This window comes from Trematomus bernacchii, unplaced genomic scaffold (assembly GCF_902827165.1).
Source record: "Trematomus bernacchii unplaced genomic scaffold, fTreBer1.1, whole genome shotgun sequence".
Taxonomy (NCBI): Eukaryota; Metazoa; Chordata; class Actinopteri; order Perciformes; family Nototheniidae; genus Trematomus; species Trematomus bernacchii.
The window spans coordinates 619,552-763,730 of NW_022987409.1; the positions used below are offsets into that span (position 1 = coordinate 619,552).

A 144,179-nucleotide genomic window follows, 5' to 3' on the forward strand; every position below is an offset into this window, starting at 1 on the left:
ATTTTGGCTGGAAGAGGAAGCCTCTTATGTACTGTGTTGAAAGTGAATCCCTCTCTCTGATGTTTTTTTTATGTGTGTTTTGTGTTAAGGATGAAGATAGATGAACTACATTGGATTTGGATGACTCAAGCGAATCCGAGCACAATAGTGTTTGTCACACACACACAAAATATCTGATCCAAATCCGTTTTCCTCTAGGAAATATTAAAGAGTTTGGGGAATTTATAACAGCTGTCACTCACCACATTATACTCAGTTAATTAGAAACCTGTTTTCCCTGTGCAACTCATAATAATTACATCAGGGATCAGAGCACAACAGCAACACAGTAAACACAGAACGAAAACACAATTCACACATTCAGCCAGGTTGAGGTCCTGCAAGACCTGTGAATGTAGACAAATAACAGCGAAGTATTTGTTGGTATTTATGTTTTACATGTCTTATATTATCTCTTATCTCTTACATTGTGACATTTAGATTACAGTCTTGAGAACAGATGTACTGTATGTTCCCCAATCTCATCAACACTACTGATATACATAGCAAACCCCCCTGTGAGAAAGAACTGCTTAGCTGCCAGACTGTTGCATCTGAGATGACAGCAAGTGTTGTTGTAGTGTTTGCTGTTGTTGTTTCATGTCAGGCTAGCGATGTAAACTCAATCATACAGAGCCTAAGTGTTAAAGTTTCAAAGTGCAAGACTGTGTGGCACACACACAAAACACAAATATGCATTTACACCATCAACATAAACACGTTCACACACACTGTGCATGGCGGGGGCCCGAGCGAGACCAGATTGCATGTTCACTGAGTGTCAAACGGTCAGACTGCTGAGCTCAGCATGCAGCAGATGTATACTTAGCGGGGAATCAAAAAGTTGTGAACCAATATGGAGACACTTTTTTATGTATTTTTCTAGGAATGCAGATTTAAATCTAATATGTGATGGTTAATAATGCCCCTATAGTAGGTGATATGTTGCAGGACATTTATTGAAATACAAACCATGAACAAGTCAAAAAAGGGAAGGAAAGTCATGAAAGTCATGAAAAAGTTATTGGTTGAAGCTCAACCTTATTACCATCCGATATGGCAATGACCTCTGCCCGCTGAACTGCTAGCCCAGCAGTATTAGTTATGAGAGCGAAGCGACTGGAATCCCCCCTCTGGAGACTTTACTTCCTGCTGCCTCTTCACATTTTTCCAGTCCCAATCAATCCCACAATTCCCTAGGGTGTTAGAGTTGGGGAAACAACTCACCTTCACACATTGCCAAACTCCTAACAGTTCCTTGCTTATTAGTCAGATCAGTTTCTGCTCTTATTAAATTCTGCTTTCTTGCCGTTCATTTGTATGCTTTACTTTTAGTCATGCTAGAGGTGAGGACCTATGGATGACAATGTCAGTCAGTGCGTTTTTTTAGGACTGTTGATCCCCCTCTTTGGTTTAGACTGATGTTGATCGGTGTGAATTTGTAATTGATTTTATATTTCTGAAGGATTGCCATGAATGATTGCCCCAAAAAGCAAGGTAATTATCATCCAGCCTCAGCAAAGGAGCTATGGTAATGTTATTATAGAACAACAGAGTTAGTGTAGGGTGTTGGATGGATAGGTGAACATTTAATTTTACCCAGGAGACTTTATTATCGTTCCCAAACCCGTAACAAACACTTCTTCTTAATTAACCTCATCCAGCCTTAACCATAATATTTTCACATAAGTGATTTGTAACAGTTTTAGAAAGGGCAGGCAAATTATCTAGTACTACTACCAGGGGCATTGGATGGGGAAATGCCTGTGTCTTTCTAAAGGGCCTTTCAGTTACAAACAACGTACTTTGTTGTTTTCATTTGTATCAACTTGTTGTGAAGTCATTGGTCTGATACTGTCCTGTCATGTTCTCTTCTCTCTTTTTTTTATTTATTATTTTCTGTATTTCTGCATCCATGTTGTTCTTTTTTGTTTCATTAATTCATTAAGGCAATATTTAATCAATTTTGTCGTGTCACTTTCATTACTGTAATACGCTGTGATTCATTTCATTGGGTTGGAAAAAGCGACAGCCTGAATGCTAATGTGACGCATCACCAAATGAGAGAGCAGCAGGGTTGGCTGAGCAGGGAGTCCTGTCATCCATCAGTCTCATCTCCTCTCACTTTCTCATGTTTGTCCTTACGGAGCGGAGCCTTTACACCTCTCTAGGGGCCGGAGGAAGTGTTTACTTGCCGCTGTCTGCAGGCTGGAACCAAAACATGAATTTTGTATGTGAGACGAGTAATTTCACTAGTAAAAAAGAAAAGACGTGTCATTCATTAAATGAGTCAAATTATAATAATATTCATGGCACACACAAACAAATTAGTACAGCATTGGCAAAAACCTATCATATAGTCTGCCAAGTCATGATATTGCCAAATTTCAAGGACAACCGCAGAGCAAGCAGACTTCTGAAATAGTCATTTAAATTCTTAGATTCACTTGGATTCAAGCCCAATATGAATACGTTCTGAAGAGAGAGAAACAATAAAGCAGATGAAGCCTTTTAAACGTAAACTGGCAATGACAAAACCAAACATATCATAGTGATTAAACAATATTTGATCTTTTATTGAAGCCATTAGTTTCAGAGCGCAGAGGACAGTCTCTAGGTCACACTTTTTGATGGCTGCCTTGACAGAAATTGAACAGCTCTTTCATCGTAATATGTCATTTTCCTTAAAATAGAACTGAATCCAACAGCACCTGTATGGGTACAGACAGCCATAAATGCAAAAAATCAAACAAGCATACAAATGTGTGTGCCCTAAATACCCAATAGAAAGCAAGCTAGGATGCACAGACAAACAAAAAACATTACAAGCACGAATCTCTCTCTTCCAGCAGCAAATATGATGCATGACCAATAATCCACAAGCATAAAGTAATCTGAGCAAATGTCCATTTGGATTATCAATCTGCACAGTGTAATCTGAAACACTTCTCAAACTGATTGATTGAGAGGTCATAGAGAGCTTTGGCCATGTGGAGAAGCAGTGTCTAAGTATTGCTTTTTTCAGCCTCAGCTGGATAATATTGGTTGGAGCAGTTTCCATAACTTTTTGCTATTTTTCTCGGTGCTAATTAGCTAATATAAGAATGCTAACGGGCTAACAATTGTGAACTTGGTAAAATACCGACTAAACATGGTCATTTTAGCACTGCTTATTGTAAACATCTTAACATTGTAATGTTAGCATAACTGTGCCTTAGTCTCACAGAGATGGAGTAGACTCTTCAAAGAAAAGTGCAACCTGTGTATGAAATGTATTTCACATTACACTCTGGTGTATTAAGGATATCAGTCTAACAAAATGGCAGCTCCAAACAGAGGCCCTGACTCAAAAATCTGACATTTATTATTTAACCTATTTTCAAAGATGTGTTGCCTCTGTCCTATCGTGTCACAGCTGTGTTCTGACTGCATGTTCTATCCTTGATGTAGAGTCTATAGGGATTTGAATCCCAGCAAAGGGAAAAGTAGCTGCTCACTTTAAATTAATGCAAATGACCCCAGCTTCAAATGCTCACAGAACATATTCAACACACACACACACACACACACACACACACACACACACACACACACACACACACACACACACACACACAGGCACACACTTTGCTGTACGTAAATGGATACACACACATTAACGCAACAATGTGCATTCACAGACGTATACACATGCATGCTCCGACACTCCTAACATAAACTGACACATTCTTAACACAGAAGATAATGGCCTCATCCTTGTGTCTGTCCATTTGCTAATGTCCCATATGTGTTCGCTTGGTTAGATTTCAGTCGCAAGCCCGTCTGCATTCTCTTCAATGAGTCACAGAGTGCGAGTGCATCCCCTGTGTTTAAAAAGAGCATATCAGTTCAACGAAAAAATAACCTAATATCTGATGCTCATTATTGTCACTATTGTTTTTATTTGATTGCAGCAGCTTTTTCTTAAATAGTAAAAGATGTATGTGAACTAATGTCCATGCTTGCCATTAAAATATCCCCTGCACAGATAGACCTTCAATTAAAACGGTGAAAATGTTTGCTTCTTAATACTTAATTCCTGCTTACACCACATCTTACAACTGTTTCCAAGCTTGTGCCCTCACATCCAGCTCAAGACGTGGTGGGGGTATTTTGTTGGCTTTAAATGTTAGGATACAGGAGGAGTTTGACCACTACAAAAAAAGAGAACAGTTCGAATTGGGGCAGAGAATCCCTCAATATTTTTTATGAAATAATGTTCCTCACTTTGACTGCCCACTCAGGCTTCTCTCATTTGCAAGTGTGACAGAATGGAAACTCTTAGTCTGAAGTCTGCTCTGAACGCCCAGCAGAGGCATACAAAGACCCCCCCCCCCTCCACCCACCTTCCTATCTTTCCTCGAGCTAAGTGGGTTGACTCTCACTGCAGGAAGTCTGGAGGCTGTGCACAGATACAAAAAAAAAAGCATTGAGTCCACTTGTAGTGCTTATCAGCAGAAAATAACTTGATTTTAATCTTGGATCAGATATATTATTAATAATAGATCCAGATTTCTGGGTCATTTTTACTGCATTGGGATGCTATGAAATATGGAAATTTGCCCAAAATTGCTGTTAATTCATGGACCAAACTCCGTGAAGGGTCTATACAGTACCTGTTGCTACTGCTCTTTATTTTACAGAAAGTTCCACCCACACTAAAAGGAGACATGGGGTCAGGAGGGTTGGTGCCAAATGATGAGGTGTAATAATGCATGAGCACTTCCTGAGACATATGACATAACGACAGGTAATGAAAAGCACAGGGAGGAAGCTATCAGCGAAATGATTTAAACAAACATCAATAGATTAGCTTTCAGATGATTTAACAATGTGTCTCTTGCTCGTTCACAGGAATCCAAAAATAGTGAAAAGCCCCTTGCAATTTTAAGCTATAGGCTGACTTTCATATTGTGACTCAACAAGTGTATTCAGATATATCATTCATGCTACTTATGAACTGTCATTCATCACATCGTTGTTCACAGTGTTTGAGTTTGTCCTAAATATCAAAGAGAGGGATGTCGTTTTCAAATACTTATAAAAAAAGACAACTTTAATTATTGCTCCTATTGCAATTCAGAGTTTGTAACTTTAACTTCACTCACATATGCACAACAAAGTAAATCTTCTGGTGCCGCCGGGAGTCATGTTTGACTCGTATCAGTGTAGATGATAGACAGCATGGGGACGTCAGCATTAAAGTAGGTTGCCAGAAAATAAACTTTGGGAGAAATGTTGTGTAACACAGAAATTAGATCAGGGATAATTATTCATGACATTTACAGTGAAATAAACTAGAAATGTACAGACGAAATTTGCACCCATCATGATTATCCTAATCCAAATCAGTTCTCTAATAAAAATAGTTTTTCTCCATTTGAGATGGTGTTGGCTAATGTTAAACATGTGCAGTTTGTATGAACTAAAAGATCACATTAATATATGAAGTGTAAATTCAAGCCATTCTGATAAAGGCAAAGATGTGGTGCCATCTGCTGGTGTTACAACATACTTCACCAATATTATGTGATAACTGCATTTTTACTGTCCCACCACTGACTTTCCAGATGTATTACAAATCCCAAAAGAAGGAGACAAAGTCAGAAAAACAATTTCAAATCTTACATATTATTAACAAAATAGTTTATTTAGAATATGAAAGGCCTATAGATACTTTAAAACACAAGCTTCCATTGCTTTGAACAATGCTACGTATTCAAACTCCTATTGATAGTGACACATCCTAGCACAGAGCTATTTTACCAAGTGAACAAGGAAATTAAGAGCTGGCATGAGATTCTGACATGTGATTGTTTTAGGTTTTATGACATAAACTAAAATGAAAGACAACTGTGAAATTGGTTCAAACGATTAATGTAATGACCAACTTCCTGCAAAAGATTAACTTTTACCAACAATATGGCAAGTGATCGGGAAACAGCCAGAGCCACAACACATTAAAAAAGTCAGGGTCAGTAATAATTTGATTAAAACAATGTCTCCCCCATCTACATCTACACACACAAGGAGGTTCACAACAAACTCAGATTATCTCTCTCATGCTTCTTTTGTCATCTACATAAAAACAGAATAACAAAATAAAATACATTGACATCTGGTATCTTTTCTGTATCACTACTCTCCTTTTACATTCCCTTTGTCCTTGTTCTTGTCCCTTGGCATACGTCCCATGTTATAAAACTCTAAGTTAGGCCTCATGTCGGTGAGGTGGGCGAGACGGTTGGACATGGCAAAGAAAGCAGTGATGGCAGAAATGTCCCACGCATCCTCACGGTCAAAGCCCACCTCCTCCAAAGACTGGAAATGCTGCTCTGTAATGGTGTCACAGCGACACACAGCCATCGCAAAGTCCAGCATGGCCCGCTCCCGAGCAGACAGCTCTGCATTCTCATAGCTAACAATCACCTGTACCAGGAAGGAGAGACTTCTTTAAAATAGCATGTGATGTTATAACGTTTTTAACCATTAAAACATTGCTTGGCTCTGAATAATTCAAATGCCAACCCTTATGCATGTATGCAGTAATTGTGTATTATAACACGCAAAGCAGAGGCAAATAGTAAAAATACATTTGTACCTGATCGGAAAGAGTGGGCTTCTTAGAGTAAATGCGATGCAATGCACTGTGGGATACCACACAGTAAAGACACTTGTTGTGGACACTGGTAGCGACTACAATCAGCTCACGGTCTGCCTTGGTCAATCCGCCTGGAAGACAATTGGTAACACATTAATGTAAAATCATGAAATCAATAACACATTCACACAACAACAACATACAGTACTTAGAATCAGAGCTCGTTTTAGTCAACAACTTATTTAGATATGAGCAAGCTTCCTCTTGAAACCGGTCTAAGATATTTAGGAAGTGGCCACAATGTCAAAAACACCTGCACAGACATGCAAAAGAATGTTATATTGTTCCGTTTAGTAGAGGTGGTGGGAAAAAGATCGAATCACATGCACCTAGGGTTGTACTGGTTGAGGATAGATTTCTATTGTAAAGTGAAGCATAAATGCTCGAAGGCAAATATGTCTAAACACATTTGATAACAAAACCAGAGAGGGTTTATCAAATAATCACAAACAGAGTGCAGAGTTAATAGAGTTTGGTTTGTTTAAGTAAAATAGCTATAGTGGAATCGGCCAACATGATAATGGCGTGCTCTGTCATTATCCAGGCCACTGAATTGGTCTACCCTCAGGATCCACATGACTCCTTAGTCACCAATTCAAAGTTCATACTTGATTATTTCTTTCAGAAAATGAAAAGATCACCAAGACCAAATCAGGGGCAAGACTTTAGCAACAAAAATGCCTAAGGACCTCCTTTTCTGTTTTAAAAAGGAGTGGATCTATACTTCCCCTCTACAGTCTTCCCTGATTGTTATGGGCAGTGGCTGTCTGGGTTGACATCCACTGTATGTTTATGAGTTGTTATGATTGGTGGGGATCAGACACACAAACAAACCTGTCTCTTTGTTCATTAGTTCATTGTAGTAACTGAAGAAGGCTCTGAACTCTGCTGGTCTATGAGAGAGGACTTTAAAGACATTGGGCAAAAAGCCTCCCTGCAGAGAAGGAAACGTGAGGTTTAGCAGAATAGGACCATGTTAATGTGCAGTATTATATATATATTTTTAAATGTTGTTTTTTCTACCTTTGACTCAACTTCCTCCATAACATCCACTATATCATGAGGAAGGTCTTTCTTGTGAGGAACTGGATACCGACTGATATTCTCCGGTGGCGGATCGCTGCTGGAGAAATGTCGGATTTCAGCTCCAGACCGAAGAGAGGCCTGGACGTAGGGAAGGAGTTACATTAGTCATACACAAAAGAACCATAAATATAGAGTAAAGGGTTATTAGACAACTTACCAGCTGTCTAAACACAGGGGGACGACATAACTTCCAGACGAGGTTACTCGCCATGTTGCCTGGCTGAAAAGTGCAGGAGAGACGCCGGCCGTCTTTTATCAATCTTTCCAAATATCAGCCACCTGTGCAATGGCTGTTGCGGGTTGTATCAGAATCATATGATCATGACAGTGGTTGTGTTGTCAAAAAATATTCTGTTTTGCTTCGATATGTCAGAAGTTATTGGTCCTGCAAAACAAACCAATCATGAAACCGTATTCAGTCGCGCCTGCTGTGTGTACCCGCCCTCCTGGTGTGTGTCCTCCTCGCCGCCAGAGGTCAGTGTGGAGAGGACTGGCAGGGTTTTACGCAGCCAAAAACATTTGCAAAAAAACAAACCAAACAACCTGCGTGTTTTGCAGTTTAAAGACAACAAAGCCCACAGACCAACTCATTTTGGGATTAGTGCATATTCTATTCATCCGAATATTAAGGGAGATCTCTGAATTTATTTATTCAGAGACCAGAGCGTATGTTTTCTGAGAGACAAAACCCAGGGCAACAAAATCACACTCCTGACCCCGTGACCCGGAAATAACCAAAGTCGCGAACGAGCGACATATTTTCATTCATAAAGTAGAAAACGGGTTGGATAATTTATCAAAAACAATACAAATTAACCGACTACGGTTTGAGCGTAAACGCAAACATGTTTTACCATGTAAGTATGTGTATTACTCTCCGTGTATGGGCCGACCGATAGCAGGGTGTTTGGTTTAGAATGTGTAAATAGTTCGTTGTTTAGCATCTAGCTCATTTAGTTTAACACAACTTATTCACATCATTGCCGCACACGTTGTTATGTTATAGTTATGCATAAATACCACTAAGTTTTCTATTGGCTTTTATTGCACCCGCAAGATCACCTTTATAATAATCTAATACAATGTATATTATATTATGCAACCGACACTACCTATGGAAGTTTTTTGTTTTCAGATTTCTTTGGAGCATGAAATCTTACTACACCCGAGGTACTTTGGCCCTAACCTCCTCAACACCGTGAAGCAGAAGCTTTTTACAGAAGTGGAGGGAACCTGCACTGGCAAGTGAGTAGCTCCGAGTCTTAATCATATGCTGACAATTGCATTCAAAACACTTTTTAGTTTGTTCTTAGCTTAGTGGCACCGAATCTGTATTTGGACTGCAAAGTTGAAATGTCAGGTACATATTGCACTTATTGTGTGCAAAATATGTTACTAAATAGTATTGCACTTAAAGACAGTGCAGAGAACTTATAAACACTTTCAGGGCAAGAGGCTAACATAAACAAATTATCGTTTCCATCTGCTTTATAAGGGATAAACTATTAAGTCATAACAATATTCTAAGGATGATCTGAGTTTATTAAGTAATGTTGAATTATGGTCCATAAACAACTGTACGTTTTGACTTCTATGTTCAACCGAAAACAGCCATTTTAATGTGTACGTGTGTTCAGTGCACGAGGCAGAAATAAACACATTATCACTTCCATCTGCTTTATAGGGTATCAACTATTAAGTCATAACAATATTCTAATGATAGTCTGAGATACCAGCCAAATGCAACAGATCAGGACCAGTATTTGCTCTTGAGATCATCATAACAGTTTAAACATGTATAAAAAAAGTGCACATACATGTCATTGATTTAAGTATTTCTCTCTTCTAGGTATGGCTTTGTCATCGCAGTCACTACCATCGACAACATCGGGGCGGGTGTAATCCAGCCGGGGAGAGGGTTTGTCCTCTACCCCGTCAAGTACAAGGCCATCGTGTTCCGCCCATTCAAAGGGGAGGTGGTTGATGCTGTGGTCACTCAGGTTAACAAGGTGAGGGAAAACACAGTGCTATTATGGCCACTATGCAGTTTTTCTTGAGCTGAAACATTATCCTTTGATGACATGTAAAGCTGACATATTAAATCAATTAAACTCGGATACTTTGGGATATAAATCATATTATATATAAAGATGACTGACAAAGATGATTGTACAACAACTGTATTTTAAACGTGTTCGTTCAATTCTCTAGAGCAGTTATAGATGCTTTTGCAGTGATTGATGTGTTGAATATTAACTAATGAATAGCTGACAACAGACATTATTTTATTTTTGTCTTATTTTTAATATAATAAAATTGATTAATTGTTATTTATATGTTTCTGTTTCCTGCAGGTTGGATTGTTCACAGAAATTGGTCCCATGTCCTGCTTTATCTCTCGCCATGTGAGTTATCTTAACATCTATAGTTTTGGACCGCACTGGTTGGCTTTCACCCTTTTTTGATTTATATTGTCTTTATCTTACGAGAAACTTTGTTTTTTGCAGTCCATCCCCTCAGAAATGGAGTTTGACCCAAACTCCAATCCTCCTTGTTATAAGACAACTGATGAGGTGAGAATTTTTATTTTTATTATTGGTACCAGCTGGAGATTAAAACAAAATAAATCACAATAATACCGAAAAATGTTCTACAATTTTCTCAATTTTTAACAAAATGTAATAAGTACATGTCACAGTCCAGTTAATTTGAATAATAGTTGTGTTAAAGGTTTTTTTTCAGAACACGTAAGTAATCAGGAGTCGAACAAAAGCAATAATTAGTGATGGTGCTATCCTGTTAACTGTTGCTGAGTCTTGCAATAAAGAAGGTTTTTCTTCTTTTTGTTTCAAGGACATTGTAATCCAACAAGATGATGAGATCCGGCTGAAGATTGTGGGAACAAGGGTTGACAAGAACGACATTGTAAGTGTTTTATGTGTTTTCTTCTCCTCGTCATACGAACAAAACTACTTTACAATTTTACTATTTCTCAGATTTTCATTTATAGAAGTTAAGAAGTGATTGTTGATTTACTGAATAAAAAACAAATGCTTTTCTCTTGTTTTTTAGTTCGCAATTGGATCTCTTATGGATGATTATCTGGGTGAGTATTACAAAGAACTGTGTCATACAGGTGGCTGATCCATCATTAGATCGGCAGGATATTGAAAAGTCTTGCAAAGATTTATTTATTTTTGATTAATGTTGAGTACAACATGGTATTAGTTCCATTTGGTAACTGGTTGTGATGAACAGTTTTGGCTTTGCTGTTTATGACTTCACTTATAAACATGTTTTATTTTCTCTTATATAAATGATTGTTGAACTTGCCTTCTTTATTTTACTTTCAGGTCTTGTCAGCTGATTCGCCTCAAAAGGAGCACATTACACATGGGACATTTTATGTCATAGTTATTTCTTGGTCAAAAGTATTCATTTTTCTTAAGTGATTTGTATGTTGTCAGGAGTTTTGACATAATTTCATTTGTTTTTTCATTGGAATAGGTGAATGATTGCTAAATTCATAGCAAAACTGCATAGGCTACAATGCAGAAGCGGAGCCTAATATTAATGTACTCTAATTTTAATGTAGAATTCATAATTTCTATCTGGACTATCATTTTTTTGTACGCTGAGTGTAATAAAACTATTTTATTTGTTAAATCTTTGTATCCTATTTTGTGTTTTAAATGTCACTGAATTGTAATATCTTGTCACTTGTACATAACATGCTGACACCGTCTCTGTTCAAATGAGGCGAAACGTGAACGCGGAAATCACAGGGGCGCGCACGGCTGGTGGCCGTAAATACGTCACCGGAGCGTTCGGTCTTTCTTTCTCTCGTCCTGAAGATGGCGGCAGGGGTGAGTAAGATGGCTAGCTTTATGGTTTTTCTTTTAACTTTCATGGGTCAATCCGTTAAAAATCAGCAACATCCGCACTCTCAATAATTACCTTAGCATTTAAACATCACTTTCAACCCGTTAGGTAGATGTTATTGGTGGTATTTATGTAAAATGTCATTCATTGTTCCTACAAACTAAGGTTAGCTTCTGCTGTCCTGACGTTGCATTCACGGCGATTCACGCCCAACTTCTGGCCCAGGCTTGTGCCACGTTACCATAGCTATTTTCAGGATGTAAAGCTTAGTGTTGCATTGGGAGTTTTACTTTACGTTGGTGCTAATGTCCTCTTTCTGTAGACTTGTAACCAATATTTGTTTCACGTTTTTTAAAGCTACTTGATCCACAGCTGTAGAAACAACTGTCGGGCTGTATTACCGGTACTGATAGCTAGCATGTGTTAAACAAGCTACAAAGCACGTGAATATAGCTCAATATTTTACTCTCATTGTTCAACTGAGTGCATTTGGCCTTGTTAGTCGATATAGTTAAATGGCAAAGTATTACAATCCAGCGGCTTCACCTGCCCTAATTTCTGCCCTGTACATTTTAAATGGCCAGCATCTCGATTGGATGGCACCTTCATTTGTTCATATCACTTAAACTCGACGTGTGGCTTTTATCCCATCATTCTTTTACCTGATAGTTATTTTTTTATGTAGGCCTAGTAATCGAGCAATATTACAGGGCTATTACAATTTATCTATTTATTTATTTTAACCGTAGGAGATAATTCAACCAGAATGTTTGTGCTTCATAGGCTAACCTGCTAGCGAAAATGCTACTGTGAACCTTCAATTGGGTTGCTTTTTGAAATTGTTTTCTAATGGCAGTGTTTCGTTTTATTTGTTTAGACTCTGTACACATACCCAGAGAACTGGCGGGCCTTCAAGGCCCAAATTGCAGCCCAGTACAGCGGGGCTCGCCTCAAAGTCGCCAGCAACTCCCCTGCCTTCACCTTCGGCCAGACAAACCGGACCCTTGCCTTCCTCAACAACTTCCCCCTGGGCAAGGTACGTGTTTCAACATAAAAAAATGTTTGTTGCAAATTTGCTGCTTTTTTTTTTAAATAACATTATCAAATAATAAAATGTAAATCACAGAGGTGCTTTAACAAGTTTAACTGACACTATTGGTTGTGTATCAAACATGTCTATACACTGAATAGCTGGAATTTCTATGTTGGTTTGTAACAGTCCTTAACACCAATTGGGCAACTCCATTCTTCAGGGGAAAATAGATGTCCCCTGTCTGGGCAAGGCGGTGTCCATTCATGGCACAAAGTCTTAATCTGACGGGGGCAGAGAAACTAGAGACCATGTTCATCCCAGTCGACTCTGTCAGTGAGTAAAGGCTGGTTCATGCTATGGGCACAAACTGAACCTCAAGATTTAGAGCTGATTTTAGGGTTCTGAAGCTTGTAAGATGAGCTGGGCTGTGTCAGCAGTCAGAGCTTCATTTAAAAAAAATGCTTACCTTCCATAATGTCTTTCAAAAAGGCATTCAAAATGTAAGGTAACGAACGGGCAGTCACTTTTCTCTTTTTTTAAAAGAGGAAAGTGTTGTGCCATAATACAGAACTGAGTTACCCCAAAACAAGTGTATGAGTTGATACATTTCACCTGCTGATTTTTCACACAATGGTTGTGTATCAAACATGTCTATACACTTAATAGCTGGCATTTCTGGATAAAAACACGCTACAATTGTTGAATTAATCCCGAATTCTGCTTCTTCCCCTCCCCCCTGTAGGTACCTGCCTACCAGGGAGATGATGGTTTCTGTCTGTTCGAGAGTAATGCCATTGCTCACTACTGTAAGTGTTTATTAATCTTACCCAGTCTGTGTGTTCATCAAAAAGTTTACCTCGAATCTTAACGGGATAAATGCTGACTATCATTTCCCACAAGTGTAGAATTTTATGGTGGAATTCATTGTCTGACCCAGCAAACCATTAAGTTAATTACTGCACTGGCGTGTGATGTAGATAGATCCCTGCACACTTAAGCAGAATGACAAGTCGTACGTGATGTATTTTACATTTTTGAAATGTCTTTTGCACATTTCAATATCCTTTTTAGAAAATGGACAATGTACATTTATCAACATTCAATATGTGTATTTCCCTTTGTTTGCTCTCTGTCCAACATGTTTATTTGTACAAATATATATATATATCTACATTTTTGTATTCTTGTACACTTTCTACCACAGTGAGCAATGAGGCCCTGCGTGGTGCCACTCCCCAGGCCGCAGCCCAGGTGCTGCAGTGGGTCAGCTTTGCTGACTCGGAGATCATCCCACCAGCCAGCGCATGGGTCTTCCCAACTCTGGGAATCATGCAGTTCAACAAGCAGGTTGGTAGCTCAGCATTTTCTGGTCAAGTTAAATACTTAAATTATGGTTTGCTCGCTGTGGTGGAATTTTGGTGTGTAACAGTCATTGACACCAATTGGGCAACTAAAATAGATGTCCCCTGTCTGGGCAAGGCGGTGTTATGTCATGGCACAAAGTCTTAATCTGACGGGGGTAGAAAAACCAGAGACCATGTTCATCCCAGTCAACTCTGTCAGTGAGTAAAGGCTGGTTCATGCTATGGGCACAAACCAAACTGAACCTAAAGAGTTATAGCTGAGTTTAGGGTACTGAAGTTTGTAAGATGAGTTGGATTATTTAAGTAGTCTAGTTCATTCAAACTTAAAATGTAAGGTACGGGCAGTAACTTTCCTCTTGTCAAAAATAAGTTTTGTGCCATATTAATACAGGAGTTAAACCGACAAGTGTATAAGTTAATACAGGAGTTAAACCGACAAGTGTATAAGTTAATACATTTCACCTGCTTAGGGCTGGTTTCAGTTGGCCAGAGATGATGCATATTCATTCCTTGGTTTGATTCTGTGCAGGCCACAGAGCAGGCCAAGGAGGATGTGAAGAGGACCCTTGGAGTGCTGAACCACCACCTGAACACGCGCACCTTCCTGGTGGGCGAGAGGATCAGCCTGGCTGACATCAGTGTGGCCTGCTCCATTCTCTGGCTCTACAAACAGGTATGACGTGCACTCTGTAGAAACAAAGCTACACCGTTTGAAATAAATCTTAAAGAAACAAGTGTTCTCCTTGAAAATATTTAAGTCCAGATGCGCTCCTGAAAGTCCTAACATGCCACTCTGTCCCCTGTAGGTGCTTGAGCCCTCTTTCCGTCAGCCTTACCCTAATGTGACTCGCTGGTTCGTCACCTGTGTCAACCAGCCACAGTTCAAGACAGTCCTTGGAGATGTAAAGCTGTGTGAAAAGATGGCCCAGTTTGATGGTAAGTCATCAACAATGAAATGTGTATATTGAGCACAAAGCTGGCTGTTGTAGCATATTGTCACATTTTAAAGGATGAAATTAGACCTGCACTTTTTTTTTTTTTTTGACACATTGTTAATTTTCCAGACTTGTACTCTTAAATGTAAGCAAAACAAATGCGTAAAGGATTGTGCCTCAAGGAACTGGATGTCATTTAACAAAGGGCTGTTAAAGTGTAACAAGAATGCAAAGGAAATACTCTATTGCCTTTTAGGGACAGAAACCCATCCCCTTTTCTAAACTGTCAAATGTATTGCGATAATTCACAATTCATGCTTTTGGTCAGGTAGGAAATTCCTTTCTGAGGAGAAAAAAATAGATGTCCCCTGTCTGGGCAAGGCGGTGTCCAATTATGGCACAAAGTCTTAATCTGACGGGGGCAGAGAAACTAGAGACCATGTTCATCCCAGTCGACTCTGTCAGTGAGTAAAGGCTGGTTCATGCTATGGGCACAAACGAATAAATTAAAAAAAGACCTTAATTGACTGTATTTTGTATCTATCAAATGGAACATGTCTCCAGGTTTTAAACGTAGGTGCAATATCTACATCATATAGTAAGTATTGTTTTTTTAACTTAAAACATGTTTTTATGTTTCTCCAGCCAAGAAGTTTGCTGAGATGCAGCCAAAGAAAGAGGCTCCTCCTAAAAAAGAGAAGGCAGGAAAAGATGCAGCCAAGCCCCAGGAGAAGAAGGAAAAGAAAAAGGAAGAGAAGAAGCCTGCTGAAGAAGAGGAAATGGACGACTGTGATGCTGTTTTGGCTTCTGAGCCCAAAACCAAGGACCCCTTTGCACACTTGGCAAAGAGGTAGAACAATCTATATGATTGACTTGTCTTAAGCATTTGGTTGCTTTGTTTTCTGTCTTTCAGTTTTAGATGAAACTTTGCAGTGGCCACCCATGTAAAATAGAAAGCCAATAGTCTGCAGGTTTCCATTTCAATTGATCACCTCTGGAGATTGTTTCCACGAGAGCTTATCGGTGAGTTGAAATGGTCTGCAGACCTTATGTTGGTTTGTAACAGTCCTTAACACCAATTGGGCAACTCCATTCTTCAGGGGAAAATAGATGTCCCCTGTCTGGGCAAGGCAGTGTCCATTCATGGCACAAAGTCTTAATCTGACGGGGGCAGAGAAACTAGAGACCATGTTCATCCCAGTCGACTCTGTCAGTGAGTAAAGGCTGGTTCATGCTATGGGCACAAACTGAACCTCAAGATTTAGAGCTGATTTTAGGGTTCTGAAGCTTGTAAGATGAGCTGGGCTGTGTCAGCAGAGCTTCATTCAAAAATGCTTACCTTCCATAATGTCTTTCAGAAAGGCATTTAAAATGTAACGAACGGGCAGTCACTTTTCTCTTTTTTTTAAAAGAGGAAAGTGTTGTGCCATAATACAGAACTGAGTTACTCCAAAACAAGTGTATGAGTTGATATTTCACCTGCTGATTGTTCACACAATGTACATCTCTACCCTGCATGCACAAAAAGCAGCTATAAATGACCTTTCTTTTCCTTTTTTCGATTTTAGCACATTTGTTATGGATGAGTTCAAGAGAAAGTATTCCAATGAGGACACCCTGAAAGTAGCCATTCCCCACTTCTGGGAGCACTTGGACACTGAGGGGTACTCAATCTGGTACTGCGAGTACAAATTTGCTAAGGAGCTTGCAGAACCCTTCAAAAGCTGCAACCTCATCTCTGGTAAGCCTCAGCAACATAATTGTTGTGTTCTTTTTTTACATCCTACTTTACGTTAAATTCTGAATTGATGACCTCGAGCCCTCATATTTTTAAATAAATGTTTGAGTGGTTTTAGCCTGTCTATATTTGTAGTGCAGCCTCCCTGTGTTGATTCTGTAGATCAAGCTCAGAATACATAATTAAGAGTAAGTCGTACAATGTTTGAGCTTTCAAAGCCATTGCTTGTCTTGGGAATAACCATATTTTAAACGTTAGCTGATGCATACAAGTTGTGGACAGAAATGGACTTTTACACAAAAAAAACAGATGTCCCCTGTCTGGGCAAGGCGGTGTCATGTAATGGCACAAAGTCTTAATCTGACGGGGGTAGAAAAAACTAGAGACCATGTTCATCCCAGTCAACTCTGTCGGTGAGTAAAGGCTGGTTCATGCTATGGGCACAGTTATACAGACTTAGGGCATTGATATTTCGACTGAACCTCCCTACAACTCTTTTAATTTTGGTCTTCGTTTGGCCACATCTATTTTATGCATGAAGTTGGTGTAGAAATTATGAACTTGAGTGAAGTGCTCAATTTGTCGGTACTGATTATTACATTGTATGTATGATTTTGTTTTTGTTTGATAATGTCTGAAACACTTGTGTAAACAGGTATGTTCCAGCGCCTGGACAAACTCAGAAAGAATGCCTTTGGCAGTGTCCTCTTGTTTGGCACCAACAACAACAGCACCATCTCAGGCGTCTGGGTCTTCAGAGGCCAGGAACTTGTCTTCCCTGTAAGTTTTGAAATGGAAAAAATATACATTCCACAATGTCCTGACCTTTACAATACCCACACTCAAAATGTTGTCCGTCCAAAAGCAGTCAGTCACTGCGGCAATGTAAAATACTTTGACTGCAGCTTAACTTTAAATGGATGTAGATCAAAGGCTTAACTAGCCCCTGTCTGGGCAAGGCGGTGTCCATTCATGGCACAAAGTCTTAATCTGACGGGGGTAGAGAAACTAGAGACCATGTTCATCCCAGTCACCTCTGGTTCAGTGAGCAGTAGGCTGGTTCATGCTATGGGCACAAATGATATGCAATATCAAAAATGTACTTTAAACATTGGATTTTGTAGGTTGGTGTGTCTGTACAGCTGTATGTAAGCTTGTACAACATTTCTGATCTTAAAATGTTTTAAAACAAGGAGTTCTTTAGATTGTTGAAGCATATACTAAAGCTTTTATAGTCTGCTTCTCAGTGTATAGGTCCAAGTATTCGCCTCTTGATGAACTATCATGATGATGATCCAATAAGTTAGTTAGACATGAATATGATTCACTTGCATTCAAATAACTTTTTTTTTTTAAATTCCCTTCCAGCTGTCTCCAGACTGGCAAATCGACTACGAATCATATGACTGGCGTAAGCTTGATCCCAGCAGCGAGGAGTGCAAGACCATGGTAAAGGAGTACTTTGCCTGGGAGGGTGACTTCAAGCATGTGGGTAAAGCCTTCAACCAGGGCAAGGTCTTCAAGTGAGGACACTGGGACAGTCTTCGCTTCTGCTTTCCAACACTTAATACCTATTGACTCTAAGCGACCAAGTGCTTATTACGAGAATGACAGTGTAAAGACAATAGTGAATTGTCAGTGGCCCAAGCTGTTTTTGTGTTCTTTGACTTGCAAAATAAAGCATTTTCCACAATGCCATCTTTTGGATTTGATGTCTTTGGTCTGATTCGAGTCTCATTTCATGTTCAAATGGCAAACTATCCAAATATATTTTAATTCCAACCAATTTCCCGTCAGAGTACCACCCAGAACAGTGACTATAAATGTTTACAGGTAAAACTTTTTGTGCAGGCCATGATCTATAAACGGCAATATAAAATTGATGTTCATTTGACATGTTTATTTTCAAAACTAGAAGTGAAAACATTTCTGCAGTTACACATTTTTCAACCATCATGGTATCCGTGTTGTATGATGCAACATTGCACAGTTATGACTACCCAATGACAAAGCTGGGTGTGGTTGGAAAGCATCAGAGCTGAAACTTTTAACCAGAAGGTCAGTGAAACAAAGCTTTACCTTGGTGTCAAACGACTGGGACATTTCCTATAGAATATCCTAGACATTTGTACTTATTTTTCTGATGTAAGTGTTAATACTCTTGGCATGCATCATAATTGCGAATAATTTATATCTCTTGAACTACTACCCAGAGGAGCAGCTCCACTAACTTACAAGTATAGCCAATGCTGCAGTACCCTCTGATTCCAGCAAGGGGCAGCAAACACTTGTCATTGGAAAGCTGTAACAGAAAATGACTGGGCTGTGGTCTGCCAAATCTAACAAAATGTCTGCTTTAAAGTATGAGTTTTAGTTTCAATGTTTATGGTGCTTTGAGTAGGCTAGATGAAGCCGGAAAGAAATGTTTTAAAAAAACACATCCACTTGAACAACCTTCTCTTCTACAAGGGCAAAGGGTAATTTACATCAAAACAGATTAAAACTTTACCTTCAAGTTTCACTGAGGAGCATAACATTTAGCTTTTTATATCAAAAAAGCTTATAGAGTTTATTGTATATCCGATATTAGAGGGTTACTAAATCTTATGCCAGATATACAAATCTTTAGTAAGGTTTGACCACACCCAACGAAAGTGCAGAAATGCCAATTTCTCGGTGCCCACTTCTGCAAGTTGGTATGAATAAAGAAGAAATGATTCCAATTAAGAGGAATAGACCACTAAGGTGTCATTGCTATTTTGTGAATTTATAGAGTACATTATTTTTCCATCAGACTGAAAGCTTAAAATATATGCCAACTCCCTTGTTTTGTTTTAATAATGTTACTAATACTTAAATGTTAAAGCTTCAAATGCTTTTCCCTCTGGTAGAGTTAATGTATTACTGTTTCATTTCATTTCAAACCTTTATTTATCCAGGTGTATCCCATTGAGATCATTGATCTCTTTTTCAAGGGAGACCTGCTCAAGTAGGTTCCACATGAAACATAAAAACATAAACAGAACAACAAAAGGTCATCATACAGCAACAAATGTGTGAAAGCTTCTCCTTTGTTTTAATCGGGCACACCCAACCATATCGAGGGTTGTATCACACTTTTGATAATTTGTTGACTGTTCCCACACCTGTAGCCTGGCTAGTTCTTTTACCTCTGCTATAACTGATTTCTTTGTGTGATGCGTCATGTGACGTCTATAGTTGCAGGTCAAATAGGACACGTGGAGCACCTCGCATACAAATTAACATTTATATTCTAAGAATTCACATTCCCTTTGAATAGCAGTGTTGAGATGTTCTGTAATCTATGTAGAATGCTAATTTAATCACTGAATATATTAAAATCTAAAGCAAAGACCTAGGGTGGGCCTGTTTTTCTCTGACACACACACGAGAGATGCACAAGAAATGAATCTCTTCCCACTGTGAGTCAGATGTGTAATTTTTTCCTACTTACTAAGCGTGATTCAGGATCATTGTGGCGCAACCATCTTCCACCGTCATGTTGGATCAGGGAAGCCATTTTAGTTTGTTCTGTGGTCTCATGGAAATCAGAAAATGGAAATGTTCCCACAACAGCGAAGCGCACAAGTCCTTGAACACATGACTCACCCATCCTGTGGATCTTGGTGGAAGAGGGCTGTAACTTTAGCAAATAACTCGAACTTCACCCAACATTGCAGCAGTTACAACACTGCTGATTACTAACCCTTTGATGGCTGAAGTAGTAGAGGTACAAAAGCCTTTTTATCGTGCAATCAAAAATGAAATGAATGTGAGCACACACTGTTTTAAGCCTCTTGAGGCAAGTCAGTAATATTAGGTCCATACCATTTTCTTGTCTTTATTTGTGTTTAGTAACTTCTGAGTTTAAATAAACTAAAGCCAGCCACAAGAACAATACGCAGTTTTATGCCAACAGCAACATTTTCTCTTCCAGCCCTGCCAGCCTTCCCCCCCATCCCCCCTGGTCTCTCTCTCTGGGCCAAACACTCACTACTTCTTTTCCCTTCCTCTCTTCCTCTCTCCTTGCTCTCTGGACATATTTCTATGTCCGTGCACGAGGTGGTGGTGGTGGGGGGTTTGTTAAAAGCAGTTGCAGCAGTGAGGAGTGCTGGCACGGGGAAGAACACAGTGAGAGGCTGTATTGTTTCGCCACACAAGGTCCCTGTGTGGCTGTCAGTCCCCTGTAGGAGCTTTAGGCATGGTATGCATGTGCTGAGCATCTGGTGGTGCAAGACACACATCTGGAAAAGAGTGAGGCAGCCGGTGGGGGGCTTGGAACAGTGAGGTGAGGAGTTAACACTGGGCAGTCAGAGGCTGAAGTCTAACAAAGTGTTCTCCAAATAAGATCAATACATTGTGGCTTTTGCTAAACAAGTTCTGCTTACTGGTTTAGCCTTTTCGGTGCCTAGAAAAAGAGTTATAAGATAAGCAGATCTTTTTAAAAACAAGTTGTAGCTGTGGCCACAAACTGCTAGAAAGATATTAATTTCACTTTAGACATGTTTACAGCTTTGAAACAGTGTCTGTGCTAAATGGCCAATAGAAGAATGTGTAAGTATTGTCAGACGGCCGCAGGGAGGAGAGAAACGAGTCTTTTTCGCCACACATACACAGTCCCACCCTCAACGTTTTATGGAGCTTTCTTCAACTCTAGTCGGGTTGGCTTGCAGCCCCACTGACACACACATAGACACACACACACACCCTAAAATTGAGCAAAAGGAATTGGGCACTCAGTCAGCACTTGAGGGCTTCTCTCACATCATGTGTCCCCTTGCATATGAGGTACAGCTAGGGACAAGTTAATGCTACACTGAAATTCCAGCAAAGGCAAATAAGGACACTGAAAAACACAAACTGGAATTATGAGACGCATGTTCCTTTATGCAGGAAAGTGACCTTCGGTATGAGGGGCGTTTCTTCCCATGGTGTACTTAAAGGGGTGTACGCTTTGTTTGTGGCACTAAAACACAGCATAGTAATTTAGTACTGGAATGGAATGAGGGAGGTCAAAGGTCAGTCCGTTGAGGGGAAATAGATGAAGAAGGCAGGATGAGACAAGATGATAGAGCAACCAAGCTGGCTTATCTACATAACAATGCCTGTAAGTAAAAGCCTTTAAATTAAGTGGGGCATCATTGTTTACAAAAGGGATTATTTATTAGTTATTTCTTGGTAAATTTGCGTTGCCTTGAAACAGAGGTTGCCAGTGTGAGAGAGGAGAGGAAAGTGCGTGACACGAGGGAAGAGAGAGAGAGGTACGGCGTAGGGAAAACAGACATCCCGTGCACTTTTGGACATGAAACCCCAGAGTTGCCTCCGGCTCAAATTACCAGAATCTGGAGGTGGGGCACTGGGAGTGATGTTGTCTAACTAAAGCAAAACGGATACACGCGCTAACATGACTACCAAGTGTAGAAATATTGATCACTGTCAGGGAAACGAGTTGAAAATATAAAAAAAGGTATTGATTCATTCCATCATCCTCCCCGTTGATGCACTTCTGTCCAATGGTATTCAGCTTTATGTTGAACAAATACAAATATATTGGAAAAGTTCATTATAATAGCTTTGCAACCATTTTATGGGTTTGCTGTGCAAAATTTAAAATTCAATAAATAAATAGTCTTTATAAAATAATTACACGATAAAGCTTATTGTTGTAGACTCCAGTTTGAATTAAATACCTTTCGAATGAAAAGTAGAGGTTGTAGTAGTAGTAGTAAAATAAGTAGTAGTCCCAGTAGTAATAATAGCCTTTAATATAAACGATGTAGAATATTTATAGCACAAATGTTTGTATCATTTTGACAATATATATCATCAGCTTGCCCAGCCCTAACCCCAGGCTATCTATCATCTTCCCAGGAAATGCAACTGCAATTGTCCCTCCTAGTAAAATGGTACTTGAGTATAATAACTGAAATCAGCACTGTTTTGAGAAACTTTGATTTTACAGATCAGTTAACAGATACCTGCTATTTTAGGTGAAGAAATAAGCAGTTTAAGCCTGGATGAGCATTTTCAACAAACAGGAACCCCAACCCTTCAAATTAATATGTGATAGATTGCTATTTGAAGTATTATCTTGTTGGCAGTTTATGAGTTTACTTTCTCCCCGACGAACGAGTTGCAGTGTTGGAACATTTACAGCTATGCCTGGAATGTGCAGCCTCGGAAGGTATCTGTTTTTTTGAAGCACAACATATGGGTGATGAGCAAAAAGGCAAATATACACTCTTCCAAAACCCCTTATCGCTCTCTTGGATCAATGATTCAAAACACTAGAGTAAGAGATTGTCAGACCCTGTAGATAAATGGATCACACTGTGTGCTTATCACATGCAAACACAGAGATGTCTGTGTCCCAATGAATGTGTGAAATCTTTGGAGTTACTTCATTTTCTGGGGGCTGATACAGAATGTTGAAACAATTGGGAATTAATAACACACCTAAAGGCAACTTAATTACTCTGACTGCACAATGTGACGGCGGTGCCAAGACTGAACATGTGAAAGGTGTTCCCAGCATCGATCTGTTACCATGAGTCTAGTGTGCAGACATAACAAACATAGTTCAGGCTGTCAATGAAGAGCAGAAAAGGGGCGGGGTTTCTCAAATAAAAAACATTTACAAACAAAGTTCCTTCCTACGTTACGCTTTGTGGCATGTGATATTTATCCATACACACACATGGCATTGCTATGGAAACATCCCTGCAAGTACCTGCCCCCTTGCTTATTATGTTGCTATAGCGGCCATCCCAGAATAGGCTCTTTTTTTCTTCTCCGTCCCTCCCTCGTGTTCGTGACTCACAGCTTGCAGTGGGAAACCACAATTCAATCTGTCTCTCGTTCCCCTTTTCCCCTTTTACATTCTTCTCTGTACCAAAGGAGTTGCTCGCCTTTCTGAATCATCAGTGTATGCGTTGTGTGTGTGTGTGTGTGTGTGTGTGTGTGTGTGTGTGTGTGTGGTGTGTGTGTGTGTGTGTGTGTGTGTGTGTGTGTGTGTGTGTGTGTGTGTGGTGTGTGTGTGTGTGTGTGTGTGTGTGTGTGTGTGTGTGTGTGTGTGTGTGTGTGTGTGTGTGTTTGTGGTGTGTGTGTGTGTGTGTGTGTGTGTGTGTGTGTGTGTGTGTGTGTGTGTGTGTGTGTGTGTGTGTGTGTGTGTGTGTGTGTGTGTGTGTGTGTGTGTTTGTGTGTGTGTTTGTGTGTGTGAGGGAGCACGCGCTGTGGGGATTTCCAAAATAATTTCCAATGATAAGTTACTATGGTGATGGCAAATATCAGGCCGGGTGACCTGCGTGTTGCGAGATAGTGTATCTTAAGCATTGCAAGCTGTCATTATCTGACTGTGATTTCTTTGTAGTTGTCATCTCTCCATGGATACACTCAGCCCTCTGTTGTAACTTTAGGTTCACTTTGTTTAGAGAATCCCTAACTTGTGGTCTGCTTACTCACAGGGCTCCCGAGGTAGGATAGCACAAAATCACATGCATGATAATATGTTGCATATGATGTAACAAAAGAAGCATGTAGCAAACAAGTCAAATGTTAACTTTTTGAACACCATCTCTCTGGCTTGGCTTAAAGGTGGGGTAGGTACGTTTGAGAAACCGGCTCGAGATACACTTTTTGTTAAATTCCATGGAATGCTCTTAACATCCCGATAGCAATGAATATCTTAAGTGCTTTACCTAAAATCCATAAAAAAATGTCATCTGTGGAAGCCGTAGTACTGTAAAAAGCACGACCAATCATTTTAGCCGGCCCGGCTAAAATAACTGGATGGCCTACCTGCCTGTCAGCCTTCCATCTGTGCACAAACTTATCTCGTGCCCTCATTGGTCATGTGCACGTTTGTGTGTGTTGGAGGAGGGGCTCTGTAAGGAAGTGGCAGATTTTTTCCGGCTGTGTATTTTCAAATTCTAGCGCACTCGAGCTGGTTTCTCCAAAATTACCTACCCCACCTTTAAGGTTAAAAGTTTTTAAACAATTTGCCAAGAAGATGAAGGAAATCCAATTATCTTCGCTAATTAAATTAAGTTAAGTGAATTTAGATTTTAAAAACAGGATGAAGCCATTACTTAACTTTCACAGCAAATGTATAAGTCAGGAATGTCTCACTTATATTCAATAAGTACCCTGTACTCAGTTTAACCAAATAAAAAGGAAGGTTTTAGGTAGATTTTTTGACTATGGTAAACAATTTAAATTCAGTTGAAATGTAATAAAATAATGTAAAAGTAAACAGTGGAATGGCCCCAGGCTATATATTATTATTATAATGTATAGGATTATTAGGCATATCACTGATGTATAAACATACACAGAGGTTTATGGTGGTAGTGGGATGAGGTTGAGCGAATGTTAAGTACTTAACATGCAGTGTAATTCCTTAATCATATATCATGTGGAACGTAACAATGTTATACAGTTGCATTTACTGATACACATTATTACAAACCATCACAGATTACAAAGATTTGTTTTCCTTTTTGACCTTTATGTAAATATAATTGTACATTGTGGTATTTCAGCTGTAAATTAATGAAAGAAGAAGCAATTGAGCTGTTATTATTTGCATGGGAATTCCTCAAACTACTGCTTAGAATATATCCCATTAAACATATACTGTAAGCATTTTCAGGTTTTTCAAACAGTTATTGTATGCCTTTTTTATTCTATGGTATCTAATTATTTGAGATAGAATACTATTGCACAACATCACATTTTTAAGGAAATCAACAATAACCTGTTGTGTAATTTTTTTATTTGACCAACATTTTGATTTCAACACAGAGACATGAAATTAGCATGTGTGAAACCCAGAGTGTTAATATTAATTATTTACATAGAATGAATGAAAATGACTACTTGAGTTTAGGTCTCTGAGCTGAGTGTGCAGATGCTGCAGGTGATCACACAGATCTTGCATTTATCACTATCTTTATATAGGAGGAACTGGCTCCTTTTTCTTTTATGTTTCTTGTACATGTGTAAAAGATATCCTTATTTCAATGTGTCTCTTTTAGATAAAACCCCCCCCTCATGAACTCAACAATCAAAAAATACATTTAGCAGACTTTTTGACTCATCTTTCCTAATGTTTTTCTGTCTGTGTCTTCAGCAGTCACAATATCGACAATGTGGCATTGTGTAAAAAATCTAATGAAGTTGGTATACAAAGAACTCTTCTTTCTGCACACAGCATGGTTTGTTTAGTGACTGTTTTAAACAATGATCTTGTGAAAGACTTTTAAACTTAGTTACATTTTCAAGAGAACACAAATGCAACAAACTAAAACTGAGCTGCTTAAGCAGAACCTTTCAATGGGTCTGTTTTTAAAGTAAACCAGTATAAAACTCACATGACTGTTACTTCAGAACAGAGGTGATAAATCAAACAGATGTTCGTATTTTGAAGATGTTACAATGCAGGTACAGAATTATCAAAGTTTTAAGTTACACCTTACAGTACTTACAAAATAAATGTTGTTGTAGTGAACTGTAGTAAACAAAGGGGAAAACAAACAAAAAAAATATCAGGGAAGAGTTAAACTCTCATAATGTGTTTCAGAAAAAAACCCTTCTATTGTGCCCCATGTTTTCACAAATTATCTTGATGACTCATACGGGCCGTGGGCTCTGTACACTGCGAGCATTGTCTGGATTTAGGAAAGAATTTCAGTTAATAATTGTGACATTTTGCAAATATATCACAAGGGTCTTCTCTCTTTTTACGACATCTACATTTTTATTGGCTATATGCAAAGCTATTGTGAACTAGAAACTGTTGAAATATGTTCAGTTAGTTCCTTGTGTCGGATAAAACGTGCGTTATTCAATCGAATATGCAAATAACAGCCATCTGCCTTTTTTTTCCAATAATGGGGAGCTGCAAACTCTGATAGAATTTAAATAACCATTTTATCTAGGTGTGGTGTCCTTTTGGCGATCGTATCACAAGTTGCTGTTTTGCACAGGCCAGTGTGACTTCCCTTATTGTGCGGGAGACACTAATCATATACACAGTCATATTTACACAAACACACACACACACACACACACACACACACACACACACACACACACACACACACACACACACACACACACACACACACACGCACACACACACACAAGCATACGCAAAACCATCCATCCCATCTAATCCTCTAATTTTTTCTCCCCCCTACAGTCTAAGCTGCCTGTTTTCATTGTAGTCATGGGCTGTGAGTCATCGGGCGCCTGAGCCAAGCTATTTACGCTGGTTCACATTGGCTGACACACCTATAACTAGGAAACACCCATTATCACATAACCTTGTATTCAAAAAGAGTGAACTGCCACAAAGTGGTGACAGCCAGAGGGGATTCAGTTTGTGAAAAATGTGCACAGCATTTACAAAATATTCAGGACATCTCCCTTTTAGGTGTGTACATGTATACCTGATGTACTTATATGATTCTGTTTTCTTCAAGTTTGTATCTTGTTGGTCGAATGCACTTATTGTAAGTCGCTTTGGATAAAAGCGTCAGCTAAATGCAATGTAATGTAATGTTTAGTTGAATCCCTATTGCACAATCAACATGTTTGCTCACTCAAAGCTCATTATCTTCTACTTATCCTTATCTGCTTTATCTTGATCTTCAGCTCCTGGTGTGGATTGATTGAAGATTTAATACAAGTGAATCAATAAGTAATCAAGGCGTTTATCTGGACTCACCAGAAAGAGCTCTTAGGTAACAGTAAAAGGGAATAAATAAGGTAATTCTGAGCAGTAAAGAACACACAGCATTGCCAGTGTTTACTGCGGGGTTGTTAAAGAAAGTTGTTGAGTACCATACAGTTTGAACAGGTCTCCTGCTGTTTACTTGTGCACACATTATATGAGTTGTCTGTCTGGAAGCACCAATTGAAGTGGTTCTTCAAAGGCTCCAGCAGCCACACCTTTGTGGCAAAAGGTCAAACATGAGTGAAGCTAAAATAACAAGAACAAAAGCAGGAGGAGCATAATTATCATATTCTTCCTAAACATCTTGACAATATACAATTGAGTCAATAATAAATATGTCGTTATTCTGCTCATTTTCAGAGTAAGTAGCATTGTAATGTTTTTTTTTAATTTAGGAAAATTTTCTACTAGCACTGTTTTTCTAAACACCCTTGCAGTCCACAGACGTAAGCAAAACCACACTTCATAGAGTTCTTTAGGATCTCTGCTTATCTTGCACATAGTTGGGTTTACTTCTTAACTTTTATCACAGCATGCACCGATGACAGACACACACACTCATGCAGGCAAACAAACAAACACTAGGGCTTCTTATTTTTGTGGGAGAACGGCACCCTGTTCTTGAGAGAAAACAAAATCAGCGCTGTCTGGCTCATGGTGGTGTAATGTGGTAATAATAAAGTATGTGTGAGTGCACATGTACAAGCGTGTGTCTGTGTGCCACTCCCTGTTCGATCCCTGCAAAGCCACGCAGTAACTTCCTGTGTGTTTGCTCTACTTGTTACATGTTTGCTATTTCACCTCACCAAGGACAAGTGTGACATGAGTACAAGTAGTGGGTGTTTCAAGGACAATAAGGGTTGGTGAGAGTGTGAAAAGCACACATGGCATCCCATTTGCAAAACTAGGTGGACACTCATGTTCTAAATCGACGATTGCCAGGGGGTACTTAAGGAACGAGGTGGGATTATAAAGTTACTAACACAAATTCAAAAAGATAAAATCATGGTTCAATAAAGAATGCATCCAAAAACTGAGTCAGCTGTAACACCTTAACATCACCCATTGCGATTTGAAGTGTGCAAAAACTAGTAAGCAAGCGTAGAGGTCAAAACGCACACACAATCACATGAAGTATAAATGTTTGAAATTGACAAATAGATCAACTGTAAAAATCGTTACGATAAAATATTGGATACTTCTTTGAAATTATGCAAATATAGCAAAATACAGTAGGCCTCACTTTTGGTACTATTACAATATATCCTATAACTGTGTCTCAATTACAACGTTAGCATTCCTTGTAATTCTGGCAGATATTCAACAGCTGGTGACTCTTCTGTTGACAAAGGCTGTATATTCAGAAAAACACATTTTGACACAAGCGTTCCCTCTTCTTTGGCTAAAGCATCTTTAGATCCAGAGAAACACATTTTTGGTTGCTTCAGCTTGCTCACCATTAGCCTTTCTCTTCTCTCACTTGTTGCATTGTCGAGTATTATGGCGCATTTCCACTACAGCGCAGAGCTCGCTTTAAGCGTGCCGTGCCCGGCCCGTTTTTGGTTGCGTTTCCACTTGGCGTAGTTCCGGCTAGCGGGTACTATTTCACAGTTTTTCTGGACCCATAAAATCGAGGTTCTTTCCGGGCCAACAACCAGGCTGATTCGGGCTGAGTATGCTAAACTAGAGAGAGAATCGCTGGCAAGGGGGCTACAACTACAACAAAATGAACATATTTGACCGTGATTTAATTGTAATACACGTTTCAAAATAATGCCGAAGTAACAACATATTGATACCGGTTAGTAAAAACCATGAATTAATGCTTTGACAAGTCTGCAGACAAGACGGCAGGCGAAAAACCTATTAAAATGCGTGTTTTCTAAATGGAGATCGGCTAAGCTAACGCAGTATATGCTCCGACCGTCCACACTCACAACAACGGCCTATACAGACATAAATAAACCAGCGACTGTATTCGCCATGACACAGACAGTCTGTGGTTTGTACTTGTTTAACTTTTGTCTAGTTTCTGAACAGATATGAGGAGCTGTGAGCTCTGAGTGCTAACAGCTAACGGCTGATGTTGTTTTTCTGTGGTTCTCATTGAAGATGACGTCACGGCTCCGCCTACACTGCGTTACTATAGTTACTGCCCCAGCTACTAAACTGTAATGGAAACGCAGCATAAAGTGAGCCAGTCCTAACAAGGCCTATTGAGGCCTAGCCATACCGAGCGAGGCCGAGCGAGGCCCTGTAGTGGAAATGCGCCATTCGAGTAAGCATTGTGTTAGCATGAACGCGCTTCAGGTGTTTCTTCAGGTGTTTCTTCAGGTGTTTCTTCGGGTGTTTCTTCAGGTTACTTGTGCTATTTTGCGCTGTTAATACTCCCTTGCTTTTTTAGACATAGTTAGCGCTTGACAGAGATGGCAAAAGTAAACACATCCTTTACTCAAGTAGAAGTACAGATACTCGTGTTTAAAAATACTCTGGTAAAAGTAGAAGTACTGATTAAACTTCTTTACTCAAGTAAAAGTAAAGAAGTAAGGGCTTTGAAATGTACTTAAGTAAAAAGTACCCATAACTACCAGCTGTTTTAAAGAGTAACTGACCTCACTTTATATTACAACCCAGTCTCACGGCATTTCGTGTTATAGTCACGACATTTAATCTATTGATTCGTGTTCACCAACACGATTTTCCCCTTTTTTTTGTGTCACACAGAACGATTTTAAAAGCAATGTATTTCTATTGGTAGTGTGTTTCGTGCCTGCAACACGTCTTTTTGTCCGGTCGGGTCTTGGAAGACCGGAAGCTGTGTGGTTCATAAAAACATGTTCTTTATATATACAGTCTATGGTTCTTACTCAATATCAAGCCACGATTATTGTTTTTAATTTTAAATCGTATAATGTCGGACTTCTTTTGCCGTCTGTGAGGAAAAGAAATGGGGCTCAGAGCCTCAGAATATTGAAATCTGTATTTTTAAAAATCTTTTTTTCCTTCTAATTTGTTATTCTTTTCTAAATAACACACTGTTATTTACTCAACAATAACACACAATTATCCTTGTTTTTAGTTATTTGTTTAATTCCATAATCTCAGGCTTTTTTGCCGTCCGTCAGGAACTGAATTTCAAAATAAAATAACCGGAAACAGATACACAACCACTGAACTGATTACCCAAGATCCTCAGCTATGGTTTAAGCTCGATTGTTGGATTGTTTAGCCGCAATGCACGTCGGGATATGGTGTTTATGCGATATGAAATCCGAAAAACATTTAAAAAAAAAGAAAATAATACTTTATTCCGAGTGTGCTTGCTTTTCTCTTTGAAAGTCATCACATAAATGCATTGTAATACACGGTTTGGCTGCATTAAATATTACACATCTGCCGTACTTATTTATTTATAGAGCCCTGATTAGAAGACTTCTAGACAAACTGGAAGAACTGCCACGGAAACTGAATACGTGACGTGGATCATAAATATATCAGCAATTAAACAACATCTTCAATTTCTCTTCACACAATACGTCTCCTTGCAGTATCAACACTAATTCGGCTGACTTTTATATTTGATCCAATTCGTAGATAGGTTATATTTACACCATAATGGTGCACAGCTGATATAAAAGGACTTTTTAAGGATATTACTGATTTTCTTTGAATATAAGAATGTAAATACTGAGTTGAGAGAATAGTCAGGGGTTTTGGGTGATGGGAGACACATCTATGGAATCAGAATTTCAATAACTTACCATTAAATGACGGATATACCTTTCTGTCTGTGATGTTTTATAAATCAGATATTAATGTGTAGAAGTAAAACATGGGAAATAGCTGTCATGTGGGTATATATGAATGCTGCCCATTATGGACACAAGCGATTTTCACCCATTTATTAATTATATGTTTTACATTTGATAACACCAATGTGTTTAATACTGGCAACTTCTAATTGTGGGAAAAACGTTCCCAGTAGAGACGTCCCATAAAACATTTTGCAAAACACAATAGCCAGCATGTGTAGTTCTTGGGGGGGGGGGGGCTGGTCCCGTGGGAATCCAGTTTTGGATAGTCTGCCGTGGTTTTGTTCCATTTCAAAGAGCTGTTTGACGCTCGGCGTAACCTTGGCGCACTGCCACTCCAACATCCAATCCCAGAGCTTGAAGATTAATCACGGGGACTGTAGTCCCAAACGATAGCCGGGGATTATGGGTAGTGTAGTGTCTTCGGCCATCCTAAACTCCGAAATGTTTTTCGGATTTCATATCGCATTAACACCATATCCCAACGTGCATTGCGGCTAAAACATCCAATCACCGAGCTTCAACCATAACTGAGGATCTTGGGTAATCAGTTCAGTGGCTGTGGGTGTTTCTCAATCGCGAGTACGCTTGCTTGGTAGCACATGTCTGCCGAGCATCTTGCTTCTGAAGCGAGTCAAGAATACTTCCTGGCATTCAGAAAACGAAGTGTGGAACACGCTAGCAAGTGTGCAGGTGTGCGTCATATGAGAGGCCCCGCCTTACATCTTCCGCCACAGATTTGGGGAAATTGGTCCGTGCGCAAAGCATTGTGGGGATTTTAAGACCGCGAAGTCTACTCATGTGCAGACTCGATATTTCTCCAAATGGAGTACGCTGGGCTCGGTAGATTTCCAAGTATACTGGAGATTGGAACAGTACTTCGGCGGCACTCAATGGCGTAGTATGCTTGAAATAGTGGCTCTGAAGCAGCTTTACTCGCGATTGAGAAACACCCACAGTGTATCGCAATGATGCTCGAAATGTCCCATATAGGCCTACGTCTGTTTCCGGTTATTTTTATTTTGAAATTCAGTTCCTGACGGACGCCAAAAAAGCCAGAGATTATGGAATTAAACAAATAAATAAAAACAAGGATAATTGTGTGTTATTGTTGAGTAAATAACAGTGTGTTATTTAGAAAAGAATAACAATAATAATGATAAGAATGATGGATACATGGATCGTGTTAAAATCAATAGGCACGCAATGACTCTAAATAATAATGATCACACCACCAAACGCAGATTATAACTAAAGTAACGAACCTGTTTTGAAAATGTAAGAAGTAAAAGTACAGGTATTTGTGTTAAAAATGTAAGAAGTAAAAGTAAACAGTTGTCAGAAAAATAAGTAGTGGAGTAAAGTACTGATACCAGAAAAATGTACTTAAGTACAGTAACAAAGTATTTGTACTCCACTACTTCCCACCTCTGGCGCTTGACTATTATATTCTTGTCCTGAAAGTAATGGGAGTGTACCCATTTAAAAGACTCTAACAAAAGAGAGTTGGGTCTTTATTCACACAACGACTGAGATTACTATTATAACTGCAATTTTTTGGTATATGGGAACATGATAAACTTGAATTTATTTTATTTTATTCCAATACAGAAATAAAGTTATTAAACGTAACTTATACAGCTATTTCACTCAGACTTGTTTTGCGGTGGGCATTGTTAAAACTAGGGCTGTCAAGTTAACGCGTTAATAACGCGTTAACGCAAAAAAAAATTAACGCCACTAATTATTTTAACGCGATTAACGCATGTGTATTTTTTGTCCTCGGCCGCCGTAGTTTCAGAGCGCATCGAGTGTAAAATACCATCGACAAGCTGATGCTGACAGCCCCGCTCCTGCCGCCCGCTTGTGGCAGACCACACTTCCACGCTCACTGGCAGGCCCGGACTGGCCATCGGGAGGACCGGGAGGGAGTGTGTATGTGTGGCGCGACTCGCGCGAGCGAGGCACACCTACGTGTTGTTGTTAGCATCTGGTGCTAGCTAGCTGCGCTAACGGATATAAGGAGCTGTTTCAATGACATTTCGCCGACAACTGCGCCGAGCACTTGACTTTATGCAGGTAGCCAGACAGTGGGACATTGTACGAAAAGTCAGCGCAACATTATTGCAGCGTCCAGGCAGCTCCCATTCGAGCATATATGCCTTGAGCTGCACATAGCTCAACGATCCATCACAGTGTCTCCACACACACACACACACACACACACACACACACACACACACACACACACACACACACACACACACACACACACACACACACACACACACACACACACACACACACACACACACACACACACACACAGTATTATTGTATGAGAGAGGTTCCAGGTTGAATTGAGGCGAATATTTGTAATGTTCAGGTTGTTGTGTTTAATATTCATGAGAATATTTGTCATTGTTCAAATGATAATAAACAAACATATAAAGCATATTTGTCCACTCATATGTTGATAAGAGTATTAAAAACTTGAAAGATATCCCTCTAAGGTACATTTAGAACAGATAAAAAATGTGCGATTAATTTGCGATTAATCGCGATTAACTATGGACTATCATGCGATTAATCGCGATTAAATATTTTAATCGACTGACAGCCCTAGTTAAAACATAAAAATATCTTGTAAATAAACTCTTTGCATTTTGTATCTACGTAGAAGACTGACTCTTCTGTCATTTTTGTTAATGATAACGTTGTGTTCAGTAGTTTAAATGGTGTAATTACATGTTTATGTCATTGTCCATAATATAATAGCCTTCCCACATTGTGGTGTGTACCTCTACTTCATCTTAACTCTAAAATGAGAAACAAGAATTGAAGAAATATCATTTAAAACGGTTTTATTTTGTTTCAATATATTATAGAATGACAAGAAGTTAAGAGAAAGGATATAGTCTTTGATTTGACTGCTGCGCTCATCGTTGTGTAAGCATGTATGCAAGGCTGCCTCTGGGTGTAAATTATAGTGAGGTGCGTCATATGCCTTGCATTAGCTTAAAACTGTTCAAATGTATCTTTCTGTTTTCTTTTTTTTAATGATTGGCTGCAAAGGTAAAGCACAACATATCCAAAGCCATGTATATATAATATGGCTCAAACTATGTGTTCTCTACACAGCTATAGTGCTTAAGTTGATATTATAAACTTTTAATAAAATCATTTTCAATAGCACTGACGGATGGTAAAAGGTTGTTGATGAATGTTATAACTTGTGTATTTCTTTCAATTTCTTTTTTAAAGCAAAAGTTACTTTTTCTGTTACATGTCATCGGAGCCCATTTCGAAGCAGTGGGTGGTCCCCTGGCTGCCGAGAACCACTCCCTTGCACCGGTCCCCTCCCCTGCATTCCCCTCCTTCTCCTCACCAGGAGCCCTACCCAGCTCACTCTGACCACTTTGCTCAGCACAGAAGAGCAGCCACACAGAAAAAAAAGTTCAAATCAACTCAGAGCAGAGGAGGGAGGAGAGACGGGAGAGAAAACGCCCTGGAAACTTTGGTTGAGAAATAGGAAAAGAGTGACTGAATCCTAACAGACTGCAGAGCTGTGACTGGAAGAAGTGCTTTACTTGTGAGAAGGGGATAGGACACGTTTTCAAGGATGCTCAAGTTGGTGTGAGGCTTCTTGGGCGCAAAGACTGCGCACAGGTAAATATGCACTTTTTAAAAAGATTTAAGTTTTTCTTAAGAGTGTTTGTGAACTTTGTTGCTGGCTATGCTCTGTTTCCAATGTAATCTTGAAGAAAATGACCTAAAATGACTTGGTATAAGTTTAAGAAACTAAGTTTCAAAATCCAACATTCCTGTTATTTCTCAATAGGCACTTGTAGTCAGTCTGTGTATCCGTGCTAAGGTCACAGTGACTTAGTTCTATGTTATTATGTGTGTTTATCTTTTGAGGTGTACTATCAATTTTCCTAAAGGGAGGTTCCCCTAAAGGAAAGTTTTGTGAAGACAAAACGTGTATTATTGCTTTTTTGTAAGGGTGCAAACTCTCAGTGTTTTTTGTGAATATGATCATATGTTTTAAATACTGGTTTAAAACAGTGAAAGACAGGAGAAGTGGGTGTGTACCTTGGACCACCACATGAATGCAGAGGGCTAGTCTGGAGATGCGCACTTTCCTTTTCTTTTAACCCATTGTTTTTGGTAGAATATAGGGTATCTTCATATGATTTTAGTAAAGAAAAACGAGTTACCAAAAGTCACTCTTCTGGTGTAGTTTTTTTGAATATTGTGGAGCATGTCCTTTGAATACACATAATCTCTAGTGTTTGGGGTAATACATTTTTTATTCAGCAATAGAATCTTTCACTAACTAAATGAAACATTGTGTAAAAAGCAGCATAAAGTTAAAGAGTGGCGTTGTTTGCGCTTATGTTATCGTTCAGGTGTTTGCTTTATCTGTCCAACGCCCTTTTCTGAGGCTGTGCTGTTTAAAATGTAGGTAATTCTTCAAGCCTGCAGCAACAAGCTTGGGTGTGGATTCCTCTCTTTCACCTCCCTCCACCCCCGCCTTTTTTCCCCTCCCTCCCTTCTTGCTTTGCTGTCTCTTCACAGAGGCACACCCTTTATAAGCAAAAAAAAAAGAGGAAAAAAACCGTGTACATCCTGCAGACGGTTGTCGCAGTTGGTCCCTTTAAACACATTCAAGGTCCTTCATAGTGTATCCAGGGGGCCCCAGCTAAGTTTAAAGTACTGATCATAACTTTTTCTGCCTATGCACTGTGTCGTCATGTGCTGTATTTTTTTAATCAGTTTAATGGAACAATGAAAACATAGTCATATATGGGCATTTTCAATACTTTTGTGGAATGTGTCTGAAGGTTCTTTATATGATCAGTTTTTGGCGTACCTCTTTTCCAGCAAGTGTTATGTAAGAGAAAGTTGGAAACTGTAACTGCTGCTTTGTACTGAGGCATGTTTGTTTATTATGACTACCATATAAAAAACGTTTGAACAGAGAGAGATTTCTCTGTCTTTATTTTACCTTGGGTCTCTTAACCTGGGCACCCGGCCAGGGTGTGGAAGGGAGGAAGAAGGGGGGAGAGAGGAGAAGGAGAGAGGAGGAGGGGGAAGAGAGTGAGTAAGTGAAGGGGGATGGGCGGGGTGGTGTGCGAGGAGGGGAGTAATGGAATGTAGTGGTTTGGAAAGACAAGCTAATTGAAACCAGGTTTGAGGCAAAGAGGGGGAGTTTAGACTTCGCACTTGTGGCGAAAGAAAGACACGCATTTAATCTGCCCAAAAAGTTCTGCCTAACTTATAAACAACATCTTTCCAGGTGTCGTTCAAACTATAATCAGCACATACAGCCGGGCCTTTGTTTCGCATGATGTATTTCTTCAAGTTGGGAATAAGGTTTAGCAAAAAGCAGACAAGATGTAATCCTTTGTTTAATCTTGCCTGAAAGTCACATTTCTTGGTGTAGAGTTGCCTGTCCTCCATTTCCCTCTCCTGCCACACCCAAAAAACATGTCAGTGTTAATAAGAGCTGTTTTATGCGCTGCCCTGAACAGCCTTTTCTACAATTCACACGTAACTCATGTCGAGCGCCTAACGGTTGTAAATATCCTTCATTTCTCAAATAGCACCTGTCAAAGTGATTGATTGTGACAGCCTGCTTGAAGAGACAAATGGTGCCCCAGGGGTAAAGGTTTTTGTGTAATTAAAGCCCTAAATTATATTTTAGCATTTCAAAAAGTCCTGTTTTACTTGGTATATTTTAGGTGTAGAGTTGTGCTGCAAGAAAAAAAGGAATGGACTTTCGCAAACATAACAAAATAGACATAAAGCGCTGAACTGTTCCTGACTGCCTGCAGCTAAAATGCCTGTCGGTTAAGAGGGCCTCATCTTGGCCTGGAGCACATACTGTTTGTCTAAATACTTGCACTGTCTATGAATGCAACAATACAAAGGCTACATTATGTTGTTACCTCGTGCACTCTAAGAATATAGGAATTCAAAAAACCTTGCTGTGAACATCTTGAAGATGCTTCATTGCTCAGGTATTATAGCCAACATTGGCTGTGCACAGTGCCAGTCAAGGGGATTTTGTTGCACTTGCCACTCATGTGACAAACAGCATCTTTACCATCCCGAAGAAAAGGACATACCTCATGACTGTTTGGAGTCTTAATTTGATAATGTAAAGATATTTTTCACAGAAGTACTATAAATTCTTGCACTTTTGAACGGCAGTACAAGCGAGAGGAGATGTGTTACTCAGGCGTGCCAGTGTGAAACGGAAAGAAACTGGTCTCTAGCACACTTCCTCTGTCACTTCCTCATTGGTTTGTTGAGTTGGTGCTTGAAAGTAGGGACAACAAGGAGAGGCAAAAAAGGGAGGTAGGTATTGTGAATAAAAAAAGGGAGGGTGATTGCAATCAAACTGTAGCTTTTGTTCACACTTGGTATTCAATTAGAAGCAACGCTTGGCTTTCGGATATCCTGCAGTTCCACTAGACTCCCTGAAGTCCCACCCAGGGGATTGGTTGAATAAAACAATAGCACATTTGCAACTGTTCTAGTGAGGGAGCGGCAAATAAACAGCTAACTGAAGTGTGTGATTTGAGAAAGACTTTCTTGGCAATCCACCAAGCACTCCCTTCTCATCCATCCAATGCAGGTCTGGAATGTTTCAGCATGTCCTCAGTTTACTCTATGGAGCACCTATCATTAGTTTTGCTCGCTTTGTTGTTGTGAAATAGTGATTTGAGAAGTATGAGTCATCCCAAGTCCCACATTATACCTCTGTGAGTCACACCCATACACATGCATGCAATTCAGACTTTTTTGTTGTAGCTGTTTGGTGGGGCTCCTGCAATCATGGGATTTAGAAAGGGTGTGAATCTTTCGTCACTGCTCAGGCAGACGCCTGCTTTTCGAGTCCATCCAAAAACATTCCATCTTACATGAAGTTTGCCTTGCTGCACGGTCGACCTGACCTTCACTAATTGTCTAACTTACACCCCAGTCCTTACAAACACTGTTATATGGCCTTGCACAAGGAATGACACGCAGCGTCTGTTACAACAACTCCATTTAGAGGCAGACAACATTTGGGGCAACAAGGCATGGAATGTAAATGTATAAAATTCCTACAGCTTTGTTTAAATGTTATGTATAAGATAAGATAAGATAAGATAAGATAAGATAAGATAAGATAGTACTTTATTGATCCCAAATTGGGAAATTGTTTTTGTTACAGCTACTTATCAACTTTGCACTTCTCTGGTCAAGTTGAAATGTTACGAATTAATACATATACTTATACTGTGAATCAAGCTCCTCACAGGAAGTCTTATGTCTATATACATTCTGCTGCTAGGTTGCCATGTAGCCCTCCTCTTAACCTGCTTGCCTCCTGCTCCATGAATGGGCTTGCATTTGTTCTTGTTCAAACAGCAGCTGTAGAATAAAATTGGGTAGAAGTTGGGCAGTTGTATGGCACGGAGTATGTAAGGTTGCTATGGATATCTGCTAACCTGATGTGATATGTTATTTAATGTTACTGTTTAAACGTCACTCTCCTCTTTATCTCTCGGGTTTTACTAGATATTTCACCTGTCCGGGATCACTAGTCATTTCAGAACTACAGCTAAATCCAAAATGTTTTGTTTCATTTTTGCGAAAAAAGGTACTGTTGTCTTCTTTTATATAGCTCAAGATGAAATACAATGTCTCAGTGGGATGTAGAGGCTTGTAGTGGTTTATGATGCATTCGAGGTTTCCCAAAACTCCCCTGTGAACATATTAGATTATACCTCCTTGGATGTCTTAGGGCGTGATAGAAAACAAATATATATCATTAATCTTTTTCTTACAGTCTCATACTGTACGGTATAAAATGGTTCTTTTACTTTTAAGATATAGTAGCCTCTCAACGCAATCCTCGGTTCACATTTTGATCTTGTTAAAGCAAAATAAGAGCATTTAAAGAGTTTTCTTCAGTTTTCCATTTTGTGCACAACTCCTGCCAAAGTCACAATGGTTTAATCAGCAGTAGGCCAAGTTGGCGTCACTGGGTATGCTTTGGTCTTATGCAGGACTTGTGGTTTGGTTTAGTGCTATGTGGACTATGAAGTAAAGAAAATATCTATTTGCATTCCTTTCACATGTGTCACACATGCATGTCCTGTCTGCAATTTTTAGGGAAGAGTGAAACTAAGATAGGGCCTACTTTGTCTCTGTTTGTGTATCTTCTGCATCAAACTAAATTGAAGAGAGAGGAACAGGGAGTCCATTCTGTTTTGAAAGCACAACTGATTAGGTCACTGCTCTTCTCTCTCCATCCCTCTCTGCACTGAGGCCTTTTCAGTTGTTTGTAATCAAATTGTATCACTCACCAACACAGCTGTGCCTGATTCACTTACATTTGAGCTTTAATCATTGTCACACAACTACGTATTTCTGTTCAACAAATTGATTGGATTTGGCAATCAGCCTGATGCATAGACTACAGCCACTTTGATCAGTTCTGTGAGTGACCTACTTAAACACAAACTATGACCGTCAAACAGTACAGGAATGTGCGCTCAAGGCAGAGTAGAAGCAACAAAGCCGTGGGGTGAAGCCTAAATGTTAAATGTACAATAGTGAGAACTGTTGTTGCATCTACCTTATGCACCAGTTAAAGCCAACACAAATAATGACAATGATGATTGTGATGGTGACATACAGTAGATGATGAAAGTGGGACCCGTACAGCCAAACCAGTGTTGCTTCTCAGCACTATTTAAATGTATTTTTAGGGTGCCTTTAAATATGCATATCTGACTGGATGTGGTGTTCTTGTTTATTTGAGCATAACCTGGAGTTTGGGGGGTAAATTCAGGGGGGTGAGCACTCAGGCAGGGAGCAGGGTGGGCAGCATAGAATGAGGCTAGAGTCAGAGAGAAAGAGGACATTTCTTTGGAGTTAGTCACTGAGGGGAGAGGTTGGGCTCCCTTCCAGCTGGCCTGACGGCTCTATCAAGGAATGTGTGTGACTGGAGGCCTGGGTGGGGCTGTGCACTTAGCTGCTCCCTCTGCAAGCAAAGCACAGAGGCAAAGCGACGTGATCCACCTCATGGACTGCTGATTGGTATTTCTGCCCTTCACCACGTTATGTATTTGCTTTCTCCACTGTTGGGGACCACCCCTTTCCTGACTCCTGACATGATAGTTGCCTGTTTGACTGCAAGTGTATTTGTGTGTGGCCTTACCAAGGTATTGAGAGCAGAAGTTGGGGAAACCTCTTTTGAACATAATGTCTGGAAGTTATTGCAAATCTCATTTATCAGCAAATCTCACAAAAATAGTCAAAAGCATCTAATTTACAGTCAGAGATGTCATGTTCTTATATGTTGTATGTCAGGGACTACGGATGGAAATGAGCTCAAAGCTAAAATCCGGCACACTTGAAGCATTATTTGTCTTAAGTGTTCATTAATGTGCATTGTCCCTATTCAAATAAACGATTAAATGAAAATGAAATGAGAGATCTCAAATACCCTTTATCTAATTTTGTTTTGGGCACCACTTATCCATGTGGATTCTATCTCACATTACCTGACTGATACTTGACAAAAATCTATTGTGTAATTAAGTCAGCTCTTTACCTGAAGCCTTGGCCGTCTGATTAATATGTCTCTGTAATAGGAGCATGGGTTGGAGAGTGTACACAGCTGCTGTGGCGCATGTCTCCCTATACAAACATAAAGACTTACATGTACTAGCAGGCATTTATCAAAGTTATCTACCATATATTTCAGTAAAGGACTTGTTAAAAAAATCAACAACAAATCAGTCTTAGGCTGAACACCAATCTCAATATCTTTGTTTGATGAGCATGTCTACTTTCTGTCTATTGCGTTTAGCGTTAGGCATAGACATTTGTTTCAGGGTATCACAACCACCGTTATTTGGCATAGTTTTCACAAAGTAATCAGCAATTAAGCTTATTGAACATGTGGGGCTAGGAGGGATGATGATGGGCTTGGAGAGCCTGTGTCAAAATATCTTTTTTCTTCTGAGGGACATGTTCTCACTGGTCGATGCCTGTCTGTACACACATCAAGTCTGGTTCTGTTTTCATGCAGACTGACAAAGAGAAGGCTTTGTTTTACAATATGCAGGTGGGTTGAAGCAATAATCCTTGTCAGTCCGGTAAAATGTTGGGCTTGTCATAGCGAGTAAAATTAAGATTGAGTTGGTATGCAAGATGACACTTGAAATCTAAACCATGTCTGCAGTTGCAACATTTTCACTTAATTCGCTGATATGATTGTTGTAATTCTACATTGGTAATTGTGGGGAAATTCACAAGCATCTTACATTTCCTTTTTACATTGCTATTGGACTGGATTTGCATCTTCTTAACTTTCAATATGAAATGTTATGAGACTGAACTGTATCCGTGATAGAGAATGTGTTAGTGTCTTCTCATTTGCAGAGGTGAGGGCCACACCAAAAGAGGGAGCTGGATTTATTTACTTAAAGGGAGTCTTTCACATAATTGCTTTCCAGGGTCGATACTGCTACTACTGTTGGTTAATTATTGAAGCATCTGAAGGCTCTGAATGGTTATGGGAAGGTTCATTGAGCACGTAAACTAAAATGCAGAGAGTAAAATCCCAAATGTAACCACCGTACATGGGGTTTTGTTTGTCATGTTGGGACAATAGACTGTATAAAATAGGTTGATTCACACCTCTTAAAGCAACAATGACTTGTGAGGAATATGTTTCGTTATCTGTCAAACATGCGAGTGAAATGTTATGTGTTATTGCGTAAGAGAGCTGCATGATGGAATCAGAGTAGACTTGTTTTGCATGATAACAGTAAAAGTTCTTGTTCTTTTCATTTAAATCGTGTTTTATCATATTATTTAAATTCCAATCCTGTTTTTGTTTTTCTGTCTACAGAAGCCAAGAGAACAAGAACCACAGCATCTGACTGTAGGCCTTGGCCTTGCTTGAGCAATCCAAGGTGAGAGGAGACTTACATTACTTATCACCTTTCACTCTAATCCAAGCCTATCTGGTCAGTGTCACGGTGCCACCTAAGAACAGCGTTGTATTATGTGGCGAGACACCAAAACCTCTGTTGGAATGTTTTTTGCAAAGCCTCCTTTGAACCTGGAAGGTCATATCACTACCATTCAGCTGTGAAAGGCCTGCCTTATGGAAACCTGACACTTCTTCTGCTCCCTGTGCCTCCTCTTTCCCGCCCTCCTTCCTCCCCCCCACCACCTGTTCTGCTTGAATCCCTTTCTCCTTCTTATGACACAAACACTGCCATGCTCAAACAGTTTTAACTGTTTGTATTTGGCAGGTCTGGATGATGTATTCCTTAAGAGGGGAATGATAGCAGTATAAGCTATACCAAACCTAAACCAATAGGCCAGTGGCAGGCTGTGACCGAGGCATACCCAGGAAAGCTCTGTGGGCGCACTCTAATAGAAAGTATTGCCTGATCGACTGTCTTCACATCCCCCCTTGCTCAACCCACATTCCAGGCTTTAATAGAATTTGATGGATAAACAAGTTCATCTGTTTCTGTTGGTTCCCTTTAATGCTTCTTGGCAAAATTATCATTTTGTTCGATCCTCAAATATGCTTTTGGTGAAATCAATAATCAAATCAAAAGACATATGACATCAGGTATCTATCTCAGGCATTTCAGTCAAATTAAAGGCTAAGAATAGAGGACTGGTTCATGCTCATGTTGCCTGATTGCTCTGAGTGACAGACTGTCTGCCTGTCTTATGATCCCAAGAACAGAGGCTTACTTATTTAGCATCTGTTTACACAATTCAAAATTCACATCTAATCCTATGATCTTTGTCAAGTTAATTGTTCCTCTCTGCTCTATTTCCAAAATAGCTTATACTATGTTAGGGTAATTTCTAAACTTTTCTTCATAGGAATTGCCCTACTTGAGACTGATAAAGAATGAAGACAGAAAGTGAGGTCTTAATATTGAGGATGCCCTCTGCACAGCTGTTGAAAGTTGCTGTTACGACTTCAGTGATAACCCTGTGTTGTCATTCTCCGTTGGCTGTTTTCTCCCGCTTCTTACTTTAAACTTGTGTGCTAACATTCCACAGAGCAGTTTCACAACCATTCCTTTCACTTTCTTACTTACTATCTTGCTCACTTTCATTTGTTCTACCATTTCCTCTCTATCTCCCTCCCTCTCTCCTTCCTTCCCTCCTATGTTGCCCAGCCCCTCCCTGCAGATAGCTGCCAGAAATATGTCAAAGCTGTGAGAACAAGGACAGCTCAAATAGTTAATTCTCGATCATACAAGCCTCAGAGCGATTGTAAAAATAAGAGAGCTGTATCCTGAAGTTTTCCCTGTTGAATCAGAAAATAGTTTTCTCCCCCTTGGTATTAGGGATTTTTTGTAAACACATTAATGTTGCCTTTCACTTCCCTTTTTGACATTTTATTTTTCAAAAACACTTAATCCTGCCACTTATATTAATTGCCCCCTCTCAAACTGAAGCTGAATAGTTTTGTGTTAATTCAAGATCATGTGAACATTTTTTTCAGATGTTCTTGTCTGTTTTTAGTTAATGTATGAATAGAGGTGGTGGATATATACAATGGGCAGCATTGGTTCAAACCAGTCCAAATGCTCTTAGGCTGAGATACAGGCCTGGTTAAGAAACTATAACTGGCAGGTTCAGTTGTGGAATTTGATCTGCATGAGTTAATTGGGTAAAGCTGGGTCTTTGGCACGGCAAACCTTGTTTGTCCCTTCCTTGCTCACACATTTCAGCTATGTTGGATTCATAACATGGTACGGATACTGTAAGTCTTGAGGTCGTGACAGTTTCATGTTACTGGCTTCAGTCAGGACACAGTGACAGAGACAATGAGAGAGAAAGAGGAGGAAGAAGATCAGGTTGTGGATGCCTGTGAGTGGTTGGCGTCATGCTTGGCATAAACACCATCCCAGCTCCGGTGTTATCACTATCAGTGGACTTGGCTCTCATTATTCAGTCTTGACAGTGAGCAAAAGGCTATTTTAGAGAGCAGGGTTATTACTTCATAGCATTACATGGATTCTCCAGTATTTAAAGGACCACTCTTTTTTTGAATTCCTTTGTTCCCAACATCATGTTGTCTTACAAAACGGTATTCTAACTTCAGTGAATAGGTTAGGGATTTGTGTCCTATACTGTTTTAATCAGGTTGTTTACTGTGATGCAAATAGCATGGAAAACATTTCTACATTTGTGTTAAAAGTAGTATTTTTTCAGATTGACATTTGAAAAGACAGAAAGTCTTTGTTCAGACCTTACATTAGTGTTTCAGATCCAGCAGTTTAGTCATCTTTCTTAGACTTTATTCGTTTTATTTTGTAAGTGTATGTAAATAAAAAAGTGTTTGCAAATATGGCTGATTACAGACAAATATTCAGTTCTTTGAAACTTTCTGAATGGCTGCACATTTTGATTTGGTAAATTGCAACAGTCAGCAACAGGATGATTTCTTCAATTGAAATGACAGTTGAATCACATTCCTGTCAGTGTCTTATGGGGCAATATATTTCAGTGTTTAAGTACAGTCAAATATTGACTGGTTGGTGTTGGTATGATGAACTAGAACATTTGATCAATGCTGAAGCAGTGGAAGAAAAGAACGACCTTGGTTTTTAAACGAACATTTTAGGAAAAATAATATATGATCTGTGGGATCAATGTAAACCACTTTGCACAATAGTATTTGCCAAATGAATGCAAATAAAAACATGCCAACCATTGCAAGCTAGGTAGAAACACATGGCTTAGACAGCTTTGTTTAATTGAAGGTGTGGGTTGAGAAGAGTTTGGTAATAATAAAACAATGGGTTGTCTGTTCCAAGAGCAGGGTGGGTAGAACTGGTCAACATTTTTGAAAAGGCCGGTCTGAGAATTATATAAACAAACCTTAATATCTTGAAATTCTTGCATATGTGTTTACTATAGCCCACATCATAATATCAGTAATAGTAAACCTGAGCATGTCTGTAAATCTGCTTGAATTATTACATTATTGTTTCCTTACTAAATAGAATGATGCATCATGGCCAGAAATACACTATCTACTGAACTTAATTACAAACCAAGCATTATATGTTCAATTATTTTTGCATTGCTGATTACCTTGAAAATGATCAATGTTGGGAAGTTGTGGTAGTCATTGAGATACATATATGGTCAACCTAGATTAAAACTGAAACATAGCTGTCATTACTAAGCAGAGTAAGAAGATTGATGTCAATTGAATGTGTTGATGAGATCGCATGTACAAACATGCTGCTGTATGAGTTACTGTGTATTCATGAGCATTTATGTATGTTTTCATAAAGCAAGGCAGCTTAACTATTATTGTTCTCTCTATTGACATTAGAGCTTGGGGTTAGGTGCAGTATTTGGCTGCTTTCCTTAGGGCAGGGTGTGGTCTGACTCAACCCAAATGTCCAAATCACAAAGCACCCAGTAGGAAAGGGCTTGATGGTTTCTAAAGGGTCTGAAATAGTTTTACCACCATCTAGTGTTCACCATAGGGTCATACAAGACAAAACAACTCACATTAATGTTAAATATAGGATTTAGCTTGATTATGATCTGGAATAAAATACTGACAAAAAGTCATGCAATGCTTGTAATTACCTTATAATTAATGATTATTATTGTCTTTTTCTGTCTATGCAGGAAAACAAAGATTGAGTTTTCAACACACCGGGACTATAGAGGAAAGACAAATCAAGGTATTTTATAAAGTTAAAGTCACAATAAATCCTTTGTATTTCTATAGCTTATCCTGTATACTTTTCTTGCCAACTACAATGTTTGTTTAGTCTCAGATCTCTTATTTGATGGTTATGTCAACAGATGGCTGAAGAGGAGGAGACCAGAGAGGTGCTCTTTCAAGATTGGGAGGGTCCAGACAAATCTGGCTTTACAATTGAACAGACAGGTGGAGAGATCTTTGTTGGGGAGGTTAAAGGAGAGTCACCTGCAGCACGTTCTGGAAAAGTATATGAAGGTAGCACTTTCTCCTTTTTTGTGTGAATTGGTGTGAATTAAGATTGTTCTCACCTACAAGTTGTTTGTGTTCTTAACAGACATTTATTCTGCCGTCTCTACAAAATTCATAGGTGACCAGATTGTCGGCGCCACAGTATACTTTGATAACATGAGCTCAGAAGAAACAGCTGAGCTACTAAAGACATTGAACCGTCACAAAGTTGGACTGAAGCTGCAAAACAAAGGAGACAAATCCCCTTGCTGCTCGCCCTTGAGCACACCATGTCGTTCACCAATCGGCACCCTGACATGGGAAGGAAAGACCCGGTTTGGAGGTTCCACTCCAGACATCATCCTTGTAAATTATACTTTTTTTAAATGATTTTATTTTAATTACACAGATTTGTTTATTGGGAAGCAAAATACAAACAAATACATTTGTACAAATGTATTTTACATATTATGTTAACATTTCTATATTATATAACATCCTGTCTTTTATATCAACAGGGTGGGGAGGATGAAGACTACAAAAGAATATACACAAAAAAGATTAAACCCAGGCTGAAGTCTGAAGACCTTGCAGAAGGCGTAGATGTTCGCACAGAGCGCCATAGCAGCACAAGCAGCGATGGAAGCACAATTACTACCGTCACCCGCCGCATCACGACCTACACTGTGGATATGCCGGGCGGCATAAGTGAGCAACTTGAACTTTCAAGCCCAGAGTTCAAGGGGCTAAAGCAAGAATCTGGTGATGGCTCTTCTCATACCATAATCTCACATGGCAGCCCTGCAGGTAAAGTGGGAGCAGAGGGGAACGTTTTTGACTCAAGCAATGTCTCTTACACTGGGCCACAAGTTGACTCCATAGAGACACGCTGGGGCACTGGGGGAGTTCAGACCACAAGAACTTCAGGAGAGGTAGAAGGTCTCAGATTTAAAGGGCCTAACTTTGGAGGATCAGGGAGCCAGGGGGGCTGTGAGATTTCAAGTCGGAGTGGAGAGCAAGTTGATGGAGGCATGCAGGTGTTAGGAACAAGCATGACAGTAAGAGACAGCGCAAACACCGATAAGCATGTTGCAATAGGAGGGTTCGGGGGTGGAGATGAGAATGGAGGGTTAACTAATCTGTCTTCACCAGGAAAGAGCATGAAGATTTCGACTTCATCCATGTTTAAAACACAGGAGGGAAGTGTTGACACCAGTTTAGGTGAGAAGAAAAAGTTTAAGGTATCTGAAATCAGTTACCAGCAGGCAAAGGGATCAGGCCGTTTGGACAATTCGAATGTCCGACTTGAAGGAGGTTCCATATGTGTTGATAATGTATTGAGCGATAGCAGGATAGGAGGATCGGCAATACAAAAAGGCAATGTCACCTCTGGATTTTCATCAGGGCCAGGAAAGATTTCAATGGCAGGGGTGGATGTCGACCTTACAGGTTCAAAGTTGAAAGGCGAGCTTGATGTTGAACTGCCAAGCACAAAGGTTCAAATTCCATCCCTATCTGGGCCAAATAAAGATGTAAACCCAAGGGGTTCCAAAGTAGAGGGGAATATTGATGTTACAGTGACTGAGGGAGGAATAAAGACAGACAACATAGACATTAAAAGTCCCACTTTTAATATTAAGGAGAAAGAAAGAGATTCAAAAATGCCTCAGATAAAGATATCATCATTTGGAGTCAAGGGAACAAAAGTTGGTGTAAAAACCTCTGGGGTTGACATTGAAGGACCAGAAATTGATGGTGGGAAGTCTGATGTAAAAGTGGAAGGAGCGAAAATCAAGATGCAATCATTTGGCTTCACAGGTCAGAAGGTGGAAGCTTCAGATGTTGATGTAAAACTTGCCAAACCTGAAATTGATGTCAGGGTACCTGAGGTTGATATCAACGCATCCAAAGTTAATGTTAAAAGCCCATATGTAGACATTAATGCTTCCAAAGTGGATATTGACTATGAGGGACCTCGAGGTGGATTTAACCAGTCGAAATGTACAATGCCATCCATTGGCATGAAAAGTCAGGAACTGGAAGCTCCCAAAATAAAAGGGAATGTGGACGTGTCAGTGCCAAAGATATTTGGGTTGAAAGGTCCAAAACTGGAAGGTCCAGACGTTGATGTTGACCTTCCTAAAGCTAACATTGTTGTGAAAGCACCTGGAGTTGACATTAAAGGTCCACAGGTTGATATTGAAGGGCCAAAGGGTGGATTTGAAATGCCAAAAACCAAAATGCCATCATTTGGCCTCAAAGGTCCAAAAGTGGAGGGTCCAGATGTTGATGTTAACCTTTCTAAAGGTAACATTGATTTGAAAGCACCTGGAGTTGACATTAAAGGTCCACAGGTTGAAATGCCTAAATTCAAAATACCGTCCTTTGGCGTAAAAACTCCAAATGTTGAAGGATCAGAGGGTGATGTCACCCTCTCAAAAGTTGACATTGACATGAAAGGACCAGATTTTGACGACAAAAGTACAAGTGGTAAAATCAGAGGACCAGCATTCAAACTGCCCAGCATTTCTGGACCAAAAATTCCAGATGTGGATTTACACCTCAAAGGTCCCAAAGTCAAGGGGGATGTAGATGTGTCATCTTCAAAAGTTGAAGGAGACATTTTTGATATTAACCTGAAAGGCCCTAAAATCAAAGGGGATGTGAACGTGTCAGTGCCAAAGATATCAGCTGACATACAAAGACCTGAAGTTAAAATCAAAGGTCCAGGAGTTGACATTGAAGGGCCAAAGGGTAGATTTGAAATGCCAAAACCCAAAATGCCATCATTTGGGTTAAAAGGTACAAAAGTGGAGGGTCCAGACGTTGATGTTAACCTTCCTAAAGCTGACATTGATGTGAAAGCACCTAAAGTTCACATTGAAGGTCCACCAATTGATTTTGGAGGAGTAGATGTTGATGTTGATGGCCAAAAAGGAACATTCAAAATGCCGAAAATCCAAATGCCATCATTTGGCTTGAAAGGTTCAAAAGTGGAGGGTCCAGACATTGATATTAAACTTCCCAAAGCTGAAATTGATGTTAAAGGACCCAAAGTTGACCTCAAAGGACTAGATGTCAATGTTGAAGGTCCTGATGCAAAATTAAAAGGATCCAAAATCAATCTGCCCGGCATTTCTAGACCGAAAGTTCCCATGCCAGATGTGGATATCAACCTCAAAAAACCCAAACTCAAAGGCGATGTGGACATGTCAATGCCAAAGATAAAAGGAGACATAAACAGACCTGAAGTTGACATCAAATGTCCAGATGTTGACATTGAAGGGCCAAAGGGTAGATTTGAAATGCCTAACATCAAAATGCCATCGTTTGGCTTGAAAGGTCCAAAAGTGGAGGGTCAAGACATTAATATTAACCTTCCCAAAGCTGATATTGATGTTAATGCCCCTCACTTGGATATTAAAGGAGGTCACAAATTAAAAATGCCAACCATGTCAGGACCAAATCTCTCGATGCCAGATGTTGATTTGACCCTGAAAGGCCCCAAACTCAAAGGCGATATGGACATGTCAATGCCAAAGATAAAAGGAGACATACAAACGCCTGAAGTTGACATTACAGGTCCAGCGGTTGATATTGAAGGGACACAGAGTAGCTTTAAAATGCCTCACATCAAAATGCCATCATGGAACATCAAAGGTTCCAAGTGTGAAGGTCCAGAAGTTGATATAAACCTCCCTGAAGCGAACATTGATGTTAAAACACCTGATGTTGACATTAAAGGTCCAGCAGTTGATGTTGAAGGGCCAAAAGGTGGCTTTGAAATGCCGAAAATCAAAATGCCATCATTTGGCTTGAAAGGACCAAAAGTGGAGGGTCCAGACATTAATATTAACCTTCCCAAAGCTGAAATTGATGTTAATGCCCCTCACTTGGATATTAAAGGACCAGATGTCGACATTGAAAGTCCAAGTGGTAAAATCAAAGGTCACAAATTCAAAATGCCAACCATTTCAGGACCGAATCTCTCGATGCCAAATGTTGATTTTAACCTGAAAGGCCCCAAACTCAAAGGCGATGTGGACATGTCAATGCCAAAGATAAAAGGAGACATAAAAACACCTGAAGTTGACATCAATTGTCCAGATGTTGACATTGAAGGGACAAAGAGTAGCTTTAAAATGCCTAACATCCAAATGCCATCATGGAACATCAAAGGTCCAAAGCTTGAAGGTCCAGAAGTTGATATAAACCTTCCTGAAGCGAACATTGATGTTAAAACACCGGATGTTGACATTAAAGGGCCCAACATAAAGGGAGATCTGGATTTCTCCGTTCCAAAGATTAAGGGTAACATCAAATCTCCCAAGATGGATATTGAAGGACCAGAAGTTGACATTGATGGCGACAAAGGAAGATTCAAAATGCCTACATTTAAAATGCCATCCTTTGGGTTGAAAGGGCCACATGCTGAAGGACCAGACATTGATGTCAGCATCCCAACAGCTGAAATTGATGTTAATGCGCCACACTTGGATATTAAAGGACCAGATGTCGACATTGAAAGTCCAAGTGGTAAAATCAAAGGTCACACATTCAAAATGCCAACCATTTCAGGACCAAATCTCTCCATGCCAAATGTTGATTTTAACCTGAAAGGCCCCAAACTCAAAGGTGATTTGGACATGTCAATGCCAAAGATAAAAGGAGACATAAAAACACCCGATGTTGACATTAAAGGTCCGGCGGTTGATGTTGAAGGGCCAAAAGGAGGCTTTGAAATGCCGAAAATCAAAATGCCATCGTTTGGCCTGAAAGGTCCAAAAGTGGAGGGTCCAGACATTAATATTAACCTTCCCAAAGCTGATATTGATGTTAAAGCGCCTGACTTGGACATCAAAGGACCAGGTTTTGACATTGAAAGTCCAAGTGGTAAAATCAAAGGACATACCTTCAAAATGCCAACCATTTCAGTGCCAAACATCTCCATGCCAAATGTTGATTTTAACCTGAAAGGCCCCAAACTCAAAGGCGATGTGGACATGTCAATGCCAAAGATAAAAGGAGACATAAAAACACCTGAAGTTGACATCAAATGTCCAGATGTTGACATTGAAGGGACAAAGAGTGGCTTTAAAATGCCTAACATCCAAATGCCATCATGGAACATCAAAGGTCCAAAGTTTGAAGGTCCAGAAGTTGATATAAACCTTCCTGAAGCGAACATTGATGTTAAAACACCGGATGTTGACATTAAAGGGCCCAACATAAAGGGAGATCTGGATTTCTCCGTTCCAAAGATTAAGGGTAACATAAAAGCTCCCAAGATGGATATCGAAGGACCAGAAGTTGACTTTGATGGCGACAAAGGAAGATTCAAAATGCCTACATTCAAAATGCCATCCTTTGGGTTGAAAGGTCCACATGCGGAAGGACCAGACATTGATGTCAGCATCCCAACAGCTGATATTGGTGTTAATGCACCTCACTTGGATATTAAAGGACCAGATGTCAACATTGAAAGTCCAAGTGGTAAAATCAAAGGTCACACATTCAAAATGCCAACCATTTCAGGACCAAATCTCTCAATGCCAAATGTTGATTTTAACCTGAAAGGCCCCAAACTCAAAGGCGATGTGGACATGTCAATGCCAAAGATAAAAGGAGACATAAAAACACCTGAAGTTGACATCAAATGTCCAGATGTTGATATTGAAGGGACAAAGAGTAGCTTTAAAATGCCTCACATCAAAATGCCATCATGGAACATCAAAGGTTCCAAGTGTGAAGGTCCAGAAGTTGATATAAACCTTCCTGAAGCGAACATTGACGTTAAAACACCTGATGTTGACATTAAAGGTCCAGCGGTTGATTTTGAAGGGCCAAAAGGTGGCTTTGAAATGCCGAACATCAAAATGCCATCATTTGGTTTGAAAGGATCAAAAGTGGAGGGTCCAGACATTAATATTAACCTTCCCAAAGCTGAAATTGATGTTAATGCGCCACACTTGGATATTAAAGGACCAGATGTCGACATTGAAAGTCCAAGTGGTAAAATCAAAGGTCACAAATTCAAAATGCCAACCATTTCAGGACCAAATCTCTCAATGCCAAATGTTGATTTTAACCTGAAAGGCCCCAAACTCAAAGGTGATTTGGACATGTCAATGCCAAAGATAAAAGGAGACATAAAAACACCTGATGTTGACATTAAAGGTCCAGCAGTTGATGTTGAAGGGCCAAAAGGTGGCTTTGAAATGCCGAAAATCAAAATGCCATCGTTTGGCCTGAAAGGTCCAAAAGTGGAGGGTCCAGACATTAATATTAACCTTCCCAAAGCTGATATTGATGTTAAAACGCCTGCCTTGGACATCAAAGGACCAGGTTTTGACATTGAAAGTCCAAGTGGTAAAATCAAAGGACATACCTTCAAAATGCCAACCATTTCAGGACCAAATCTCTCGATGCCAGATGTTGATTTTAACCTGAAAAGCCCCAAACTCAAAGGCGATGTGGACATGTCAATGCCAAAGATAAAAGGAGACATACAAACACCTGAACTTGACATCAAATGTCCAGATGTTGACATTGAAGGGACAAAGAGTGGCTTTAAAATGCCTAACATCCAAATGCCATCATGGAACATCAAAGGTCCAAAGTTTGAAGGTCCAGAAGTTGATATAAACCTTCCTGAAGCGAACATTGATGTTAAAACACCGGATGTTGACATTAAAGGGCCCAACATAAAGGGAGATCTGGATTTCTCCGTTCCAAAGATGAAGGGTAACATAAAATCTCCCAAGATGGATATTGAAGGACCAGAAGTTGACTTTGATGGCGACAAAGGAAGATTCAAAATACCTACATTTAAAATGCCATCCTTTGGGATTAAAGGTCCACATGCTGAAGGACCAGACATTGATGTCAGCATCCCAACAGCTGATATTGATGTTAATGCGCCACACTTGGATATTAAAGGACTAGATGTCGACATTGAAAGTCCAAGTGGTAAAATCAAAGGTTCCACATTAAAAAAGCCAAGGATTTCAGGGCCGAACATCTCCATGCCAGATGTTGATTTTAAGCTGAAAGGCCCCAAACTCAAAGGTGATGTGGACAAGTCAATGACAAAGATAAAAGGAGTCATAAAAACACCTGAAGTTGAAATCAATGCTCCAGCGGTTGATATTGAAGTGCCAAAGAGTGACTTTAAAATGCCTAAAATTGAACTTGAGGGACCAGATGCTACAATTGACGTGCCAGAAATTGGCGGGAAGAAAAGTAAATTTAAAATGCCAAAGTTTGGATTTAAGAGCCCTAAGATAAAGACCCCGGAAACCAATGTTGAAATGGTAAAAGGGGATATCAACATCAAAGGGAAATCTGGTAGCTATGAAGGTTTTGATTCTAACCTTGGATTGACTGGTCCGAAAACTAAAGGATCCAAATTCAAGATGCCTAAATTTGGTTTCAAAGGCCCCAAAATTGAAATGCCTGAGGTTGATATTAATCTTCCCAAAGCTGGCATTGATATTACAACTCCAAATGTTGAAAGTGAAGGACCAGATGTTAAAATGAAGGGAACAAAACTGAAAATGCCAACCATCTCAGGAACAAACATGGACATGCCAGATGTTGATTTTAACCTGAAAGGCCCCAAAATCAAAGGCAATTTGGACATGTCAATGCCAAAGATAAAAGGAGACATACAAACACCTGATGTTGACATTAAAGGTCCAGCGGTTGATGTTGAAGGGCCAAAAGGTGGCTTTGAAATGCCGAAAATCAAAATGCCATCATTTGGCTTGAAAGGACCAAAAGTGGAGGGTCCAGACATTAATATTAACCTTCCCAAAGCTGAAATTGATGTTAATGCCCCTCACTTGGATATTAAAGGACCAGATGTCGACATTGAAAGTCCAAGTGGTAAAATCAAAGGTCACAAATTCAAAATGCCAACCATTTCAGGACCAAATCTCTCGATGCCAAATGTTGATTTTAACCTGAAAGGCCCCAAACTCAAAGGTGATGTGGACATGTCAATGCCAAAGATAAAAGGAGACATAAAAACACCTGAAGTTGACATCAATTGTCCAGATGTTGACATTGAAGGGACAAAGAGTGGCTTTAAAATGCCTAACATCCACATGCCAACATGGAACATCAAAGGTCCAAAGTTTGAAGGTCCAGAAGTTGATATAAACCTTCGTGAAGCGAACATTGATGTTAAAACACCGGATGTTGACATTAAAGGGCCCAACATAAAGGGAGATCTGGATTTCTCCGTTCCAAAGATTAAGGGTAACATAAAATCTCCCAAGATGAATATTGAAGGACCAGAAGTTGACGTTGATGGCGACAAAGGAAGATTCAAAATGCCTACATTTAAAATGCCATCCTTTGGGTTGAAAGGTCCACATGCTGAAGGACCAGACATTGATGTCAGCATCCCAACAGCTGATATTGATGTTAATGCGCCACACTTGGATATTAAAGGACCAGATGTCGACATTGAAAGTCCAAGTGGTAAAATCAAAGGTCACACATTCAAAATGCCAACCATTTCAGGACCAAATCTCTCCATGCCAAATGTTGATTTTAACCTGAAAGGCCCCAAACTCAAAGGTGATTTGGACATGTCAATGCCAAAGATAAAAGGAGACATACAAACACCTGATGTTGACATTAAAGGTCCAGCGGTTGATGTTGAAGGGCCAAAAGGTGGCTTTGAAATGCCGAAAATCAAAATGCCATCGTTTGGCCTGAAAGGTCAAAAAGTGGAGGGTCCAGACATTAATATTAACCTTCCCAAAGCTGATATTGATGTTAAAGCGCCTGACTTGGACATCAAAGGACCAGGTTTTGACATTGAAAGTCCAAGTGGTAAAATCAAAGGACATACCTTCAAAATGCCAACCATTTCAGTGCCAAACATCTCCATGCCAAATGTTGATTTTAACCTGAAAGGCCCCAAACTCAAAGGCGATGTGGACATGTCAATGCCAAAGATAAAAGGAGACATAAAAACACCTGAAGTTGACATCAAATGTCCAGATGTTGACATTGAAGGGACAAAGAGTGGCTTTAAAATGCCTAACATCCAAATGCCATCGTTTGGCTTGAAAGGTCCGAAGGTGGAGGGTCCAGACATTAATATTAACCTTCCCAAAGCTGATATTGATGTTAAAGCGCCTGACTTGGACATCGAAGGACCAGGTTTTGACATTGAAAGTCCAAGTGGTAAAATCAAAGGACATACCTTCAAAATGCCAACCATTTCAATGCCAAACATCTCCATGCCAAATGTTGATTTTAACCTGAAAGGCCCCAAACTCAAAGGCGATATGGACATGTCAATGCCAAAGATAAAAGGAGACATAAAAACACCTGATGTTGACATTACAGGTCCAGCGGTTGATGTTGAAGGGCCAAAAGGTGGCTTTGAAATGCCGAAAATCAAAATGCCATCATTTGGCTTGAAAGGTCCAAAAGTGGAGGGTCCAGACATTAATATTAACCTTCCCAAAGCTGATATTGATGTTAAAGCGCCTGACTTGGACATCGAAGGACCAGGTTTTGACATGGAAAGTCCAAGTGGTAAAATCAAAGGTCATACCTTCAAAATGCCAACCATTTCAATGCCAAACATCTCCATGCCAAATGTTGATTTTAACCTGAAAGGCCCCAAACTCAAAGGCGATGTGGACATGTCAATGCCAAAGATAAAAGGAGACATAAACACACCTGAAGTTGATATCAAATGTCCAGATGTTGACATTGAAGGGACAAAGAGTGGCTTTAAAATGCCTAACATCAAAATGCCATCATGGAACATCAAAGGTCCAAAGTTTGAAGGTCCAGAAGTTGATATAAACCTTCCTGAAGCGAACATTGATGTTAAAACACCGGATGTTGACATTAAAGGACCCAACATAGAGGGAGATCTGGATTTCTCCGTTCCAAAGATTAAGGGTGACATAAAAGCTCCCAAGATGGATATTGAAGGACCAGAAGTTGACTTTGATGGCGACAAAGGAAGATTCAAAATGCCTACATTTAAAATGCCATCCTTTGGGTTGAAAGGTCCACATGCGGAAGGACCAGACATTGATGTCAGCATCCCAACAGCTGATATTGATGTTAATGCCCCTCACTTGGATATTAAAGGACCAGATGTCGACATTGAAAGTCCAAGTGGTAAAATCAAAGGTCACAAATTCAAAATGCCAACCATTTCAGGACCAAATCTCTCAATGCCAAATGTTGATTTCAACCTGAAAGGCCCCAAACTCAAAGGCGATATGGACATGTCAATGCCAAAGATAAAAGGAGACATAAAAACACCTGATGTTGACATTACAGGTCCAGCGGTTGATGTTGAAGGGCCAAAAGGTGGCTTTGAAATGCCGAAAATCAAAATGCCATCATTTGGCTTGAAAGGTCCAAAAGTGGAGGGTCCAGACATTAATATTAACCTTCCCAAAGCTGATATTGATGTTAAAGCGCCTGACTTGGACATCGAAGGACCAGGTTTTGACATGGAAAGTCCAAGTGGTAAAATCAAAGGTCATACCTTCAAAATGCCAACCATTTCAATGCCAAACATCTCCATGCCAAATGTTGATTTTAACCTGAAAGGCCCCAAACTCAAAGGCGATGTGGACATGTCAATGCCAAAGATAAAAGGAGACATAAAAACACCTGAAGTTGACATCAAATGTCCAGATGTTGACATTGAAGGGACAAAGAGTGGCTTTAAAATGCCTAACATCAAAATGCCATCATGGAACATCAAAGGTCCAAAGTTTGAAGGTCCAGAAGTTGATATAAACCTTCCTGAAGCGAACATTGATGTTAAAACACCGAATGTTGACATTAAAGGGCCCAACATAGAGGGAGATCTGGATTTCTCCGTTCCAAAGATTAAGGGTAACATAAAAGCTCCCAAGATGGATATTGAAGGACCAGAAGTTGACTTTGATGGCGACAAAGGAAGATTCAAAATGCCTACATTTAAAATGCCATCCTTTGGGATGAAAGGTCCACATGCTGAAGGACCAGACATTGATGTCAGCATCCCAACAGCTGATATTGATGTTAATGCCCCTCACTTGGATATTAAAGGACCAGATGTCGACTTTGAAAGTCCAAGTGGTAAAATCAAAGGTCACAAATTCAAAATGCCAACCATTTCAGGACCAAATCTCTCAATGCCAAATGTTGATTTTAACCTGAAAGGCTCCAAACTCAAAGGCGATATGGACATGTCAATGCCAAAGATAAAAGGAGACATAAAAACACCTGATGTTGACATTACAGGTCCAGCGGTTGATGTTGAAGGGCCAAAAGGTGGCTTTGAAATGCCGAAAATCAAAATGCCATCATTTGGCTTGAAAGGTCCAAAAGTGGAGGGTCCAGACATTAATATTAACCTTCCCAAAGCTGATATTGATGTTAAAGCGCCTGACTTGGACATCGAAGGACCAGGTTTTGACATTGAAAGTCCAAGTGGTAAAATTAAAGGTCATACCTTCAAAATGCCAACCATTTCAATGCCAAACATCTCCATGCCAAATGTTGATTTTAACCTGAAAGGCCCCAAACTCAAAGGCGATGTGGACATGTCAATGCCAAAGATAAAAGGAGACATAAAAACACCTGAACTTGACATCAAATGTCCAGATGTTGACATTGAAGGGACAAAGAGTGGCTTTAAAATGCCTAACATCAAAATGCCATCATGGAACATCAAAGGTCCAAAGTTTGAAGGTCCAGAAGTTGATATAAACCTTCCTGAAGCGAACATTGATGTTAAAACACCGAATGTTGACATTAAAGGGCCCAACATAAAGGGAGATCTGGATTTCTCCGTTCCAAAGATTAAGGGTGACATAAAAGCTCCCAAGATGGATATTGAAGGACCAGAAGTTGACTTTGATGGCGACAAAGGAAGATTCAAAATGCCTACATTTAAAATGCCATCCTTTGGGATGAAAGGTCCACATGCTGAAGGACCAGACATTGATGTCAGCATCCCAACAGCTGATATTGATGTTAATGCCCCTCACTTGGATATTAAAGGACCAGATGTCGACATTGAAAGTCCAAGTGGTAAAATCAAAGGTCACAAATTCAAAATGCCAACCATTTCAGGACCAAATCTCTCAATGCCAAATGTTGATTTTAACCTGAAAGGCCCCAAACTCAAAGGCGATATGGACATGTCAATGCCAAAGATAAAAGGAGACATAAAAACACCTGATGTTGACATTACAGGTCCAGCGGTTGATGTTGAAGGGCCAAAAGGTGGCTTTGAAATGCCGAAAATCAAAATGCCATCATTTGGCTTGAAAGGTCCAAAAGTGGAGGGTCCAGACATTAATATTAACCTTCCCAAAGCTGATATTGATGTTAAAGCGCCTGACTTGGACATCGAAGGACCAGGTTTTGACATGGAAAGTCCAAGTGGTAAAATCAAAGGTCATACCTTCAAAATGCCAACCATTTCAATGCCAAACATCTCCATGCCAAATGTTGATTTTAACCTGAAAGGCCCCAAACTCAAAGGCGATGTGGACATGTCAATGCCAAAGATAAAAGGAGACATAAAAACACCTGAAGTTGACATCAAATGTCCAGATGTTGACATTGAAGGGACAAAGAGTGGCTTTAAAATGCCTAACATCAAAATGCCATCATGGAACATCAAAGGTCCAAAGTTTGAAGGTCCAGAAGTTGATATAAACCTTCCTGAAGCGAACATTGATGTTAAAACACCGAATGTTGACATTAAAGGGCCCAACATAAAGGGAGATCTGGATTTCTCCGTTCCAAAGATTAAGGGTAACATAAAAGCTCCCAAGATGGATATTGAAGGACCAGAAGTTGACTTTGATGGCGACAAAGGAAGATTCAAAATGCCTACATTTAAAATGCCATCCTTTGGGATGAAAGGTCCACATGCTGAAGGACCAGACATTGATGTCAGCATCCCAAAAGCTGATATTGATGTTAATGCCCCTCACTTGGATATTAAAGGACCAGATGTCGACATTGAAAGTCCAAGTGGTAAAATCAAAGGTCACACATTCAAAATGCCAACCATTTCAGGACCAAATCTCTCAATGCCAGATTTTGATTTTAACCTGAAAGGCCCCAAACTCAAAGGTGATTTGGACATGTCGATGCCAAAGATAAAAGGAGACATAAAAACACCTGATGTTGACATTACAGGTCCAACGGTTGATGTTGAAGGGCCAAAAGGTGGCTTTGAAATGCCGAAAATCAAAATGCCATCGTTTGGCTTGAAAGGTCCAAAAGTGGAGGGTCCAGACATTAATATTAACCTTCCCAAAGCTGATATTGATGTTAAAGCGCCTGACTTAGATATCAAAGGACCAGGTTTAGACATTGAAAGTCCAAGTGGTAAAATCAAAGGTCATACCTTCAAAATGCCAACCATTTCAGTTCCAAACCTCTCCATGCCAAATGTTGATTTTAACCTGAAAGGCCCCAAACTCAAAGGCGATGTGGACATGTCAATGCCAAAGATAAAAGGAGACATAAAAACACCTGAAGTTGACATCAAATGTCCAGATGTTGACATTGAAGGGACAAAGAGTGGCTTTAAAATGCCTAACATCAAAATGCCATCATGGAACATCAAAGGTCCAAAGTTTGAAGGTCCAGAAGTTGATATAAACCTTCCTGAAGCGAACATTGATGTTAAAACACCGAATGTTGACATTAAAGGGCCCAACATAAAGGGAGATCTGGATTTCTCCGTTCCAAAGATTAAGGGTAACATAAAAGCTCCCAAGATGGATATTGAAGGACCAGAAGTTGACTTTGATGGCGACAAAGGAAGATTCAAAATGCCTACATTTAAAATGCCATCCTTTGGGATGAAAGGTCCACATGCTGAAGGACCAGACATTGATGTCAGCATCCCAAAAGCTGATATTGATGTTAATGCCCCTCACTTGGATATTAAAGGACCAGATGTCGACATTGAAAGTCCAAGTGGTAAAATCAAAGGTCACACATTCAAAATGCCAACCATTTCAGGACCAAATCTCTCAATGCCAGATTTTGATTTTAACCTGAAAGGCCCCAAACTCAAAGGTGATTTGGACATGTCGATGCCAAAGATAAAAGGAGACATAAAAACACCTGATGTTGACATTACAGGTCCAACGGTTGATGTTGAAGGGCCAAAAGGTGGCTTTGAAATGCCGAAAATCAAAATGCCATCGTTTGGCTTGAAAGGTCCAAAAGTGGAGGGTCCAGACATTAATATTAACCTTCCCAAAGCTGATATTGATGTTAAAGCGCCTGACTTAGATATCAAAGGACCAGGTTTAGACATTGAAAGTCCAAGTGGTAAAATCAAAGGTCATACCTTCAAAATGCCAACCATTTCAGTTCCAAACCTCTCCATGCCAAATGTTGATTTTAACCTGAAAGGCCCCAAACTCAAAGGCGATGTGGACATGTCAATGCCAAAGATAAAAGGAGACATAAAAACACCTGAAGTTGACATCAAATGTCCAGATGTTGACATTGAAGGGACAAAGAGTGGCTTTAAAATGCCTAACATCCAAATGCCATCATGGAACATCAAAGGTCCAAAGTTTGAAGGTCCAGAAGTTGACATAAACCTTCCTGAAGCGAACATTGATGTTAAAACACCGGATATTGACATTAAAGGGCCCAATATAAAGGGAGATCTGGATTTCTCCGTTCCAAAGATTAAGGGTAACATAAAATCTCCCAAGATGGATATTGAAGGACCAGAAGTTGACTTTGATGGCGACAAAGGAAGATTCAAAATGCCTACATTTAAAATGCCATCCTTTGGGATGAGAGGTCCACATGCTGAAGGACCAGACATTGATGTCAGCATCCCAACAGCTGATATTGATGTTAATGCACCACACTTGGATATTAAAGGACCAGATGTCGACATTGAAAGTCCAAGTGGTAAAATCAAAGGTCACAAATTCAAAATGCCAACCATTTCAGGACCAAATCTCTCGATGCCAGATGTTGACTTTAACCTGAAAGGCCCCAAACTCAAAGGCGATATGGACATGTCAATGCCAAAGATAAAAGGAGACATAAAAACACCCGAAGTTGACATCAAATGTCCAGATGTTGACATTGAAGGGACAAAGAGTGGCTTTAAAATGCCTCACATTAAAATGCCATCATGGAACATCAAAGGTTCAAAGTGTGAAGGTCCAGAAGTTGATATAAACCTTCCTGAAGCGAACATCGATGTTAAAACACCGGATGTTGACATTAAAGGGCCCAACATAAAGGGAGATCTGGATTTCTCCGTTCCAAAGATTAAGGGTAACATCAAATCTCCCAAGATTGATATTGTTGGACCAGATGTTGAAATTGATGGCCACAAAGGAAGATTTAAAATGCCTAAATTTAAAATGCCAACCTTTGGAGGGAAAGGACCCAATGTTGAAGGACCAGAAGTTGATGTTGATCTTAATGCCCCTAACTTGGATATCAAAGGACCAGGTATTGACATTGAAAGTCCAAGTGGTAAAACCAAAGGTCACACATTCAAAATTCCAAGCTTTTCAGGGCCAAAAATCTCCATGCCAGATGTGGATTTTAACCTGAAAGGCCCCAAAATCAAAGGCGATGTAGACATGTCAGTGCCAAAGATATCCGGAGGAATAAAAACACCGGAGCTTGACATCAAAGGTCCAGAGGTTGATATTGAAGGTCCAAAGGGTCAATTTGAAATGCCTAAATTCAAAATGCCATCATGGAACACCCAAGGTCCCAAACTTGACGCTCCTGAAGTTGATATAAAGGGAGATTTGGATGTATCAGGTCGTAAGATTGAGGGTAACATAAGAGCCCCCAAGATGGATATTGAAGGACCAGATGTTGACTTTGATGGCGTCAAAGGTGGATTTAAAAGACCTACATTTAAAATGCCATCCTTTGGGTTTAAAGGTCCAAATATTGAAGGACCAGAAGTAGATGTCAGCATCCCAAAAGCTGATATTAATGTAAATGCCCCTGATTTGGAAATAAAAGGACCAGATTTTGACATTCAAAGTCCAAGTGGTAAAGTCAAAGGTCACACATTCACAATGCCAAGCATTTCAGGGCCGAACATCTCCATGCCTGATTTTGATTTTAATATGAAAGGCCCCAAACTCAAAGGCGAGGTTGACATGTCAATGCCAAAGATAAAACGAGATATAAAAACACCTGAAGTTGACATCAAAGCTCCAGCGGTTGATATTGAAGGGCCAATGAGTGGCTTTAAAATGCCTAACATCAAAATGCCATCATGGAACATCAAAAGTCCCAAATTTGACGGTCCAGAAGTTGATATAAACCTTCCTGAAGCGAACATTGATGTCAAAACACCTGAAGTTGACATTAAAGGGCCCAACATAAAGGGCAGATCTGGATTTCTCCGTTCCAAAGATTAAGGGTAACATAAAATCTCCCAAGATGGATATTGAAGGACCAGAAGTTGACTTTGATGGCGACAAAGGAAGATTCAAAATGCCTACATTCAAAATGCCAACCTTTGGAGGGAAAGGACCACATGCTGAAGGACCAGACATTGATGTTGATCTTAATGCCCCTAACTTGGATATCAAAGGACCAGATTTTGACATTCAAAGTCCAAGTGGTAAAGTCAAAGGTCACACATTCACAATGCCAAGCATTTCAGGGCCGAACATCTCCATGCCAGATGTTGATTTTAACCTGAAAGGCTCCAAACTCAAAGGTGATTTGGACATGTCAATGCCAAAGATAAAAGGAGACATAAAAACACCTGATGTTGACATCAAATGTCCAGATGTTGACATTGAAGGGACAAAGAGTGGCTTTAAAATGCCTAACATCAAAATGCCATCATGGAATATCAAAGGTCCAAAGTTTGAAGGTCCAGAAGTTGATATAAACCTTCCTGAAGCGAACATTGATGTTAAAACACCGGATGTTGACATTAAAGGGCCCAACATAAAGGGAGATCTGGATTTCTCCGTTCCAAAGATTAAGGGTAACATCAAATCTCCCAAGATGGATATTGAAGGACCAGAAGTTGACTTTGATGGCGACAAAGGAAGATTCAAGATGCCTACATTAAAAATGCCATCCTTTGGGTTGAAAGGTCCACATGCTGAAGGACCAGACATTGATGTCAGCATCCCAACAGCTGATATTGATGTTAATGCCCCTCACTTGGATATTAAAGGACGAGATGTCGACATTGAAAGTCCAAGTGGTAAAATCAAAGGTCACACATTCAAAATGCCAACCATTTCAGGACCAAATCTCTCCATGCCAAATGTTGATTTTAACCTGAAAGGCCCCAAACTCAAAGGCGATGTTGACATGTCAATGCCAAAGATAGAGGGAGACATAGAAAAACCTGCTGTTGACATCAAAGGTCCACAGGTCGATTTTAAAGTTCCTAAGGGGGGATTTACAATGCCTACAATGACCATGCCATCACTTAACATTAAAGATCCAAAGGTTGAGGGTTCAGCCTTCAACATAAGCATTCCCAAAGGAAAAATAGATGCATCCTTGCCCAAATTGGATTCAGATATCAAAGGTCCAACCATCACTATGGAAGGTGTGTCTATTGATTCTGAAAAGACAGGTATAACATTTCCCAAGTTCAAAGGTCCTAAGTTTGGAATGAAATCCCCAGAAGTGGAGGGGAAAACACTCATGTACAGTGTGGAAGCAAAAGGTTCCAAAACAGAACTAAGTCTGCCAGGTAGTGACACAGGTACTCTTGATGCCCCTGACATTAATATCAACCTTAAGGGGAAGAAGGGGAAATTCAAACTTCCAAAAGTGAAAGGAAAGGCAAAGAAACCCGAAGGTGATATAAAAATGCCTGCAGTAGACCTGGATGTAGACACACCCAATATTCAAGTCAAGGGAACAAAGGTAAAGAAGCCGCGTTTTGGTAAGCTTCATTTTCCTGATGTGGAATTAGATATGAAATCTCCAAAATTGAAAGGTGATGGATCTTTACCAGAGGGCATTGACAGTCCAAATATTCATTTGGGAGGGACGGATATGAAATTTAAGACTCCTAATGTTAAAATGCCAAATGTGAAGGTAGCTTCTGATGTCGATACAAATTTGAACAGAGAGGCAACTATGTCTGTAGGTTTTAAAGGCCCAAACAGAAATGTGAGCTCTGGTGCAGAGCTTGATGCAAGTGCTTCAGGCCGCAGTGGAAGTGGTGGCCTTCATTACCCAGAAGGTACTGTAACATTTCCTAAAATCAAGGTACCACAATTTGGCATTAATCAGCCTCAGGAGGAAGTCCAGGGAGGTGAAGGAAGTTGGCAAGTCAGTTCACCAAATATTGAGGTTCCCAGTCCAGAACTTAGGCAAAGAGAAAGCAAAATAAGGGTAAAGATGCCAACATTCTTTGGCAAATCTAAAGCAAAGGGTAGTAGTGCGGGTGACCTTCGAGGACCAGAGGTAGGGTTGAGTACAAGTGGAAAAGGCGGTAAGGTACATACTGGGGGACTGACGGCTGGAAAATTAGAATTTGAGGGTGATCCTGGGCTCAGTGTGTCAGCTAAAGGAAAGTCAGCGTCACTAGATCTATTTAAGAAATCAAGGCATCGATCTTCTTCTCTGAGTGATGAGGGGGCGCTTGCAGTGAGCTCTCCTTCAGCTCACTTAGAAGCTGAGGGTGGCGACATTTCATTAGACCTAGGAGAAAGCAAGGTCAAAGGAAAGAAAGGCAAGTTGAAGTTTGGCACCTTTGGAGGTTTTGGTGCAAAGTCAAAGGGCTCATATGAAGTGTCACTTGGTGGGGAGGGTGAAGCAGGTGCAGGTGTTTCTCTACCCTCTAAGACATCAAGATTGTCTTCAACCTCCAGCAGTGACAGTGGTTCGAGAGGTGGTTTCAGGTTCCCAAGACTTGAACTTTCTGTTTCACCAAAAAAATGATGAACGAATTAATAATGAGATCAATTAAACTCTCTCATGTACACCCAAATAGACTCACCTAACATGGAGATTTTTTCAAAAGATTTTAAGAATCTAACGGGACGTACACAGTCATCTCAATTATGGTTAACTATGAGTAGTTACTTTTTTCAATGAATAGACAAGAGTGCATGAGATTGTTTAAAATCCCTTATCACTGTAAATAAGATTAAATTGTATTGTGATAATAATTTTCTTTTTGTTTGTACATAGTCCAGATTTATTGAACATATGCCATATCATCCCATTCTCACAAGTAGTTTTAGTATTACAGGGTGGTCTTTTGTCCTATTGCATTATATTAAATTAATGGTATTAATGAATGGGTGTGGAATATTTGTATCCAGGGTTCTTTTGCACAGAACATATAGTTACGATTGTTTTTTTGAAGGAAAATGTTGTTTATACACAGACACAAATGCAAACAGTTATCAGTTTTTTTGTGTATTAAATGATTTAATTTTCAAGCTTTTGTTATTATATAATCAGTGCAAAGGCTATTTAGGAAACATCTAACTGGCACTTTCTAACACAATCCAAAGAATAATGGTGTTGTATATTCCTTAATTACAGAGAAAAATCCTGTTTGAACTACCAACTCTCTGAAATGCTGTCAGTACTTTACTGTTAATTTTGAAATAAACTTTATTAACCCTCAGAATCTGTACCATTTACAAAAAGTATGCAACGTATTAAACATATTTGCTTCCTATTCATGTGTCATTTTCATTCTGACCTGTTTTATTATCCTCTGTATTTTTTTTCTGTCACTCTCTCTTTGTACACAAACCTAATGATTATGTAATAAGATGTCACAAATAAAATCACTTTTTGATTGCGAACAGAATCAGTGTTGATTGAGAGTTGCTTAGTTTATCAGATTTTACATTGTTTTTTTAATCAATGTTTGCCATTCATGTGATAGGATACATGCAATATATGATTACGTTTGTTTTGATTTCTGTAAGGCTGCACTGTATTTCTCTTATCCACATTTGTAACATATACCTACCTTGTGGATGGTGAGCAAAACATTCAAAACCGCTAATGGAACAATACAGTTGGTTCTCTCCACAACACATACTGTACGTTATCAATGTGAATTGATTTACCACCGGAGTACGTTAGGTCTTTTCAACAGCGATTGCCAGAAGAAGTACTCAGATATTTTATTTAAGCAAAAGTAGCAATTGCACATTTTAAAAACACTCTTTAACAAGTTACAGTTCTGCATCAAAACATATTTATGAAAGTAAAAGTACTTGTTATGCATAACGGCCCATTTCAGAATCATATAAACCACAAGATTATGATTATTGATGCATACATGGGTCTATCACTGCTGGTAAAGGTGGAACTCAATTTCTTTACTTTATATACTGCTGCCAGATGAACTCCCATATCGATAATAGTATTAAAAACTTGAAAAATATCCCTTTAAGGTACACTTAAAACAGATACAAATGTGTGTTTAATTTGAGTTATGTCAAAATTAAGTTAACTATGGACATCATGCGATTAATTGCAATTCAATCGTTTAAACGATTGCCATCCCAAAAATATGTACATTATTTATCATCAAGCAATTAATCCAACTTGAATTGTTATTTATAATTTTGAGACATACTTAGGCTTGATATCGGTGAGGTCACCACTGTACCTCACCTCATGTACCCACCAACTAAGTCAATTTACTCAAGCACTGTACCCAACTACTTTACTTATTTCATTTAGATGCCACTTTGTACTTTTACTCTACACTACAATTCAGAGGTTAATCATGTATTTTAAGCCCGGGGGAACTCTTTTGCCCGAACACCCTGGGAGAGAGAACAGACAGAGGTAAGTTTAATCATCACACAATCAATTACTAATTCTCACGTTTACTTCGTGAACAATCCCTCGCTACCCGTACTGTTAGCAATGTATGAATATGCGCATTTTAAACCGTATCCATTTCTTTACTCAGGCGAACGGCGAGCAGGAACGGCCCGGCGTCCGCGCCGCACGACACTCACCCACACAACAATGCAATTCAATCAATTGTCAATAAACATATCTATCCATTAATAAAGTGTGTTGTTTAAATCATGTGCCAATACTGTGTCAATATACCCTATACAGTACAATGATTATATCCACATGTCCACGTGAGCTCTAGTAACGGCGTCTCGTTGTTACACAGAGTATTACTCAAAAAGTATACAGTAAAAGTACTTCATTGTATTTGTGGTAGTAGTAAAAGGTACAAGTACTGAGTCCAACAATACAAATTTTATTAAGAACTTATGGCTAAAAATCATTTTATCTCTCATCAAATATAGCAGAAGTGGCATGATTTTGTTCTCAGTAGGGGACTTTGAGAGAGTAGGCTATTACCCAAAAAGTACACGTTAAAAGTACTTCATGTTATTGTTGGTAGCAGTCAAACTAGGACTGAGTCAAACAGTGTCAGTTTTATTAAGAACTTATGGTACAAATTATTTCACAAATAAAGCAGAAAAAACATGCATTATTTTACTCTTGTACTACTAGCGTCAGTGCCGCTTCTCGGCGATTACCGTAAAGGCCCGATTAATTGCGCACTCAAACATGAAGAGCTGCTGATTTGACCAAGCAAACACGAGAGACGGCTGAGTTGACCGCATTACCGGAACGGACGACAGTATCTTAATATCTTCTGAAAACAAATACCAGTGTCACACACACACACACAGGTGTGTGTGGCTATAACGAAGCAGCCTGCAGTCGCTCTTTAGCTGTCTAATGAAGGTAAACACAGTTTATAAAAGGCACAGCTCCACTTCCTACTTGGCGAACCTGTAACTTTCTCGTGTGCACGAGAACGTATCTCTTGCGCAAGAGAAAGTATATCGTGATGAGCAAAACCATGTCACTTGGCCCCTGATAGTTGATTGGCGACGTTAAAGGGCCCCCCAGTGCGTTAGAAAGTAACGCCAAAGGATTCTGACATAACGTCAATATAGGACGAGCTGGGAGTGAGAATGTGTTGGCATGTCACCTGGAATCTCCTCCATGCTCTTGAGACTGTGCTTGGAGACACAGCAAACCTTCTGGCAATGGCACGTATTGATGTGACATCCTGGTGGAGTTGGACTGCCTGTGCAACCTCTGTAGGGTCCAGGTAACGCCTCATGCTATACCAGTAGTGACACTGGCTCTAGCCTAATGCGAAACTAGTGGCCTCCACCTGGAAAACCATTCCTGTTTTTGGGATCGTCTCATTGTTGACCCTCTAGCGCACCTGTTGTTAATTTCATTAACACCAAAGCAGCTGAAACTGATTAACAACCCCCTCTGCTACTTAACTGACCAGGTTAGTGCTGGTTTCAAACCTAGGGTTTGGGCTTCCTACTAAGGACACATGGGGGTCTTAAGCTGAAAATAGGAAATAAATTTAACACAAAAAGTAAAGCAGTCTGTATTTGGTATAGATGATTTCTATATTCTATTCTATTCAGATTCTGCCTACGGCACATGGATCGTAGGGTCACAGTGATAGAGTAGGAGTGGAGAGGATGGGATGGCCTGCAGTCCTGACCTCAACCCCATTGAACCCCATTTTGGGATCAACTTGGCCCTGCTGTCCGTGCCAGAGTGACCAACACCACCACGTTGGCTGACTTGGGACAGATGCTGGTTGAAGAATGGGATGCCATCCCACAGCAGAGTGTGAGCAGGCTGGTGACAGCATGAGGAGGAGAGGCTGTTACTGTGGCTGTGTTTGGTTCTTCCATACGCTACTGAGGCTGCTTGTTAAATGAATCAATTGTTGCCAATATGTCTTTATCAGACTTTAATCATCCAATCATCCAATCCACCAAACAACCAGTCAGCAGCAAAAAAAGCTGTTTGGCATTGGAAGAGGAGATTTGTCTAATTTTTCATGGGTTCACCCCACATACTCAGCTCTGCTGCTCATCCCACAAATGCTTGTTCCTCACAAATGTGGCACCATTTGAAAGGTAATTAAACAGGCTTTCCAACGGTATAAGATTTATTGCCAAAAAGCTTTGTTACATTATAGAAATGATCTACCAAACACAAATTGCCTTTGTTTTTGTGTTAAGTTTATAAATGTAGTGAACTAAAAGTTCAATATTTGCTTCTGCGTTGTTGTTTTGTAATTATAAACTAACATGGAATGGAAGAACTCAGAAAAAATATGTACCCACAAATTGTACTCTACTATTTTCGCTGTCTTTATCATCTTTGTCGAGCCATGAGTTTCACATTTTGGCTATGCAGGATAGACAGTCTGACCAGCTAAGTAAAATAGTGTAAGAATAGGCGTTCACTGATCCTTTGAATTTAACTTCAGAAGGAAATGTTAAATATGCCATAAGTGGTTATCTTGAAACTTGCACATTACTCCTTACATTACATAACGAATATGTGAAATTGTATTTGCAACATGAAATCATGGGTACTGCTTTTCTCAAAATGAATTGTTAGATGTTATGGAAACATTTATTGTAGGGTAAGGCTTTGTCAAAGAGGTGGTTTGCCTCAAACGCAGGATGTGATCCCAGTGTTCCTGTTTGAATGCAATTGTTATTGTAGTGAAGAGGAAGGAACTCATCAGGAATTTCCTTTAAAAGAGGAAAGTGCCTCCTTCCTTTTTTGAGCGAGGCAAACATGTTTGTGCTGAAAGAGTTTCAGAGGAGAAGGAAAAGTTTGAACGGTCCAACACAGTTGTGAGGTTTAATTATTGGATTACATGCAGTTCACCTACATTGGTAATGTTTTGAAGTTACAATTGGAATCCGTTTATCAGGTAAGAGGAAAGATAACCAATAACTGACATTTGCTGAAAATTGAAACATATGAGTGTATTAAAGAGATTTAACACTAACCAGTAACTCTGGTCAGTTTCTCATAAAAAAAACTAAAATAAATAATATAATGTTTTAATCAGCATTCTGGCTACTGCAGTTTATTGCTTACCTTGCAAGGTTGTTGCATGTTGAAAAGTATAAAATGTGCTATAGATTTAGGAGGTACTGTAACGGCAGCTGGTTCAGCCATGAATGGAACATTAAACATCATTTTCTCATTCATACTGTATTTCAATGTGTCCCCTTTGACCTCCATTATGTGTAAGGCTGCATCTTGTTTCTGCAACCTGGTCATAGCCTAATCTGATGAAATATGTAACAGCAAAATATTAGACATTCTTACCTTGAAAAGCAGTATTGACATTGCTATAAAATGTTTTATTCACATTTTATGTGTATATGTACAGTATGAGTTGCTCATTGCAAGTGCAGGTGAGCATGTGTTAGAGTGTGTAGTTGATTTTTTCATTACATTTTATTTGTTAGTCTTCTGCATATGGACAATGGTCATTTACGTTTTAAATATAACTGCCCAACACAGTATGACATTTAACACACAGGGTCTTTACCTCATCTTTAAAAGTAGCATTTAGTTGATATTGATGCTAGGTCATCGCTGTGGGAGGAGTTTTTTCCCATATATCCACATACTACACAGTATATCCATGCAAATACAATGTAAGACACACACACACACACACACACACACACACACACACACACACACACACACACACACACACACACACACACACACACACACACACACACACACACACACACACACACACACACATATACAGTTAAATAAAAATCTATGTTGATGTAGTTATTGTTAATCCTATCAAGGTTTTGGATATAGTTGTGTATTTCCTGTATTTTCCCTGATAACTATTATAGGATATTTCCCTTTTACTTATTTTTTCATATTGAATGTGTGCCAAGGAACACTGTGGCCACTACCAGTCTAAAGTTTTTAGATTTGGGACATGGGGATATTTCCTTTTCAATAACAAATTAAGAGGGGATAATACAATCACTGTTCTTTTTTCAACAGTAAAAGCAGCTAATGCTACAGTGATAATGACTGTGCCAAAAGGTTAGTAGATGCCTGTAGTAAAGTGTTTCCCATTGTGGTTGAAGGACAGGATTGTAAAACTACAATTTTAAATACATTTAAAGATTATGTAGAGCATGTTATTATGCCACTTGACCAAAGGGTCATCACTTAGTGCAAGACAGAAGAGAACTTCGAACAGCTGAATGTTGTATTAGACATATAATGGCAAAGCATGTGTGTGTGTGTGTGCATGGCAAACACATTCAATTAGCTAATCAGAATCCCTATCAGAAAGCAGTTGCTGTTTGCTGTTCCTTTTGGGCTCTAAAATAATATAATACAATGTAAAATATTTTATATGCAGAGAAAGCTCTTATTAATAATTCAGTGCATTGCCTCTTGACTGAATATAATGTGTGAAGCTCATCCGCTCATATTGTATCATTAGCATAAACACTTGGATATAAACAAAGGGTGATCCACACACTTCATGCAGTCCTTCAACCGCTTTAGTTCCTCCCAGAGAGTTGATTTGAATAATGCAATGCCTAGAATATTTTATTATGCATATTTCTTGTAGTAATCATAATCTCTGTACTGTTTCGTTTGGTGTGTGTGAAGAATACAACATTGTAAAAGTGATTTTTCTCAGATAATTTTAATGGGAAGGATCAGTTAGCTGTGACTTATTAATAAATACTTTTGCCAATAAGGTACAAGCATTAGTGAGTGGAAATAAAAAGTGTGTATTTTATTCTTAGCTTTAAAATATCGTGAAAGAAGGGAGGAAACGTGCATTCTGTTAGTTGAAGATCTTTAAACATGTTTTACAGGTCAGATCATATATTGTGCCCATCGCAAAACATGCTAAGATTTGATTTAGGTGGAGATCAGTGAACACAAATGCTGGTTACGCAAACTCTTACATACCAGCAGTGGGCGGTTTGTGGAGGCGGATGAGAAATTGTACAATATTGAAATCCAGCAGTTTAGGTGCAATGTTCTCTTCCCTTTTTCATGGAAGTGGAAATCAGAAAACGTTGCTGCTCTTTATGTTCAGTTATTTCACAGGAATAAAAGTTAGCTACACTTCTGTTATATCAGTTGATAAGCGTGCAATGATGAACAAATATGCAAACACAGGGAGCTCAGGGGCAGGACATTAACATTTATCAAGTCATTCCTGTGTAGAAATCCATAAATCCTGACCAGATGTTATGCAGTATCAAGCAGATACAGTATCACTTGTTGTGTTTCATAATCTTGCATGGTTAACAATCCATTTATAAATCCAATTACAACCTGCTTTGTGCACATAACTCTTCTTTTGATATCTGGATCAAAAACAATTATTTAAAACACCAAGATCTGAAAAATTAGACACATCACCCAACATCAGGGGTTCTCAACATGTGTGGTCATGGGATACTGATGAATGAGCTGGCAAAGAGAAGTGGATGGTTTGGGTTTACTTTTAATAAAACAATCAAGTATGTATTTAATCTATTAATATGCCAATGTTTCAGACAAATCATGTGCCCTACGAGATCTAAAGCGAACACAAGGAAATGTCCCGCTTCAAAGCCTACATCATTCTGCACAGTGAATGCGGGATGATTGGCTCTTGTCAGATAATAGCCTTGTAACCCGCATGTGATCACATCCTAATTGTTGACTAATCAACTGCTTACAAATCAAGAGCAAGCTTTGATCAAATGTTCCATGGTGCATGGTTCCACGTCTCTTTGCTTTTGAATGATTAGTTAAGGTATGGTATTTCATTTAGCTGCATGGTGCGGTTATCTTATGCTATGCAGAAAGAATAGGATCTATTCTTGAAATGTTTTCTGGAGCCCTGAAGGAGGAAGAGGAAGCTAACTGACCTTGAAGGCTCATCAGATGCAGTTTTTCACTTGTAATCGCAGGGGGCTTTAACCCATTCACACGCAAACGAAAACGCATACGAAACGCAAATGAACCGAATACGATATCAAAAAAGTCTTCTGTTCACACGAGACCGCTCGGGAGCGCTGGAGACGCTGTAGTACATATCCCGGGCCTGTAAGTGGCGCTGTACTTCCGCACAAGACCGCTCGAAAGCGCTGGAGACGCTGTAGTACATATGCCGGGCCTGTGAGTGGCACTGTACTTTCGCCACAAAATACACCAAAAGCAGCGAAGAAGACCCCCGAGCATGGTTGCCATGGTTGCCCTTCTGTTTATGCCCCGCGGTGGATTTAGCAACATGTAGTTCATGTAATTCTCCATTTCCACTTGTTGCTGATGGTTGTGGTAGAGGAGCTGTAGATTTTGCACTAACATCTGTAGCATGGTCGAGCTGTAGATTTTGCACTAACATCTGTAGCATGGTCAGTAGCAGTAGCAGTAGCTACTGACAGTCGCTACTGACCATGCTACAGCAGTGAGCAGCAGAGGTGGGGAGAGGTGGGGCTATGGCTTCATCGTTATCAGGAAATGATCGTATAGGGCGTACACACTGAGCCGTTTGGCCCCCCAGAGCGTTCCGTTTGCAGATCTATCCACCTTGGGACCCGTTATCGTTTGCGGGGTCCGTTTCCGCGTTTCCGTTGCGGCCTCGTGTGAACGAACGGGCTATACGAAAGAGAAAAGTAGCGGATACAACCGTTTGTGTTCTCGTGTAAACAGCACATGAAGGTGAATATCTTGTCTGCATGGCTACATATACTAAGACATTTTCCCATGGGATTCAGATTGTTGTGGAATAGCAGACTGCATACAGTAGATGTGTATTGTGATTTACTTTTCACTTGCCTAGGAAAGAGTGTGTTGATTATTCATAAGAGAGTTACTAATGTATCCTGCTTTTTTGTTTATGGATGAGCATGCTAGTGTATTTACATACATTAATGGATTACAAGCTCCTTCTACAGTAATAGTCCTGATAGTTCAGCCTATAAGTAGTCTTTCTCTTTCCCTGCTTGAGCAAGCAGTGATTTACTTTGTTAAGGTGTGACCTCATCATCCTGCCTCTGTGATACCCCACCTCCCCCTAACAGCAAGAGCAGTGGGCCCTGTTATCACTCACACACGCACGCACGCACACACACACACACACACACACACACACACACACACACACACACACACACACACACACACACACACACACACACACACACACACACACACACACACACACACACACACACACACACACACACACACACACACACACACACACACACACGGACAAAGAGAACAGCATCAGAGAGGAATGGGCATGGCTTGGAAGATTTTCTGATTTTATTTTCAGAGTATAAATGTCTATATCTCAGTGTGTGTGTGTGTGTGTGTGTGTGTGTGTGTGTGTGTGTGTTTGCAGAGCAGAGACAAGACAAGGAGAGAGGGAGAGAAAGCGAAACAGGGGAGACGAAGGGGAGGGAGTGTGGATCATGCATGTGCATTAACTCAGCTCCAGCGGCACAGCAGCAGCAGAAGCAGCAGCAAACAGAAACAGCAGTAGCACAGGAGAGAAATAGAGAGAAAGACAGAAAGGGAGAATTGGAGGGAGGGTAGTAGTCTCAGGCACAGGAACAATAGCTGCAGAGGACTGCTTTCCATCTCCACTAAAAGAACAACGGAGGAGTAATAGAAGGAGGAGGGGATGTTCATGATAGTAGTGAGGCAATAACGGAAGAGAAGAGTCACATTGTAGGCACTGAGGACTGGAATCAAGGCTCTTCTCTGCTCTCCATGTTTTTGGGGACTCAACATACCATTGCCTTCGTTTCCAAACCCAGAGGAGGATGTCTGTGTCGGGAAAGAAGGATTTTGACGTGAAGCAGATCCTCAGGCTCCGCTGGCGCTGGTTTAGCCATTCATCCCAAGGTTCGGCTGGCAGTGGAGGCGGAGGCGGTGGAGGGGTGGGTGGGTACATCCAGCAGGATGGCCTGGACCACAGAGGGACGCCTGTCCAGGGCCGGCTGAAAAGCCACTCACGTGAAAGAGGCATTGGAGGACTACGAAAGAATAACAGCCCGGTTCACAGTATTTTGGCACCTACGCCAGGGCCCACACCTGTCTATGTCCGAACGGGTCAACAATCATGGCACCATCAGCAAAACACCATTCAGGGTCTCCAGGTCAACGAGGAATCCTCAAAGAGCAGCTCCTCACCGAGCACCACAAGAAAGGAGGACACCATCACTGGCCAGGAAGATGTAAAAAGCAGCACAGAGGAACCTGCAGAGGTGGAGGCCAGAGAGAGGTACGACGGTTAGGAGTCATTTGATTCTTAGGAGACAGATTCATGCTACATCAGTAACCTTGTGTATTCTTGATTAGCCGAAACCCGATATTGCTATTTTGGTAAGAAGTTGTCTCTTCCAGTTTCGTAATGAAAGTAAAGCTGCTTCAAAATTATAAATTAATTAACAGTTTTGATGATGTTTTGTTAAAAAAATAGCCTAACACTGCTTGGATGCTGCTTATTTAGCACATACCAGCCATACTTTAAATCTGTTTAAAATATTTCTGAGACTAAATGCATACATATATATTTATAGTATATCTAGAGCCTCTGAACTTCATTCAATATTTACACTTTCATCCTGCCCGTGCACAGTCCATTAATCAAGCAAAATGTAAATACATGCACAGCTTTCATTTTCCAATTTACTCTTGCTCTGCAGCTGCTCTCATGGCTCACCTGGGGGAAGCTCACTCTTATTGTCCACAGCATGTTAGGCAAGGTAAACCAATATAGCACCATTTTAATTATTCATCGGACCAAAAGCCAAGGCTTTATCTGTTCCATTGTCTGTGTTGTGGTCCAGATGACATGCACTGTATGACTTTGCTTGATTCCTCCAGATTCTTAAGTTTGTACACATTACAATAATGCATTCTTCCATGGAGTTAAAAGCGATAAATAGCTATTGACTCACGTAACCATGTACAGGAACTAAAAAGAGGAAACATTGCAGTGAATGTCTAGATTGCTTCTACAACCACTTTATAAGCCAAAAGCTCTCATCGGCTATCACGGGTATTATTGAATTCATTTCCTAATAACATCGTTTCACAAATCCTGATACCAAATTTGTAGGGTCATCCATGTTTCTTTTCCAGTAATAAATCCCACCCCCTGCTTTTCCAGGTAGTGTTATTTTCCTCCTGTCTCTTCTGTGATGCTACATCTTCCTCCAGGAAGTAAACAGGTTAGAGATGTGTGTGTGTGTGTGTGTGTGTGTGTGTGTGTGTGTGTGTGTGTGTGTGTGTGTGTGCGTGCGTGCGTGCGTGCGTGCGTGTGTGTGTGTTGTGTGTCAGTAAACTAAAAGCACCCCACATCAGGGATGAAAAGCCCAAGTCTCCCTTTTATCTGGTCTGTGACATTCTAAGATGATTGGTCCTTAGGCTTCCCTGTGTGCCTTTGTTTTCATGCACCTGGGGACAATGATAGTGTACCTATCCTTTTGTTTTACAAAGAGCTCACCATGATTAAACAGTTTTCTGGATACAGACTCTCTGTCTACAGCCAGAAATATGTCAATGTGGATTAAATCAATGCCACGAGCAGTGGACGGTTGAGTTCCCTGAACAGAGCATGAATTATTCTGAGTTAAGATACAGTTTTGGAATCAGCCTGACATTCGGCTCTCAGTGTTGGTATAATTGGCAGATGTTCATGTTTGTGGGTCCCTGTATGTGAAGAATGCATGCATAAAATATGTGCCTCAAGGTAAAAATGTGTAACTCGCCAGCTTTCAATGCAGACCTTGAGTTCAAGATGGCCATGTAAAATATAGCACAGCCATTATATTTGGACAATAATACTGAAATATTAAAATGGTTCTTCTCTGGTGGATCATAAATATATCTCGGGTAGACTTGTATTGATATCCATTCATGAATATGATAATCAGCAATGTAATATAGCAAACAAAAAGTGTTTTGAATTATTTGAGGATTCTTCCCACCCGAATTGTCAACAATGTCAGAGAAACAAATCTTCTGTTATTCTAAATAACACTGTATAGAATATTGACAGACAGCTCCATCAATGTATCCCTTCATTTAAATAAATACATCGTCCTCTGTACCTATTTTACATAATTATTAAATCAAGAAATGTGCATTTTTCTGTTCATGCAATAGCAGGCTGCCAAATGAGTTTGACCAGGGCTATCAGGGAAGTACATAATTTAATGTGGTGAGATGATACGGGTGTTCAATTAAGTATGTGTATAATGTTAATGCAGTCATTTCATACCTGTGAAGCACTAGTTTCTGAGAGGTTTGGACAAGCACTGCATTTCGATGTAAAAAATGTAGCTCGTGACTGTGTGATACATCATGGCTTGTATGTTCTTCTACTGCTAAGTAGATGTGTCGATGTCACTGAGATATGCACATTCATTTACTCCACCAGCTGGGTGGCCCTATTACGTCTCACATCATAAAATCCTTGACATATAATTTGTCACAATCCCTCAGGCAGAATGAAGAAATTAGTTCTGCTGGCTGCGAGTTATACAAAAGTTGTAACCGTTCCTTTGTAGTTGGAAAAATATGTGCCAGTCATTTTGTGTGACATGCCCCTCAGTGATTAGTATCATTCAATGTCTACCAAAAAATCTGTCCCTCTACTTTATTCCTTTCTTCTATTATGTGTTCCTCACTTTTGTTATCCATATTCCAGATTGCTGTCAAACTGAACTAACTGGCACATTCAACCAAACAATATTTCATCCTAATTGGGTGGTTTTACTATTGGACAAAATACTGTGGTCACAGTGGCTATACATTTAGCTTTGTGCCTGAATTTAAGAAAGTATTCTTAGTATTAGTCGGCTTATTAATCATAAATGTATACGAACATGTATATCAGTTCAGAGGTTATTCAGCAGCAGGAAGGGTATTGGCAACATTACCATTGAGCTTGTGTCTTTTTTGTTATTATTTTTGTTGTAGTTATTTAAGTTTTGTCACACATTCTAAAAACCTGCCTTGATGAGTATTGAAGGAATTTCAAAAGGTCAATTGATGTCGTGGTCTATGCTGATTTACTTATTGTTGCTCTGTTAGCTTTCTCTTGAATGTATTTAAAGGTTTTATAAATAACATTCAGAACATTCATGAAGCAATAAACAACTATTTGCTTTGTAAAGATATAGTGGAATATCGGCATGGTTAGCACAGAATGAAGGCACACTTCCTCTGTTATTGTTGTAATACAAGTGTTTCTGTTCTTTCTTTATGTAACCGGGTTGGCAGTGCATGCATGTTAGTGCATGTGAGTCCCATCATAGATATACTCTGAATATATTATTTAGCCTATCCAACCTTTTACATCTGACTAACTGGTAGTTATCCACAGAGTTGTTAAATCAAATGTAGTTTAGTAAGCAGCAGATAATACCACGTTGTTTTCCACCCTTGCTCCTAATGCTCTATATTCAAATATATACTGTATATTTGTTGCGTCCTCATGACTATCATCCAAATAACCTCTCCCCATCGTTGACAGAGAATATACGACAGAAGTGAACCTGAATGGAATAGAAACCCTGACCTCTCCCACATAAACACTAACAGAGGATTGAGTCAGCGGACTGTTAGTTTGAATGATATCTCAATTCCCTCTCCACCGCCTTGGAAAAGAAATACCACCACCTCACCCCCTGTCAACAGCAGTAATTCAGATATTTGTTGGATGTCTCATAACACCACATGGCTTACAGGGTCTCGGTCTCCTTGTGACACATCCAGAGGAGGCGTCCTTAAGAGGCTGTAAATTGCAAAATACAGTATATCTGTTGTAATATCAAAATGACATCCTCAGGGATGTAGGAGATATTGCGATCGCATATAATTGATTCTGAGCATGCTTCAACTTTGCCAAATCAGCATTCTGTGTGCAACAAGGCCATTGCAGATGGAAGATAAAGATCAAACCAGAGGTTTTAGTAACCCCTCCTTATGCTTTTGCAGAAGGCTGTGGACAGAGGTACAGTTTTATTTTATGCTGGATACATTACTAATTTCTGTTCAAATGCAGATCAGTCATCTTTTCCACCCGAATGGACCCAGTTCAAAGCAAAAAATCCCTCACACAGCTTTCTATGAATGTTACACCGGCACTATGAGTAGGGGCTATGACTTCTGAGGCACTCACGTTAACTTATTTGCATTGAAGACGTTTCTTTGAGGCACAGACAACTGTGATCAAGCTGAAAATGTCATAGTTAATCATATCCGACAGCAGAAAAGTGTTCAGTATTTTTTTCTGTAAAATGCATGGTTTGCATATACAATAACATTTAGATCTGTTGGAGGATTTCAGGAAAATTAATTAAAAAGATGCGGTTTTAGTCACCAAATAAAAATGGCACTCAAGACATTTTTAAATCTGAATTTGTAACCCTCTAAGCTAGAAAGGTTGGAAATCCATATTGTATCTGGAGATCTAAATCTATCTAATACACAGTATAAACCAAATGCATGCAACCCAGGCTCCACGGCTTTAATAATATGGATTAAGTTGTTTACCCACTAACATCAAATGTAAATAAATTACAGATCTAACAATGATGACAGTCTCATACACTATGTGAGTAAACTGCCATCAGCAAAGCAGGGAGAAGCTTTCTGCTAAGATCTGCACATCTTTCACTTATAAGACGCCCACAACACACGCACACGCACACGCATGCGCACACGCACGCACACACGCACACACACACACACACACACACACACACACACACACACACACACACACACACACACACACACACACACACACACACACACACACACACACACACACACACACACACACACACACACACACACACACACACACACACACACACACTTTAAATCACATTTTCAAGCATTATAATGCAGAGCTCAGCATTGTATTCAAAGTAAACCTGTAAAGCCCCTGTCACACTCACACTGTCCTGAAATTGGATGGAATTGTGAATTTCGCACGAAGATGGCCCCGAACCACACACGAAGGCAACATTTACATTACATTTAAGACATACAACTGCAACGAAGTAACAAAAACAATTATGTTAAAGTACTATGATACTGTACTGATATTTTCAGACTTTGTTCTTTACTTTCTCTGTCTTTATATGTAGAAGATATTAAGTTTTCTCCGTCATGTTGTTTCCATAGCAACAACAACTTCCTGTCAACTCGCCTTCAAAATAAAAGCATCTAAATAAAACAGGAAGTTAACCTAAATTACATTTAAGACATACACCTGCAATGAAAGTAACAAAAACAATGTAATATCCTTTTCACTTTCACAGAACACAAATTGGGTTATTTACATAATATGTTTACATGATTTTGTTGTGCAATAAAACAACCAGATGGACACACGATAAAGGAAATGTTCAAATTCGGCTCTGATCGTAACAACATCGGGCCATTGGTGAGGGCATCTTAAGCCATCGTATGACCGCCGGTGGAGTTTCTCAGGCTCCGGCAGCAACTTCGTGAGCGGTGGCAAAATCTTTGACATGCCAAAAAATTGCCGAAGGACCTTGCGAAGGTTCATTTTCTTGTTGAATTTGTGTGTCCATTTTGCCGGGGAGAAAAATGCCCGATGGCACCGATGATCAGACGAAGATGACACGATTTGACAAGATGCCCTCACGAGTGCCTTACGAAGGGCAAAATGGACACACAAATTCCACACGAAAATGAATCTTCGCAAGGTCCTTCGGCAATTCTTTGGCATGCCAAAGATTTTGCCACCGCTCACAAAGTTGCTGCCGGAGCCTGAGAAACTCCACCGGCGGTCATACGATGGCTTAAGATGCCCTCACGAATGAGTTCACACACACGATATTTCCTTTATCGTGTTTCCATCTGGTGTCAATTTCGGGACAGTGTGACAGGGGCTTAAACAATGTCATTATTGAAATAAGATTTACCAACTCATTCAAATGTACCATCCCAACAGTGTTAATATTCTGTGCTTAGCAACACTCAATTATAATCTCTATTTTGAAATATGTTCATCTACTGGCACATTATTCCTCAGTGACTTCAAGCAGATATTTCCCTTAAGTTTTCAAGTCAATTATGTAGATTTTCATTATTAAACGGACATACTTTAACAGATGATTTTCATTTTTAATGTGTAAGATGTAACTCCTCTTGCAGTTTCTTAATATTCAAAACATCAATTAGTATGCCACCTGAGATTTTCATTAGCTTTTTGCAGAAATTTTGCTGACATGACTTCTCCACCATCACCTCTTTCTTTACAACGTGTGCGGTTTTGGTAAAAGCTGTAAGAAGGCAATATTTCATTTCTGTTAATAGCAGTGTCAATTTTCCACTGCAGTCTCTCACATAAAGAGCCCAGAGGCCACATTCAGAGCAGATTTCAAAAGACGTGGATCCCATATGCAGCTTCATTTCCTCCATCATTATCAATATTAAGCATGTCCGGTATTACAATGGAATGAGAAGAAGGAAGTCTGTTACGAAGCCTCAGTGAGATAGTAAAGTGCAGAGAGAAAAATCTATTTCTGTACAGAGTTATCATCTCAGCCTTACTGCCGGGATCAAGCTATTACAGTCAGTGTATATATTTCTCTCCACACAAAGCCGAATGACAGTAATACAGACTGTAAAAGCACAGAGGCATAGAGATCTCATGGAATATATAGACTTGGCATATGCTGCATGAGGCTTTGTTGGAGTTGTTAGATTCTCAACCCAACCCAAGCTACTCAGCAGCCTTTAGGGGCAAATGGCTGTTATAATCCATTTTGAAAGAGACATTTCCCATTTGGCCCAGGCAGGCACGACTTTCCCTCTTGTAAAGGGATGGAATTGACATTAGTTGGAATAAGACTGAGATTTTCAGCAACATGTCTAACTCATAACCTTTACAGCTACAGGCTAATCCTCGCTAACCAAAGCGCATCAGGAATTGTCCGACTTTTCAACTAGGATGACAGTTTTGACCCATCGAGAAGTCAGAATGATTATAGGAACACAAACATGATATTTAATATGCTGTATAACTCATATATTATTTTTAATGAGTGTTGTATCTTCACCTGAAAAGCTTGTCAGGTTTTTTAAATGAATATGTTTTTCTCAGATCCAATTTGACACATTGTGGTGTGATAACTTCAGGAAGGTGTGAGGAGATAATGACAAGACTTCAGGTGATATGTGTTCAGTCAAGGAAGAAAACGTCACATGTACTGTAGGATGAGGAGGGATGAAGCCCTCTATTTTATTCTATTAATGCATATAGGCAATTTGACTATTGTTCTATACTGTTCTACAAATGCAAGTTTGCACATTGAACATTTGTAGATAACAAAATATATCTACAGGCCCTGTTAGGGTGTGTGACTCTGTGAATTGCTCAGTATTATGTGATGTACAGCAATGTACCTACAGCAGTTTCTCTGGAGTAAGGTGTTCTGGGGCTTTAGTGCCTTAATAAAATTGGGCTATACCTCTGATGATCCAACCCTCTACTGAAAGTGAAATATATCCCTCAGAGAAATTTACTGCTCCCTAGAATGTGATACCAAAGCAATTAGTGTCGGAGAGATTGGTAGGCATGAAAAATCCTTACAGCATGCCTTGGAGCCAATACAAAGGCAATGCATCTCAGTTTTACGGCCCCATTGCTTATTCAGTCTTGTTTGGTGTTCCTCTCCAAGACTCCAGAGTCAGTGGGGAATTATCGTGACAGAGCAATAAATTACTCTTGCATTTAGCATAAAGTCTCCCAATAAAGGTTAGACTATAGGATTCTGCAGTGACCGGGGGGCAGTATAAACAAATCCCCAAGGGAAAATGTTGCTTTTAGTAATCGAAGAGGAGAAATCACACACCAGGCTGAAAACTTTATAATAGTGTCTTAATCAGGATATCAATAAGGGCCATCACTCCCTTACACCCCTCCTGTGTTATCAATCTTTGTATGTGCCAATATATTGTGCAGCCAAGCATGACAGGGTTTTCATTTCATTCTATCGACAAATCTGTAACTTTGCTAGTTTATGCAGCTCTCATGTTGCTGCATGAGTGGTAATGAGCGGGGATATTAAGTGTTGATTTAAATAGCAGTGACTTTTTTTTTTCTTGAGCAAAATCAGTCTTTAAACAGCTGCAGGACCGTGAGATGACAGTAAATTCCCCCGGAGAGGCAGCTTGGGTCTGTTTATGTAGCGTAACAAACAACCCTAAATGTCAATGAGCGGACTTGCTCTGTGAAGGACACCAAAGTGTCTGGGCTGCATTATTTGCCACGTGTCTGAGGGATTACTTGGGCGCCTGTAGAGCCGCATGTAATCTAGCAGCCTGTAGGGACAGGGACTCAGCCTCAACGAAATGCTGTAAGAAACAGGCTTGTTCACTTGTTAAGTCCCTGTCTTTGGAAAACCAACGTGCACACACAGATATATAGATGCACACAGGAACAAACACAAAGGCATACACACATTACAGACACAGTGACTTTCTGTCTGGAAAGCTGTTGCATAGATTGGGAAGCTCGCTTGTCCCATTGGACTGCAGTGCTCAGTTATCGACTTATGTATGGAGTTGTGTCCATAACAGTTTTAATTTCAGCTTAAGTGGCAAGAAAGCTGCAGATACACCTCAGGGAGTAGAGTGCGATGTGTTTGACTAGGCCTTTTTGTGTCCTCAATAATATGGTGCTTATCTTGCTTCGTACATATTTTTGATTTGATTTTTTTAATCAATGTTATATTTATGATAGGGGACAGGGAGAGGAAACAAGAGTTGGTTCAATTAATTAGTCCCCCTAAATTAAATGTCTTTGTTATTTCACCTAAAGTGTCCGATCTTTTCTCTTTGTTTTTGTCCGCCTTATGTGAAGTCCTCGTCAAGTGAAGTCATGCTGACGACTAATTCTTACATATGTCTATTTCCAAAATAAAAAATAAGAGGAAAGCTCATTGCAACAAAACCTTTTTAAGCAATTTAAGTAAATATTCATGCTTTAGTGCATTGTTTTAGCCTTTAACCATCTCTCTTCTCTTCCACAGGTTGGCCCTGAGCACCTTCTCCAAAATGAACACCAACTCCTCGGATGAGTTTTTCCAGGCCACAAATCATGCAGAACAGACTTTCCGTAAGATGGAAACCTACCTCCAGCACAAGCAGCTGTGTGATGTTCTCTTGATAGCAGGGGATCATAAGATACCCGCTCACAGGTTGGTGTTTGCGCTTCAGTCCTCTTTGATTTAATTAATTACACTGCATCGGTTTAGTTAAGAGATACAGAAGCTCATCTGAATTCACTTCATTAGGTTGCAGATGCGAGCGCCCAGGATTTGGTCTGGACCACATTTCGCATGTTAAAATATATTATGTCAGTCCCGATTCATCTCAGGAATAATCGAATAATCTTTAAAATGCAAGAGCAAGATTCTTCAGATTTTTAAGTGACAGGAAAGATATGCATACTCTATGCTCACTGGTTGGCATCTAAATCATGCACACTGCTTTAATCTAATTACACCACTGCACTTCCTAATTTCCACGTTACAATTGTGCAGTGGAGGAGCGGTGTGATTCAATACTTCTGCCAATATTGAGGCATCAAGCCCTCGGTTGACTGGCAGAATTGAACTTATCGCATGACATCCCCTGAATGCAGAGAGGCATCACGTTCACTGAGTGCATCTTTTTGTGTACGTCTTTCTACCGGCACATTTTGTTAGTTCATCAAGACAGATTTATAAAACAGAAACCCGAATACTCCACAGAGAGAAATTATAAGTGACTGACCTAGTTGAAATAGTCAGTTCTCTATCTACCGGTTCAATGTGGATTTATATTTGTAAAGCAGGAACGGTGTGTAGACAGCCAAAACAATACAGGATGAACCACAAATATTGAAATGTCGATTGCTGGACTGTGCTTTCCTTTTATCGCAGTGTGATCTCTCCTTCTCTTCATGATCAACCATTGTGTTGTATGAGCTAGACAAATGAGCAAACATAATTAGGAGTTGGAGCAGAGTAACTATTAGCAACATTAAGTCAATGAGATAACTTAATTCATTATACACTGAACGAGTTGAATGTGGGGGGAACAATACCAAAAATGCTGCAAGCACAGAAGCAGAATAAATCAAGTTAAGAAACAGTTACACATGAAAATACACAGAACATTGTAGCCGAATATACTGGAAAAATAGCCCTTTTTTGAGGAAACACAATGATTGATTCACTTACCCTTTAAACAATTCTGCATTCAGATCTCACTTATATAGTCAGGCCAACTAATGTACAGTACACAAGAGCAATAATTCACTGTGTTTCATTTATGGCAGACTGGTGCTGAGTGCTGTGTCGGACTACTTTGCTGCTATGTTCACCAGCGACGTGAGAGAGGCAAAGCAGGAGGAGATCAAGATGGAGGGAGTCGATCCAGAAGCCCTCAGGTCCCTGGTTCATTTCGCCTATACCGGTGAGTGCTCGTAAAGACGTTCACTAGCTCTTGTAAGTAGTTATGAGACTTCTGAAATCCAGCATGATTAAAATGGATCAATAAGGCTATTCATCACTGGGCTTACTGACTGCAGCAATCCAACAGTGTTGTTTTTTTTACTAGACAAATCCCATTTGATAAGTCTGTTGTTGGGAATATCCAGACCCCCAATTTCTTTATTCTATAATAGGGTAAAATAACCCAATGTTGTTGATCCAGTATGAGATGTTAATAATTATCTCCACAATGTGTTTGTCCTTACGGCTACCACCCGTCATGACATAAAAATACATTCTTCGTGTCCTGACATTGCAGGTGTCCTTGAGCTGAAAGAGGAGACCATTGAGAGTTTATTGGCGGCAGCTTGCCTTCTCCAGCTTTCACAAGTCATCCAGGTTTGCTGTAACTTCCTGATGAAACAGCTTCATCCCTCCAATTGCCTGGGAATACGCTCCTTTGCAGACGCCCAGGGCTGCGTGGACCTGCTCAATGTGGCTCACAACTACACCACGGTAAAAGAGCGAGTAGAACTAGAACATATTTATATGGCTGGGTGGGCTAAATTATTTATTTTGTAACTACAGTTTGCACCCTGAAAGTGGCTATGTTTTGCATTACTACACAAGGGTAGCTGCGGCAATGGAAGCTTTAACATTAAAAAGATTATCTAAACATGTAGTTTAATCAACGCTATATCCACTTTCACAGGACAGACAATCACCATTGTAGTGAATCAAAATTAACTCTTATTAACATAATGTAAAAAGCTGAGGATTCAATTGAATATGTTTTTATAATTTAAATGTATAGTAGCCTGTGTGATAAGCATTATTTTGTCAATGACGTCAGGTTTTGGTATAATGTACATAACACAGTGAATTATCGTGACCATAGCTAGGCTAGCTAAGTCAAATAACATGTCATGTTATTTAATGTTATTTAAAACATGTCAACCTGTAAAAGAATGACATATTTGTTTCTGGGTTATTTATTTAATATAATTTGAGTAGAGAAACGGAGGACGTCCACATTTGAATAGAAATTGAAAATGTTCATGCTTTCACTTTATCTAATTTGGTTATGTGGCTGTCAGTACCAGATACCACGACGCTTCACATTGATTAGTGCACTGCCAGACCTAAGAAATTGCAATTTTTATATATATGCCTGCAAAGAGTATTTGCATTGGATTAAGATTCATGCACACATTTGTCAGATAACGTCTTGCTGGCCATGCAGAAGTGACAGCATGAGGCAGGCGTTATCTCCTAGAGGACATCTGCTCAGTCTGTTTACATAGCCCCCATCCAGGACCAGGAGGTTAATCTAATCATCAAACTGCACAAGAGGGCCAACTTCCTGTTCAATCACTTGTGTAATGAGCAGCGAGAGCTGTGGGCTTCCTGGAAGTCCGTTCTCCGGGTTGTGAGTGGAGCAAGTTTTGTTTGGATAAGCTTGTTTTTCACGGTTAGGCACTGTTGAGATCCGCCTCAGACATCCTTTTCCTTTATGAAATAGTAGCCCTTTTTATATTGCAGTAGATAAAACTGTATTGTTTTATTTTTGGGATGAAAGTATTTTCTTTTAGCAATAAAACATGTTTATGTTACATGTCACAATAAATACCACAGAAATCGGATGTTATAAAATGAATCTCAATTAAGAAAGATATTAGAATATAGCAATCTGACTCTGCCAGGCCTTGCAAATTGTCTGGTAATCAAAATGTTCTTGAGCAGTAATTATGCTGCCTCACTCCCCTTAACATCAGCGTTCCTCCTCAGAAAACACCGTTATTACAGAATTACTGATTTGCAGTAGTTAAATCAATTAGTTTCCTATCCCGCTGATCTTGTTTTCCAAGCAGTTTACCACCAATGAGTTTGCCAGCATCTGAAAACACATCCTTTTAAATGTTTATGAAACACTCTGTTGAACTTTCAATTTGGTTGTCAGCTGTTCAGGACTGGTAATCACAAATAATTGGTTTGAAGTAACGTCAAAGATTTGGATGGCATTTCTCCGTCCTTCTTGCCACAACAGATCAATAGATGTCCCTCATTTCATTAGGGCTGTTTCTGTTAAGCTCTTAAAACCTGCTCTCATAATAGATTGCTGTAATTTGTTGCAAGTTGATGATCAATAGCGTCCATGTTTTTTTGTAATTGTTGAGCATCCAGTCTAAGTTATTCAGGCGGCTTAATATGTAATGCTTAGCTGCCTCGTTAAAAGATTGAAATCACTGCGTGATTATGGCACGGATTGCTCTGTATGTCTTTCATCTGTTTTAATGTGGGATATAACATATGCAGCAGAAGCAGGAGGGTGTTTTATATAGCATCATTTTAATGGAGCTGCCCAGAGACAATGTCCTTGAAGAGGTAGTCATGCAGCGTTGTAATGTCGCCTGGGCTACTGGCCAGTAAATGGAAGATCAATCTTAAGGCAGGCAATAGAAACCGTGCAGCTTCTACAAAACTTAAATCTGGACACTGTCTGTGTGTCATGGTAATGTTGGGGAGCAATGCCTTTTTGTTTCTCATCAAAAGGCTTAATGGTTTCATCTACAATAAGCAGCACAAATGTTGTGTAAGCTTATAAAGAGGCTTTTTCTGGAGGTGTTTTATGCCAGATTGATTTGAAGCCCGCTGCTATGTTGATTCTTTTATATAGTGAGCCAGCTGAGTGTACAAATGTGTAAGAGATAGAGTGTATTTCATCAATGTAATCTGTGGGGCTGCAACCAACGATTATTATCTTTGTCAATTAATCTGACAATACTTTTCTCCATTAAGAGATTAATTGTTTGGTCAGTGTTATTCAGTGTTTGCCAAGCACGAAGATAGGGTCCTTAAATTACTTGTGTAATGTAGATATCTTACTGTCGTCAAGTAATAACAAAACTAGAAAATAATAGCTTTTTTATCCGAAAAAAAATATTCAAACTGAGGAATGAAATATTAGAATATTTGGCCATTAATTGAATGGTTGACAACTAATCTATTTATCTTTACAGCTGAAGTGAGTTATATGTATATTAAATCATTGATAGATACCTCTAAATGTGCTCTCTCAATCTATTTGCATTCTTTTTACTTATTGTCTCTGTTCTTGTTCCATTTGGTCCTCACACACACACACACACACACACACACACACACACACACACACACACACACACACACACACACACACACACACACACACACACACACACACACACACACACACACACACACACACACACACACACACACACACACACACACACACACACACTGCACCTGGCTAATGACTGATTATTATCTGCCTCCTACACGTCTCCTCTGTGTACCAGGAACACTTCCTGGAGGTCATTCAGAACCAGGAGTTTCTGCTGCTCCCCACGGCTGAGATTGTTAAGCTGCTTTCCAGCGATGACATCAACGTCCCCGATGAGGAGACCATCTTCCAGGCTTTGATGATGTGGGTGCGGTATGACGTCCAGCAACGACAAAAAGACCTCGGTATGCTGCTCGCCTTCATCCGTCTGCCTCTTCTTCCTCCACAGGTGAGATAACATGGAAAGGGGTAGAGGTGGTGTCTAGGAAAATGTATGTTTGTCTATAGGAAAAAAGGCCCCTACCAATGTTAAATAAAGCATGACATACTCAAATGTTCAAAATCCAAAGATATTCAGTTTACTATCATTGCAAATTTAAAATGTTGGAACCAGGCAATAAAAAATTGCATTTTAGTTTGAAAGTCAATCTACTAAATGATGAATTGACTACTTGTTTCAGCTATAAGTCACATACATGAACTGAAAGATAACAACCCAGTTCACATCCAATTGACCACTGTAAGGCCGTGAACTACCGTATTGTCAATAATCCTTTTGTTTAGTGGCTGTACAAAAACAATTCTACTCTCAATGATAAATCAAACTGACAGTATGACAGCTAAACATAATCTTTTATATGCATTACCAGACTTTAAATTGCTTGCTTATGTTTGATTTATTATGGTTTCAAGCACAGCAACTCAAGTTTTATGACAGCTGTATTTCAGATAAGAAGCATTTACAACTGTGTCATGTCTGACCAATTTACATACCATCCAACCCAGATAAGCAATATTTTCCAGATCTGAAGTATGAAAACATCTCCTTTTTTAAATTATTGCTGCTTTATTTTCACTGACAGACTTCCAAGACTAATTATGCACATGTTTTTCACTCTCACTTTATATTGGTGATTAATAAAATAACCCTCAACATTATTGTCAACACAACTTTGAAGTGAATTTTTGTAATGAATAACACAAATAAGTGGTAAATATTATCCAGCACAGAAGTTATCTCATAAATTGTCTTGGGAGATGTTGTCGGTTGTGAGGCAAATAAACATCAGAAATAATCAATGTGATTTTCATAACCGTTACTGTAGAAACTGAAAAGATGAGCCGCGTAGTTCCACATAACTTGCAGGCATAACAAGATCCATAGTTTTATAAAAAAACATGATATGAGGGTTGAAACATTAAATAAAACCAAATAAAAAAGTGTTCTCTTGTCAAAGCAAAAGCTACAATCTACTGCGTGGGTTCAATAGTAAATAGAGGTAAGATGTTTAAAGAAGCCCTATTATACACATTTTCAGGTTTCATAATTGTTTATTGTGAATCTACTGTGACATGTTTTCATGCTTTATTGTTCAAAAAGTACTTTATTCCTTTTTTCCTTTTTTGAGAATGTAGCCTATTGATGTGATTTCTTGAATTGTAGCTCCTTGCAGATCTGGAAAACAACAAGATGTTCTCTGATGATCTGGAATGCCAAAAGCTTCTGATGGAGGCCATGAAGTACCATCTCCTGCCTGAGAGACGTCCGATGTTTCAGAGCCCAAGAACCAAACCTAGGAAGTCCACTGTGGGCGCACTTTACGCTGTAGGAGGGATGGATTCTACCAAAGGTACATGGCCCGTATGCTCAAGGTATCAACACACAAGATTGTATTTGACTTAATTGTATTACTTGCTGTGGTTTTAGGCTCCACCACCATAGAGAAGTATGACCTGCGGACTAACACTTGGGTCCAAGTTGGAGTAATGAACGGACGCAGGCTGCAGTTTGGTGTAGCAGTAATAGACAACAAGCTGTATGTGGTCGGAGGGAGGGATGGACTCAAGACGTCCAACATGGTGGAGTGCTACAATCCTATCAATAAAGTGTGGTCCACCATGCCACCGATGTCAACACACAGACATGGACTTGGTAAGTGTGTCCAATGAGATAAATATAGCTGAAATTAGTTCATTTAACAGTAATAGACATATATCGTAATAGCTCGATAATTATATGCTCTACTATCGATAGAGTATAGAGTGGTGCAGGGATGAAATATTTACCCAGAAGTAAGCTGCGCATGGGTTCCCTCGACAAAAAAGCAATGGGATTTCTCCATAGGATTTTGGAAAATAGCTCGAAATAAGGTCTGTGGAAAACGAACCTGTTTGATAAATGCACGCTTTGTTCAGCCGGATAATATCCACATGTCTACCCTACTTTTATAATACTCTAATCATAAATCTAATGGCCAGAAGCAAAATGCTAACGTTATGCTATAAACGAACTACAGCAGGGTCGCACGACTTCAACGTCACGCCAACTTAAGATCGATATTCAAAAATACTGATTCAAAATTGTACAAGTTGAAGCGTTTGTTTGAACAGTTTGCAGGAGGCAGGTACTTGCTTTCAAGAAGAAGAGGGGCAAACAAACTTAGCGGGAGTGTTTTACGTGTTCGGCGTAATGACGTACAACTTCCTCGACAACTTCTGTAGTCCTATTCAGCCACATGTTAACAACCATCGTTTTTCAGACACGTAAACTCTTCAAAAGTCACCAGTGGGGTCACTGCTGATGTATTTAATGTCGTAGAACAAAACGTGATCCGTCTCTTAAATTTGTGTCAAACACAGACCTTATTTCGAGCTATTTTCCAAAATCCTATGGAGAAATCCCATTGACTCCGAGACGATGGAACCGGTAGTGGTCAAATGCTAACTCACTTCCGGGTTTTAGGACTTGACACTGCACCACTCATTAGGTGATCTTGACAAAGAAAAGGGCACATTCTTTCATAATCTATTGATTAAAGACATAACAAAATTACTTTGCCATTCCAAAAATATATAGTCACTCATCAACCATTTTAAAAGTACAACAACAATTGGACACTCTCTAATGGCAAATACAGTATGTCAGTAGAGCTGCAACTAAATATTGGTTAGTCTTCTCATATCAATGTTTTAATCAAATGTATTGATGAACAACTCCACCATAGCACCATGTGGTATTAAGAAAACGATTTCCAAGTCCTCCATTTTTCAATGTTTTTCTCACTTCCATTTATTATTGTGTGTTCGTTTTTGTCATACTTAAGCCAAATGTATTTTGACTTTGTTATTAGTTTTTTGTTATGATGTATAAGCTTGGTCAGGCAACCTGGTGTTAGGAAAAACCAACAACTGCAGGATGCATGCTCAGGAGGGTCACAGCAGGCGTGCTGTAGAAAATAATCATACATTTATTTTTGAGATACGCAGACCTTTGATATCTTCACATTCGCTTATCAAAGCTGGGCATGCTGTGCTGGCTCTGCTCCTCTTTACCCTTCCCTGCCCAATAAATCTCATATCAGAAGCATTTTGATTCACAGTTGAAACAGGTCTTGGTAACAGAACAGGAAGATCTTGTCAAAGAGTTCATCCCGCTCACCCACTGTGGTCGGACGTATCAGCCAGCCCAGGAGATCACACTGTACAGATTACCTCTGTTGTCTTTGATCCTCTCCGTAGCAAATGTCTCTTGCTGCTTTGCCTGTGACATGCATATTTTCAGTCTGAATACATTTAAGCTTTTCTGTCTACCAACATCTCTGCCCAACCATTTCATGCTGCATGCATTATCAGTAAGGACAAGTAAAAGTATTTATTTGTATTCCAAAGCCACTAGTCGGCAATAAAAAGGAGTTTAACCACGACAATTGCTTTTGTCTGACAGTGTTTATGACATTCGAGGTTTCTTGAATGCGGTCTTGCCCTTATGTTCCTTCAAAATAATTGAACTCTCACCAAAGGAAATAAGGGTGGTAATATACAAATCCATTGTGTAAAACATCCTGTGCAATGTTGCTGGGTGAAAACGCTTTCCTCTGTGACTTGGGAATGAGAAACAACCATGCAGTTTTATAGTCTTCCTGTTTTTCTGAATGCAGTCGGTCAGCTACATGACTCACTCTGCCCAAATCTAAAATGATAAATGTACCTCTGTCGCAGCTCTTTCTAAGAACTGTTGAAAGAAGACAAGAGTTTGGTTTGGTAATGCCATTTAATTTAGATCATCCTATACAAATACATACAGTATATTAATACACAAAATGTAACAATATTAATAGATGTCATAAGTGTTCAAGAGGATTGTTTTACTTCTTTACTAAATCAAAAATGTATTTTGGTCATTTGTATCTCTCGTTTCTATTTGTGTAGGTATAGCTGTGCTAGAGGGCCCCATGTATGCTGTGGGAGGCCACGACGGCTGGAGCTACCTCAACACGGTGGAGCGCTGGGACCCGCAGGCCAGACAGTGGAACTACGTGGCCAGCATGTCGACACCACGGAGCACCATGGGAGTCACAGCACTCAATGGAAAGTAAGTAACTTAATCACACCAACAGCCCTGCAGTCATTTTAATGCTTAAAATGTGCAACCTCACACTATGAGGATAAGTATATTGTCGTATTTCTGTGACTTTGAAATATATTGGATCCTGAGGTCGATCGAGGTCACTGGCATCTGTAAAGCCACAACCAACAGTGAAGTGGTGCAGGGTCTGCTTTAATAAAAGTTGTCCTTTTAAATGAAGAAAAGATGAATGTTACAGTGTTGAAGAACAAAAGACTCCCCCACACTGTCCTCTTCACTCCATCAGGTTATATTCATTGAGTTCTGCTCTTCCACATAACAATGGTAACATATGAAAGCAAATTGTGTATAGAGATAGAATGTAAATATTAACATTATATTTGGTTTTAGATAGATAGAAGCCATCTGTTATCTTCATGAAAAAAAACTATGACAGGAACCTAAGTAGAGATTATCTTTATGATGACAATAAAATATTCTGAAAGTTGATTTGCAGACTGTTTGAAATGTAAAATAAACATGAACAATAAATTGCCTTGTGAAATGGTCAGGAGAAACGTAACTTGAAATGAATCATGCAAAAACCACAGGCATGGTTATGTAACTTATAGTGCACTGGTCCAGGAAAAGCTGTGCAGCATTAGTGCAGTTGTAGTTTGACAACATTACAGTACACGTCTTGAATGCAAAATCAACCCTTGTGGTCTGTGTGAGATAAACTACAACGTGGCTGCAGTAGTCAGCAGCACACAGTGTTCGGATCTCTGAGGTAATTTATACAGTGTAATTTAGACTCTATAAAAACACTTTGTATATTTGAATGAACTAAATGCCTGACAACATTATTTGAAAGTAAATTAAGCAAAGAAAAGACCGGCTCTCAGACTAATTTAAATATGTTTCTGTGCCGAAGGAGAAAAGAGGCTGCTGCTCTGCTACATCCAGTATTCAGTGTAAAAGTCGATGCTGAGTTATTTCTGCAACTAGGTCAAAAATAGACAAAAAGGAAGCTGTTTCCCTAGCCTCTACTTTCTTGCTGTTGGGCCTGTGAGCTGCAAGCACTAAACACATTGATGTGATCTCTCTGGGAGAGAACACTCTCAAGGAAAGGGCCTTTGAAAAATGGCATTTACTACTAACTCCTCTGACAAAATCTGTCATGTTATCATTGTTTTGTCATGCTTTTTAAAACATCTGATGTGAGCTACTAATGTCAGATCGACCAGGACTTTATGTACCTGCCTGATGTTAGGGATTTTTAACTCATTTTGTTATATTGCTCAGATTGTTTGCAGTAGGTGGTCGAGACGGCAGCTCGTGTCTGAGGTCCATGGAGTGCTTCGATCCGCACACCAACAAGTGGAGTATGTGTGCTCCCATGGCCAAAAGGCGAGGAGGAGTGGGTGTGGCAACATACAACAACTTCCTGTATGCCGTAGGCGGACACGACGCCCCCGCTTCTAACCACTGTTCCAGACTCTCCGATTGTGTTGAAAGGTCTTTGAATGCTTCTTCTCTGGAGAAAACACACACAAATGTTTTGTAAGAGGTTTTGAATTGCTGTTGAATTCAGTCATGGGTGGGGACCAGGCTGTAGAACAAAAGGGAGACAAACTGTTCCCGATCCCCACCCTTTTCCTGCATTTTAAGACACGTCTGTGTTATACTACAACAATACTCAATTGAACAGATCATAGTTTCCACACATTGTTTTATAACATAGTATCTGGCACCATCTGTTGGCCATAATACCCCCCTGAACCTGAATGGGATGTGACTCTGTAGAGCACCTCCAGTCGTTATTTAATTATAAGAATTCAACTCCAATTTTTGTATTAGACCTCATGTTTGTGTGCTTACCATTATTTGTGTATTCAAAGCATACGATACACTGCTTCTGCAACCTTTTAATTCACATCAAATAATCCATTATTATTTCTTAAGCGGAGAAACGAGAAAACCCCTACATATACATATACATACATTTAAAAAAGTTTTTGTAGGATAATACACAATTGTTCATTTTGCACTATATGCTGTTATACAATCATTTACTTCAACTTCACTCCTTTCAAAAAACACATGGTTAAAGTAGACACATATCTCTTCAGCAGTGTCTTTTTTTCTGATCTTTAAAACAGTGATTTTACTCACAGGAAGCATTGGGGATATTTGGTATTGAGATTTTTAGTTGATTAGCCACTTACGATAAAGCTGGACCAATGGACGTTTTTTCACCGCCCTCTGGCAGTGAGAGGTATCGCCACAAAAAAGAGAGCAACAGAGAAGCAGCTATCTCCAGATAGAAAAAAAGAGCTGAGTTCAGAGGAAGGATAACATAATAACAATACAAAGTAAGATTTAATGAGAGCGCTCCTGGGGTTGGAGGAGATATCTCACCTGCAGGCATTTGTGCTCCAGCATGGGAAAGTCGCCACAGACACCAGACACCATAATTCCTTCGTTGTATCAAATTATACAGAGAGCTTTCCCTCCTGGCAACAGGCTGCATCAGCATTGTGTGAATGTGTTAAGCAAGGTCTTCATTGTAACAAATGTTCATTTATCTAAAAGTCCCCCCACTACAGCTTTAATGTCTGACTGTCTCCAAGATCAGTGTTAAACACTTTTACCCCAACCCCAACACTCACTTTTAAATGCAAATATTTTAGTTAGTAAAACAAATCAGAGATATATAATATTGAATAATTTTGAGTTTAATGGTGCATTTACATGTAACGCTGTTACATATTATTACATCGGACAGTGTTTTTGGCGTTGTTGTTGCATTTGGTGTTTATATTGAAAAATGTCCTAATTACAGATACATTTCTTCTGTCATATCATTAGTTGAATCTTTTCGCTTAAAACTGTTTTATAAATATAAATGACTTCATTACCAACAAGTTATTGAAGAGGAATCATATAAAGTATCATACTTTCCTTCAACAGCATGGTAAAGAGAATCTCTCTGAGGACCCAGCAGCCACCAGCATCTGTCCAAGAGACCATTTTTGCTTTTAAGTAAACAATCTGGCTCTCTATTTGGGCTAAAAAAGAGTTGCCGCCAGTGACCATTCAGACATCTGTGATTAAAGAGTGGGAATATAAGGATGTTTAAATTGGTGGGGAAGGGACACTGTTTCCTCTTGAGATTAATGCTGATATGATGAATCTTTTAGACCATATATTTAAACTTTGAATAACCTTTAGGGCTTTTTGATGTACGGAACATAAAACATAATTTAGACACCGTCAAAACACAGGACAAAAGAGACAGCAACATGTTAACATAACATCCTTATCATCATCTCAATCATAATGCAAAAACAAGTAAAAATATTGCAATTACAGGTATGACCCAAAGACGGACACATGGACCACTGTGTCGTCCCTCAGTGTCCCCCGGGACGCAGTGGGTGTTTGCCTGCTGGGGGACCGACTCTATGCTGTGGGGGGGTACGACGGCCAGTCATATCTGAACACTGTCGAGTCCTATGATGCACAGAACAATGAGTGGACAGAGGTAATCCCAAAATCATCATGTTGTTACATAGCACAGTTTAAATATGATATTGACATTGTTTCATATTTAATAAAAAATTGGGGATTTTTAACTTTTAAAATAGTTTAACTTTTTAAAGGAATTGCCAATTATTTTTGCCAGAAATGGTTGCTAATAACATCAGTGTCCCAGCTAACATAATAATAATAGTAATGCATGTGATTTTTATAGCGTACATCCTTTGGGAAAATAAATCAAGTTGTTGAATCCTATCAATATTCCTTAGCTTGCTTTGTGTTCCCACTCTTGCCTCTGTAACCCTCTTATCCGCATGAAGTATATGGGATTCTTTTTGAAGACGGCCTCAGATGGGAGGCTGCATGTTAACCTCTCTGTCGTCCTGTAGGAGGTCCCTCTCAACATTGGCAGGGCAGGCGCCTGCGTGGTGGTGGTGAAATTGCCTTGAGCGTTTTGTCTCACGACATCATGGGAAACAAATGAGAAAGTGGTGAAGAAGAGTGGACAAACAAAACAGCGGATCAAGGACACATCCTTCGAGAGTCATGTTTTTTTCTTTTTAACTCGGCTTTCAACATTTTCAGAGGGAAACACAGACAGAGCCTTGCCCATAAACCATTGTTCCTATCATTAGTGGACATGCCTTCCCACTGGGGAGGACTTATTCAGAAACTGGAATGCAATGCACATTCTCCACATTCTCAACCGATCAAGAATTTTCAGACTTGGCTAAGCTGTAGCAAGTGCCAAGCCTTTGTTGTACTGTTTTGTTAGTTTTCTGAAATGTTCTGTGTATGTCCATAACATTTAATTTAGAAGTGACATATTGAGTAAATTAGCCATCTATACAGAGACTTTTCTTATCAGTGCCATCACATACAATATATTTTGGGCTTTATATTTCACTTTATAGCCACTCAATTGAAAGTTGTTATGATACATACATGTAACCAAGTACCTGTGTATTTCCTTAGTGAGTGGTCTGTACAGATTCTTACTCTTTAGCAAAGAAGACCACTGTGATGAGTTTGTCCAGACTGGTTTAAAGAACAGGAATGAAATCAAGCTTTTTGCTAAAATATACAACTGAACATTTTCTTTTTTATTGAGACTGTAGCTGCAGAACACCAAAGTAATTTGCTTGTCTTAGAGGTCTTGTTACACTTTAAAGAAAAGTTTACAAAATTGTAAATTACAGAAAATATATCATATTGATATTTCACACTGCTGTACAGATTTTTGTGAACTTTCTGAAACCACATGTGTTGTTAGAATCATGCTTAAACCAGTGCACTCTGCTGACCACCGATGTGATTATTATTGTTATTATTCTTTTTGATTTCTGGGCATGCTGGCTGAGCGAATGTTTGACTTGATTTATACAATATTATATATCAAGATCCTTGTCTGTTCTGCATTTTTAAGGATATGATGCCTTTTCGGTCATGTGGATGATCTTATAATTTATAACATACCCATTGGATTCATTTAGAAAAAAAAGCAGACTATGTCTAAGTGACAGCAGTTGCAACTAAACCAGCTATCTGAGTCTTATGTGCATTACTCAGAAACAAGATCTTACTTGTATGTCTTAAAAGTAACAACAATAATGACTTTATCACAATAAGAACACTTTGTACCTGTGTTTGGGGCCGAATGTTAGTTTTTATCATAATTTTGTACAGCATGCAAACCTATAAATAAACTTTCTTCAGTCTTCTCTGCAAGTTCAGATCCTTGTGTAGAGCTGAATGAGGCGCCTAGGCTGGGATATTTAAATGTCCCTTGCTCTGCTTTAAGTAAACTAAACCGATTCCTTGACTAAACAGACTTGGAAGCTACTTTGATGTCGGCATTCACCTCAGTGTTCTTCTCATTGCAGCACCCACTTTTTAAATCATTCAAGCATGTTTGAGGTGCCACTCGACAGACTGAGGACCAACTGTTATTGCTTGCGTTTGATTTTTTTCATTGTTTACCATCCAAATAGTTCACTCTGCCTCACCCTCCTCTCACTTGTTTGGTAAGATTTAGATTGTTTTTGCAGACACAATTTGGGCTTATATGTCCACAGTTCTTCTTCGGAATACACCAAATATAACACTCCTTTATCTTTCATTTATTTTGAAGCAAAGCCCTTTTTGCACAATATGTATCTCATTTGATGTGAAGATAAATCTCCTCTAACTTCCTATTTCGGTTTATCTGCATCTCCTGTCAGATCCTGTAATGGAGATCAATAAAGGATAATAGCTTTCTCCTTAGTTCACCTCTGGAGGGTATCATCTAACCGAAAGCCCTACCATGTAGAATATCTATCTCCATATATCTCTGTCTAATTAATTCAGCATAATATAATGGCTGTAGTAACACGAGCCAACAGTGATGAAAATAGCTTTATTCAATTTGTCCCTGCAATGGATAACATTTTTGCACATTTGTAACCTTATATTATTTTCTTGGGAGGTCTCTCACTATTGCTAAATCCTACATATGTTATACTAAACTGCTTTGCAGACTCCGGTCAAGTTGCTACCCAATAGTTAGCAACTGCAGTTTAAGATGTGGCGAGAGTATGACACACTCTCACAAAGTCAACATGTTTTTCAAGTCTGTTTCTGGCAATAAGGGCTGTAGTGAGAATTAGCTTTTTGCTGCTTTGACTCGTGTTAATTGACTTTTGCTTAATGTTTTGCAGGAATTTCTAAGTGATAAAAAAATCACATTTACATTTAGAAGAAAGGTGGTGCTGCACTGATCTAGAGCTGGCTGAAGTTTGATATCAAAACCATGTCTATCTTTAACATATTATTACCTAAACATTTTAGTATTTCAAATGATTAAATAAAACATATTGATTTATAAAAGTTTCCAAGTTTCTCTTTGAATTTCTTCATAAGAATTCAACATGCCGGCGTATTAATACGTATGTCCATTTATTGTACATTTCAGTCATCTTCAATTGTTTATCACTGCACTTTTATCCAAGTATGCCATCTCAACACAGCCCAATTAGTTCACCCTTCCCTGCAAAGTGTACATTCACAACCGAAAGCAGGCATTATCCAAAGATAAGTGAAGATACAATATCAGGTAACAAGGCCACACTTTATGATGATTCCATGTTTTCATGTTGAATGAACTTGAATATAAACTACTTTCCTTAAATAAGGTCCCCTCAACATTATTACAAAGGAAGCGATGGAGACAAAAACTGGAAATGAAATGTGGTTTTGTGTATTCAGTTTAGAACAAAAATAATACAGAAAGTTGGAACCAGATGAGAGCTTTTAAGCGTGAAGGTCCCAGCACAAGTTTAGATTGTTAACTACTATTTAAGGTACTAAAAACTAATGCAAACAAAGTATTGATATATGCATCCATCCATGATCGATGATGTAAGGGACAGTTTCGCTTAGTTCATTTTAGCAGTTTGAAGACACACTCATACTGTATGCTCCTTGATGGTGATGTAATAATATCATCCATTATCAAGAGAGGGTGCTGTTGCACTGCACAGAACACACCAAACCACACTTACCACCGCAAACGGAAAATCAAAGATCTCCAATACCATCACTGTTCATAATAAATGTCAACCGGCATTAAGAATGCCAAGGACAAATACTTGAGCTAATAACTCTGCATAATTATTAAGACATGATGATGAAATGTTGGGAAATTGGATGTTAAGGCGTCTCCTCTTACTTTCAAATGAGCATCATGCTGAGTTTTAAGGGAAGCACGGAGACTATACAAGCAAGATGAATCCCGACTTGAGAGGTGATTTGTCAGGTTTTAAAGGGATTTTGGCATCACAAAAGTTTGATCAATCTCACATAATTGTGTGACAAATGGAGACAGATTGTTCTATTTTTAAGCTCAGCTCCTTGCCGTTTTAGGGGGATATTTTTTCAGGAGTAAGAGTGCAGCTCTGCCTTGTATTTTATTCTCTTTTGTGTGCCTGACAGTTAACAGAGATGGAAAGCGATGAGAGAACGCTGCAACAGCAGAGTGTGAGGATAGCAAACATTGTACCAAGAAGACACATCATATGTTTACCAGATTGCTTTCTTCTTATACATATTATATACATAAAGATAACAAGTTTTTATAAAGAACAAAACATTGCATTGCAAAGATAACATGTTACAGATATTTGGATTGCACCAAACACATTTTCTTCTGCCAGATAAATGATAACGCTGCATAATTGTCTGCTGTCAAAATACTGTCTCAGAACTTCAGTGCAGCTCAGTTGGCCTAATGCTCACTGAAGAATGTCTGACAAAAAAAGATTTGGATGGTTTATTTGTCAAAACACAGTGTTCTAAGAAAGACTGAGAATAAAAAAAACAGCATGCGAGGGATCATCTCCACCATGGGGACAAAAGACAAGATGGATCCCTCTACAAGTGCCACAACAAACTGTCAACTTAGAATAAGATTGTCTCGTCAAGCCTGCTTAAATAAGCCTGTTAACATGGCACTTTTGACATCTTGCATTGGAGTGCTATGTCTGGCAAAATGTTGTGTCTTCTCTTCCCAGGTGACGGCAAATCTAAGTTACACTGTGACACATTTTTTCAAGCGAATGAATTCAGAAAGAGGCAAAGATTTTAACATATCACATGGGCAGCAGGACAGTAACCAGAGATGTGTGTTTCTGTTCGGTTAATAATCCAGATGTGCCTGAGAAATCCCCTGCTTGAGGAAATACAGTACAAACTATGGCCTTTCAGTGACACTGGCGGTGATAAAGTAGTTAGCTGCGCTTTCTTGAGTCCAGCACTGATACAAAGAATGACAGTTGCTTTTCTCGTCTGATCAAAGGCTGCAGACAAGTGCTGCAGAATGTTTCTCACCCATTTCTCCCCCCTAAATCCTGTCTCTATCTAATGATAGTTGAATACATTGTCATCTCATTATCTTTGAAGAGGGGATGGATCCCTCCCGTATGAGTGGGCACTGTGTCTCTTGCCATCAGACGGGCCCTGAGATTGGTGAAGCGCATTCTGGTCTCATTATGTTGAGTGAGAGATATCAGACACATCCCATCTGCCTAACGCCTTCCGCACACATGCCACCATGCTTGAGTCATGCAAGCTGGTTGAGAAATACTGCAAGCAGTATCTGTAATTCTATAATTCAGCTGTGAGGCTTGAAATCTAAGCAGGTTCGGGCACTGGTATTAACAAAATCACTGCATGGTTACATATAACTTAGTATTAAGAGAATACAAAGGAGCAGGGAAGTTTTCGTTTTCTGTGAGAGTGGTAAATATCGAAGAGTCCATTACTCTTAAGACATGCTCTAGCCTGCATCTCATATATCATTAATATTGCATGTCGTTTTTTTCCGTAATGGTTTTAAACTAGTACACAAAACTAATTTACCCCCCGGCAACTGGCTGCAAGGTTTATTTTATAGTTCCTTCAGACAAATAAAAGGAGAATAGAATCTGCAGTCCCTTCCAATTCTCCAATTTGCAAAAACCCTCCGCGGGGTAAAGAAACAGCATAGATAGGGGGGGGGATTCTGAACACACAGAATCACACAATCTGATGCAATGGCACCTTAAATTGCAACCGCAAAAATTATCTTAAATGAATATGATTAGCTTTATATATTGTAGCTTACTCATGCTTTTAAATTAACTTTTTTAATTTGGACATACAGTTCAATTCCATTCAGGAATAGTTTTGATTAGCATGACTTTTCTAATAAGAATGAATAGTGCTCAAAGCCAAAAGGCAACAATAACGTGTGACAGAAAGGCCAATTTGGTCCCAGTTTCTCTTCACTGGCTCTAACAGATGTCATGGGCCAATTGCCAAACATCTTATCGTGGACACAGTACAGTGAAACCACAACACTGATCTACATGATGAATGTCAGATCAAAATGAATCCAGCCATGGTTTTACCAGCTTTGAATTCATGCATGGGGAAGCCTGTCAGGGGCGAGAGATGATGTGGACACTGGCTCTCACTGTTTGTCAAGATTTTACATCCCTCCCCCTCGCTACTCGTTTGAAGCTAGTCATCTGCTGTCTAGCAGCTTGCTGCCAATACGCCTGAGAATCTAGATTCAACATTTGTGGACTTCTTAAAAGAATGAATGCAATTAGACTGTTTTGTGGGTGTAAAGCCTCCCTTTGCATACACCATGCAATCTATCATTTTAATGGGCATCAACGTTCCCAGGGAACACGCTTTAATTTGGTAACAACACTTGTCTATTCCTTTTTCTAGGTCTCTAATGCTGACAGTAAACTAGTGACCCATCAATAGATTTTTTCTTTCTCACAGCAGTTTTGCCTCTTTGGAAGGCTGCGTGGAATAGAGAAATACAGAACTAAAAGCAGACTTTTGGATGTTGAGCTTCAAATGATGTTTTGACATCAAATGGGATAATGAGGGGCCATCAAAACCAGAAGAAGATCACCTACGCAAACAGCCCAATTCTTTAAATAAAATGTGTTGCTTGTTTTGTGACTGATATCAAGACAACAAAGTTGCTTTTGTCCAACTCACTTTTAAATTCTTTGCAGCATCAATCATCTAGAAAGCATGATGTCCACTTCAATGACACAAGCTCTCGCTCCTCTGAACGACACACGCAATATACATTTTACTGCCTCTTTTTTCCGATAAATCTTTGCAATGGGAGGGGACAGCGTTGCTTGTGTGCCACTATTGTATCGGCTATGCCTCTTACCCCGTATGATCTTTCTCTCGGCACATTACTGCTGCCCCAGCAATGGCCGCTTACGAATTGCCTCCAGAACTAAATCACTTCCTTTGTCAGACACGACTGCCTTTCTTTCCCAGACCCATTGCTTACTGCTATTGTTAGTGAAGATGAACAGCCGACGACAATTAAAGGTGTGGACCATTACTTCTGCTGAGAGGAAGGTTAGGCCTCATGCTTTACAGCCTTGGGGAGAACATCGCCGTATCTACATCTGTCATCCACAGCCATAATGGAAAGCCTTGGAATGGATGAAGAGCCAACAAATGTCCACCGCTCGGCAGGCTTTAGGTCAGGTTTACGCTGCCCTGTCGGAGGGCTGGATTCAGGTTGAGAACATTATGGAAACAAAATTAAACTAAGGGAATTTAAGCCTACCTAAAACTGGCTTACTGGCTTAGAAAACACACATTATAAATTGTAAGTATTTAAATATTACTGGTAAACTAATATCAATAGTTATTGGTTAATTCTTTATATTGCTTTCTACTTGCTTATTCTGTCTATGTTAAGGCCTTAGTTTAGGAGAAACATTGTCCTCTTCCTCACAGTCTGTTCAAGGTAAGATTGCTTCACCATTGTTCTGCCTAGTTGTTCTGTATAAAAGCTACAGACCTGGAATGATGGGAAATTGTTTCTCCAGCGCTAAGCCATCAGCGGAGGTAGTTACAGAGCCGTATCTATCTCTGCGTAAAAAGGCAACCGCACACACTCACAGGCATTATTTGTCACTTGGCATGCTATCTCAAATCAAAACAAGAGGGGTATTCTTTACAGCAGTATTGCTAGATATTAAAGGTTGAAGCAGCTCCTGCTACAGTGTTTCTGCAGGCATGTCTGTAACTACCTACAGATGGGATTTAGACTGAGGCACACCACGGTTGATTTAATCAATTTTAAGAACATTTTGTTTCTTGCTCCTCCCCAGGCAATTAGCATCACACAGGCAAAACCCACACAGCAGCCATATTGCCAGGAGGATTGCCCACGGTGGACAAAAGCTGAACCTTTCTTATCCTCCTATAGCCTGGTATCTGAATCTCATAGCATATGCATGCGGATAACAACTTCAAAAGATTAATTCTCTTCTAACTACACATCTTTTTGCGAGAACATTTCTTGTTCTCAAAGTCTTTTGTTACATAGCCTTTAGCTCTTTAAAGAACTTTCCCTTCAAATTCATCCTGAGGCTCATGCCTGATACTCTTGTTTGACGTGCAGTGGTGTTAAATTATTTAGGTTGAATCTGTATTTTGTTATTGAATGGAGTTGGATGGAATACTAACACGTAGCAAGTTACCAGCTTTGAAGGCTGCTTTGGGTGAATCAAACACACAATATTGGCCTTGTAAATAGTGGGTGTGCACCTGATCATTACATAACTAAAGGTTTCCCCCGAATGCCCTTAAGCATATCACATTTTTGCAAGTGAAAGAACTAAATATATCTCTAGATGTCTGCATCTGAGCTGGCTTTCAATTACTATAGTCAACACATATGCTACATTTAAATAAAATGAATAGCAAAGCACATACAGGCTTTGAAAAAAGTGATGAATAAAAACGAATAAAAACTAATTATAAAAAATGTAAATGTGAAAAGAGTGTCAGGGCAAACAGTAAATATACAAGTTAAATATATTCAGTCTTCCCGTTTTCTTCTCTTGCTCTGTAGTGTGAGGTTTATGTCCTTCACATTAAAGGAAACCATGCATTAGACCCGGCTTCCCAGCATGCCACAAGCTTTCCAACATGGTTGCCAGCAGGATGCAACACTGTGAAGGTGCTGCCTCTTTAAGTCTCCTGTGTGGCATGTTAAGCAATGATAATCTGCCGCAGTGCAGACAATAAATTCCGCTGCATAACTATAAGCGTCGCCATGACATTGTACCTGGATGGAATATCATATGGGAAGATGGAGGTGATAGATGGATGGAGGCCATGCCCCTTGCAGAATGAGTCCCAAATGTTTACACAAAAGGGACAGAATCTGACAACTAGTCTCAGTGTCATCGGTTGACCATGCTTCGTCCAAGAGGAAAAAAGAGGACTGTGCATTAATTATCTCCCCCAGCTTAGTGCCGCTTTGGTCAGCATGCAATTCATCTGTTCAGTGCAACAATGGAGCTCAATGCTATGACAAATCTAAAGGCTTCGGCTGTCTTCCCTGTTCCCAGAAGCTTAATAGTGTGCCATGTGAAATGATGTAATGCAAAAACACTGCAAAACTTGAGTGCTCACCAGCTTCAGTGAGGACAGGGGAAAGAGGGAGAGACAGACTGGAGAGAAAGTGAGAGAGACAGAAGGAGACTCAAAGGGCCTGATTACTGCATATCATCTAGCATACAACTTGTACCACACAAATCTCCAGTGAGATCCCCATACTGTTGGAGTATGATAACAGAAATGAAAAGCCAGTTTGTGTTGGGGCTCTCTTAACGCAGCTGCCTCGCAGTGTTGAGGAAAGTGATCTTCGAAATGTTCACTGCATGACTTCGACAGCAACTCTGCAGTTATTTGACAAACTGAAAGCCATTTCAGGCTGTCACAAGAAAAATTATTTGGAACACCCTGTAGCAAGGACCTATAATCCCCAACAAAAGAATGTTATTATTCACAACAGTGTGGAAAGAGACGCATCAAAGCTGTCCTGCACTAACTGTGGGTTTTGCTACAGGGTTTTGATCTTTTTTTCCCTCAATTTGTTCATAAAACATATTAGACTGGCTTTTATTCTTTTGACTTATTTTAAATACAGAAGATTAAGGGGTGGTACTCAATAGCAAGCACAGTAACCCTTGATAAAACAGCTCTTTGCATAGAAGCTTCTTATTACATAAGGGACACCATGTCAATACAGTTTTTGCGTGTGACAGCATGCTGTCAAATGTAATGAGAAATGCTAAATCTGAGGCAATGAAAATACAGAGATTATTGCTCAATTGTTCTAATCCATTCATATGATCTCTTCCATTCATGTGGGTACCAAACCTACGTAGGCAGGACTAATTATTCAGACTGTTTAGAGGTTAATCTAATCTCAGTTAAGGCAAACAAATCAAAAGGCTATTCTATTCTATAAACAATAGTGAGGTATTATAAGAATAATGTTTTGTTACAAGAGGTTCTGCAACTCAAATCACTTTTGGCATTTCAATAATTTAAAAATAAATCTAATAAGATGAATTTTAACCACCACTGTGGTGGTCTGTGTCTCAGGTCATACCGAGCAAAAGATTGCACAAGGAATACATATCAGATCTCAATCAGAGAATCGCAGAGATTAATCGTTGTAACCAACAGTTTTTTTATAAGGTACCAACCAAATTACATTATATCATTAGGCAACATAATTGCACAGTGTATTTCAAATCCTGATTGAGAGGAAAACATTAGATCTGGGGTGCAATAAGGACTGATTCTTTAAAGGTCTCATAAGAGTCGTTTTTCTCATGGTAAGTCTTTATTATTGCATGGTACAGAAATCAATTAGAGTTTTATAGAGAACCTTGATCCCTTTACGGGGAATTCGTAAAGGAACACTTTGCATTTCTCAGGTCTCCAGGATTTAGACAGCAGAGAAATTCTTCAAATCATTTATTAATATTAATAATAATAACAATAATACCAACTAAAAAAACACCAACTCCAGTATGCTTTCTGCATCCAACAACCCAATAGTTAATATTGAAATACAATTTGTGGATATTTGGTGACTATATGACAATCTTGGTATCCTGAAATTCATGGTCGATTTTCTATTTCAATTCAGATCCCAGACCAATTTGTTGCAGCCCGTGGAAACACGCTCTTTACTATGCATGGCGTTTTAATACCCTTAGCCCTTTTTGGACAAAAGGCAGAGCAGAGAGCCAGGGGCATTTCATTTCATGCTCTGCCTCCTCAACCCCAGATGTTCACCTCGAAAACATCTCCACTGATACAGGTAGAAACTTAATGGCCTGCAAATTGCCCCAAGCCTAGGTAATGAAATGCAACCTCTGTATAATTTTAATTGAGAACTCTGGATGGAAATCAAATGATAATGTGCTCCATGCATGGAAAGTTTTCAAGTAACAGTGAAATGTGTATCTGGTGTGTCAGTGCAGGTTGGGCTAAGGTAAATGGCTTTTTCCTTGTGAGCCTCTCTCCATTTTAATTGTGAATTGCACGGTGTAATAAACGGGTTGGTCATGACTTAGCATCTGGTAAATGAAGCAGAGGATGTACACACCTCTGAATGCACAATGGTGCTCCATATTTACAATTCAATCCGACAGGGTGCCTATTAGAAGCCATAAAGCTGCTCAACTGTTAGATAAGATACCCTCAATAACATCAGCCCCCGTCCCCCCTCCTCACCCGTCCCCCCTCTACACAGACACACACACTTAATTCCTGCTCTTTACACTGTTCAATGTGTCTTTATTACATTACATGTTTTCTCGATGTTAGTCGCAGCTATCTGTTGTATTTAATTAAGACCAGCACAGAGCAGTGACCTTATATGTAAACACCTGTTCTTATTTCAAAAGGGTTGCAGCAAACAGCTACCCAAAGACCTGTTGTGCAAAGACAAAGGAAGGGAAAGGCTTGGCTGAGTTATCTAAATCAGAGTTTTTCCAAAAGTAAGCAATAATGATTTGTTTTTTAGAATGGTAATATTAGCTACAGTTATCAGAACGGTCTTTGAAAATGTTTTTATTTTTGCCTATTGTCTCCTGAATCTATAATATACATTTTGGGATGAGGAGTGAGCTTACAGGCAAACGGCAAACACGCATCATTTAAAATATGGCTCCTATCATCTGCACAATCTGCTTTGAGAAAGTGCTGGATTAAAAAAAAACAACGCTAAATATCCCTTGAAACCTCCATTCATTATTTCTTTGGGCCACTTTGTAACTTTATTAATTGAAATATTATTTATTAACTTAATAAAGACATGCGTTACAGATACAATAGATGCGTAGCAACATTAGCAAACTATTGACAATGACATGATTAAAACATTTCTTGAGATACAGCTCAAGTATTCGAAATAGAGAGAACAACACTTGTGACTTGTTTACTGCAAATGGTATGTCTTGTTGGCAGTTTCATTTGAGATGAGGGGCAAAAGTCCAAACTAATGGAAATGTTGGTATCGTTTCCAGACACTTCTGCGTATTGTCAAATGTCTCACCTCTCCCAGATGTTCACAAGAGTTCTAATGATGTGCTCTCTCTCTCCCTCTCACTCCAGTCTTCTTTAGGACGTGGATGACATTTTTGCTCTGCTTTAAGTTTACTCTCAAGCACATTGCACATGTACACAAACACACACATACGCAGACATAGATCCATACACTTAGGGCATGGATGGACCATATTCGAAAGGCTTCTGACAGGCAGCAGGTGAAGGTGCCAAGGCCAGCTGCTCCTGCCCCACCTCTGCTCAGCTGTCCGAGCCCAGAGCAGCCTTTGAACAGCCTATTACCCCAACACAGCACCAGGGGAAAGCAATCAGCTCCAGAGGTACACCGCTCTCACACCAGATGGTGTGGGAGATGAATCGGGCCATTATATTAGTGCTGGATAATTCCTCAGATGAAGCTAATTAAAAAGAAAAATAAGTGCTATCCTCCCTCTTCTTTCCTCCTTCGCAATCTGAATGGAAACTTCACTGGCACTCTTTCTCTTCATGTGAAAAAGAGAGGAATTGGCTTTTTTTAAGATTGCCTCCGATTCTTTCCTCCAAACATCAAGAAATGCAACGTTCCTTTATCAAATCAGATAGGCAGGGTTTGAAAAACACCTGTTCTTAACAAAAATTATTGACAGCACAATCTGATGCTTCTTTTTCCGAAAATAAAGAAGGTTTTTGAAAGTAGACACGCAGACTGAAAACCTGTGTATTTTAATGAAACTGAATAATCTGATGAGATCATCAGCTCATGATTGCCTTTATCTCAATATGTTTATAATCCTTTGTGATTTGACACTTCAGCTGAATGTGCAGTTCGATTATATAGAGGCAGTTTTATAAAGTTACATTAGGAAAGTTAAATCTATTTAGAATTAGGACACTTTCAACAACCTTCTACAACAATCAATATTTAGCAATAACCTTTCTTTTTCATTCACTGTGAATGTCAAAATAACTAATTTAAGTAGAAAATAGAAGCACAGAATCTTCGAACATGTATCTTTCTTGTTTGTTAAGTTCACATGGCCACCTGTGCAATTGACTGTACCCCTGCAATTGTTTGTAGTCACACCTTGAAAATAGCAGCCAAAAAAGTGTGTCAAAGAGCTCTGTAAATACGGTACCTGGCTTAAGCCCAAGCAGACAGAGACAGGCGACGCCAGAATGTGAATCTCCGTTAGCTTTAAAGGATTTAGGTAAACTCTGAAACAGTGCTTACTGCTCTCTTATCCACTTTTGTATTAATGAAAAGCATGTCCTGAATCTGTCAGGGGAGATTAGGTGAATATCATTACTATTGTCCTTTTGCCAATGTAGATTCACTGTATTCACAGGGATTATAGTCCAACCCATCCCAACGTGTATAACTCTCTCTGCCAAGAAAACTTAAGAAAGGTTGAGCTGATGATAAGGACTAGAAATCATGTGTCAGACAAAATTCAGACTGCATCACATTCTGAGAGGTTGATCTCTTTTTGACTACTAATGCCAATGACGGTCACCTCCCTTTATAAAGTACTGAACTTCAGTACTTTGACAGGTGTTCTTGGACATGATGTGTGTGTAGGTTTTACAAAAAGATAACTCCTAAAATGAGTTACAGTATGTGTAATGAAAGTCAGAATTTTATAAAATTCAACACACATTCATCATGACTTAAAAATAAATGATCACTGATCCAAGAATAGACATATAAACATTATATGTATTGATAACTTTAAATACATAAACTGATATCAGCATGTACACAATCTAATCCAAATCCTTTTTTCTTCTTCTAAGGGTAATAGAATTAGCCATTAACGAACAAGAAAGCCGATTTCTCAAAGAAATGTCTTATATTTGATATCTTTATAAATGGAAAACACCATCTTATGCTTAATGTAAGATTATAATATATAGGAAATGTGCTTTTAGGTTTATTTCCCACCCTGGCATCAGGCATTAGTTATATCAGCAGTTTCGGTGTGTGCTGAATCGGCTTTTGTTAATCTTCAGTGTAAAATAGTTTTCAATGGCAGTTCCCAAAAAAAGGCTTTTCCATCTTCAGTCTTCCAGCTGCTCGTGAAGTTCTTCGTTAACTCTCAGAGGCCCATCACAAAACAGACTTCCTGTTCTGATGTTTTTTTTAAAACCCACAAAAATCCATATAAAAATAAGTTGAGTTCAGAACCAAGCTGCGATGGAGCTCTAAACTTGGGCACAACTTCAGAAATATTTGATTCACTTAACTCTGACTGCTGCTCCATAGCTCTTGGCCTTAATTCCAAGAAAATAGACTCACCTGCCGATGCCCTGAGATACCTTGAGGGGTTTACCATGACAAATTGAATTATAGCAACTGAATTATATTTTTTAATTAATGTTAATCTTTGTATTTAACATTTGCACAGAACACCTTCAGTGCAAGCCATATCTTGAATATACATTCAATACATTTAAAAATGTAATAGTTTGATGTTTGATTTAGCGATGTCCACAAATTAGAAAATGCTCCAAAATGTAATATGTTTTGTTAATCTTAAGGACTCTAATAATATGAACACTCAAAGATCTGAAGGAATAAACCAAACGTCTCAATACTCCTTGCATTTTTCCAGAACTGACCTGAACATAATAAACACCAGCAGTACAAAATGGCACATGTCAGTTAAAAGAAGTGAATGCCATCTATCAGAGGTCATACATAGTTGAAAACTTCCATTGCAGCCAATGCAATGTTTAGAGTCGAGAGCGTCGTTCTTTGCATGTGTTCAGCATTCTAAAAAACCCAACACAAAAAGCCAGCTGAGGATGTCAGCTGGAAATAGAAAAAAGTCAAAGACATACAGAAAATGCAAAGCAGCCAATTATGTAGTCTGTGTAAGTTGGTGTTAGTTGCAAATACATCACAGGCATGCCAGTAGCTGTCTGCGATACACTACATCAACTTTATTTTAGGGCACATGCACAGTGGTCAGCAATGGAAAGAATTAAAAGAAGAGTTAATTCTAGTTCAAGTCTGTTATTGAAATCCAACCATATTCTGAAAAGTTTGAACCTGAAATGGATAATGTTTACTTTTCAATTCTCGTGTAACTGAAATGGAACAACGTAAAACTGAAACAACTCCTTTTATTACAGACAGGAGAGCAAGGGCTTTCTTTACAGATCCATCACTGGCACTTAAGTGTCAGCACAGAGCTGAGGGAAATTAAATGTGTAGATCTTCCCATCTACAGAATGCAATTTATTTTAAAGCAGCAGTGAGGTCAGGAGAACAACAGTCCATTTGGAACAATATGATATGTCTCAAATGCCTACAACTTTGAATGGTTTTTAACATTATTGTTCTGAAAATACTGGGTACACCAAGGATCCCCTGTGTCTGTCTCGTCAAGATAAGGTTAGTACTTCAAACTAAACTCAGAGCTTTGAGGAGGACTGAAGGCACAAATGAGATTGTCAGTGCCACAGGTTACAGGCTATCCCCGAAGCTGAGATGCGCTTAAAAATTCATAGAGTATTGATCCTTACACTGGAGCAAAGTACAACACCTCTCATAAAGGCCATATTGATGTATACAGTAGTTGAAGTATAATGTTTAAGATATAAGTTCAGTAGACCAGATAGTATAGGTCAGAGAGTAGGCCTGCTTGGGTCTTAGCATGTGATGTGAAAGTCCTCCAACATTTGTGCAGAATAGCTTCTTTGGGGGAAAAAGGAAAGTTGAAGTAAAATGTTGAATACAACAATGATTAGGGATCTAGCGATAACAGAAAAAAGAAAATTAACAACTAAGCTTTACTCAATGGGCACAGTTAGCTGTTTACCGAAATTCAAGTCGTGTTCTTCAGACTTTTTTTCTTCACTGTTAAAAATAAATCCATCTCTGGTCATTTTCTTCCCTCTGTACAACTGTAATTCCAGGCAAGTGCTCAGCCCTGTCTAGCAATAACAACTAATCATGCAAATGGCACCAAGAGTGCCACTTTGGTCTCTTTCACAGGTGACACATTCAGTGCCCACCACACGTCGCATGCCTTTACACAAGCACAAACACGTCTACACAAAACCAACACAAGCCTGCACTCAAAATAAGTACAGCAGAAAAACATTAGGACATTTCCATACAGTTGTTGTTAAACACAATTCCATCATGCAGTCGTTGTTGTACTACACGAGTGGTATACAATCAGTGGCAAAAGTAATCCATAAAATAGCCATGCACTTGTTCAAGCTGTAATTTCCATTTCAAGATGTGATTGCATGCAGTTGCTGAGTGAAGTGAATAGTAATACTGTTTATATTTTCTTTTTGTTGATTGATTCTTACCAGACAAGTTGACGTGTTATGCACTGTTTTCTATATAGCATTTAAGGCACGGTTTTTCTTGTTTCTCACATTTTTAGGTTATTGCTATTTAATGACTGAGGAATTACATGCCTAAAATCTCAAGTCTGTCTTTGGTCAGACATAAGCAACCATATAACCGTAAATTAAAAACACACAAAAATAGTATATGCAAAATAGACGCGAACATAGTGTAAATGCAACCTTGAAATGCTAATGTTTTGCAAGTCTCAAGAGTTTCCCTGACAGATACTCTGAAAGATAGTTTGATGTTTATGTAAATCATGTCTTGCTGACAGATGTAATGCTGTCTTTGGAAATGGAAACAAAGAAAAACAGGGAAGGGGAAAGTAAGCACTGAAGAGCATGTCTTTTGTTTCGACAGCTTGTGTCCCCAGCATCTGGCATCAAGCAGGAACAGCATGTCAAGATTAATGAAATGTTACTTTTATTGATCTACAGCACGCAGTATATAAATATATACTTCTTTAGAAACTAGAGGCACTCATGTTGTACCCTACTGTGAGAGCAAACTCAGTTTGCAAAGTTTCTGAAGTTTTAGGGCTGCAAACTGAAAAGACAAGGTTTCAGCCATACTGTACAGCAATTTAAAAACAAATGTTCAGTGCATGGTTTAGGGAATATAGATAATCTTAATGTCTTCCTTGCTATATTCCGGGGCTTTAAATTCCAATCAATGAACTGAAATTAAAGACCATGTGAATGACTTTCAGCGCGAGTCGACTGAGCGGACTTGTTAGTGGGAGCAGGGGCACGGTGACAAGAGCGTGGCAGAGACTGCTCCCTCACTCTCCTCTCCCCATTTAATTTTCCAATCCACTTCCTCCACATAGTTAGGAGAAGTGAGTTTTGTTCTGGTTTGATACACCATCTAATGAGAGCTACTAAGAGCCTGTTGAAATCATTCCCTAATAACACATTCTGAAGGCTCCGAATGAGGAATATTTTTCTTCCATGTCTCCATTCAGAGCTTAATATATTCTCTTCCCCACCTCTGTTCCATTTCCCTTCCTCCACTTTGTTTCCCCACTTTCATTAACTGTATTTCGGAGGGGAAAGGAAAAAAAAGATTTCAAAAAATCATTACTCTTTGATTTGAAATGATTTTAACAAGCACTTCAGTTTGGTTTTACACTATGCGGTCAACGGCTGCTGATAAACTTCAATGAAAGCTAGAAAGACGTCTTTGAAACAGCACAAGACTATAAAATGAGCAACACAAGGATTCAGACTTCCTAAGCAGACATTCACAGATATGAGTGTTGATGTAAGCATACATTCTTATCTCAGTACGGCCATAGGCTTCACAATGTAACCTTGAAAATGGGTTGCGCTACCATAAAGATCTGTTATATTCCTGCTTATCAGGCATATCATGTTGAGCCATTCAATGCTTTCAACAAATAATAAGATATTCAACACTATACATAGGATATGCCCTACTGAACTGAATGGTACATGACAGCATTACTTGTCCATTCTACTTGCTTGACACACCCCAGCTGTAACAAGAACAAGTGACCTGACCTGTGCTGCTATATGCCGTCTGCTTAAAACTCCTCTGTGGTTTAAATGCTATCTCTTCCAAAGATAAAGCGCCCTCCCTTACACTTCCTTGGGCTATGGGTATTAGTTACAGCTGAAACACTGGTTGGTATTCTGCTTTGAATCCTGGAATTGTGTCGGCACCTTGACGTTTGATTGGATCTGTGCAAATGCATGTATATGCAAATGTGCCAGATATCTGTTCTTGCTCGGGGTGAAATGGGAAACAGTGGTTGCATTCTGACGAGCCTCCTGCATGGACTTTCCCTCTCTTCCTCCTTAGAGAGCAGCATTTGGCGATCTATAAATTCCCAGTAAATCTCAGAGCCTGGGTGCCTTCCCTGACATTTCCACGCTCCCACATAGCATATTTTTAAGAAGGTAAAATCCATAATCTGTGTCAATGGTATCACACGGTGTATTTGCAGGGGGGCCCGCACGCATTAAACTGGCCAGGGATGCAGTGCAGAGGCTCAGAGGAGGTAAAAATGTTTGTTCTCACCTCTGTTGTCATACTCATGCCTCAGGCCTACACCAGAGTTACTCATACATCTGCAGAGACAATCCAATATTCTGTTTACCATTCTGCAAGGACTAAATGCTACCGTAGGAATGAGCGATTATTGGTGAGTATAAATACTGGTGAGTATAAATATTGCAATAATGAATGCTGCCGAACAGTACCGTAAAAGGTAGTAATATTATATAAATGTAGTAAGTTAAACATGGTTATTAAGTTGTACACTCAATGTTTAAAATATTAGCATCACTTCTTTGTGGAGATAAAGGCTGCCTATAGATAAAGATAGATGTGGATGCTCAATCCACATCTTGGTTTCAGCATCACTCTATTACATTTATTTATCTTGATCTCTTCCTTTTCAAAGTTTTTTACAGTACATATGGATACATGCTTTAATCATTATGTAAATCAGTGACCAAATATGTATAACATGTCCCTATGCAATTTAACATTATATCCCTTATTTATATTTGTTTCCATTGTCTTTGCTGAAACTTTATACCCAAAATGATGATTACATGGGTACACATGAACTGGGTGCCCCATATTGTATATCATTTTATGAGTAATTCAGTTGAATAGCAAAGAGCCTAGAAATACTTCCCCACCAATGTCCCATTATTCTGTAATGACGGCTCAAAGTTTAAACGTTCTAATCATTTGTGGTATTTGGATTTAGATGCGTTGCTAGTTTGACATTCATTCTTACAGAGAAGAACAGATAATTGTATATGATGCCTGCCCACTAAAAAGTGGTTACACTGCTGTGTCGTCTATGCATTCTGACAGTGGTAATCATTAGTCTTTCAGCGATATTTGCAATTAATCTATCTTGACATGATAATTTGCGTCAGTTCTATTTGAGGTGTTTTTGTGAACCTTTGCTTAGCAGGGTGGCACGGCGGTGTGCTTCTGTAGAAGAAACAAGAGGGAAATGCATTCAGTGTTCCAGCCTGTCAACACTACACAGGCTGTTAACAGCAAAGATCAGAACAGAAAAGGCCTAGGTTTTGTTCACCAAATTACACCTGACAAGTCAGGGGAAGAATAGCTTGATTGATGAACAAAGTAATTCTGTACATGTAATTAATACACTTATAATGGCTTTCCATTTGTCTTCCATACTACGCAGTGAACCCAGAGGAAGGCGGGGAAACATATTGTGATAAAAGCTCCAAACTGACCGCCCTGCAATGTGAAATACTAGGTTTCCTTCGTGAGATTTTGTTACCTAATGGCTTGTCGGGAAACCGTAGGGACAATGTAATGGAGCATGTAATGGATAAAGGATTGTGTTGATGGGCATGTGTTGACTTAACAATATTGATCTGGTAAATTGATATTGATAAATGTAAAAAAACATCTTCCAGTCAAACTCTAATGCAGTTTTTGTGATTTATACAAGGAATAGCTCAGAGCTTTTGCATCAACATAAAGTAATAATGTGTGACATTTCCATAAGAACAAATGGCTCATTTCATACTCGTTATCAGTACATAATATCAGATAACGTGAAAGCTTTCATATGTTCATTTCTCAACACAAAAGGTCTTCTCCGGTGGTGCACATAGAAGATAATGATTTGCACAAAAAGACATTGGTTTGTAAACAATAAAACAATTGAACACAAGAATAACTAAGTTGCTGTAATGAGCATAGATGCCCATTTAATGTTGAGCAGGCACAAAAAGAACACCACGTACAGACAGTCACATTGTATAAATGGGAAGTCAAAGTAAAGACATGCAACACCCTGTTTGATTGACAGGATATCTCGGGGGACCTTAGTTCAGCCACACCACATAAATGAACACTTGGCACCAACGATAGCTGCAAAGACAACAACAAAAACAAAAACACTTTTTGTCAAGGTCTTTAAATTAAACTTTAAAAGGAGTGGGATTATTCCATCAATTAAAAGTAGATAGATGAGACGATCAGTTAGACAGATAGATAGATAGACAACAGAGCCCCTAATAAAGCAACGTGAGGACGGTATGATGGTGGAGAGGGAGAGAGAGATGTAGAAAGAGAAAGAAAAAGAAGGGGAGAGATTGTGATGGATGACACAACATTCAGCATAGTATCATATCTCTGTGGATTAAATGCTCTGGGAAGCTGGCCCCGGAGTGTGCTTGTGCATATCATTAAGAAGAGGAGGTGGGCACGTTGGAGCTGCTGCCAGACCCAGAGCACGGATAGGCCACGTCTCACAGCTGGCGCTTGCTAGACTCCACAGGAAAGGATTGGGTTTTATAACTTGTATATTTTTTTACACACAGTATTTGAGATGATAAACATTTCATCTGGACAGAGGGAGAAAAATCAAAGTAGCCCTAAAGGACCAAGTGGTAGTTTGTGCGTGCCTCAGTGTGTGTGAGTGTGTGTCTTTGGGTTTCTTTTGGAGTGTCTGCAAGGTTTTGCACATATATATTTTGTATGCACATTCTTGTATACCGTTCAGCTTGTGTGCTCTCCAAAGTGTATTTACCTGTGTGTGTTGGTGTGTGTGCACCGTGTGCACTATTCTTCCGGAAGGCAGTTTTAAAAACACACTATGTCAGATATTGGATGGCTACTGTATAATTTGACGGGTCTGTGCACAGAGGCCGGCTGTGGTATGAGTCATTGATTACACATCAGCTTAGTATGCTGCAGTGCAGACCCCTACATTGGAGGAGAGGCAACTTGAAGCCCCCAATCAATAGCTGCAGGCCTGTGAAGCTTCCGTCAGGTCCGGAGTGAAGGACTCCCCACCTCTCCTGGTGGCCCAGGACTAACCTTTCCCAAAGAGAGGTGATGAAGAAGCTCATCATTTCTAATGAGGAATTAGTGATCGGTCCAGAAGAAATGAGTGTCAGCACCGAATTCAGGAGTCATAAGGGTCTCGGAGACTGGGATGTGCCAAACAGTATTCATTAGAGACCAGAAGAATGTTTTTTGTATTTTACTTGAGTGGCAGTCAGCATAGTTAAACGGCCGAGCTGGGAAGTGCAATAATTAAATATACGTATGTGTGTTCCTGTCATTACATGTTTTATGTTGTGAATTGCGAAAGAATGAATTGTAGATAATCCAGAGATCTGCTCTTGGAAAGGAGCATAAATCAAGAATCATAAAAGACGGAGAGACCTATATTCCAATTACAGAACTTGACCCAGAATTGTTCACTAAAATCGGAACCAATGCACCCTCCCTGAAATCATGGGATATATTTCATGTTTAAGAGATTAATCACTCCAATTGACAGAAACATATTCACAGCTAATTAAAAACGTAATTGCGTGCACTTTAGCCATTTAGAGGAAGATGAATGTGAAATCATTAGGCATCCTCAGAAAACCAGATGTTCATTCAATTATGTCTTTACAAATGCCATTGTTCAATAGATTGCCAGAATATATGCTTACAGTAAAAAGCTGGGTAATTCATCCCTTAAAACGCCTTAATTGATTTAAGCATGCACAAATACCCAGCACTCACTTCAGCACAGTGTTAAAAACCAGAACCAGCATGACAGTTAAAGTTAAATGACAGTTAAATGTTATTATTTTTTCAATTTCTTTTATAGCTCATCCATTATTAAGATCCATTTAAGAATCTCAAATGAATTGTAAATGAAAAGGACTTCTGATAAATCTTAACATACGCAAGGTTGCTTTTTAATAAATACTGCCTGTAACCTATAGTAATACTTATGAGTATAATGATGCTTTTGACAAATGGTGATAACAGCCGAGATAAGGCGCTGTTCTCCTTCGCCTGGCCTCAGACAAAACCATCTCTAGAGAATGCAACAATCATGCCTCAGTCTCTATCTCTCAATTAGCCCCTGCTGTGCAATTCATTGGTTGGCTGTAAAAGTCCCTTAACAATACTTACCCAGGCTAGTCATTTCTCAGTTCTTAGGGATGGGGCCCCGCTTTCTGCATATTTTGGAGACTTAATGTGCAGTCTGATAAAAGTCATTCAAGCATGATCCTCCTGGTTTATTCATTAGAGATCTAAATTCATCAAAACCAAGTGAAAACAGTTTCATTTCTTGTTGAAGCCACCTACATATTATTTCTCTTAGTTCTTGTCAAGTTAAGCTCAAATGTTGGCCATAACACACCAAATCTCTGTTTGGACTGCCAAGTGGCAGTCACAGGCTGGAAACAAAAATCATCACAATGTCTTGCCCGTATTTCTTTTGCTTTTGATTTTCTGGCTTTTTCGGATATGAGAAAAGTTGGTCTAACTCAGTTTGTAGAAATTGGCAAGATGAAAAGGCTCTGCTTCAGTGGAGGGGTAACAGTTGTTTTACTGGTAGACAAAGTTCTCTGACCGTTCTGATATAATTATTTTATCCCACTCTTATACATTTCCATCTTTCATATACCCAGAGAATACCTCCTTTTTGTGTTTTGACAATTATATGAGACTCTTTCAGGCGCACCAGGAGGCCAACTCACTACGGTTTGTGTACCTAATAAAAGCTGTGCTGAGTAATTTCAATTTCTCCAAAACCACTGCCTCTGCTTTTTACATTAGACAACTCTTCCACTAGCTGTGGATTGCACTAATGGAAAGTGTACTTGATTTTCCCTTGGAAGGATGGGGTGAGGAAGGGAAAGTAAGAAAGAGTGGGAGAGAGAGTTAGGTGTTGAGGGTGACTGATGGGTAGACTGCAGTCCTAATTGGTGATGAAACAGCATTTTCTTCCTGAAAACCAATTTCTGATTTACATTATTCGTCTTAAATTACAGACAAATATTTCAATGTATTTTATATAAGAACAGTTTTCAGTTTTAGATTTAGGAATATCAAATCTAAAATGTCTAACAAAGCAGCAAAGTGTAAACTGATTGGATTCTTTAGTGATTTTAACAAACCCATAATTACATCTTCTTGTGTTACCGCTGGCAACAGTCCAAATGTGTTGCCGTCAAAAAGGGTCTGCGGGAGACAAGCTTAGACACCTCGCTTGGGGTGAGAACCAGAGAGGGACCTTTTAGGTGCATTCACTAGGTGGCAGTCTAGTAACATATAACCTATTGGCTGATACTGTATAAGCCTGCATGCATACATCAAGAGACAGAGAGATGAGCCGATAATATGGATAAACAAAATGTGGGGGTCTTACAGCTTTATCAAAATATATAATTTAATGTTTCCCTTCTAAAATATAACTTAAAAATAAGTTTTGTAAATGAAGAATCCTATTGGCTATGGTAATCACTGTTTTTCTCTTTTCCCCATGATCACTAGTTTTGTCGATGCAGTTGTAAAGAATAGAGTCTGGGCTGCGGTGGTGGGGGGATGAGGTGGTCTTTTTACTTTAAGCATCTGTAAATTGTCAAGGCTGTGTTCTTTCTTGTGATACCTACCCACCTGAAACTGGTGTTACTACACTTCACTGGAGCAATTATAGAAAAGGACTTTGGCAGATCAATGAAATCCCCTTTAGATGAGAGAGCCGTACAGGCGTTTTGATCAATTCCGGATCAATTCCACTGTTTTGCCCAAACCTTGAAAAAAGTGAGACTTTTAGTTGAGAAGTGGCACTCGCCAATAACGATCACAGTCACGCCGTCTCTGTCGACGGCTGCCTGTATCTGTTTTCTAGCTTGTGTCTGGCTACAGTATATTGTCTACACTGCTAGGCTTAGCACACACCTGCTGATCCCCCTCTCCCTGTACGTCTCTCCATCTCCCCTCACTCGGATGTGGAAAAGTGACAGGTGCTTGAATGCAATCTGAGTTGGCAACTCACATCAAAGCTCTCCGTAAATTCTAAAGAGGAGCTGAAAGTCGTCATTAAAGAGACTCTGCTTGGCTAAATCTGACAAGACTAAGTACTGAATGTAATTGAGATGGCAGGAGATAGAGTGATAGAACAGCTGTAAATTATTCTGAAAATGACTTTCATTGTATAGTATGTTCGTTGTCAAAAAGATTATTCTGTAGGTATAATTTGTATGAATAGACATGATGTACGTCTTGATTTAAGGTCCCACATTTATATTATAAGAGTAAAAGCCATACTCATTACATACTGTAAATGTAACTGTATTTCTAGGTTGTTCCCAATTGCAGCTGTTTGAAAATGATAACTTCATTTTCTAAATCTATAAGATGACATCAGTGCGCAACAGATAAATATGTTTTTTATTTCACTGGTTTTATAGTAAAGGACACCAAAAGAGATAAAAGAATCTGCTGCTGGTTATTCATCTCTCTCTTCACAGAGGTTTGGTTGCTGAGACGTATCCATAACAGCATCAGGATTTTATCTCGGCAGATATAGGCCAAATCAATGCATGTTCAATTAGTGAGGGATGGAACTGTCTTCTCTAATGTAGCCTCACTTTGTGAGGAGCGTGATAAAATGGGTGTCTTTTACATAAAAAACTGCCTTGTGCAGCTAAAAAAATATCGACTACTGCTGCAGGAATTTTTTTGCCATCTGAAAACTGCTTTGTTAGCTGACAAATGTATTTGTTGAATCCTCATATTATTTCTCCCATTATGTTTTTTCCCCCCCTACTTCCCTTATATTTGACCCCGCTAGTCATTTGAAGCTCTGTGCTCTTAACAGAATTAACACAACAAGTGGGAATGATGATTTCATACACTCGAAATATAAACTCTGCTCTGATCACCACACACACGCTTCGCCTCTTCTCCTGTATACACGGGGAGCACAGGCAATATTTGTAGAGTCAAGCATACTCATCCTGTACTTTGCACCAGAGCAAGTCAGGAGCTGTTAATACATTTCTGTGCCACTGCAGCTCTCCACAGCTTCATGATAATATATTTCCATCAGCTGAAAACAAGAAAAACATATCTAAGGCCTTTAATAATGTAGACAAGAAAGCCACTTTGCCCCACCCTGCACAATGCATCCAAAAAGTCAAATGCATGCATCTTCTGAAATAGCTTGGCAGCCAAAGCAGACTGAAAAATAAATATGTCAAATGTATTGGCGTTTCCGTATGAATAATGGATATTCTAATACATCAGCACGTTGTATTGTATTGAAAAAGATCTGTATGAAATATACATCATCTAATTAGACGATGCTCTCGGACGTGGCGCAGCCTGTTTTTGATCAATATGTAATAAGATCTAGTATCAATTAGTGATGCTTGAGGGTAGAGATTTAGCTTCACATGAATGGCAATTCTAAAAGTAAGTAAAATAACAGTAATAACGCTGCAGCAGCAGGAATAAACAAATCGCACAATAAAGATTTAAAAGTTCAATTTTGAAAGCAGAATATTGAAATCTTTAGATGTACAGCATCATTATGCTGTGGCACAGCTATGACCACTCTATTGATCAAACATATTTATGTATGCCTGGTTTTCTACAGTGCATTTAGACTGTTCTATTAGGAAGATGACAACCTCTAAAAAGGTTACAAAAGTGACAAAGAAATGGCTAGCATATAATCCAGCAAAAAAAAAATGTTGGTTATTTAAAAGTCTCAAGGCTTTTGCATCCAAAATAGTTGTTCTTTGTTCTACTAACCAGCAATTATTTTCTCAAGGAAAACAACATAAGTGATAAACAAAATAATCAACTTGTCATGTGATATAGGAAGAACACTAAATGAAGACTGTTATTGCACGGGTTATAAATACAATCCATTTATTGAAGTCAATACTCTGCCTTGTAACTGAATCTGAAAGATGAACTCTGCGTAATATGCACATATATCAATGCTCTCATAACGGCAAGTCAGTCCAGCACAAGGATCCCAACCAGGGAGGGACAGTAAAGGAAGATTGTGATCTGACCTGTTCTGCCGCTGGTGGTGGTGGCAAGCCGCCTATCTGTAACACAGGGGCAGTGTGTGTGCCTTTGTGCCTGTGAGTGTGTGTGTTGAGGGAAGTCACTGAAGCAAAGACAGAGCATGCACTTGAATGATTGAGGTTACCCAGGTGACCTCATAAACCAAAACCCATGGCAGTCTCCCAAGGTGAACGCTGAATTATGCCGTCATTAAAGGACAGGCCCAGTTGCCAAGGTTAGTATGTAAAGTATAATCATCTTCCTCCCCCTTCTTCCAGTCACTCATTAGTCCCCCTCATGGGCCAACAGAGATTATACCTTGAACTTGCTTGACTATCACTATCTGCCCGCTGGGAATGGTTCCGCTATGGGCCATTTATATCCCCTCCCACTAAAGCCAGCTAGTTCGGCCTACAATTCTGCAGGTGTAGTGTCTCTATGTGCCTGAGAGAGTCTGAGTGCATTGGTGTGTGTGTTCTAGCCCACACTACTCATACAGATCATTTAGTTTGTCCCATAAAAAATGAGAGATGCTTTGACTTACCGCCGCATTATGTCCCAATTTATAAAAGAACCGCTGGGAAGAAGCCCATGTGTTGCATCAATTTGTTAGAATAAGGACCATTTGTTTTGTTTCCCTGGGCGCTCACTCATTCAAATCCCTTGCTACTTCTTTGGTCTCAGTACCATTTTAAGTGCATTACTACTATTAAACATCACATAAATATGTGTCAAATGCAACCTCAACCTCCAATAGTAAAAGATTATCTGTCAAAGGTAATGGCAATCAGAAAACATATTGCAATCAAGCCTGGACACTTTGGGGCACTTCATCACATTAGTATGCATGCATACAGGTCAGCCAAGTTTAATCAAATCCTGGAGAGCAACCAAAGGTTTCGTTTTTAGAGGAAATAATATGCTGCTAAAATCAACCAGACCACTCATCTCATTATGTTATTTTTGTTTACCTGACATTGACCACTCAAACAAGTGCCATTCAACGTCACAGCAATAGCTTGAATGAAGACTTTGATTTAAATTATTAAGTGTCATTTTGTCAGGTGGTTCCTCTTTTGAATATTCAAGCATATTACTTTGTGATGAGATGTAATCTTGTTTAATATGTTAGTGGTAATGTGTACAGACTGTTTATGTTTTCATAAAGTGATAGATAATGTTTATCCACTTTCCCATTTTGTCTAGCCAATTGCCTGCTAATGTTGCTACCGGACGCTAAGAGAGGGTATTCATTTCAAAATTGGCAGCGGCACTAAGCACACTTCAAGCTACGAGTGCTTCTGGTCGTACGTACAGCTGCTAAAAAGTAACACATTAGGACTCAATTGATGTGTCTCCTTTGAGTTAGTTGTACATTGCCATTCCATTTAGTGAGTATCATTTCCACCGCTTTGTGAGAATGGTTTTATACCAATAGATTTTGTGCATCAGGTAACCATTATATTGGAGGTTTAAAGCATCAGAGTCCCTGACAGCACATTTCAATCCCCTTAAGAGAATAAAGAACTGCTTTGTTCCTGGAAAGTTGAGAAAAAGAGAGTGTGATCAAGATAACTGAGTTTTTGCTGGACAATGATAGAGAACTAAAGGTAAGAGAAGGAAAGATATATCATACACTCAAAGAATACAAAGCTTCATTACCATAAAGTAGACTTTGTATTGGCAGCTAACGTGATCTTAGTGTCTTTCTAAAATACTGTCTTGTGATGTACAATTCTTTCAAATGGATTAAAGCCAACTGACATGCGCTGCAAGGCAAAGACTTTCTTTTTATGGTTCCAACAGGCTTTGATGTACCAGGATTTGAATGCATTGCAGAGCAATATACACATATATTCAGCTCTACAGTACTTGGGAGTGATGAGTGACCCACAAATGCAACAGGTAATTTATTCCTTATCAGCTTTCCCATTTTAATATATTTATCATTTGTAATCAGGCACATTAAACAAAAATGTACAACTTTTTAATGTACATCTTATATTACTCTTAGATTAACTCCATTACACAAACTACTGTATTTGAGCCTTTTCCCAAATTACTGAAAACACACTACACTTTTACTTTTAAAATGATTTAATTTATTATTTTACCCGTGAACTGTAACAAAGTCTCATAACGAACTATACAGTTGCAATGACTTCTAAGTGGTTTTAAACAAAATGTTCGACCCTTTACATAAAACTCTTGCGCAACACGTGTATGCTTCATATCCATTACTGTAAGTGTAATCACCACCCTGTAGAAATACCCAGATATTGACAGGGTAACTTCCAACAAAAATGTCCTTCGTACACCGAAAAGCTTAATGCCATAACACTTTTTGAGGAATGCGCACAAACAGCTGTAGGAGGACTCCATTTTGGTTTGCTATCTTCCTGGGACAAATTATGCAACCTCTCTGTCACTGTCCCTGTCATGCTTACGGGTGGGAGGATTGAATGCATTGTGCTGATGAGTTAGAGCTAAATGTTGTCAGGCAAGAGGGATGGATTTTGTTGAGGCACCCCTCAGATCCGCTCTTTTCAAAATGCAGCTCACGTTTACTGAAAGATTCACAAATCACTCAATCTCTTTGTTGAGGTCATAGCAAGACAACACCTTAATTGCCAGTAAATTATGAACAAAATGCCAAATGTGCTTGAAGAACCTTGATAACCAAGAGTAACCCAGTGAACCATTCCTTACCACCCAGACCGAAATGCTCATGACAGACTGTCTTTCTCCTACTCGTCATGCCAACTGATGCATACACTGTGATTTAAACTATAATTTAATTAACATGTAGCCAGTCCTCCTCCCAACAGCTAAATAAATTGCACTGGTTCTTTGTCATAAGACATAAAACAATCTGTCAACAACACAGTGGATTGTTGGCTTAGTTGGTTAGGTTGCCTGTTTACTAAACAGAAGTTCCTGGGTTTGGTAAGCTGTGCTTTTTGCTGATTGACCATCTGAGGATCAATAAAGGCTTCTCTTCACTTGTCTTATATTTATAGAAAAGTGGCTAAATATAATTATGAAATGCTCATTTTTTACTAGCAAGAACTTAGCTAACAATAACCTGTAAATATAAATCCAAAAGTTGATTTTGATTCTACATCAAAACAACAACAGTTGCATTATGACAGTAACACGTTACTTCTAAGTATAGTTGACCGAATTGCCCAGGCTCTGACAATAAGTGATAAACAACCATGAAAAAACAACCTGTTATTTGGTTCCAAATGACGTATTTTCTTTGGAAATGTTGAGATGTTTTTCTGCATCACAAATAACTAAGTGACCTTTCCTTATTATGCATCCAAACGAGGCTGCCAGCCATGGCTAAGTGTAGCTTGATTTGGATTTTCTTAAGAAGAAGCTGCAAGCCACTCGTAGGGCCAAGACCAGTAGCCTGCTTTTTCCTACTCAGCAGCTTAACCAAGACCAACGGCAAAAGATTTACTGTGAAAGGTCATTGCACTGTGGGCCAATGGTTACACATTTAAGAAGGGCACGTAACCCACTTCTTATGTTTGGACAGAAGAAATATAGGTAGATGTGCTACATTTTAAGGGTTTTGGTTATTGTAGTATTCAAGTTTCCAACCAGGTAATCGTCTCATCATCAAAACGGCTCAGCAGTTAGTGGACTGTCAGCTCCGCTTGTGTGCCATACTGGTTTTTAGGCATCCAATGCTCGACTGATGAGGTTTGTCCATGAAAAAAAGTGTTGCTTATGCTGTATTCCTCATAGCCATTGAATAAACACATGAACATTAATTTACGATTTCCATTTAACAGAATTCCAGAACTGTGAAAAGCTTTTTCTCTGGTACAATGTTTCAAGACAAAGCACCATACTGTCAGGTTAAGAAATAGGGACAACTGATAACAGTAAATCATCCAAACACTCAATAAAATGTTTATTGACTTACAAATATCCTTAGACATAATATTGAATCAATGACCTCTCATTCAACGTTTCATTGTTGTACCATTACTCCGGTTGTGAGGTAATTGTTTGTGATTGCTAAAGATGAATACATAACAGACAGAATATAGTCTATTTACAAATGATTAATTATAAATCTTGTTTCAATTTGGGAATCATAATACACACATTTGTCATCTAACTGATACACACTCTCCACCCACTACGTCCCAGAGTTCAAGTATTGACCACAAAAGGTATTAGAATTCAACATTTTGCGTTGACTGTTAGCTGACTGATGGCATTATTTTATTAATGATTTAGCGCTGAACTTTGCATTGTGCTGACACCAGAGATGGGGTAGCTAAGCTGTGAATTAAGCCCCAAATCCTTTCGATTCCCCCTGGCTGGCAGTCTGCTCATCACCATTACTTATTCACCAGAAATAAAAAAAGGGACTTCCAGTGTGGTTGCAGCTCTCTACATACACTATATCCTCCAAGTCCTTCCTACCTGTTCTAATCCTGCATAATGGAAAAGTGGAATGTCACCTTGTGTGAGAGGCAGCTGATATCTCTCAGCGGCAAAAAAAAAAAAAAAAGTCATTTAGCACAAGTGCAGATCACATTTAATTAGACGAGAGGATTTAAATTGCCATGCATCAAACACTGAGGATGACCAAAACGGAAAGAACTTGGGCCGCGGGCCAGATTCCATGAGCTCTTCCATAACCCATCAAAATCCCTTGAGCTACGGGGGTCAATAAGTCAGAACACAGCCGCCTTAATTAACGATGACCATAGCTGGGAGGTGCCCAGAATTTCAATGGATACCACCTGCATTCCCGTGAAATATGGAGGAAATGTACAAATGAGCAACTTCTGTTGCAAGACTGCCATTATTGTTTTATTCAGAGCGAGGCATAATTCAAATGTCTGTCCAGGAATGTGCCATTAAAAATCCTCCTGCATGGGCAAGATCATCCAGAGGATTATACAGCAGTTACTCATTACATGTGCAAAATAGTTATCTCCATAAGGGGTCTCAGATAAAATGAGTTTGATGTTCCTACTGTAGTTCACTAATGACTCCAGACTAGGTATGCTGGGGTAATTTTTTGATACATGTTAACCTGTCAGAGCGGCAAATATTTTTACCATCTGTAGCTGCCACCTATTGTTGAGGAGTGATTTCACTTTCATTATGCTTCGGAGGGACATCAATAATAGCCACACAGCTGTCAGAGTCCATTAAGACACATCTACATAAGGATGGGAGCAAATATTCATCGGCATATCAGTTTCCTGGGAAGAGCTCGGTGAGATGGATTGGAATGACACGACGATGAACTCCCCTTTGAATCCATTGTGAGAAGGGAACTGCCACATTGGCTCAAGGTAAAATATCACCCATATATGTGCACACATATCGAACGGCACACACGCACGCACGCACGCACACACACGCACGCACGCACGTACGCACGCACGCATGCACGCACACACACACACACACACACACACACACACACACACACACACACACACACATACACACACACACACACACACACACACACACACACAGAGAATGGAAACAGGCAGTGGCCGTAAGTTTGGCCGGATATAAATAGGGGTGGCTGTGATTAGAGACGGGGTTTAGGCGTGGCCCTGCTCCTGAACCTATAGGTTAACAAGTTAACTTCATTTATTGAATTTCCCCACAACAGCCTAATTCCGAATTTCTTTTAAATTACTAGCCATAATGGTGATAACTAAATCTTATTTTGTGGAATACTGTCATTGAAATAATTACGATTGTGTGATATGACTATTGCAGGGGGAAAATGTATAGGCCCATATATCTAAATAGGAAAAATAACGAACCAACTCTCATGCAATTGCAACTCGAGCAGTAGGAGCATAATGCTCCTCATTAGGCAAGTCATTTGTTTATTATTTATTTGTCATTATGTTCTTTATTCACATATGAAACTTACAGAGCAAAACAGACAAAATGAGTTTGCATGACATCATTATTTTTGATAGCTCTATAGCCCCCAGCATTCTCTGTATAACTAGAACAAAACATAAATGATATATCTCACAATTACGGTATATTGCTTTGCCCTGGTTTACGTGCATTGTACTTATTTCAACATTTAAAGGCCTGCTGCTTTTTGAGTTCTTGTCTGAGCTCAGCAATAGAGAAACACAAAAACAAATGCCCTGCTATCAGCTCCAGTGGATCAAGTCCCAGATGGAGCACTATCATTACAATGACCGAATATCCCAGCCCACATCCAGGTGTCCCTGGAAGCACCGGTATTGACCATCACAACAGTGCCGGAGCCAGAACAAGCTTCCCTGTGGGGCCCAGATGAGTAAGGAGCTGTCAAGCTTGGCTCCCCTAAGTGTTAATAGACCCCCTGCCTGCACCTATCTCCAGGTCTGCATCTAGCCTCCAGCTGAGTTCTCCAAAGCTCTAGCTGTGGAAAGCTGATCCCATATTCAACTCCATCTCATTCAATCTTATAAATGAAGAAATGGATAAAGTTACCACACAGATAGAGTGGATAGCAAAAGTTAAGCAGCTGCAACAGAGAAACATTATTTGTTATAGAACAGCAAGGACTTTTTTTTACTATTATAATAAGGGATGAATTAAATGTTTAATGTAATATGTTAATATTCCACTGAGTGAAACGTTTGAAGCTGCTTTAGTTGAGAACTTTTTTTTTTATTATCAAAAGACCCATGATTATATAAATGCAAACCTCATTCAACAAAGTCAATTATCTGCCTTGAAATATAACTTGGCAAGATCAGACATAAACAATTCAAGTGTTGTGTGTTCTTTTCAAATGCCACTTGTAATAATACTAATAAAAGAATTACTGGCATTTACATAGTTTAGCTTAAGCTTTCTCCTTGGACAAGCGTCTCAGAAATGTTTGCAGGGAGATTGGATTTATAAACAGTGGTTAGAAATGCATTTGTGTGGGACAAACATAAACCACTTTTTGCTTGAGCATCATTTTTTTCTACTGTATATTTGTGTAAACATGTATCTAAAATATGCAAAGTGAAGACCAAGCTTGTTTTGCCAACTATGGCTTGCATGGCTCTTTTTGGGTATTGGCACCATTACAATGGCAGAAGCAACTAAATGTGTCCTTTATGAGCAGCAGCGTAGTTAATAGTAATTTATACAAAAATTAAAAAGAAAAGTAAAGTGGAATGACAACTGTTTTTAGTGCCCAGTCATGACTCTTCAGCTGTGTAATTGAAGACATTGCCAGACAAATTGACAGAAGCAATATCTTACACATTCATACATCCATCTTAATTACTTCTGTTGGTTTCAAGAAAAGCTCAGCAGTGCCTTTAGAAGAGTTTTGAAAGAGAAGGCTGAAGCTGTCACAGTAAGTGGAGAATGGCACTGATTTGCTTCACACAACGGAACACATAGATCTAAGGCCATATGTTTATGTATAGACTTAGAGTTTTATATTCTCAAACTTTCTTCATTATATGATTTGTGTCCTTAACTCCAGCTAAAATCCTTTCCCTGCCAAACCTTCATTAAAGTGATCTTACTATCCCTTTCTCTCACCTTAATCCATACATCAATTTAAACAAAGGATTGTGGCTCTAATTGGGAGAAGTGATTGTGGAGGCTTTTAAACTGTGGAAATCTTGCAATTCCACTGCATATTAAGCAAACTCTACATTCAAGAGCACACCAATATACCTGTTGGAGCTCAACAAAAGTGGGTCGTCATGTGTGAGCTTACAGGCCAAATTGTCCAAATTGTTATTTTATGATAAAGAAATAAAAAAAGTTGTTTTCTTTAATGTAGGTAACTTAGGAAAAATTGAACGATATATTTGATCATAGATATTTCCTAAGTCATTGATGAGATTTCTAAAATGGTATTTTCATTGTCCGATCTGCCATGTTTTTAAAGGAGAGGTGTCATGGCCATTTCCACTGATCATAATTCCATTGTTGAGGTCTACTAAAATAGATTTATACTGTGCATTTTTCCAAACTCACATTGGTTTCTCATACAGCATCTCTGTAAACTACGTGTATTCACTGAATTTCACTCTCTGCCTTTAACGGCTCGTTGTAGCTCCAAAAGCTCCAGCCCCCACCCTCCCTGTGAGCACAGTGTGCTCTGATTGGTCGGGACGTTGTGAATCGCGCTGAGCTCCGTGGAGGTGTTGTTTCCTTGTTTAGCGATACATAGCGAAACACAGCCAAACTCATCCTGAGCACACACAAACTCACAGCCGAAGTAAAAACAATAAGTGTGGCTTGATATTGAGTAAGAAAAAGGTTGATAAACGCTGTGAGAATGGGTCTGCAGAGAGAATTTCGCCGCGATCCCAACTGTCTGTTATCAGCCTGCAGCCAGGGAGGAGAAATCAGCAGAGCTGCCTGTGTGTGAGGAAGTCCGTGGATTGGTCAATTTGGACCAATCAGCGGGGGCTTAACGTAACGGCTCCGCGGACGTAACGTAACGGCTCCACGGATTGGTCCATTTCGTTCCGGGTACGGGTTGACATCATGCCGTACCCGGAAGAATCAAATGGACAATGATGTATCTCCAACGAGGCGTTTTGGGGAGGTATTTTCTGTGTTAGAGTTTTACTCGCTATAGGGTGTACTTTGAGGGTTTTGACTCTGCACACCGTTTACATGCATAAAAACCTTCATAACACACAAGGGGATGGGTAATAACCGGAAAAGCATGACACCTCTCCTTTAAGGACTATCCCACGTGTCAATTTTTTCTGTGTCAATTAATTCTACAGATTTGGTCAAGTCAGTATGTGCCGTCCAGCTCGTTTGTCATCTATTAAATCATTTCTAGTAGTAAACCAACATCATACAATTCGGCCAGTTTTGGATATTGCCTCAGGGCATGCCACAAATTAAATATGAGATTACCAAAAAATTACACTTCATGCTTTGTTACATTTATATATTATATTATGTTATAATAAATTGTAGCTTTTTCTGTATAACAATTTACAATGCCCCTTCCATAGCGAATGAGGAAATTATTTTCAATATTCCTGAACTTCAGGGTCGATCCAGGATTTGTATTCACTTCATGGCATGCCATAGCATTCTCAAAAGTGTGAATAGCAGTGTTATGTTATTCTCAGTTTTAGAGCTTGTTTAGTTTGGCCGACATACAGCAGACCACAGGAATATTTCAGTAGATAATATGAGTTCTACAACACTTTATAAACCTCTGGATTTATAAATGATTCCCTATGCGTGGGTGCACAAAATCCTCTGCATCAGTGGAGTTAGAGTCGAGAACACCAATAAAACCAGGCAGAGGGAGATGGTATCCATGAGGACAACTGAGGTTTGGAAAGGCCCTTCGCTGCCTGTCGTCCCTGTTTCCCCTGTCGTTCCTGTCTCTCCCCAAGATCAGACTCAGAAAATATGTTTAAGGAAAGATATGAATGGACGATCTTAAAGTGACATGCTTTTCTGAAAGAAATATTCAAGGGTTTCGGAAATGTATAGTTTGTGTCAATGTTTAGGTATTGTATTTTTTGTTTGATCTACACAGACGCTGAAGTTTTAGGACAAACTTATGCTCTACTGTAACGGGCCGTCTCCACGGCAGCGTTAAAAAATCTTGAAACGCTTCTGCCCATTCACTTTGAATGGGGTGACGTCACTTTTTTTCGCTTTCGCCGAAATGCATTGTGGGCAGGCGAGCGGAGATTCTCAGGATTTTCAAGATCCAAAGTTGAACAATGTTCAACTTTTGAAGCTGAGGAGGAAGCGTCAGCCAATCAAATCCCGTGTACGCAAATCTGACAGTTCAAGCTCTAGCCAATCAAACGGCGTGTATGCTGGGAGAGACATACCGCAGATCATTTCCTCATATTCCAAAAAATGGAGGAGAAATTAGCGATAGCGAATCAATCACCCGGTGCTTTATGACCAGACCTACCGGGATATAAACCGGAGGAGCCAGGCATGGAGGGAGGTGGCAGAGACAGTGGTATGTTTTCGCCTGTTTTGGGGAGTTTATATCCAGTTTACTTCGGGCTTTTTGGCTTCGTATGTCGCGGGCGGGAGATTCATGTGATTGGTTGATCGCAAAAAAATCCCCAAGCTTCAGATACGCCCACCTCCAAGATTTTTTTAACGCTGCCGTGGAGACGGCCCGTTAGTCAGGGGTGTCAAACTCAAATACACAGTGGGCCAAAATAAAAAAATCGGTACTAGTCGAGGGCCGGACTGGTTCAATGTTTTTTGCAAAACTTATTGAAATGATCTTATTGCACATATTAAACCAGGAACGAACAAAGCTTAAATGATTGCCTATAAAAACAACATTAAACATTAAATAATCAGTTGCATTCATTTCTTATGGCTCTATCTGCAGCTTTTCCGGAGTCATTTCTTATGATTACATTTTTCCACAGGCCAACAACAGCTTCAAAAAAAACAATTTCCCTCAAAGAAAAAACCAAACATGCCCTGTTGTCGCAAGAAAAAAAGTGCAAAAAGGAAACATCCATTGAAACTCAGTTTGCTGCTCTGTGATGCTAGTTCAAGCCAGATCAAGGTTCAAGGTTCAAGGTTCTTTATTGTCAAACTAACATAGCTACAGAGTAATTATGTCGTTGAAAATCTTATGTCACAGGCTTCTCCAACAATGCAACATAATAATACAGATATTAAAAGTAATACAAAAAGAAAAATAGTTCTAAAATAAAGTGAGTATGTGGAATAGTGCAGTACGAGTCTATATACAAGTTATTGGAATGATATATATTAGATAGTAGATATATATTACTGTTACGTGCCAGGCAGGCTGTACTTGTGTGGTTCTCCTTCCCTCCTGCTTTTCTCTCTTCTCCCTGTCTTCTGCACAGCTAATCAGCAGCTGATGCTCCGGCAGTGGCTCAGTCAGTAGGGGCTTGGACTGGGAGCCGTAGGGTCGCTGGTTCAAGTCCCCGACCAGACCTAAATATGGAGTGTGGACTTCTACTTGGAGAGGTCCCAGTTCACCTCCTGCCCTGCCGTGGTGCCCTTGAGCAAGGCACCGGACACCCCCCTTCCCCCCCACTCCCATTGCTCCCCGGGCGCTGTACAATAGCTGCCCACTGCTCCTAGTACTAGACTCCTTGTACTAGGATGGGTTAAAAGCAGAGGCCAAATTTCACTGTGTGTGCTGTGTGCTCTGCATGTGTGACCATTAAAGAGGGTTTCATCCCTCCCTATTCTATTCTATTCTATTCTATCAGGACCTGCCTGTGCACCAGAGTCTGATGGCTGATTGGATCCTCTCACCCTAAGCTGGCCTATCAGCAGCCAGGGCCGACCATAAAGGAGGCACCCAGGAAGTCTTCTCGCTCTCTCACTCTGGGTAGATTGCTGATGGAGGAGCCTGCAATTTACTGCCTTGCAACGACAATATTTCTCTTTGTTTTGTATGACCTATGTTGAAAGTGTGTGTTGAGAGGTGGAGGAGTTAGGTAAGTCTGGGGTACCCTGTACACTTCTCATCACGTAGTTAACTAATGTTAAGACACACTAGGTTAGCGGATTGTTGTCACCCCTGTATTCTGTTTTGTCCTATTCTGAGTAGTTTAGGTAGTGAGGGTTTTTGTTTGAGTTTTGGTTTCAAAGGATAGACGTAGAGATAGGCCTGGTTTTGTTATGCTTGTTTCTTTTGTTTGGCACAATCCTTCGACTCCTCCTCCTCACACACAGAGAATTTCTGTAAGGTTTTCTGTTCAGTTTTCTAGGTTTACAAAAATAAACTTTGTCAAACCTTTACGCTGACTCTCATATTATTGGTTGTTGTGTGTTAATGTCTCCAGGTCCCCTAGACCTTAAGGCCCCTACACACCAGGCCGATATCGGCCGTCTTGCGTTGTTGGGCGAAAACGGGTTCCTTGTCGCCCAAAGTCAATTTGGTGTGTCCCGAACCCTCGGCCGTGACACGCCTTATTTGGCCTTTCACGGTCGACACCCGACGGCCGTGTGTTGGACACAAGCTATCGGGCCAAGAAACCACTCTGATCAGCTGTTCAGCTTGCAAATGAGAAGCGAAACGGAAGTGAGGGACGTAAACAAACGATTTAAGGCACAAGACAGCAGCTAAACCCCAGCAGGTGATACTTAAAGACATCAAACATAGCCCTTAAATGTCCTCTCTTACCTCCCACACATAGCAGGGACATCTCTGATATCGGCGGGAGCGTCCCCGGCTGTCCTCTGCTGAGAGCTCCGTGATTTGTTTGGTCAAGTCCGGTTTTTCATCTCATCGTAAATTTAGCAAGAAGTGGCCATTATTACATTGCTGACTCAATAAACTACACACCCGCCAGAACACTGCGATCATCAGATGCAGGTCTATTAACTGTGATTTTATAGTATGTCTGCACTTTATGTGCTCATTTCATCATGCATGTATTTTTATATTCTAAAACATGTTTTCGATGGACGAGAGTGAAAATGGAACGGCAGCCGCTATTTGTTTGTATATCAGTCTGTTCTTCTTCTCTGTCTTCCGGTTGTTGCCTATTTTGAATGACGAATACACCTACCGCCGCCTGCTGGTAAGGAGAGTTATTGCCACTCACGCATGCGCAGTTCGTACGTGCTCGGCTGTAGTAAAGCGGTGTATTTCAGTGCGACACACGGCCAATACGCAGGAGAACTCGTCGATGGATCTGTCGGATGTCGGCGAGTTCTCTGGTGACTGCCTGGTGTGTCAGGGCCTTTAGTGGGGACGTAACAATTACTAAGTAGCAGACTGAAGCAGATGAATGTTTTGAAATTGTTTCAGCAGTTCAATTGTTTAAAGGGCCCATGTCATGCTTTTCCGGTTATTACCCGTCCCCTTGTGTGTTATGAATGTTTTTATGCATGTAAACGGTGTGCAGAGTCAAAACCCTCAAAGTACACCCTGTAGCAAGTAAAACTCTAACACAGAAAATACCTCCCCAAAACGCCTCGTTGGAGATACGTCACTGCCCATTTGAGTCTTCCATTTAGTTCCGGGTACGGCATGATGTCATGCGGTACCCGGAACGAAATGGACCAATCCCGAAGAGCTATGGCCACACCCAGCGGCGCTGGCCGCACCCTCTGCCAGCCTAACATTTACTGTTGGAAGGTCTGGTTCAGTTCACAATCGATCCAGTCATGCCAATGCCAAGGACCTGTTTCCTGAAATGTGAGGAGAAATCTGAGCTGTTTGTCCTACCGACGGAAGAACCACGACGAAGTCAGTGGTTGAAATTTCTGTTTAACACTGTTCCTTCAGAGGTTCATCACAGACGAAAGCTTCCAAAACATTGCCCAGTTTGAGGCCGGATATGCACAGCATTTGAAACTGAAGGACGATGCTATTCCTAGTTTGTTTGGACCGTTTGGAGCAGGGGAAGATTCGGGTACACAACCTGTAAGTTTGCATTGTTGTTTGTGTATTTATCAAACAAGGTATCTACCACGACTGTTTAAACGTGTGTCGGACTGCTAGCGTTTCCATATATCAACTCTAATATCAGCAGATGGCCTTACATACATGTATCTCATAGCAGGAGAATGTCTGCATTCACACACGAAATACTCATAGACAGTATACTCCGGGTGATTTACCGTACGGTCAGTCGCGAAACGTAATTACATTATAGCTGACGTTCCTAGCGTGTATGCTACCGAGCTAACCAACGGAGCTAGACATGGGTTTGCTCGGGAAAACACTTGACACAGTGCTTACTGGGCTAACGACGTTGCTAGCGTTTAAATATATCAACTACAATGTCAGCAGATGGCCTTACATGTTTGTCATGGCAGGAGAATGTCTGCATTCACACACGGAATACTCATACAGTATACTCCGGGTGATTTACCGTACGGTCAGTACATTACAGTTGGCTAGCTAACGAGGCTAGCTATACATGCTAGCGGAAAACATCGTATTCATGCCAGTTACAATGAATGACCGAACGTAGCAGACTACCCGTATAAGATTGCAATTATAAACACGTTATTGCTAGCCTAATATGAACCACTAGCTTTTGTTCATAGTAGTTTTATTACACTACATTATAGTTGCCGTAACTCCGAGCTACCGTTCATATCGTGTTTGCTACCAAGGTAAACAAGAAAGCTAGGTTAGCATATTATTCATGCCAGTTACAATGAATGACCGAACGTAGCAGACTACCCGTATAAGATTGCAATTATAAACACGTTATTGCTAGCCTAATATGAACCACTAGCTTTTGTTCATAGTAGTTTTATTACACTCCATTATAGTTGCCGTTCCTCCGAGCTACCGTTCATATCGTGTTTGCTACCAAGGTAAACAAGAAAGCTAGGTTAGCATATTAGCTGGCAAGCTTACTGTGTTGATTAGATAGATGGATTAGATAGATCCACACTCCTACCACAACTACTACTAACGAATCTAAAACAACTAAGTTTCTCTAATATTTTGTGATTTGCATTTGATTTCGTCCAGCCAGATCAGGAAACTCCTGGCGTATCTGGCGGACAACACACACACGGGATGACCCACTCTGATGCCTCGTCCTAAAAAGCCCCGGCAGCCGCTTACAAAGCTGCGATAGGCAAGATGCCGAAAACGCCTATAAGGGGAGGAATGGATGATATACAGTGTATATATGTATATCTACGCATGTTCATTTTGTACATTTCTAAAAATAAAGTTTGATGGAAATACTTAGTAGGCCTATCCTTTCTTCCCTGAATTATTTGCTCCTATAACATATCATTCATATATAGCAAACCATGATTTGATTTCTCATCAAACAGTAGTAGTTTATTACAGGTAAAAATAACTTACCCTTCTATAACAACAGTTGTAGGTACAGTTCGGTTAGTTAGCGTATACAATATACGGCTGTACCGACGCCATTATAAGACTGATGTTCCGAGAGCGAGCCGAAAAAAGCACTGTTAGACATGGGCGGAGCCTCTCTGGTGGTTGACTAATCAGAACAGAGTGGCCGAGCTGACCAATCGGAGCACACTAGGCTCACAGGGAGGGGGGAGCCAGAGCTCCAACGAGTCGTTTAGTGGAGAGAGTGAATACTGCTGAATACACATACTTTACAGAGATGCTGTATGCGAAACCAATGTGAGTTTGGAAAATTGCACAGTATAAATCTATTTTAGTATACCTCAACAATGTAATTATGATCAGTGGAAATGGCCATGACATGGGCCCTTTAACAGTCTCACTGTCCGCGGGAAGTAACTGTCTCCGAATCTTTTTGTTTTTGCCAGGATGCTGCGGTAACGTCTGCCAGACGGCAACAGAAAGATACTTGGCATCTCATCTTGGGTGCAAGTTCATCAATGTTTGGGGTCAGGCTCTGAGCTGAGGAAATCCTCAGGATTGAGTGAAGGGGTGCGTGCAATATACCGGCGGGCCAGATCTAATAGTAATTAAAAATTATCCTGCGGGCCGAAATTAAATCCACCAAGGGCCTGATTTGGCCCCCGGGCCTTGAGTTTGACACATGTGCTCTAGGTAGTCTGGCGTTGTGGGCAGCAATACCTCCATCCATGGGGACTTGGCTTTGGATCCAAATGGTCGGCAGTTCACGCACAGTAAGGCGTGTAGCTGGAGGGCTGCCAGTTTGCCTCCAGAGCAATGCTCTGAACCTCCTTTTGCTGGGGCTGCCATCCTATAAGGCAGCCCCTGGCTCTTTATCTCTTAATACATAAATGCATATGTATAGGTCCTGTTTGTGTTGTATATAAACAGTGTGTGTTTAAAAAAAGTGAAACAATTACATTTGCAACCGAGGGATTGATAATATAGTATGCCTTTTTGCCTAACAGTAAATGTTACTTTGCTCACTGTTCTCTGATAGGCATATTTTATGTAATAGGGTATCCCGGGGTCTTATGGGTTTAGAAGAGCCATTTAAGGCTGGGTAGATTACACGTTTTATGCAAGGAAACTCTTTTTCTCTTTCTGTAAACCAAGTTCTTTTGAAAACACTGTCAATAAAATAGTCAATCATTTTTTTTTTACTTCATCTGTTGGATCATTAGTCATTTATAACTACCTTACTCCAGGTAGTTTTTGAAACCATGCACATTGGGAAAGTTATATGTCCAGTTGTTTGTGAATGTCCCTTTTGATTTGGGTATTTCTGCTAAACCAAGCTCTAAAATTGAGAATAGCACAAGACCATTCGTAGTGTCTTCAGTGTGCTTTGGCTTGCCATTTTGTGAAAACAAATCATGGATCTGCTTTTACCCGGAAATTCTGGGGTATTTAATAGATTCCCTCGTCCCCTATAGAGGACACTATATACAAACTGTAGCTCAGATAAAGCTTTTGAGACAAATAAATTAGGAATTTAATATATTTTGTTTTTTATGTATGTTCTAAGAAATAAATCTATAGTGTATTTCATGTGTTTTGTGTAGGGCTGTCAGTCGATTACAATGTTTAATCGCGATTTATCGCATGATGTCCATAGTTAATCGCGATTAATCGCAAATTAGTCGCACATTTTTTATCTGTTCTAAATTTACCTTAGAGGAATATCTTTCAAGTTTTTAATACTCTTATCAACATATGAGTGGACAAATATGCTTTATGCAAATGTTTGTTTATTATCATTGGAACAATGACAAATATTCTCCTGAATATTCTCAATACAACAACCTGGAACCTCTCTCTCTCTCTTACACTCCCTCCCAACCCTGTATACTTCTTTGCACTGAGCCAGTTGCTCAAACAGACAAGCCTGTTTACAGTTGTCGGCGAAATGCCGCTCCTCTGTCTTCATAACAGTCAAAGCATGAGACTGAAGTTCCCCCCTAGGGTCAAAATAATGCGCTGTGATCTGCAGTCGACACGTTAGCTTGCTGCTCGTAGACGCCGTGTCCAGGCGTCTCCCCGGCAAACTTTCAAACGTGGTCTGCCGCAAGCGAGCGGCAGGAGCGGGGCTGTCAGCATCAGCTGTGTGCTTGGCTTGCTGTTTAAAACACCTTTTTTTGTATCCATATCTCTCGCTAGAATCTCCCAGCATCCAACTAACAACAACATCAAGCCTTTGGGCTCTGAAACTACGGGGCAGGTCAAGGACAAATACACATGCGTTAATCGCACGTTAAAATAATTTGTGGCGTTAACGCGTTATTAGCGCGTTAACTTGACAGCCCTAGTTTTGTTATGATGTTTCCTCAAAGCTTTCTATGATTTTTTTATGGTATGTATTTATAAAAGCTTTGACAACATGGTATCGGCTTGACATAAGCAGCCTGGAAAACATATAAGGCTGCTATTAGGTGGGCTCGGCATTTTATATAACCTCTAGAGCAGGGGTAGGCAAGTAAGTTTGGCCGTGGGCCAATTTTTTGCTGAGCCACAAGATGGCGGGCCAGAACATAATCGAAGCCTAATTCAAGGAATTGATTTTGGTAAGAGGGCGCAGCGCCCCTGTTCCCCGGTTCAGAAAAAACTCTGATATCGCTGATAACCCTCCCCATCAACACTCTGATGCGCAGTCAACTCCGCTGATTGGTTCACTGATGATATAGGCGCCCAATCCAGAGCCTCTGGCTAGACCCGCCCAAAGGGAGGCTCGTCGTCTCTAGCCCCATTTCAGTCCCATGTTAAAAGTCAGGGCTATTATCTGTATTTTAACAGACTTATCTTTTAAATTGAGGTGTATTTATTGTTCTCTTCAAAGTTTATTTTTTTCTGAAATTTTAGCGAGGATGGTCCTCCCTTTCTTCAATGGACGAGCCTCCACTGAGTGAGTTATTAACTAGGTACCAGTGTTATTTAACATACTTTTATTCTGATAAGTATTGTCAAGTTCTCTGGGTTTTTGGCATTTATTTGAGTGTTTGCCCATATTTGAGAGGCTTGAGGGGCAACAGAGGACGCATGGACAACTGGAATCCTTTTTCCTTTTCTTTATTTCAACTTTTCAAGGACACATTAGGATTCTTTCAGGTTGAAAACCTTTAAAAAAATACAAAATAAATAAATTACAGCATGTTTTGCTTTGCAATTTATTTAATATATTATAACCTAAATTAATCAGTAACCAAGTATTTTACTCAAACTCAATGTATTTAATAGTTAAAGGGGACCTATCATGCAAAATGCACTTTTGTACGTCTTGTATACATGAATATGTGTCCCCGGTGTTCCAGGGAACTCACCAAGTGTCAGAAAACACAACCCTCTCTATTTTCCTCCATACCCAAATCTCTAAAAAAGGGGCTGCAACGGATCTGATAAAAACTGATCCAGATTTGAACACTGTCCTGACGTCAGGACGGTGGCGCTACGGCTATTGGGCCAACTCTCCACCTATCAGGGGAATGTGGGGTTGGGCCACGGCCGGCCGCTCGAAAGCGCTGGAGACGCTGTAGTACATATGCCAGGCCTGTAAGTGGCGCTGTAGTCTGCCACAAAAGCAACGAAGAAGACTTCCTGCGCATGGTTGCCATGGTTACCCTTCTGTTTATTCTCCGCTGTGGCTTTTGTTCTCCCTCCCCGAGGCAAGCACTGTAATTCTCTCCGGTTAGTCCACCAGCAGATGACAAACACCCACCTCTCCGCCTCTTCCAAGGAACGAGGGGACCGTGCGGCAGAGTTTCAGTTAGGTTTTCTTTTGCCGGTCAAGATGTCCGTTAAAGTTTAAATCTTCTGGACAAAATTAGAAAAGTGCCGGTCAAAGGTCTTCTTTGTTATTTATTGAGCTTTAAAACAAATGAATAACAACTCTATATAATAATATAAGAATAAAACACGGAGGACGGAGATCTCTTTTTCTCCCCCTCTTCTGACTTGATCAGAGCACGCTCCCCTCTCCTGCAGGGGGGCGTGGTCAGCTGCAGCTCACAGAATCAGCCCCCTGCAAAAACAGGGCTGGAGAACAGCAAATAGAGTGAAATGAGGCATGGCTAAAATGCATGATCTGTTTGGTATTTTGAAAACAGAAACGTATAAATATACCTTATATAGGTATGGCCCTACAATATATCATTTAAATATAGCATGATAGGTGTCCTTTAAATAAGTACTTTAATTGACGTCAGTGCACCCCGCTGCCTGATTGTGCCTGTGCTGTATGTCATTCATTCTCAACATAGATAAAAGTACAATAAGCATTCTTCAGGTGTAGGTAGATTCTCTATTCGGACATTATAGCCTATATGTGCGACTGTCGGTCCGATGTTGTAAAAAAAAAAAAAAAAAAAAAAAAATCTCAAAATATTTTTTTATTTTTTATTCTCAAAATTACGGGCCAAATATTATTGCTGGCGGGCCAACAATGGCCCGCGGGCCGCCTGTTGCCGACCCATGCTCTAGAGTGACACTGCCTATTGAAAATCTTTCCAGGTTCATCTTCCGTTTTTTTGCGTCTATTGTATGTCCCTTAGCTGCTATGCTATTGAATTTCCTTTTAGATAAAAGTTTATTCCCCTAAGCCAAGGTCCCACAGTGTTTTGTTTGACGCATGTCTCAGAGTTCATCAGCTCCTACAACCCTGTTGTAAGTGTCTCAGAGTGAATACCATCAGAACTGTGCCTCATTGAGATGGACAAGCACAAAAACATAAGTGACAAAAGGACATGTAAAGGGAAAAAAAAGTTTCCATGGCAACAAAAATAAAGGCCTTCATACCTCTGGACATGGAATGACGATGGCAGAGAAAGCAAGCCATACTCTACACAGTAGTCTCAGTTCAGCACCTTGTGATTAGGACTGTCATTAAAATGCCTGTTGTGCCATGATGAAACCTTCAAACGTATTAAATGACTTAACTATTAATGTTTTCATCCATTCAAGTATGTACAAGTATATGCTAGAGAATAGAAGGACAGTTATTTCACAGTCTTGCATGCTGCATGTCCTGCTGAGACGTTTGCCTCTGTTGCTTTGCCATTTAATAACTAATACCTCTGTTTATATGCTTCTTTCAAATGAATAACTTTGTTACCAGACAATTATTGCCTAAGTCATGTCATCTTTTTTTCTTTGTGAAAAAAAAAAAATTACATGCCATGCTGCAATGTGAATATCTGCCCAGTTTTATAGCCAGCCTGTCAGAGTAGATTATTACAAGCCTTATTGGTTCCCTGATTTTCATTTAATCTGCCTCCGAGATGCATTATCGCTCACCCTTTATGATCTCATATTGTTTTATTGAACGTGCATTGTGCTTCTCTGGTACTGCTTGCTTTTATGGCAATGCAGTAAATTCCTCTCTTTTAAGATGAAATCTTGAACTACTTTAAAAAGTTGTCGCGGAGAAGCAGAGAGGGAACAGGATAAATGTGGAATTTGTGAAGTGGTGAGGTGTGGGTTAAGGTAGAGTTCACAGTGGATGAGAGGGATTTATTTAGCTGATAAACAAGTTGAGCTTCACAACAAGATCCAGGTGCTTTCCAAAAGCTGTCACCATGGCAGATTAATAATTACACTGACAAAACTTTAACAACACTGGTTGTACTACTTTTAAAATATTCTATAGCATGCACATGTGAAATATGAAGGTGATTATAATGTGCCTTAGGATATGAGCTGATGACATTTCACCTGATGTCATAAATGAACACATTCCAATTACTGATGATGCCAGATTTATAAAGGACAGCAGTTATACGTGAGAGGGCATTTATGACAAGGATATAGTGGGGGTGTACTGGCAGGATGTCATGCCAACATCCTTATTAAAGTACACAGAACTTTGAGTATCACATTGTACACTAGATAACAAAGGGATTTAATATTAATAATCTGCAGAGAAACTATTGTTTTGTTCTGGTGTCCTCTTAGCAGCTGCCTTAAATGTCCCTGTAAGAGTCAACCATGCATACAAAGGTATGTTATTATGAGTAGACATACAACTTGCTTGGAACAAGACAGCAGTTTAATCATAGTCTAATTAATTTCCCAACCTCACTCTGGGTCCCAAAATACCCATGGCAATTTCCACTGAAGCCTGCTGTCTTATAACTGCTTCACAAACTTTCATCTTTAAAATGTTTGTAAAGTATTTATATATGTCTTGGTCAATATTTGCACATCTATTTCTCTTTACTTTATCCACTACATTTT

The 144,179-nt window shown here is 39.6% G+C and overlaps 6 protein-coding genes across 9 annotated transcripts; 5 read left to right on the plus strand and 1 right to left on the minus strand.

Annotated features, from left to right (window-relative positions):
• Nucleotides 1–5,688: 5,688 nt before the first annotated feature.
• Nucleotides 5,689–8,258, minus strand: si:ch211-175m2.5 (uncharacterized protein LOC568697 homolog). The gene is made up of 5 exons (XM_034136734.1): nucleotides 7,983–8,258; nucleotides 7,763–7,903; nucleotides 7,574–7,673; nucleotides 6,680–6,810; nucleotides 5,689–6,507 (listed from the first exon to the last, which is right to left on the minus strand). The coding sequence occupies exons 1-5, from the start codon at nucleotides 8,034–8,036 to the stop codon at nucleotides 6,217–6,219; spliced, it is 717 nt and encodes a 238-aa protein (XP_033992625.1). The 5' UTR covers nucleotides 8,037–8,258; the 3' UTR covers nucleotides 5,689–6,216.
• Nucleotides 8,259–8,531: 273 nt separating this feature from the next.
• On the plus strand, nucleotides 8,532–11,491 carry polr2gl (polymerase (RNA) II (DNA directed) polypeptide G-like). The gene is made up of 8 exons (XM_034136746.1): nucleotides 8,532–8,682; nucleotides 8,961–9,070; nucleotides 9,675–9,834; nucleotides 10,180–10,230; nucleotides 10,333–10,398; nucleotides 10,679–10,750; nucleotides 10,898–10,931; nucleotides 11,179–11,491. Exons 1-8 carry the CDS (start codon nucleotides 8,671–8,673, stop codon nucleotides 11,190–11,192), a joined length of 519 nt encoding a protein of 172 aa, XP_033992637.1. The 5' UTR covers nucleotides 8,532–8,670; the 3' UTR covers nucleotides 11,193–11,491.
• A 118-nt stretch (nucleotides 11,492–11,609) lies between these two features.
• Nucleotides 11,610–18,489, plus strand: eef1g (eukaryotic translation elongation factor 1 gamma). Its single transcript, XM_034136725.1, has 10 exons — nucleotides 11,610–11,691; nucleotides 12,585–12,743; nucleotides 13,483–13,546; nucleotides 13,945–14,087; nucleotides 14,634–14,777; nucleotides 14,911–15,040; nucleotides 15,685–15,889; nucleotides 16,608–16,780; nucleotides 17,433–17,557; nucleotides 18,146–18,489. The coding sequence occupies exons 1-10, from the start codon at nucleotides 11,680–11,682 to the stop codon at nucleotides 18,302–18,304; spliced, it is 1,314 nt and encodes a 437-aa protein (XP_033992616.1). The 5' UTR covers nucleotides 11,610–11,679; the 3' UTR covers nucleotides 18,305–18,489.
• A 16,268-nt stretch (nucleotides 18,490–34,757) lies between these two features.
• Nucleotides 34,758–62,840, plus strand: ahnak (AHNAK nucleoprotein). Of its 2 annotated transcripts, none has more exons than XM_034136198.1 (7): nucleotides 34,758–35,017; nucleotides 42,273–42,336; nucleotides 46,055–46,110; nucleotides 46,235–46,388; nucleotides 46,501–46,727; nucleotides 46,880–55,420; nucleotides 56,135–62,840. In XM_034136198.1, exons 4-7 carry the CDS (start codon nucleotides 46,235–46,237, stop codon nucleotides 62,792–62,794), a joined length of 15,582 nt encoding a protein of 5,193 aa, XP_033992089.1. In that variant the 5' UTR covers nucleotides 34,758–35,017; nucleotides 42,273–42,336; nucleotides 46,055–46,110; the 3' UTR covers nucleotides 62,795–62,840. The 2 variants fall into 2 exon arrangements, with proteins under 2 accessions (XP_033992089.1, XP_033992096.1); XM_034136205.1 differs by having other exon boundaries at nucleotides 46,880–52,075; nucleotides 55,427–62,840.
• Nucleotides 62,438–66,186, plus strand: LOC117487564 (neuroblast differentiation-associated protein AHNAK-like). Its single transcript, XM_034136209.1, has one exon. It carries the CDS (start codon nucleotides 62,817–62,819, stop codon nucleotides 65,298–65,300), a length of 2,484 nt encoding a protein of 827 aa, XP_033992100.1. The 5' UTR covers nucleotides 62,438–62,816; the 3' UTR covers nucleotides 65,301–66,186.
• A 3,817-nt stretch (nucleotides 66,187–70,003) lies between these two features.
• On the plus strand, nucleotides 70,004–98,692 carry klhl4 (kelch-like family member 4). Of its 3 annotated transcripts, none has more exons than XM_034136215.1 (11): nucleotides 70,004–70,137; nucleotides 84,311–84,478; nucleotides 85,603–85,739; nucleotides 86,076–86,272; nucleotides 89,098–89,310; nucleotides 90,526–90,712; nucleotides 90,790–91,014; nucleotides 93,291–93,453; nucleotides 94,732–94,944; nucleotides 96,802–96,973; nucleotides 97,359–98,692. In XM_034136215.1, the coding sequence occupies exons 2-11, from the start codon at nucleotides 84,336–84,338 to the stop codon at nucleotides 97,416–97,418; spliced, it is 1,710 nt and encodes a 569-aa protein (XP_033992106.1). In that variant the 5' UTR covers nucleotides 70,004–70,137; nucleotides 84,311–84,335; the 3' UTR covers nucleotides 97,419–98,692. The 3 variants fall into 3 exon arrangements, with proteins under 3 accessions (XP_033992106.1, XP_033992101.1, XP_033992110.1); XM_034136210.1 differs by lacking the exon at nucleotides 70,004–70,137 and adding an exon at nucleotides 74,671–75,507; XM_034136219.1 differs by lacking the exon at nucleotides 70,004–70,137 and adding an exon at nucleotides 76,444–76,459.
• The last annotated feature ends 45,487 nt before the right edge of the window (nucleotides 98,693–144,179 follow it).

Coding starts and splice junctions, on each gene's coding strand:
- si:ch211-175m2.5 (XM_034136734.1), bottom strand. CDS start 8,036: ATGGCGAGTAACCTCGTCTGGAAGTTATGTCGTCCCCCTGTGTTTAGA. Junction 7,904..7,982: donor CCCCTGTGTTTAGACAGCTG/GTAAGTTGTCTA, acceptor CCCTACGTCCAG/GCCTCTCTTCGGTCTGGAGC. Junction 6,508..6,679: donor AGCCCACTCTTTCCGATCAG/GTACAAATGTAT, acceptor TTCCTGGTACAG/GTGATTGTTAGCTATGAGAA.
- eef1g (XM_034136725.1), top strand. Junction 14,778..14,910: donor TTCTCTGGCTCTACAAACAG/GTATGACGTGCA, acceptor TGTCCCCTGTAG/GTGCTTGAGCCCTCTTTCCG. Junction 16,781..17,432: donor AAGCTGCAACCTCATCTCTG/GTAAGCCTCAGC, acceptor TTGTGTAAACAG/GTATGTTCCAGCGCCTGGAC.
- ahnak (XM_034136198.1), top strand. CDS start 46,235: ATGGCTGAAGAGGAGGAGACCAGAGAGGTGCTCTTTCAAGATTGGGAG. Junction 46,389..46,500: donor TTCTGGAAAAGTATATGAAG/GTAGCACTTTCT, acceptor CAAAATTCATAG/GTGACCAGATTGTCGGCGCC. Junction 46,728..46,879: donor CCACTCCAGACATCATCCTT/GTAAATTATACT, acceptor TTATATCAACAG/GGTGGGGAGGATGAAGACTA.
- polr2gl (XM_034136746.1), top strand. Junction 9,835..10,179: donor TGGTCACTCAGGTTAACAAG/GTGAGGGAAAAC, acceptor TGTTTCCTGCAG/GTTGGATTGTTCACAGAAAT. Junction 10,231..10,332: donor CCTGCTTTATCTCTCGCCAT/GTGAGTTATCTT, acceptor TGTTTTTTGCAG/TCCATCCCCTCAGAAATGGA.
- klhl4 (XM_034136210.1), top strand. CDS start 75,047: ATGTCTGTGTCGGGAAAGAAGGATTTTGACGTGAAGCAGATCCTCAGG. Junction 89,311..90,525: donor TGCCTCTTCTTCCTCCACAG/GTGAGATAACAT, acceptor CTTGAATTGTAG/CTCCTTGCAGATCTGGAAAA. Junction 91,015..93,290: donor AACACACAGACATGGACTTG/GTAAGTGTGTCC, acceptor CTATTTGTGTAG/GTATAGCTGTGCTAGAGGGC.
- LOC117487564 (XM_034136209.1), top strand. CDS start 62,817: ATGGATATTGAAGGACCAGAAGTTGACTTTGATGGCGACAAAGGAAGA.